The following is a 143,157-nucleotide window of genomic DNA, read 5'->3' as shown; positions in this document are numbered from 1 at the left end:
CTTCACCATGGTTACGGGTCAGTACCCGTCAGAACTGATCACAGACACAGTGCTTGTGATGCCTGTCTCTATGTCATGTTATCAACATAATGAGCATCGCAAGCAATGAGCTCTTTACCTGAGGCGCGTGCGTGTGTGTGTGTGTGTGTGGTGGGGGGGGGACGACGACGACTGGTAGAGTATCTCCCCATTCACCAGTCTAAGGGCGCGTTCGTAAATTTGCTCTGAGAGTGCTGGAGCGCACACTGGGTTCAACGTCATAATGGGACGTTGCTCTCTCTAGCACTCTCTTTAGCATATTCTTTTGAAGGAAAAGTGCAATACAAATAAAAAGCAATATTATTATTATTATTACGGTAAATTTCTAAATCATTTTTAAAAAGTAATTTAGTATTAAAGTCATTTGATCGGACAAGAGGGCATTCCTTGAGTGCTGATCAGATTTCCGGAGCGAATATACGAACGCAGCCTCAGTCAGGGTTCCCACGAAAAGAAATCAAGGTCTTAAGAAACAAGCGTCACATGCTCAAGCCATGTATCAGAAACAGAAATATAAGTGTAGAAGTATCACAGTAGGCCTACGTGACATTCCACATCAGATCCCATAAACCCATACTGTATCATATCCCATCATACTGTGTGAGAAGGTCGCTTCTCAAATACTGCAGGAAACCTCAGAGTTGTTCTATCTAACAGATTAATGTATTTAGTGTTGGTGCATCTCGGTGCTGATGGTACAATCTACAGTGTTTGTTACAGTTGGTTGTTCTGGTGCCACTCAGGCAAATGTATTTATTTTTATCAAGGACCGACTTTGTTGAACATTGTGATGTTTTTTCCTGACTGTGTTTTATAATACTGTAGTTTTGTATGACGTATGTTGTACATTGTGTGTGTTCAGGGCTCCCTTGTTCAAAGTGGTTCTCTGTGGCTCAGTTGGTAGAGCGTGGCGTGGCACCATGCTCGATGGCGCTAACAACACTTAGGTTGTGGTTTCGTTTCACCCTGAGACTATATACTCACTGTATACTGAAAAATGTATGAATATTATGAAAATGTATGCAGTCACTGCAATGTAAGTCGCTTTGGATAAAACCGTCATATATGCCTACATGGCATATATTCTTCTTCTCCTCCTTCTTCTTCCTCTTCTTCTTCTTCTTCTTCTTCTTCTTCTTATTATTATTCTTCTTATTAAAAGATACCTCGGTCTCAATGGGACTCCCTGCCAAAATGAAAGTTAAATAGCATCTTATTAAAATAATTATTCATGAGGCATTTTGGACATCAATCTCATGAAGCTCTAAGTGTGCACGGCAACTAGCTCACTGTGACCTTAAAGTGCTGTAAGTCATGTCAAGGAATGTTACATTTATGACTGATGGGGGCTTCATGCTGAGGAGAAACTTTCATGGCATATCATAAACCATAAATAGCTTACATTTACATAATGACACTACACCATTCATTTTGTAATAACCTGCACAGGGACTACAGGTGGAAATTAGCTCATGAGCTAACTCTGGTGGATTTACATTGATGTGGAAACTGATTTGTTGATTAATGTGCACTGTCCCTGGTAAATAAAGAAATAATAATTAAAAAAAGAAACATTTACATTCTAGACATTTATCAGACGTCTTTATCCAAAGCGACTTACAACAAGTACATTTGTCAGTAAGGGAATCATGTATACCAGTCATGTCTACATTAGTCCTCATGTCCTATCTGCACCAGGGTGTGAAACCATCACTCTCTATATGAGTATGATGGTCGCAATGTGCAGAGATGCCGTACAGCTGATTATAGAGGTTTTTTGTTTGCGAGGGAGAGAATAAACGTTGATGATGATTCCTTCATCTAGATTAGTTCTTCTCAGATGAGATTAACGGTCACAGGCAAAGATTTATTGTTTGTGGTTTTGACACAGACATAGTTAACAGGATGCGGTTCAGCATGTACCCCAAGCATATGCTCATTTGATATTAAAAAAAGCTAAAGCAGTTTATCCCTTAGCACATCAACCCCCTTTACCATCCTGTTGACAGTTATCTGAACCAGGGCCGTATGGGGGAGTGGAGCGAGCCATGGCTGTGTGATATGTCTAGTCATCACAATCACAACCACTGGATTTTATTTTATACTACTGTAACCCTCTCCTGAGGTACTATTTCAATAAATTAAGATGTAACAGGATTCTGTTGATGGTGAACTGACTAACTCTCTTCTTGTTTACAAACAAATCAGATAAGTGTATGTAATTGTAATTGTGTGTCCCCATAAACCAAGTAAGCATATAAACCCATATACAAACAAAATACAAAGGACAGCATTTTTAGAAGGAATAGCAAAAATATGTTTCTTTTATTTTAGGTATATACTGTGTGCTACACTATGTGCTAGGGTTTGTATGTCTGTGTGCTATACTATGTGTAGGCCTATGTGTTGGTAGTCACATTACTTTGTACAGCACCGTTTACATAGACAAATGTTGCAAAGTGCTTCACAACAAGAACAATACTAAACAATATAAACAATAAATACAATACAAACAATATGTTCAAACACCAAACCCCCCAAAAAACAAGCCTGTCTGGTGAGTCTACTGTATTGACAACGGCATGCATCATTTTCTTTTTCATTAGCTACTTTGTCGATGTGACCTTAGTGTGACCCCAGTATATTATTCAGAGAGGGAGAATGGCAGAATATGAATAATTAAAATTGACTTATCTGTACACTGACAGTCAAATAACTGACAGTCAAATAACTTGATATAACTTCCAGTAGAAGGCCTCCGCGAGTTGTATGTTTGTCAATATCTGCAGGTATGCTGTTGTTGGTGGTTGGTTTCCTCCTAAATTGCTAGTTGCCACCCAGACATGATGGATGCCGTTGTGTTTTCTGTTTTTTCGGGGTGGGCTGCTGTTGGTGCGCGGTGTTTACCTCCTTCAGAGGGGAGGAGCTGTGGTGACGGGAAGGAGAACACAGGCCCGCCCCTTATGACATCCCCACCCAAGAAGAGGAGCCGCACAGGCCTTCTCAGGGAGTGTATGGAGGAGATTAGAGAGGCCAACAGCCCTGTCCTCAGACGCACCGCTCTGAAGAAACAGGAGGCAACCACACAGGTAATGACACACACAGCTCTCAGGGCTTTCCACAAGGATATGGAATACCCAGCTAGTGGGGTCCAGGGGAATTTCCCCCGGGAGAAAACATTTGACCGTAAAAGCCCAAATTTGGTGGCCTCTGGCACATTGTAATGACACTATTCCGTAATATACACTGATCTTAATTATTGAGTTTGCCTACCCGATTGTAAACATGTTGTGAATGATTGTGAAGGAGAGTTAGGCTTCTTGTGCGTTTTAACAGTGTGTAAATAGCGATTAAAACCACACCTGTTCCTGACTGATCAGAACCTTTGTAATTAAAAAAACATTAGTCCATATTTGTTATTTATTTATTATAATGTATTAACCTTCACTGTAAGGTGTATCGGGACATGCCACAATGATAGCTAATGTATTGTTGTATTAGAAACATAACTACACTCTAAAGCCCAATTTATACTTCTCCGTCGAATTTACGCGCGGCTACGCAAGGGCTCTCCCAATTTATAGTTCTGCATTGGTCGGTCTGCGTCGCCCTGCAGTTACACCGTCACATCGCTGTAAATGAAACATGGAAATAGGTAAAAATGCGCGTCTATCATGCACACATCAGCATTGATAACTTTACATTAAATATGTCTATCATCATCCGCTGTCAATCGCCACAGGTAATCATTTATTTCTAAATAAACAGGATTGTACATCTCGTAAATGTGAATCGCGCTCCTTATGGGAAGGCTGTGCTTGACGCTTCCATGGGGCGCTCCTTTGGAATGGTGTACTCATAGCGGCATAATAGCGATTTTTGGGTTATGCTTGTGGTAAAGAAAATGTCTATAATGCATTGAAATTACATTAAACTAAGATAATAAGATGGTTATCATAATTTTTCAAATCTTTATAAATAAGTAATTACAGAAAGTAAATGACATTTCTGTCATTGCTTCCACATTTAGGCCTACGAGAGAGTCGGAATCATGACGCTACCAAGCGGACCAATCACAGTTCTTACGGTCTGCGTAGGTGTGCCGCGTAGTTACATTTTTGGAGAGGTGCGCGCGTAGCTACGGCGTAGATTTTACGCAGAAGTATACATTGGGCTTTACTCCTGTCTCCAGGTTGCAAATGTTGGTCTGTAGACCAAACAGAGTCTCTCTGACTAGCCACAGAATCCTGGTATGCCCTGACTAAACCCTCTCCACAGAGAGGGTCCTGGTATGCACTGACTGAACTCTTTCCACCGCCCCCCAGGCTGCAGCTCTCCCCCAGGAGGAGGACCAGTCCACCCAGGCCCAGGAGGCTGCTGATGTAGAACCCGCCCTGCTGTCCCTCTCCCCTCCTCTGTCTCCGCTGGCCCAGACCTCAGCATGGGAGCCCCAGGCTACTGCTCTGAACCACCACACTCCCAGTGAGGAGCAGCAGGTACGCTCCCCACCAGGCCTCTCGTCCACACGCACACACACACACACACACACACACACACACTCACACACACACGCCTGGCCACTGCACAGCACTCCTCTGGTGAAGTCGTCAGGCAGTCGTTAGGCCAGTGTTAACGCTCCGGCCAGGTTCCTGCTCTCACCAGGCCTCTCTGGTCCGCGTCTCTGCCTCAGGACTCACTGGACCAGAGCCTCCCTGTGGTGGAGGACACAGGGCCGGGCAGGGCCGCTCAGCCCTCGCCGTTCACACGGCCGTCTCTCCATGAGATTAACCCCATAGGTAAGAACTTGCCGCTCTCTGCGTTTCACACTAAAGCTTACCTAGCTTTCCTCCCTCTGAGCTTATAGAGTATGATACTGATTACTGATTTGACAGTTTCAAACCAGGGAAACAAGAAAACCTGATTCCGATAAGGCTGTTGTGTTCAGCTAATCTTCAGAAAAACAGGTTTCTTTAAGCTCGGAGGGTCGAGCGACTGTGTGTCCGTTCACGGTCCCTGTCTGTCCCCTGTAGAAGAGGCTGATCCCTCGGGTCGCTCGGCCATGAAGAGAAAGAAGACGGTGCGCTTCGGCGCCGCGCTCTCCCCCGAGTTCTTCGACAAGACCCTTCCCCCCAGCACTCCCGTGCTGAAGGGGGCCACGCCGGCTCGCGTCCCGACGTCCGCCGGCGGCGGGTCCCAGCTGAGGTCGCTGCTGAAGACCCCCCAGAGGGGTGAGCCCACGCCCCTATAGATAGATAGATAGATCTTTATTTAGTCAGGACAGTGCACATTAATGAACAGTCACTTATACAAAGTATGGTGACAGTAAATATTCCGGATTTAGCTGTGAGCTAATTTGCATCTTTAGTCCTCATGACATAAAATCGTACAATAGATAAAAAATAAAAAAAAAGAATAATGGACATCACAACAGAATACAATAGGGCATAAAACAAACAAATGACCATAGGGACATATATTGGTGCAGTAGAAAATAAAGTGCACAGGTTAAAAGTGCAAAATTAGACAGAAAATAAAGTAGTGTGTAGTTGTGTTGAGCGTTAGCAGCCAGTCTCAAAACCGTGCATTTGTGATTGAGAGAGTGTATCTACGGTCATTCAGACCTGGTTATTCAGTTGGGTTTCGATTTTGTTTTTGAAACACAGAAATAGTAAAACTGCTTCTCTCCTTCCTTCAGATCGTTTTCCCTTCCATTGAGAAGGAAGTCGAGGGGTTGTTGGCGGACGATGCAGGTTGGTTTATTGAATGTGATGATTGCTGTGGAAAGCGATGGGTTGTCAAGCCCTGACTGCCTAGGGGCAGACACCTGCCAGCCAAGGTGACTGGTGGATGAGGATTTGGAGGATGAGGAGAATCTCCCAGCCACTCTAAACCAGCATTAAGGCAAAAGTCACACAGAAATGCCCGAGGCGTTGAAAAATGACTGCCTGCACAGAAGGAACCTCCTGTAGTACGGATAGCACAAGTTTAGAATCCACCCGCTACCAGGGTCTCTCTTTAAGTGTGCCCTGATTAAAGTAAATATAGGCTATATATATAGTTAGACAATGGCAGTTATTTGCATGAACAATGCGTGATTACATGTGAATAGAAGTGCTCATCCAACCTCCGAAGAAGAAGGCTCTGATGAAGATGGGTAGAATAATTACAGGTGGGCTTGTTTTTTCCCCCCGTATGGGACATAAGTAGTCAGTCAGCTCAAGTAACAGCTAATCAGTGAGTGTGTGTAAAGGTCTTTGCACACCAATGCGTGCGTTTACGCATGCGTATTTTTAATTTCGTCATCCGAAAAAAACGTTACGCACAGAGACCTTGCACACCGGTCCGTTGCGTTTTTTTTACGTTGCGAACTTTCAGGGTCTGTTGACACTCCTCCTCTCCTCTCCTAACCCTTTCGCAATACGCAACACTCACTTCAAGCAGTGAGGATGATTTTGTGCTCCTCTCACTTCTTGAAAATAGGAAAAGGAAAAGGAAATATTGGATCCACCCCATCCTCAGAACTTCAAGAGGTATTTTGTCTCACCTGCTGGCCAACTAGGAGGCCTATTCAACCGTGTGCGTCGTGGACTCCCGTAGAGAAAGACTTTGTTACAAATTGAAAATTGAACACTTTGTTATTAGCTACATTGGCTATTGTTACTGTTACTTGTTACTGTTATATTTTGTAAATACTACTACACTTAACTTAAGTAAAAGAACAAAAGACCAGATGACTTTGTTTGTTTATTTTGCATTAATTATGTATATTTTTAATTTCTCTTATCTAGTCTCACTTTACTTTACCTCAGTGGTGTCTCTCACTGTTTACCTCAGTGTACATTCGTACGTTGGCCAGAGTTTAAAAAAAACTACTCTCAACGCTTTTGACGGACGCGAAAAACGCAGAAAATCGAACCTGTTGCGTTTTTTTTTTGACGGACGAATTATTACGGATTGGTGTGCAAGCGTGGTTGACACAACATGAGTTCTAATAGAAAAAAATAACGGAAGAAATGCCATCAATTTTGTTCTTGCCATCAACGGGTGGATTACGTGGCTGTGTGCCTGTGCCCCACCCAATGTGCTTTCCCCCAACCCTGTACAAGGCTACGCCGACGATGTGCAGCTGGCGTCTCGTGAAGAGAGTGTCATCAAGAACATGCTCTCCAGAACAGACACATTTCTAGACTGGTCCGGTCTGGAGATTAAACAATCTAAATGTGCTGTCCTGTACCAGAGGCGAAGTGGGGGAAACAGATGGTACAAATCCAAAACGGACAGAAACCCTGAGTTCACCATCCACTCAGGGGAACCAATCCGTGTGTACGACCTGCACGAGACGTACACCTACCTTGGACACAAGTTCAATATAGCAGGTGAATGGAAAGAACAGGTTGCCACTTTAGCCACTGAGTTTACCACCAGGCTGGACCTCATTGATGTTTCACCACTTCCACTGCTCATGAAGTTGGAGGCCATCAGACAGGTCGCCCTGTCCAGAATCCAACATCTTTTCTCCAACATCCATCTCCTAAGCAAAACACTGAGGGAACTGAATGATAAAGTGGTCTCTCTGGTGAGGAAGTGGTTTGGACTGAACTCCCGTACCACCAGAGACATTATTTTCCACTCTAAACAGGAGGGAGGGTTTGGTGTTCCAAACGTGGAATGGATATACAACGCCACACGCCTCTCACACTTGTTAAACATGCTGAACAGTGATGATAAGACCGTCAGAGAACTTGCGAGGTCCTCCTTGTTTCTGGACATGAGACGCCGCAAAGTTCCCTTGGCAAGAGAGGGTGAGCCCAGCTTCCTGGGCTTCAAGAGGAAGCCCAATTTCAAGATGGACACCCACTCTGCTGGTTTTGGGGTCTGGTCAGATTGGCCTGACCTCAATGACCTCTGTGCGAGGACTGGAGTTTCCCTGGACTGGGTGAGGTCTGACTCAGACACTGTAACAGTGTCCGAGAATGTTATAACTGACTGTTCAACCTCAGTAAGGGCTACTGTTATTGACACAACCTTGTTAGGTTACAGCACCAAAGACAGCAACAACACTGGACTGGTTTAAAACTACAGGGAAAGCTAGCTTGCCTCCCTACTACTGATCATTCTGTTTCTCACTCAATATTTAAGAACCACGCAGTAGATGAGGATATAGTCACTTTTACAGTTAAAGCTAGATTACAGGTCCTCCCAACTAGACTCAATCTCTCTCTGTGGTACCCTAACACATTCTCTCCCCACTGTCTGCACCATGATCAGAATTCAATCACTGAATCCCTGTCACATATTCTGAATGGCTGCTTTGTATATAAAGGCATGTACATCGCTAGGCATGATAGAATTGTTGACTTGCTAGTTAAGGACATGCTCTCATATGTTACACCCTCTGTTAAAACCTATAAACACACACGTGTCTCAACTACCATGTTCAACCTGTGCAATAATGAATATTACTATTTTTGTGTGTGTGTGCGTGTGTGTGTGCGCGTGTGCATGCGCAGGGGTGATGAGTGAGCTGCGTAATCTCATGACCCATGTTGCTGACCAGGGGCCAGGCACTTACGGAAGGCAGTGGCAGCACCCATCTGACCTTACTTGCAGGAATTACCGATCCCGATTTGGTAATGAAACCCCATTGTTCTCCCTGGATGATTGGCAGTACCAGAACTACCTCAACCACCGGCGCTTTGCCAAGGTCCCCAAGATTTTTGAGAGGAGTAAAATATTTTAGAATACACGGCCATATTTGGAGAAAAAATAAATAAATAAATAAATAAAACTCCAGTATGACACCATGGGCCCTATTATGCACTTCTTAACTTGCCATCTTAAGTCTTAATTAAGACGCACCGCCAGGTTAAGACCTACCGCCACCCTTATTATGCGCTTCATACGCGCTACTGCTATTATGCAGGTGTCAATAGGCGCCCACACATAAGACGTAAAACTCCCGTGCATATATTGCTCATTGTGGGAGTGTTCATATGTTAATGAAGTGCACTAGGCGCCGCTGCTATTATGCGATCTGACTTTTCTTCTAGCGCTAAGAAGTGGTTTGAAAAGTTCTTAAGTTTAGACTTCATGCACGTTTTGAAACACGAGCCCGCCTCCGCGGTTTGCGCATGCATGTGGGCACACATGAACACGCACGTGGCTCCACGGCAAGACGTCAATTACGGTCACAGTATAAATGCTTTATTTCAGAAGGGAGAGGCCAGCGCTGTACAGTATGTTGCCTCCGCATACTGTGCACATACAGTACGAGCATGCCGTGCGTAATATAATGACATCAACATCTGTCATTCCTGCAGTCTTCCAGCGACCCCTCTGTAATACTTCTCAACTCACAAGCGGAGGTATTGCCGTGTTTATTCAGAAAATAATGATTGCTGCGTTTATTCTGAATACTATATCACACAAGGTTGTTCCATGTTGCCAGGTGACTGTCTCCCTTCCGTCTCCCTGTCTGCAGTTGAACTTAAACCAGCTGACCTGTTCTTTCCTTTAACGAATTTGAGTATAAGGTTCCCTTGCACAGAAAACGAGTAAGCTCGAGATAAGATTGCGAACTGACGAGCCTTGACATGCACGAGCTTGTTACTTTCTTCTGCAGAGAAGCGCGCTGACCTCCTTCTTAGGACTTCCATAATAGCATAGCGCTAATGACTCAACGCAGCCGGTTCTTAAAGGGAATGGCACCTGGCACGCTGATTGGGTTGATTGAGAAGACGCCCAAAACACACCCATGACTAATTTCTTTGCTTAGCGCCAGGTTTTAGGCGCCCACTACCGCACGCATAATAGCAAAGTGGCCTTGACCACGCCTCCACGTCTTAAGTTTAGATCTACCGCCTCGTCTTATTGATGAAGTGCATAATAGGGCCCCATGTCTTTTCTCTCAAGCAGAACTCTAGGTCTGCTATCTACTTGGACATTGCTTGGGTGAGTTCCAGATATTGTTAAAAACAAATCAACTAAATCAAAACGAGTCAGTCAAATACAGCAATTCCCAGCCTACATCCTAACGGAGATGGGATTACTGTAATAACTTCTAAAAGAGAGAGAGAAGAATATGAAGTTCATGACTGACCACAACTCTCATTTGGATAAAAAATCCATGGAAAAATCCCTTGATCCCTCATTCAGATATTTTAATTAAATCAATCTCGTCTGGTTCTTTCCCAAGCAGAACTGGAAAGCACTGACAGAGAGATAATGGCCGTTCCTCCGACCTACGTTGACCTTGGCAAGTCCGCCAAGGATGTCTTCACCAAGGGATACGGCTTTGGTCTCATCAAGCTGGACTTGAAAACAAAGTCAGAGAATGGACTGGAGTTCACCAGCACAGGCTCTGCCAACACAGAGACCAGCAAGGTGGCGGGGGCCCTGGAGACCAAGTACAAGTGTGCGGAGCACGCCCTGACCTTCACAGAGATTTATATGCCTGTGTGTCACTCCCATACTCGTGGTTTGTGGGTGACAAAAACACCAGATGCGGGCACTTAACAGAATGCTGAAGTTTATCAGCCTACAGAGGTCCTTAGGACCGGGGGACCAGGGGTCCCCAGCCTACAGATCAGCCGTGTGTGTGTGTGTGTGTGTGTGCGTGTGTGTGCGCGCATGTGCATGCGCAGGGGTGATGAGTGAGCTGCGTAATCTCATGACCCATGTTGCTGACCAGGGGCCAGGCACTTACGGAAGGCAGTGGCAGCACCCATCTGACCTTACTTGCAGGAATTACCGATCCCGATTTGGTAATGAAACCCCATTGTTCTCCCTGGATGATTGGCAGTACCAGAACTACCTCAACCACCGGCACTTTGCCAAGGTCCCCAAGATTTTTGAGAGGAGTAAAATATTTTAGAATACACGGCCATATTTGGAGAAAAATAAAAAATAAAAAATAATAAAACTCCAGTATGACACCGTGGGCCCTATTATGCACTTCATAAGTCTTAAGCAATAAGACGAGGCGGTAGATCTAAACTTAAGACGTGGAGGCGTGGTCAAGGCCACTTTGCTATTATGCGTGCGGTAGTGGGCGCCTAAAACCCGGCGCTAAGCAAAGAAATTAGTCATGGGTGTGTTTTGGGCGTCTTCTCAATCAACCCAATCAGCGTGCCAGGTGCCATTCCCTTTAAGAACCGGCTGCGTTAAGTCATTAGCGCTATGTTATTATGGAAGTCCTAAGAAGGAGGTCAGCGCGCTTCTCTGCCTCTCCCTTCTGAAATAAAGCATTTATACTGTGACCGTAATTGACGTCTTGCCGTGGAGCCACGTGCGTGTTCATGTGTGCCCACATGCATGCGCAAACCGCGGAGGCGCGCTCGTGTTTCAAAACGTGCATGAAGTCTAAACTTAAGAACTTTTCAAACCACTTCTTAGCGCTAGGAGCAAAGTCAGATCGCATAATAGCAGGGGCGCCTAGTGCACTTCATTAACATATGAACACTCCCACAATGAGTAATATATGCACGGGAGTATTACGTCTTATGTGTGGGCGCCTATCGACACCGGCATAATAGCAGTAGCGCGTATGAAGCGCATAATAAGGGTGGCGGTAGGTCTTAACCTGGCGGTGAGTCTTAATTAAGACTTAAGACGGCAAGTTAAGAAGTGCATAATAGGGCCCCATGTCTTTTCTCTCAAGCAGAACTCTAGGTCTGCTATTGTAGTTTATTTGTATTTAATAATGGGCCTATATGTTTGCTCCTGACTGTGGGGCAAGGTATTTACCTCCTGGCCCCTCCCCCTGACCTGATAGGACCACTGGCTGTGACTGCATCTTGACCAAGTTTATAAGTAAGGATGTGGGCTCTGGCCCTGCCTCTCTTCTCCCTCACCTCTTGAGCAAGCAGCTCCCTCTCTCTCTCTCTCTCTCTGTCCCCTCCCCCTCTCGCTCTCTCTGTCTCTTTTTGCCAGACCAGCGTCCATCTTTGATGTCTGTGTACTTTTGCATTTTGAATAAATGGTCTTAAACTGCTCAATAACTGTTCTTCATTTTAGTAGCCAACAGGTTAGGAATTTACGACAGATGGCGAGCCTAGCACGGAGTCCAAAAAAGGAAATCTACGTTTGAAAACTTAAGCTGAAGCCACAGCTCTGAAAACGGTAAGAATTAAAATAGCGCTATTTTCTGTTTAAACCGCTAGGGGCGCGTGTGCAACAGCTGGGTTTTCAAGCGTTTTCTTTGAGACTAAAACAACCTTCAACTTTAAGGTTTAAAGGAAAGTAACTTGTTGGAGAAAAGGAAACACATCTTTCATAGTCTTTAAACTGGGGGTGAGAGCCGGGTTAAGAAGCCCGTATTTGAAAATATACGATTTGATTTGTAAGGTATTTGTAAATGAGGGATTTGATTTGCATGGTGTTATGGAATATCGTGTATGTGTGTAAAATTCGGTATTAGAGGAAGACGGACTCTAATAGTGTCTATATGAAAAAGTGTAGACTGCCAGCAACAAACTGATAAAGGCATTTTGAAGTGGACTGGTATATATATTATTGATTGTAAGTATATTAGATCAGAAAAGAGTCTGATGTGTGTAAAATTGAAATTTGATAAAGTGTAACTGGATTATGGAGTCTGTTTTGTAAATAAGAGCATTATTTGAAGTAGATTAAGAAATCAATTCTTCAGAACTGGGTCATAGAATCCATTCATAGACGCCATTGCCCTTTGTCCGGAGAAAAGACACGCACAGAGGGCGCGGTTTTCCCCAGAGGTTAGACAAAGGGTTGTTAAATTGACCCCCCTGCTTTCTGCCCTCTGGCCTTTTCACACATCAGGCTACAAACACGCGGTGATTTTTCAAGGGAAACGGGTTGTAGCCCCCCTCTTCTTGCCTCTGCAAACAAACACTCCTTTAGAAAGCATTCCTTTAGAAAGGAACCTGACTGATTAATTACATTCCTTATTTCTTACAGATCATTTCACATAGGTTGTGTAGTAATTTAGAGATAGAAAGATAGTGAATTGATCATTGGGGTATTTTAAAGTAGTTTAAAGTTTAAGCATTGTTTGTTAAAAGTAAAAGAGAAATAATAGTTTAACTGGATTGAAAGATAATCGTAAAATTGTTGTCGTGAATGTTGTGAGACTAATCTCTTCACAGGAGCGGTTTTTCAAACATTGCCAAACCGCAAAGACCAAAGACCAGCCCCTCCCCCTCCTCCTTCCTCTCTCATACAAGGCTGTCTTTGTCTCCAGTTTCAAGGAGAAAAGGGGGGGCGGAAGAGTTGGCGCATGCGCAATCGATGCGCGTTAGCCGGAGCACAGCTCCACCTGCTGGACAAAAAAGTTACAAGACATTTTTAAAACATTGGCTCTCTGTAAATTGATGAAATACAACCCTCCTTCATTGATGATGTTTGTAGAGGATTGTTAGATATTACTTTAATTAATTTAATTAATTACTAATTGATTGAATTAATTATTCAGATCATTTCATTTTCTGTTTCACAGAACTTTGATCAATTGTTTTGTGATAATCTAATAATAACCATTTCTTTGTGTCGATAATAGCTAATTGACTTTACAGGTTTGCATCAATGAAGTGTCAATGAATAATTCTAACTAATCATTCATTCCTTTCATTTAACAGTTGATTTATTTACAGGTTGTAATTAATATTTGTAATTTACATATTTTATTTTAGTTAGGTCATTTCCACAGTGTTTGATTAAGGAATAGCAGAATAGTACATATTTGATAGTTGAGCAGTAAAAGGGTTTTTGTGGATCGGTGAATACTTAGGTGTTGATCAGCCTTTGTGATTTAATAATTGTGTTAACCAGAACTGTAATTAGTATTGAATGAGTAATTAAGTGACACATTCATAAACAATTAGGAAACACATTTAAGTATAAAGTACTTACACAGCTATTAGATTTAAGTTAATACTGCACTGACATACACAAGAGGCAAGTCTGTTATTCTGAAGTTGCAGGGTTTTTGTGGGGATGGTCAATACAGTTATATTGGACTAGCATTTGTTTAGCAAACAAGACAAAATAAGGTGGGTTGTAAGAAGCGTACACCTTATCTAATATAGAATATTGTCAGCATATTGAGCAAAGTAGAATGGGGTCGAATTCCACGAAGCTGTTAAAAGATATTAGTGAACATCGTGGAATGTTGGCTACGTTATCCCCTATGGCTGTAGTGGAAAAAATGAATCCTCTTGTTAGGGAAATTAGCAAAATGTCTACGAAATGGAATAGCCGTTGGGCATACATTGAACAGCCGTGGCCGAAAGAGGGCAGCATTAATTTACAATTAATTGCAACATTGGAAATACTTATCAATGGGCACAAAGCACATCAAAGAGGAAAGATTAGATCAGAGAAACGCAAGTTAGAGTTAGCTATTTTAGATCTATTTAAGGTAGAGGGACAGAAAATAGCTCAGATGGAACCGGAAAAGAAAAAAGAATTGGCCAGAACACTGGAACAGAAACTGAACATTTCATCCCCAGACCTGTGTCCTGCCCCCAGTCCCCCTCCATATGCTAAGGCACTGGAGGATCATTCCCAGAAGAAGAAGAAGGAGCCAAGGGGAAAAGGGGACGACAGGAGTGACGAGGAAGATGACAGCGAAGATGGCAGTGCAGACTCAAGTGATGACGACAATGCAGATGGAGGCTACAACGCGCAGGTCAGGAAGATGATAGCCACAGCCGAAAGGAAAGGTGGGAGAAGACGCCCGGAGAAAGAGGGAGATTGTCACCGAATGTCATCAAATACATTAAAGAACTGTCCAGTGCTGATTCGGGGTAACAAGATGGAATATCATCCGTGGCATCATACAGATTTGTCTGAAGTGATCGAGAAACTCCCAGTTCTTCAAGAGGGAGGACATTCGTGGACGCGAGAGGTCGACGTGATACTGACAGGAACGCAGGCCGCGATGGGAGACCTGAAAAGACTCTTAGCTTTTATTGCAGGATTGGATACAATGCAGGAAATATTGATGAAGGCAGGACTTCATAGATATATCAATACATCAGTTTATGATCCAGAGCTCTTCGCAGCAAACAGAGGCAGGCTGTGGAAAGCAATCAGAGAGACCTACCCTACTCACATTCACCCGGACAATATCATTGTGAAGCCACTGGGGGGGGATGAGAATCCCAGGGGTTATGTTGCCCGTGTGCACGCTCAATGGAGAAGTGTGACAGGGAAAGACGCTGAAGATAACCCCTTAGAAAAATCCATAATCAGGGAAAAAATACAAGAAGGGCTTCCTACCCCAGTTAAGGATAAGCTAGCAGAAGTGGTGGGGCTACGACACATGAACAAAGCTGTTTATATAGACCACGTAGCTCATCAAGTTGAGTTATATCGAAAGAACATTCAGATACAGAAGGCACGAGACGAAGAATCCCTCAGAATATTGACTCATTTGCAATTGACTGAAAGCGAGAGGAACATAGAGGGAGTGCAGGCTTTAGCCCCACAGCAACAGCCACCTGGAGTGCAGACTGCTACTTACCAGTCCTACTCACAGGGGCCACAAGGGGGGTATCCTGCTACTTACCAGTCCTACCCACAGGGGCCACAAGGGGGGTATCCATACCCACAAGGGCCACCAGGGGTGCAAGCGGTTCCATACCAGATGTACACACAGCCTGGCCAAGGACCACCACCAGGGGGATGGACAGCAGCAGGGAAGGAGATGCTAGAACCATGCCAATGCGACCAGAATGGACATCTAGCCTGTGCCTGCTGCAACAGGCCCCAGGGGGGCGCAGGGGGGAGCCAAGGAGGAGGATATTGGCCCCCTACTACACCTGCTCCAGGAGTGATGAACCCTTACGGAGGCCCAGCAGCTGGCCTATAGGGGTGCCCGGAAGATCCGAGTGGGAGGTGCCAGCTGGTGGTGACAAAGAAGCCTGAAGGCGCCACACACCTCCCTATGTCTAGAGAATATGTGAAGACAATCGGATTTGAGGGAATTAAACAGCTGATTCCTACAACTGAGCTTGTAGACTTAGAGTACAAGGGACAGAGAGCAACTCTGTCAACACTTGTGTCAGAACACACGCCAACAGGGCTGCTAGGGAGAGATGCTCTATGCCAATTGAACTGTACAGTAAAATGCACACCTGACGGCTGTCAGGTGACGGTGCCATCCGGTGTTCAGATTCCATCGACAGCCAGAGTGATTAAGCATAGAACAGACCTACAAGCTTTGCCTTTAAAGGGAGCTGATATAGAATATTGGGTTGATGGGTCTTGTTACGGGGTAGGAGAAACGTTGTGCGCTGGGTATTCCTTAGTTAAAGCACAGAATTCAAAGTTTATTGTAGAACAGGCTGAGGCAGTTCCTCAGCCTTGCTCGGCTCAGTTGGCTGAATTGATTGCCCTCACAGAAGCATGCAACTTGGGAACCGGACGGAGAGTGACAGTGTACACCGACTCTGCCTATGCACATAATGTTTGTCATTTTAATGGAGCTGTATGGAGGGGGCGGGGTTTTAAGAGAACTGATGGTACGCCTATACAGCATCACGCACAGATCATGAAGCTGTTACAAGCCATGATGAAGCCAAAGGAATTAGCTATAGTGAAGTGTGCCACACACAGGTCTGACTCATCACATGTCACACAAGGTAACAGGGCTGCAGAAGATGCAGCCAAAGCCATTACAGGAGCAGACAAGGCAGGTAAAGGTCTTCTGGTCACACATGAAAAGCAATTACAGGGCATGGTCACACTTGAGGATTTATTGATGTTACAGAGTAGAGCAACTATGTTAGACAAGAGCGTTTGGCTAGCAAGGGGGGCAAGTCAGGATGACACAGGTCTATGGAGGAATCATGAGGGGTTGGTTGTAGCACCCTCAGATTTAATAGGCATGTTAATACGGGAAGCTCATGGATTAGCACATGTGGCTAGGGGGGAGGTAAGACGCAAAATCACCAAGGAATATGGGTTTTGGAGTCCATATTTGATGGAACAGATTGACCATGCTTTGGGTCAATGTGGGGTCTGCTGGAGAAACAACATCAGAGTGGGTACACCAGTGGTGTCTGGGCATATCCCTACCCCAATAGGGCCACGGGTGGTGGACAGGGGGGTGGATGTACAGAGTAGGCAGGATGTTGTGCCAACAGGTGCCGAGGTCCCCAGAGAACCTGAGAAGGAGGAGCTACGACGAGATGCTGTGGTGTTGCCAGAGCCAGTGGCAATGCCAGTGTTACAGCCAGTGACATTACCGGCAGTGCCTGAAACCGAGGGGACAGTGGAAAGCTGTCCAGATGCCAATGAACCAGAAACCAACGAAGCAGAGAGTGCTGACAGTCTGGAGGTCCAGCCTGGGAGTGTCCAAAGCCTGGACACCTGTGCTACTGGGGATGCTGGCGAGTGCCTGCACCATGCTTCAGATGATGCTGAGGGCGACTCCCCAGACCTTGATCAGCGTGGGAGGGGACCAGGCGGCTGCCCGAACCTCAATGACACTGACGGACGACGACCAGTTAGGAAAAGATTAAAGACTATGAATAGGGTAGTGAAGCAGCAGATCAAAGGGAACGACGGGAATGGACAGCAGATGATAGCATGGCTGGAAACGGTCTTAGGGGCATGGGAAACTTACTTTGCTAAGATAGGCGCACCTATTATAGCAGACATGATTTTTGACTTTCTTAGGAGGCAGGGCCTCATTGACTGTTTTTGGAAAATCAGTCACTCAGTCCACGTTAATGAACTTTTCAGAAGACTAGTCCTCACCTGAGGTGAAGATCTATGCATTAATGCATTCCCTTTGTCCTATGCTTACTGTTGGAGAATTATGGGTTATGATAACTGAATGTCATTATTTGTGTATTGTTTGTGTATTTGTGTGATTGATGTCAGTTGAGAAGTGATGTGGTGGTTATGCAAAGATAGGAAAGAGGTTCTGTTCCTAGCGCAACGAAAATGGAAGCTCCTGACTATGAAAGTGTTATCAATCTGAGACAGCGGTAAAGGCTGTTCTCCAACTGGGTTCAAGTGCTAGCAACCTCTGACCCTGACGCTTCAAGGACAAAGAAAACATCGGTCGTTGGAAGTTTTTGTGTTGAAATATGTATGATGTACTGTGTTTAGATTAATTTGTATTGTTATTTTTAGGATTCTTTTTTATTGTTGATTGTTTGTATTTGGTTTATATGATATCTTTGGTTGCTGGTACTGGTGCTGGGTTGGTCTGTGTTATTATGTTTCTTGTGTTGTGTGTTGATGTAGTTTTTCTGTTGTTTATTGGAACATGTTGTTTATTTTTTGAATTTTTTTTTTTTTTTTTTTTTTTTTTCTCTTTGGTTTCTTAGTTACAGTCGGTGGGGTTTTGTGTTTTTGTTTTTGTTTTGTGGTCATTTAGTTTCGGAACACCCTCTGGGTATTCCGAGGGGGGAATCTGTAGTTTATTTGTATTTAATAATGGGCCTATATGTTTGCTCCTGACTGTGGGGCAAGGTATTTACCTCCTGGCCCCTCCCCCTGACCTGATAGGACCACTGGCTGTGACTGCATCTTGACCAAGTTTATAAGTAAGGATGTGGGCTCTGGCCCTGCCTCTCTTCTCCCTCACCTCTTGAGCAAGCAGCTCCCTCTCTCTCTCTCTCTCTCTGTCCCCTCCCCCTCTCGCTCTCTCTGTCTCTTTTTGCCAGACCAGCGTCCATCTTTGATGTCTGTGTACTTTTGCATTTTGAATAAATGGTCTTAAACTGCTCAATAACTGTTCTTCATTTTAGTAGCCAACAGGTTAGGAATTTACGACACTATCTACTTGGACATTGCTTGGGTGAGTTCCAGATATTGTAAAAAACAAATCAACTAAATCAAAACGAGTCAGTCAAATACAGCAATTCCCAGCCTACATCCTAAAGGAGATGGGATTACTGTAATAACTTCTAAAAGAGAGAGAAGAATATGAAGTTCATGACTGACCACAACTCTCATTTGGATAAAAAAAATCCATGGAGAAATCCCTTGATCCCTCATTCAGATATTTTAATTAAATCAATCTCGTCTGGTTCTTTCCCAAGCAGAACTGGAAAGCATTGACAGAGAGATAATGGCCGTTCCTCCGAAGATCTTACAAAGACAATTCAAGATTTTACTGAAATCATTTTCAGCTCTAATGCACACTTTTGAACACATGAGATGGGCTACTTCTACATGTCGAATTTATAGTAAAGATTCCCACAGGTACAGCATTTTCAAAATAGGTTACACAGAGCATTTTCCAACAGCCTTTCAATCATCGGAAACTCATATTAGTTTTGAGTTTGAAAGAAAGCGGCGCATACAGAGGCTACGTTCGTAAATTCGCTCTGGATTCTGATCAGCACTCGTGGATTGCCTCTTGTCCAACGTCTCGTTGTCGTTGTAGTTGTATTGCTATGAATTGTATTGTGTCTCACAACTCCATGTGAGTGGTCCTCAACTTTTTAATGCACCTTTGGTTGCTATTCTTTATACCATACCTGTTTGTTGAGGAGTGACACATAATCTATCTTTGCTGGAATCGGTTTGGTTGGATTTTGACAGCCCCAGCTCTCTGTTTTAGAAGCAGAACTTCCACGCATTTCTGCAGGAAAGCTGTCATCCAAAGATCTTATCTGAAATGGACATTTTTGGCATACACAGCATAAGATATCCAGGTTTTGTAATCTTGAAAAGATTTAGATACATGTTTAATATATTTACATAGATCAACTGTATTGAAGCGATGTGATGCATGATGCATTTATGTAAAATTAGAAGGATTGTGATATGCTGGATTCTGTAGGTACACAGTCATCATTGGTGCTGAAGTTAGATATGATTGATGTGTTCAAATGATTCTGTGCTCCATTGAAAAAAATGTCTATATCAAAATATGTCTCACAGTTCATATAGTAATTTGCTTTGATAATCAGTCATGGTTATGTCAGTGACACTTTGACTGTGATCATAATTCACCAATACCATTTGCATTATAGATCAAAGATGTTTTTGTTATGTTTCTTCATCGTTCCTGTCTGCGTGTGTTATGAATAATATTATGTGGCAGGTTAAGGAGAACAGATCATGTTTTCCCTCTTTCTATGTAAGTGTCTATCTGTGATGCTGTAGCTCTTTTATCATCTTCTACTCCATAGCTTCCACCCCTAAATATTGACTTTGCCAAAGTGAAGGAGGGGCTGCAGTTCCTGAACTTCCCCATCAGGCTGCCACTCCCTGGACTTCCCTTCAAAGTCCTTGTCTTGTTCTTTGCATTTTTAATATGTCTGTAAAGTATGTATGTATGTATGTATGTATGTATGTATGTATGTATGTATGTATGTATGGGGCGCTTAATGTGTGCACACCGCATAATCACAAGGTCCCTGTTCGATTAACCCTTAAAGCCATCGACATATCCTGCATGTCATCCCTCCTGTCTCTCACCCATCCTTCCTGTCTCTATCCCAATAAAATGCCCTAAAACATATCTTTTTAAAAGGTATGTATGTATGTATGTATGTATGTGTATGTGTATGTTCTGTAAACACTTTGCATAGGCCCTTAAAGTCTTGTGTTGCAATATAATTTAGCCCTTCTAAAATGCCTTTCTAAACAATGGAATGAAATAAATGATGATAATACAGAGAATGTGCTGATGTATTCTTTAAAGTATTTATTTGTGTGTGTGTGTGTGAGAGAGAGAGAGAGAGAGAGAGAGAGAATAACTATCCCATCATAACCCAGACTCAGTGTTGAAGAATTGCCCTGGAGCATGTGTGTGTCTATAGTGTCACATCACTGCAGCTGTCAGTTTGACTGGCAGACACGCACACGCACACACACACACACACACACACATACACACTCACACACACACACACACACACACACACACACACACACACATACTTGTTTTTATCACATGATGGGGACTCATGAGTAGGAGGTGAATGATGGGGACGGTACTTTCTAAATGTTCTAGAGACATGGTTTAAACTGCTAAAAATTGCTTTTGATTTTACAATCATAAAAATCACTTGAAATATCTAGTTTTAATAACTTTTTATTGCAGACCTGACTTTTCATATCCTGGTGGGGCATTGTCAGACAAACCAGCCTCAGGGGTACCTATGATGTAATCACTATTTGCACAACACTGTTTGGTACTACAAGCTCTACACTAAGCTCTATTACAGGCATCTTGCAATATCTGGAAATACTGGATTACAGGGGTCACACTTCTATTATAACAACACAGAGTTCAGAAGGAAGAACATTCATTCATTAACGACAATGTAATACAAAAAATATACAACTCAACTCTTTATCCTAATTAACATAACGAGGGCCGAAGAACAACCTCCTATCTGAAAAATTCATACAATTGTATAGGGGTATCCTTAAAAAATAGCATTCTACAAGAAAACAACACAGTTATTTTTTAAGGATACCCCTATACAATTCATACAAATCAGTGCTCTGTCTGCATAGTGCACAACTAAATTGAGCGCTGTTTGGTGATACATTGGGCTAGAGACTTGAAAACACTTTTGGCTGAAAGCTGGCATCCCACTGATGGTGTGTGTCTTTCTGTTCTACTGGCTACATAGGAAGTGTCCCAAAAGTGAGCCTAAAGTTCAGGAGGTCGCCAATGTAATGTCAATGGAGGCCTATCCCCAATAAGTTAAACCCTGTTTGGCCATACAATAAACTAGAGACTTGAAAACAATTTTGTCTGAAAGCTGGCATCCCACTGATGGTGTGTGTCTTTTTCTGTTCCCCTGGCTACATAGGAAGTGTCCCAAAGGTGAGCCTAAAGTTCAGGAGGTCGCCAATGTAATGTCAATGGAGGCCTATCCCCAATAAGTTAAACCCTGTTTGGCCATACAATGGACTAGAGACTTGAAAACAATTTTATCTGAAAGCTGGCATCCCACTGATGGTGTGTGTCTTTTTCTGTTCCCCTGGCTACATGGGAAGTGTCCCAAAGGTGAGCCTAAAGTTCAGGAGGTCGCCAATGTAATGTCAATGGAGGCCTATCCCCAATAAGTTAAACCCTGTTTGGCCATACAATGGACTAGAGACTTGAAAACAATTTTGTCTGAAAGCTGGCATCCCACTGATGGTGTGTGTCTTTTTCTGTTCCCCTGGCTACATAGGAAGTGTCCCAAAAGTGAGCCTAAAGTTCAGGAGGTCGGCAATGTTAAATGAACGGCAGAGGCCTGAGTGTATTAGTAATAAGTACTATATTTGTAATTTTAAGGAGAGTTCTGTAAATGCGTTAATGTAGTGTACCAAAACTGTGTATTAAAAATGACAACATTCTCAATCATGCAAGCCATATAATGGTTTAAATTATAAAAACATTTAAAACTGTTGTTTTATCTTTAAATAATTACAAAACATAAAGGGATTAAGCAGTTCTACATTTATGAATAATAATTATTAATCTTGTTCCAGAAAACCAGTTATTCCCGTGTGCATTGAATGCAGCAGTAGCTTTGGGGAAAGTTTGGAGGTGCAGGTGCTTAATTGATGTCTCCCCTCCCCCGCCCCAACCTGCAGCTGACCTGGCTGTGACCTTTCAGAGGGCCAAGCAGTATGGTACCAATTCAGTCTGAGAAACAGACCAACAGAAATCTGCAGCAGTAGTTTTATTAACAGTAGACTGATTTTATTTTAATTTAAACAATTGTGCATCGCTGCGACATTACATACAGAACATACACACAATGTATCAGGTAGGCTAACATCAGTCTGGTTAGTTGTCTCGCTCCCCTCTTAGGACGATCTATAGATCTGTCACTATATATATGAATATGTATTCATATATACGTATATATACAATAGATATCAGCATCATCAGCTCATAGATGCATAGATAATAAAAACAAACAATTTGGCAATATTCTATCATACATCAGAAAACCCATATTTCGTTTCTCAAACAAACACAAAAATAACAGCATCAATATTATTAATCAGTATTGACATACAATATGTTGCAATAACAGCCACACCAGCTGTATATAGCTACTGGTGTGGACTAAATCATGAGGCTATCAAGTTTCCTCCCATTACACAGTAAATAAATACACAGTAAATAATAAAAAACGTTTTCAAATGAAACAGACAAAACATCTCCATACCTGTGTGACATACAGAACATACACACAATGTATTAGGTAGGCCAGGGGTGCTCACCCTTTTTAGGCTTGTGAGCTACTTTTCAAATTACCAGCTCAACAAGATCTACCAACCAAATAAAACATATTGCCATTGCTGCGAACACAAAAATGTACTGTAATAATAACAAATTAAGGCCACGCTACACTGTTTCAAAATCAAAGGAGAGATTTATTAAACTATATAACAAATATTCACACTGGTAGTCCATTAACATTAACATTAACTCAGGAGCTCTGAGTGGTTTACACCAGACTGGCCAGTGCCAAGCCAGGTGCCATCGACGTCTCCGGGCGGCGGAGTGTGTGTGTGTGTGTGTCTGTCTGTCTGTGTGTGTCTGTCTGTCTGTCTGTCTGTGTCTGTGTGTGTGTGTGTCTGTCTGTCTGTGTGTGTCTGTCTGTCTGTCTGTGTCTGTGTGTGTGTGTGTGTGTGTGTGTGTGTGTGTGTGTGTGTGTCTGTCTGTCTGTCTGTCTGTCTGTGTGTGCATGTGTGTGTGCTTGTGTCTGTCTGTGTGTGTGTGTGTGTGTGTGTGTGTGTGTGTGTGTGTGTGTGTGCTTGTCTGTGTGTGTGTGTGTGTGTGTGTGTGTGTGTGTTGTGAGGCGGCGCGGGGCTGAGTGATGGCCTCTCCCGTCTGGACCACACAGAAAAAAAAAAAAAAAAACGTTTTTTTTTTTACGTTATTTTTATTCATTTTTTTCAATGCCGTGTGATCTACCAACACTACCTTCGCGATCGACCGGTCGATCGCGATCAACGTAATGAGCACCCCTGAGGTAGGCTAACATCAGTCTGGTTAGTTGTCTCGCTCCCCTGATAGAAGAAACAAAAGCGGACGATTAACGGACGGTTAACAAGATCATGCTAGCAACCATTAAACGTTCAGTTTTCTAATTAACCCACTTTCTTCAACTGATACAAAACCGTGGGTTAGCGATTTCAAATCCAAACAGAATTTCCACAAGACGAGTGGGGTACGTTAAACAACGACTAGCAACAACTGGATTACATTCAAGACATGAAATACGCTCCCATTGGCTCCCACATAACTCGAACCCTGGATGTATGGTACAGTATAAAGCAAAAACGGCAGAGTTCGCTAACGCACTGACTCAATTTATTTCAACGTTTGCCACGTGGATGCATGGACCTGGAGCTGAGAGTGACGCAGTAGAAGCATGGCCTTCACATTGGGATCAACTTGCACTCCCACGAAGACCACAATAATGACAGCAAACACAGCATGAACATTCTCAACAGAATCGAAAAACATTTCAGTATGTTTGTTTCTTTGTCTAGATTGAGCACTCAAGATTTGACATTGTTGCATCCAAAAGACAGGGTTCACACTAACTGTTTACACTTTTCCCCCTCCATAGACAAGAAAATAGAGAAGCTTGACGCTGAGGATCTTGAGCAATTCGAGAAAAATCACAACTGAAGTGGCTCCAAACATTAAACACTCATCGTTGAATGCATCTATTTATTCAGTTGTAAAAAGTTACCTCAAATTTGTGCTTTTGGACATAAGTCACTTTAAGGATGTATTTAATTATTTGAACATTATACGAAATTAGATGTTAGCCAAGCCTGAATATGCAAAGCATTTTAGATTTCAGGGTAGTAGTTATTGTCAAATAGATTACACTCTTAAATTAATATCATTAGGATTATTTCAGTTTGTTTTTTCAAGTGGTATAATCTAAAAAAATATATAAATGAGTGGTTGCATTAAACTCAACTAGCTTAGATCTGGCAGTCTCCTCAGAGACGAGTAGTAGCCGACTAGTAGTTGGCAACAGCATTGAATTAAACAAAGAAGACTTTGCAGTAGATAGATTTATGAGGATTTTGCTGTGTTGACTTAAAACCCTTTTTCATATAGAATGATAAGAATGGAAAGATATGTAAGACGACATTGGGTAACTTAAATGAATGAATGAATGAATGAATGAATGAATGAATGAATGAATGAATGGACTTTATGAATGAATGGACTGTATTGTCATTGCTACAGTACAGGTACCAAACAACGAAATTGGGAACACATTGGGATCAACTTGCACTCCCACGAAGACCACTGCTACAATTGAGGAGCTGCAACGCTTCGAAGACACTGGTAGGCTAAACACGAGCTTTAAGAAACCGCCGAGATAATACTTGAGACATGTACTTCTTCCGTAAACATTAATCCAACTGTCCTGCAGTTCTAATTTGAAGATGTGTGCCAGTCTATACCATGGCGGAGTGGTCAAAAACAACTCTCAAAAGGCTTTTGACGGACGCGGAAAACGCAGAAAAGATGCCATTGTGACCGCTCTGACCAAGAGCTGCCTGCAAATGAATCGCGTGTGCGCAGCTTATGTCCAATCACAACAATGATTTTGTACAGTTCAGTATAATATTTATTTAAATAATATTCACTCTGTCTTTTAGTTTCACAATCAAAAATCCCTCAAACTGTTCACTCTGTCTCAGCCAGTCTATCACACTGTCTCAGTCAGCTTAGCTAGCTATCATAGCTCAGCTCATTTACCATAATGACAAAAATAAATAAATCAATACGTAAATAATTAGTTTGTAAACCTTAGTTAGTTTGTAAACCTTTTTAGCCTTTCAGAATTGCATTTAATGCAAATTAGTTAATTACGTCATTTAGCTACTTCTAGCTACTTTGGGGAGAGCCAACAGCTACTACCATTAGAGGAGTTGGCAACACTGGGTAAAAGGTCTGAGCTGATTCCACAGCTGCGAGCAGCCATGCCTGATGCCATGCATCTAAGCTGTGGCACAATATCGCAATGCATATTTCACAGGGCACCAACAGACCTATTGGAAATATGACCATGACGTGTTTCTCGAGTGGCCGATAGACCTTTGTTAGCGTTTCCTGTCATTTAGAAAAATGTGAGAAATGCTTATGATGTGTTCTGTTGTGTTTTCAATGTTGTAGCAGATTTAAAGATCTCCTCCAAAAGCCACTGTGCAGATCTGCATTAAATGTGGTCCACGTTTAAATGTTTCATTAAATTAGCTAAAACAACATAGCCTCTATAAGGCTAAAACTAAAACTAAAAAGCGCGCCACTGTGTTAAAATGCAACCATACGGTAGGGGTTTGGTGAACATTCCTCTCACGTAGTCTCAGTGTTGCCAATTTGGCAACTTTGCCACTATATCTGGCGACTTTCCAGACCCCCATGGCGACTTAATTAGTCAGAAGCAACCAGCGACAAATCTAGCTACTTTTTCTGGTCACTTGGAGAATTACTGTAAAACATCCAGAGTTCCACGATTCATGTTACAACCAAGCTCACGAGAGACGAGTAGGCCTACAGTCGCCCAGGAGAAAGCCTGGTGACGTGCGGTTAGTCTACAGAGAGGTTAGCCTACAGAGAGGTTAGTCTACAGAGAGGTTAGCCTACAGAGAGGTTAGTCTACAGAGAGGTTAGCCTACAGAGAGGTTAGTCTACAGAGAGATTAGCCTACAGAGAGGTTAGCCTACAGAGAGGTTAGCCTACAGAGAGGTTAGCCTACAGAGAGGTTAGTCTACACAGAGAGATTAGCCTACAGAGAGGTTAGCCTACAGAGAGGTTAGTCTACAGAGAGGTTAGCCTACAGAGAGGTTAGTCTCCAGAGAGGTTAGTCTACAGAGAGGATTTCCGTCTACTCCTCTCTCCCTCAACTATTGCAGCAGACAGATCCCATTGTGACCGCTCTGACCAAGAGCTGCCTGCAAATGAATCGCGTGTGCGCTGCTTTCACACGTCACGCGCTGTATCAACCAATGAAAATGCGTAGGGGCGTGGACAACATGCAAGATACGCCCCCAGATATTTGCATACAGATCTGATAAAGTGTAAAAGAAAGAATAATGTGGAAAAGAAAGAATGAATGTGGAAAATAAAGAATGAAAGTGGAAAACAAAGAATGAATGCGTAAACGAATAAATAAATATAGAAATGTATTTCGTTATACTGTGTGTATTCATTCATTTATTTGTTCCTACATTCATTTATGTATCTATATATTTATTGTTAATTTTGACAGACTTGGTCCTCCATACAAAACAGGCCAGGGTTTGTCAAATCCTTTGTTGGGCATCTCGTTTCTTAAGTCCTGGTATATTGTGGCATTTCTTTACTGTTTGCCATCTGGTCTAGGAATACCCAGGGAGACGCAGACAGCAGAAGTAGAATAGAATAGTAGAATAGAAAAAGAAACCGCTATAACCATGCTGAATGATGTATGACGCACTGGCAGTCTGTGACAGTGTGCACCTGCCCGGACCCTGCCCTTCTGCCTGAGTTTGAGTAGGATGCAGGGGAGGCTGGTTCATTAGGGGCAATTGGACAATGCCCCACCAAAGGGAGAAGAGAGAGATTTTTTTTCTATGACTTCTAGACAGTGTTGCTTCTGAATATCATAGTCCAATCAGCTAGTGTTCTGTGGAGTATATCATAGTCCAATCAGCTAGTGTTCTGTGGAGTATGTTCCAATCAGCTTCAAGTCCCGCCCCTTTCAGGGCAACTTTGACTCTACTCGAAAGTGCACTAGGCTGTTCTCGTAGACTTGCATGTAAAATCTATTTTGGTAACTTCAGGCCATTCGGTCATTTGTCTATGGGGTTTTGGGACATGCACACAGAATCGTACGTGCTTACGTCATGTCATATGGCCGGCGTCACGTTCGTTCGCCTGTTTCACCATGGCTAGTAATGTTCTGAACAACTCGGTTGAATCTTTAAAAGAAACACCGTTCAGCCGTCGTAGGTAGCAACCAGGAGAAATTAACAGTAAAGGAATTAGGACCACCCAGACCAAATTTAATTATAAAGCAAGTTTATACAAAGGCAGGGGAAATTGGAAAATCGTATAACCGAGGATTTACGAGGGGTTGGTATGAGAAGAAAACATGGCTAGCGGGATGTGAAGTAACAAATACGTTGTTCTGCTTTCCACTACCGGACTTTGTAAACAAATTGAACAAATGGATTAGAAGGAGGCATCTTTTGTTCCCAACTTGATATTGCAACTGGACCTATTACCGAAGTCAAACTTGTGTAAGTAAGTGAATCATCTGTCCTTCAGTCATGATAGGAAAACCAAATCGATGCTGGGAGAAGGAATGGCAGACTGTATTCTGATTGTATCTTCTATGCTCTTTGTATGTTTCTATGCTCTTTTTATGTTTCTATGCTCTTTGTATGTGTCTTGGTGTAGGAGAAACGTAGGACCACGTTGGAAACAAGTGTTTCGGTACACGTTGACGTGTAGAAACTGTAGAGAGAAAATTGTAGAAATTGTAGAGAAAACTGGGGGGGTAGAGGTGATGAAGAGGTCTGTACAGGGGGGGTAGAGGTGATGAAGAGGTCTGTACAGGGGGGTAGAGGTGATGAAGAGGTCTGTACAGGGGGGGTAGAGGGGATGGAGAGGTCTGTACAGGGGGGTAGAGGGGATGAAGAGGTCTGTACAGGGGGGTAGAGGGGATGAAGAGGTCTGTACAGGGGGGTAGAGGGGATGAAGAGGTCTGTACAGGGGGGGTAGAGGGGATGAAGAGGTCTGTACAGGGGGGTAGAGGGGATGAAGAGGTCTGTACAGGGGATGAAGAGGTCTGTACAGAGGGGTAGAGGGGATGAAGAGGTCTGTACAGGGGGGTAGAGGGGATGAAGAGGTCTGTACAGGGGGGTAGAGGGTATGAAGAGGTCTGTACAGGGGGGTAGAGGGGATGAAGAGGTCTGTACAGGGGGGTGGAGGGGATGGAGAGGTCTGTAGAGGAGGGTAGAGGGGATGGAGAGGTCTGTAGAGGAGGGTAGAGGGGATGGAGAGGTCTGTACAGGGGGGTAGAGGGGATGGAGAGGTCTGTAGAGGTGGGTAGAGGGGATGGAGAGGTCTGTAGAGGTGGGTAGAGGGGATGAAGAGGTCTGTAGAGGTGGGTAGAGGGGATGAAGAGGTCTGTACAGGGGGGTAGAGGGGATGAAGAGGTCTGTACAGGGGGGTAGAGGGGATGGCGAGGTCTGTACAGGGGGGTAAAGCTATTCTCATGCTAAAATTGACTGTAAATCCAGATTTTAAAGTTGATATTCTTCCCCGTGGAGCATGCCCCCATAACCTGTGCCCCACCCAAACATTTTAGCACCAGCCGCCACTGGGGATGCTGCCCAAATGAATGTTATTGTTTAGTGCCGTACGCTTTCGTGGTATTATATTGTGTGAATTATCATCTGTATGTTTTCTTTCACTCGACTAACCGCCGAGATAATACTTGAGACATGTACTTCCGTAAACATTAATCCAACTGTCCTGCAGTTCTAATTTGACGATGTGTCCCAGTCTATACCATGGCGGAGTGGTCAAAAACAACTCTCAAAAGGCTTTTGACGGACGCGGAAAACGCAGAAAATCGAACCTGTTCCGATTTTTTGGGCGACGGACGAATATTACGGATTCGGTGTACAAGCGTGATTGACACAACATGAGTTTTTTTTTTTTTTTTTTACGGACGTAAAAAACGCATTGATGTGCAAGGGCCTGACAAGTGATGTTTTCTTTCTCTTCCACTGAAGAAGGCCCCTCTGTACAAGGTCTTCTCTGTCAACACACAGTTTAAATTCTCCTGTGGTGTGAACTTGCTGTTCAATGAAACGAGTACATCATCTGACCACTGGCATCACAGAGATGGCGTTTAACAGTTGCCAGGGCAAGAAAGCCAGCGAAGTCTTCCAGAGTTACATGAAAGAATCGTGAACACCATACTTGAGTGTCTAAATGAGGTGGCCAGCACCAAGGACCTCATCGAGCCAGATGAGACAGGGTTAAACAAGCCAGATGAGACAGGATTGACAATGGAAGCTGGGACAGGGTTAAACAAGCCAGATGAGACAGGATTGACAATGTAAACTGGGACAGGGATAAACAAGCCAGATGAGACAGGATTGAGAATGGAAGCTGGGAAAGTGATAAAAAAAGTTCTTAGATTTCGTCGCACAACAAAATTCGATATTTAACAGTGCAACCGAATGTCCGATGCGACTCGTCGCACACCGCGTGCATTGTCTCATTCAAAACAATGGAAGCGATAAATAAATCACATGCCGTGTGCATTGGCCTTTACTGCTAAATCATAGACCTTTTCTTTATAACAAGCATAACAGAAGATCGCTAGTATGCTGATGTCTCTAGCTAGTTAGCTAACGTTACAACATGGTTTTAAGCTGATTTGTGCATGACAGTCCTGCATTATTACATAATTTCCATGTCCTATTTTAATGGCATATGATACCCAAAATGTTCAGCAGTGAAGTTGTTGCCCTAGCTAGCTAACTCTGTCAAATAGACTTAATTTAATAACCTTGAAGCTCTTAGAAATCCACTTAAACTAAGTTCCTCATAGCTGAAAAATAAACCACTGAAAAATACGCTAGCTACCCATCTTGATTACTAGCAATTTTCTTAATCATATTGACTCTTGGCTGGCTTTATACGCCATTGTAAGGCAGGTGCTCAAGCTAGTTACTGTATGATCAGTTAAAACGTGAAAACCAATGAGCAATGGACAAGAAACAGTGCAACTGGCCTCCATCCCCTTCCCAAAGAGCTGAGGTAGCGTAAACCCCACTAGCATTTTCAAAAGCATTTGAAAGACTATAGGCAACATGAGGTTTTGAGTTTCTTTTATGTGTTCTTTTGAGAACATTTGCGTAATTCATGTTACCCATATATAATAAATGCTTAATTCATATATATAAAAATCAGGTAAGAGTTTGTAATGTTCATGATTTCTATTACGCATAGAGACTGTTTGGGTGGTAATGTTGTATCAATGTCATGCTGCAGGTCTAACCACGACAAAGAGATTGTGTTCATGTGATTTATTCTCTGCATGTTATTAGAGAAGATACATTATGATCAAATGTATTGCATCTCCAAACTGCTCTTATTTTGATAGAATTGATACTACATATTACACAATTGAGCCAGATTATCTACTGTATGGCTTTGCTGGCTGATACGTGTTTGTTTAGGATCACCCTACAGCCTGTGTCTAGAATTGCTTTTATTACGTCTCTATGTACAAGTACACAAGAGTAAAATTCACCCATCCTGCATCCCAATTCTCCACCTTTTCCCCCTGAAGTCAACTTTCACAGTCCCCTACATTTCAAACATTAGGATTGGTGTAACGCTGCTTTTGAATCCATTCAAATCAGGGGTGATTTAATGCGCCCGGCCCCTTTCATAAAAGTACAGCAGTTTCATGGTGATTTATATGCCTGTGTGTCACTCCCATACTCGTGGTTTGTGGGTGACAAAAACACCAGATGCGGGCACAGAATGCTGAAGTTTCTGACTGAGCTGGAGGAGAGCGCTGTCCAGCTAGACAGTATGAGGAAGGGAGCAAAGATTTCTAGTGTGACAGGCAGCTCTGTAGGGGTGCTTGGAGGGATCCTGTCCATTGTTGGATTGGCCCTAGCTCCCGTAACTGCTGGGTTGTCTTTGGCTCTGACAATGACTGGGGTGGGGCTGGGTGTCACCAGTGGGGTCAACAGTATGACCACTGGCATCACAGAGATGGCGTTTAACAGTTGCCAGGGCAAGAAAGCCAGCGAAGTCTTCCAGAGTTACATGAAAGATGTGAACACCATACTTGAGTGCCTAAATGAGGTGGCCAGCACCAAGGACCTCATCGAGCCCGATGAGACAGGGTTAAACAAGCCAGATGAGACAGGATTGACAATGGAAGCTGGGACAGGGTTAAACGCAGGACACAGTCAGACACCAGCTGAGTGAGTCTCACACACACACACACACACACACACACACACACACACACACACACACACCCCCCCCCCCCCCCCCACACACACACACACACAAGCTTTCTGACTGACTGGCGTGTGTTCTGTGGGCTCTAGTGACCCGTTGGGAGCACCAGCGGAACCCGGAAGAACGCCAGTCTATCTCTGAGCAGAACCACGGAGAGATGGAAGAACTGATCCCAGACCAGTCTGAGAGGGATCAGGGTCACCAGGCAGCAGACAGAGGTGCAGTCACACTGGCCGGAGATCAGGTCTTTGACCAGCATGACAAAGACGTGGTGGATCTGACCCACGACCAGTCTGAGAGGGGCTACATTGACCAGGCAGCAGACACTAAGGCAGTCAAACTGACCGGAGATCAGATCTTTGACCAGCACGACAAAGACAAATTAACGCAGGTATAGTGGCTGCAGCAGGGGAGGCGATACCGAAATCAGGGCCAAGGCAAATGAATAGAAGAGTACCGTGGTGGTCAAAAGAATGCAAAGATTCTGTTAAAATAAGGAATGGAGCATTTAGGAGATTGAAGAATCTCCATAACTTTCAGCTACTGACTGAATATAAGAGAGCACAGGCACTAGTAAGGAGAGCTGTTAGGAAGGCAAAGAGGGAGCACTGGAGAAAGTTCTGTGACTCTGTGGGACGTACTACTCCAATAGGGCAGGTGTGGGGAATGGTTAAAAATATGAAAGGGATAGGGAGGAAATATGGGTATCCTATGCTTATTGAAGGTGATGATGTTATTGTTACAAGCAAAGAGAAAGCTGAAGTCATTGCTAGAACATTGGTTAGGGTACATAGCTCTGACAACTTAAGTCTGGAAGAGAAGAAAGGGAGGGAAGAGACTATGTTAAGGTATCCTGATGTAGATGTGAGGGTGGATGGAGTAGAGGGCAGCTTGGATGCATTGTTCACTAGAGCGGAACTACTTAAGGTGCTGAGGAAGTTAAAGAAATCTGCTCCAGGGAGGGACTCTATCTGTTATATCATGTTGGAGAAACTGAGTGATAAAGGGAAAGATGTTCTGTTGATGCTGTGCAACAACATTTGGGTAGAGGGAGTGATTCCCCAGGGGTGGAAAGAGTCCTTAATTGTGCCAATTAGAAAACCAGGTAAAGATCCCCACAATCCAAGCAGCTATAGGCCAATTGCATTAACCTCCCAGGTGGGAAAAACTATGGAGAAAATGATAAATGACAGGTTAACCTACTGGGTGGAATCAAAAAATCTGCTACAGAGTTACCAGAGTGGATTTAGAAGAGGGAGAGGTACTATGGACCCTGTTATATGCTTGAAGGATGACATTAGAAGAGCTCAAGTAAACAAAGAGGTAGTGGTAGCAGTCTTTTTTGATATTGAGAAAGCATATGATATGATGTGGACAAAGGGCCTGTTGATAAAACTGCAGGAAATGGGGGTTGGGGGCAGAATGTTCAGGTGGATTAAGGATTTTTTGTATGAAAGGAGCCTGAGGGTTAAAATTGATGGGGAGGTCAGTGCTAGATATATAGCAGAGAATGGAACCCCCCAGGGAAGCATTGTAAGCCCCTTATTGTTCGATATTATGATCATATTTTTAAAAATGTACAGGGAACTGACGGAGTGGCTTTGTTTGCTGATGATGGTGCTATGTGGAAGAAGGGGAGGAATGTAGGTTTTATTGTTAAGAAAATGCAGAATGCAGTTAATGAAGTCCAGCAATGGGCTGTACAGTGGGGATTTAGGATTTCGGTAGAGAAGACCAAGGTTATGTTTTTCTCAAGGGGGAACATTGGTCCTGAATTTAAAATTCAGTTGGCAGGCAGAGAGTTGGAAAGAGTTGAGGTTTTTAAATACCTCGGGATGTGGTTTGATAAGAGGTTAACTTGGGCCTTCCACATACAGGAGATGGAGGCTAAATGCAAGAAAGTTTTAAATATAATGAGGTGCTCGTGTGGTAGTTGAGTGGGGTGCGTCTGGGTCTGCATTGAGAGCAATCTACACTGGCATGATGAGATCAGTATTTGATTATGGCTGTGTGGTTTATGTGTCAGCGTCTAAATCCACATTAAGGAAACTTGATATGTTGCACAATCAAGCTCTGCGCATTTGTAGTGGATTAGCTAAAACTTCTCCGATAGCAGCAATCCAGGTAGAGGTGGGCGAGATGCCTTTGCATTTGAGAAGAGACCAGCTTGCTCTGGTATATTGGGCTAACCTCAAGGGACACAGTGGGGACCATATTGAACAGCCAGTCCTGAGGGATTGCCAAGAGAGGCTGTATGAGGGAGGGAAAAGCTTTGGGTGGACAATCCAACATAAAGTAGTAAATATGAGCATAAGCAATTTTAATATCAGCCCCACGGTGGCATTCCCTGCAGTCCCCCCCTGGACATTTGAAGAGGTGACAGTAGATTTAGGACTGCTTGAAGCAAAACAGGAAGGGGGAGTAGATAAATGGAGGGTACAGGGATGCATTAGGGAACAGTATAATCAGAGGTTGATTATCTTTACAGATGCATCAAAAAGGAGTGATGGGAGGGTGGGAGTAGCTCATGTGATACCGGAAATGGGTCTGGCTATAACAAAGAGGCTGACGGATAATTTGGCGGTTTACACAGCAGAACTTTTAGCCATATGGTTTGCCCTGTTATGGGTTGAAAGTGTTGGGTGTAACAGGCAAGCAGTAATAGCATCTGACTCCAGCTCTGCTCTTTTAAGTATGCAAAATGCATACTCAGCATCCAGGATGGATATTATTTTAGAAATGTTACAATTAGCAAGTGGGATGTTAAAGGCAGGTTTTAAATTTTCTTTCCTGTGGGTGCCAGCTCACATAGGGGTGGAGGGAAATGAGTTGGCTGACACCTATGCCAAGAAAGCAGTAGAAAAAGAGAGAGTGGAGGTGGAAATTAAATACAGTAAGGCAGAGGTAAAAAGTATTATAAAGGCAAAATCGTATGAGAAATGGCAGTATATTTGGAACAGTGGGACCTCTGGGAGACACCTTTTTTATTTTCAACCAAAAGTGAGGGTGGATAATAGTACATGCAGGTCCAGGCGTGAAGAGGTGGTGCTGGCCAGGTTAAGGATTGGACATACCAATTTAAATAGTACCCTGTTTTTAATAAACAAGCATGCAGATGGCAACTGTGAGCAGTGTCTATGGAATAGACCAGAAACAGTGGAACATGTTTTAATACACTGCCAAAAGTATCATAACGAAAGGCGTAGGTTTATTGCTCAGGTGGAGGAAAATAAAGAAGTATTTGAGATGAAATATATTTTACAGAGAAGGGAAGAGAAGATTTTAAAGTTGTTGTTTTTCTTTTTAAGGGAAACAGGGCTTTTAAAAATAATTTAAGTTAGTAAAGTTAAGAAGCAAGTCCTGTGCCACACTCCAGTCCAGCGGTGGCGGTAATACACCATGTGGTTGTCAACCGCCAATTGAAAAAAAGAAGAAGAAGAAGAAGAAGAATGTCAACGATGCATTACCGCCCCCCACTGGACTGGAATGTGTACCATTTTCTCCCAATGGCCCGAGGCTAGGGCGGTTGGCATGGTAACGCTTGTATTAGTCCTTTGGCATAGTTAGCAAACTAGCTAACAATAAACGTCATCGGGAAGCTACCTGTAAATTAGTCTACTCTGACTTGCCAGCTACTATTTGTTAGCTAGCAAGGATGAAGAAGAGGGTTGAGAAAGTAGTGAAAGAGAAAGACAGGCCGAATTCTGTTGAAGAGAAGCCCTCAAAAACAATGGGTAAGTCGTGATGTCGAGATGAGGTATATAGACCAGCGACCCGGTTAGTAGAGTACGAGCACTCATGCCACTATATGTACATTCTTAGATGAGGCAATAGGCCTTTTCATCTTTCACCATTTATACTCACTTATGTAGGCTACAGTACAGACAACTTTTAGTTTAAGTTTTTAGTATTTTTTTCCTAGCACCAGGGGAGCCCCCCCCCCCTAAATTTCGTTGTATGGTACCTGTACTGTATTAATGACAATAAAGACCATTCATTCATTCATTCATTCAACTTTTAGCCTTAAGTATGTATTGAAAATGAGAGTGCCTTTATCTCTTATCATTATTTTAAATATATCATGTGAGTGTTAGGACAACATGTATGACTATAACTACATTGGGTTAGACTTGTGGAAACCAACCGCTTAGCATTTCTAAGGTGTCAGGATGTACAGGTGTAAGACCATACTAGAATGCTTCTGAGGCTGTAAACATACAAATGTTTAACCCTTCATATATAACATTGGTCACACAGTGACCACACCCTAACCCTAACCCTTCATATATAACATTGGTCACACAGTGACCACACCCTAACCCTAACCCTTCATATATAACATTGGTCACACAGTGACCACACCCTAACCCTAACCCTTCATATATAACATTGGTCACACAGTGACCACACCCTAACCCTAACCCTTCATATATAACATTGGTCACACAGTACTTAAGGGTAAGCCTGTGCCCCCTACAGGTCCATCACGCCGCCAGCAGAGGAGACTACAGTTCGTGTCTCCTCCCCCCCCCGCACCCGCTCTTCTCCCCCCCCCCCCCCCCCCCTCTGTGCTTGTAATAGGCTCGTCCATGGTCCGCCATGTTGCAGTCCTGAAGGCCAGAACCCACTGCATCCCAGGTGCCAAGGTGAGGGACGTCGCCGCGGTCGTCCCGATGCTGGTGGATGATGCCCCCCCCCAGGTCACCTCCGTCATCGTCCACGTGGGTGCCAACGACATCGGACGGGAGAGGTCGGAGGAGCTGAAGGAGGACTTCCGAGCCCTCATCGCCACCGTCGAGGGCACAGGTAAGACCTGCATCATCTCGGGCCCCTTCCCGAGTCCCAGGTATGGCGACACCAAATACAGTAGAATTCGAAGTCTTCACCTTTGGCTACAGGGATACTGCTGTCATATGAAAATCCCATTTATAGACAATTTCACCACGTTCTTTAACCGTAGTGAGCTGTTTGCGAGAGATAGGTTTCACCCAAACAGGTATGGTGCCCGCCTGCTGTCGATGTCCATGGACCTCGCTGTCCAGCCCTGGACCTGGCCGGTGCCCTGTCAACGCTGATGTGGGATGAGTCCGATCCTTTCCTCTAACACCAAACATGCCATCCAGACTATTGTCTCCCATCGGACTCCCTCCACCACAAATAAGGTAATACATGGCGCAAATTTGAGAAATGTATTACCCATTTCATTAAGTATGCCCTCGAGTCAGTCCCAGTGTCAAAATGACATCTCCATGGCAATTTTGAATATCAGGTCCCTATCGAACAAAAAAACATTTATCATAAATGAGCTCATTTGTGATAGAAAACTCGACTGTATGCTACTCACAGAAACCTGGTTAGATACAAATGGAGCAGCAGCCCTTATTGAGGCATCTCCCCCCAACTACAGTTTTTTCCAATCAATCAGAAATGGAAAAAAGGGGGGAGGAACAGCTACCATAGCTTCAAATAACCTAAACTGCAGGAGCATATCCTTTGATATATTCTCCTCCTTTGAATATCATGCCACATTTATGGCATGCCAACCACCTATTCTTACGGTAACTGTATACAGGCCGCCGAAACCAGCCCCTACTTTCCTACCTGACTTCTCTGAGTTCCTATCCATTATCCATCCAAACTATGATAGGATTATTATCACTGGTGATTTTAACTTTCATGTTGATAATGGGGCTGACTTGAGGGCTAGGGAGTTTATTGACCTCTTGGAATCTATGGATTTTGTCCAACATGTCAATGAACCCACTCACAATCATGGCCATACCCTTGATCTTGTGATTACAAAGGGTCTTGAGGTCTCAATATCAGGTATCAGCGACCTGGCCCTCTCTGACCATTTCTGTATTTTCTTTACCATTGTAACACGTAAAGCTGAAAGCAATGCTGAACGTGTTGTTAAAAAACGTTATCTTACCCCTGCAGTGGCTGAGAATTTCAAAGCTTTAATGAACAGTAATCACACAACTCCCACGTTGTGTGAAAACGACTTAGTAATTACCTTTAACAATAAAGTAAAAATGGCCCTAGACTCCCTGGCACCTACCAAATTAAAAAAGGTTGGAGCCAAGAGGAGAGCACCATGGCGAAACAGTGAAATAAATCTCCTAAAGAGAACATGTAGGAAAGCTGAGCGCAGATGGAGAAAGAGCAAATTACAGATTGATCAGAATATTTTTAAAGAACATCTATCTGCCTTTAACTTGGCAATGCGAAATGCTAGAAAAAAATCACTTCTCAAAGATAATATCTACAAACAAGAATAACCCCAGGGTCTTGTTCTCGACAATTGATTGCCTTGTAAACCCTGCTCCTAAAACTCTAGACGGCGCAGCCTCTGTCACCAAATGCGAGGAATTTGCAGCCCACTTCAGGGATAAGATAACAAATATTAGAATGTGTATTACTCAGGAAAGACTAGGTTTGTGTAGCACCACAGATCCGCCACCACAGAACATGACTATGAGCATGTTCACCATGATTAGTACGGAAACATTAGGTAAAATTGTGTCACAGCTTAAACCGTCTACGTGTCCTCTTGACCCTATTCCTACCACCTTTTTAAAGGACATTTTTGAATCTGTATCTGATGACATACTAGGCATTGTAAATCACTCCCTACAAAAAGGGATATTTCCAGCGGCGCTTAAAACTGCCCTGGTTAGACCCACCCTGAAGAAAAGTAACCTAGATCCTTCTGATCCAAAAAACTGTAGACCAATATCCAATCTCACTTTTCTAAGCAAAATTTTAGAAAAGGCAGCGTATAGACAGCTTCATGAATTCTTAGTCTTAAATAATAGGTATGACCCACTTCAGTCAGGTTTCCGATCATACCACAGCACAGAAACCGCTTTGCTTAAGGTAACTAATGACCTTAGGATAAATGCAGACTCGAAAAAACTCTCGATTCTTGTACTCTTAGACTTAAGTGCAGCCTTTGATACGGTAGACCATTCCATACTTATTGAGAGACTTGAAAACTGGGTTGGCCTCTCAGGTCCGGTCTTGAACTGGTTCAGGACTTACCTGGCTGACCGAGACTACTTTGTAGCCCTTGGTGACCATAAGTCAAAAAATTATAGCACAACCTGTGGAGTTCCCCAGGGGTCCATTTTAGGACCGTTGCTCTTTAGCCTATACATGCTACCCCTCAGTTCTGTTATCAAGAAGCATAGCGTTAACTACCACAGCTATGCTGACGACACTCAGCTTTATATCTCAGTAACTCCCAACGACTACAAGATGATTGACCACCTGATAGATTGTATTGCCGATATTAATATTTGGATGACACAAAACTTTCTCCAACTCAATCAAGAAAAAACAGAGGTATTGATCATTGGCGAGAAAACTGGGAGAGAGAAATTATCTGCACACTTGAAAACACTAGCTCTTAACACTAAGTGTCAGGCCAGGAATCTTGGTGTCATAATTGACTCAGATCTACATTTTGAAACTCATATTAATAATACTATTAAAACATCCTTCTACCATCTAAGAAACATCACTAAGGTACAATCATTTCTCTCCCAGGCAGACACTGAAAAATTAATGCATGCGTTTGTTACTAGTAGGCTAGATTACTGTAATGCTCTCCTGACAGGTCTCCCCCAAAAAATGATAAATAGACTACAAATGGTTCAAAATGCTGCTGCTCGTGTCCTTACTAGGACCAAACGAAGAGCGCACATCACACCTGTCTTGAGATCACTACACTGGCTCCCTGTCAGTCATAGAATAGACTTTAAGATCCTTTTACTAGTTTATAAATCACTTCACTGTGATGCACCCAATTACATGGTGGACATGCTCATAAGATACACACCAGCTAGACCCCTACGGTCTAGTGGCACGGAACTTTTAATAGTGCCAGAGGCTAGGACAAAGAGATTTGGAGGATCAGCTTTTAGCATATATGCTCCTAGATTGTGGAACACCCTACCTGAGGGCCTGAGGTTGTCTAAAACTCAGGACATTTTTAAGCGTGACCTCAAAACCTACTTATTCAATGTCGCCTTTTGATACTACGGGAGACATTGGACATTATAGAACTAGGATCACTAGGCCATTACACCATACTCGTGTTTTGAGATTTGTGTTGACAGGAAAATGGACCCGGGTGCTGATGAGGCACTGTCAACTCCAAATAGCACCTAGAGCAGTACTGGAACCAGTACAAGGGTGTACCAGGACCACCATCAGGTTGTATTGCTGTCATCTTTATTGTCTTTATTGTGTTGTTGCATCATAACTGTGCCTAAGATTCTCTTTTGGCAGGACCTGTGACCATCCGGATGCAGAACGATGCAAATATAACACTAAATTTATGGACAGAGTGTACGCCGATAATATGCAAGGAATTTTTCCTGGATACATGGTGTACAGGTTTTTGCCCTTGCTTGCTTGCTTTGTGCCGGTGGTCCTTGGCCTCCCCTTGGGGACCGCTGGGTACTGGTAGGCAAACTGGCTAGTAGTCGCTCTATTGGTAGAGGGCTGCAAGGGAATTTTTTCCTGGCTACATAGTATACAGGTTTTTACTTTTGCCTGCTCGCGGCTCTGTCAGTATTGATTGATTGACTGATTGACTGAACATTTTCATTGTGTGAAGCGCATTGAGTTGCATCTTGTAAGAAATGCGCTATACAAATAAAATTTGATTTGATTTGATTTGATAAGGCCTCCATATGGCCTCTACTCCCAGAGGTCATTGATTATATCACGATGTTAGTCACAGCATTAATCATGTACTACTGTACTGTCTCATGTAAGCAAACTGTAGTTGAGAGCTCACAGGTAGCTAGCATCTCTATGGCCGGATCTTACCCTGGCCCTAGAGGCTGCAGTACCCGATCACTTGTCATCCGTCATGCGATCTCAATACTGGGACATCTTAGCAGAGTGATTTATCGATCTATCTATATATATACATAGTCACAAATGTATTTATATGCTAGTATTTTCTATTTGTCATTTTCTATCCTATTGGAACAGGTGAGGGAGGAAATGGACAATTCATTTTAAAACATGAATTATTGATGCTTGAATGCAAAACCAATTTGAAGTCCAGGCAATAAGTTTCTTTTGATTATGGCTGCATTCATAAATTCGCTCTGGAAATCTGATCAGCACTCATGGAATGCCTCTTGTCGAATCAAATTACTTGGTCCCTTAATGACGTTGAACCCAGTGTGCGGTCCGGCGCTCTCAGAGCGAATTTACAAATGCAGCCTATATAATACCAACTGACACTACATGAGTACAACTCATATACAATGGAACCCACGGCCCTACTCCGTAATCACATCACAGAGATATACAATTTTGATTGTGTTGTGAGCTTTGTAAAATGGAGCCTGTCACACGGCGTCAAGACACCATTTCCTATACAGGAGATAGTTAGCCTGCTACATGCTAAGCTTGCATGTCTGTACCATTTTAATGATCTAAAAACGAATAGCAGTTCTGTGCATGGATTTACATATACTCGCTATTTATCGCTGACCATTGTAAACAGGATTGCCCCCCCCCGTGACATGTATTGATTATCATTACTATCATAAGTTTGAGATGGTGTTATGCAAGACAAATCCCCCAGGTTTTTTAGTGTCTTTAAATGAATGTCATTAATAACTTTTATGTTCTCTCCCTTCGTCCTGCAGGGAGGAGGAAGGCGCGGGTCCACCGCCCCCGCTCGCCCATCTTTGAGGAGAAAGAGATCCCTCCCCTGGAGCTCCCCAGGACCTCGGAGGACCTCATGGTCCCCAGCCAGGAGCTGCTCAACGTGTCCTCCATCTACGAGGTGCTGCGCAACTTCAGCACGGTGCTGCGCCTCTCCCCGTTCTGCTTCGAGGACTTCTGCGCGGCGCTGGTGGGCCCGGAGCAGTGCACGCTGATAGCCGAGACCAACATCTCTCTGCTCAAGGCCATCCTGCGCGAGGAGGACACCTCCAACACCACGTTCGGCCCCGCCGACCTCAAAGACAGCATCAACTCCACCCTCTACTTCATCGACGGCATGACCTGGCCCGAGGTGGTGCGGGCCTACTGCGAGAGCGACCGGGAGTACCACCACGTCCTCTCCTACCAGGAGCAGGAGGACTACCCGTACGGCCCGCTGGAGAGTAAGATCAAGGTGCTGCAGTTCCTGGTGGACCAGTTCCTCACCACCAACATCGCCCGCGAGGAGCTGATGTCCGAGGGGGTGTTGCAGTACGACGACCACTGTCGCGTGTGTCACAGGCTGGGGGACCTGCTGTGCTGCGAGACCTGCTCGGCCGTCTACCACCTGGAGTGTGTGAAGCCGCCCCTGGAGGAGGTGCCGGAGGACGACTGGCAGTGTGAGATCTGCGTGGCTCACAAGGTGCCAGGGGTCACGGACTGCGTGACGGAGATGCAGAAGAGCAAGCCTTGCATCCGCCTGGAGCCCGTCGGCTACGACCGCCACCAGAGGAAGTACTGGTTCCTCAACCGGAGGATAGTTGTGTAAGTAACGACCCCCCTTCTCCCCTCCGTTCCACCAACAAAATCATGTATTGTAATACAGGGTTCTCCCCCGGCAAGGTGGCGCTGGATTGCGTTATCAAAACGACCCGTGTTCTTTCATGTCAAAATGCGCTTATCTACTACGTAATGACTTACCTGAGGTACATAACAACACTTTTGCTTTAAATTGGCGATTCGCTTGATCATTGGCGATCAACAATAGTTACTCTTTCTATCATTAGGCCTACTACATGTTCATTTGCTCTGAAATGTTCACAGTGGCAGAGCCAAGTCATTTTCTCCCCTCTTCTATTCTTAGGGGAGAAAAGTATGTAATATGTGCCTTCTATGTTTTTCGAGGCATCCAGTCACAGTGGGTGTATGTCAATGCCTGGAATAGAAATCTTTTGCAGTCGCCAAAATCATCTCTGCTGCAGGTTTTTTTCTGGCTTAAAATAAGGCTCAGGTGGTAGAAGAAGAAGTGAAGCACACACGCGTGAAAACTATCTCTGTGCGCCCGCAAGCCCGGTGCTTGTTATAATCATTGGGCTGACATTATTGAGATGTAGAAAAACGGTTACTCTCGGTCTCGTTTTTTTTTTCATGCTTTTTATTGGTTTGACAAAGAAAGTTATTTTATTACCTTTGTAAAGACGCAGTATTATGTACCCTAACTAGTGAGAGAGATTATGTTTTTCCCTCATAGTACCTTGGGATTTATTGCCTTCTCTCTCAAAAAACCCAGAGTTGTTTTTTCTGGTTGGTGGTGTGAGATTGTTTTTCACAGTTACTGTGACGGGGGGACAAAAATAGCATGAATCTCCCGTAAAAAATTGTTTACCTTACTGTTACCGGTTCAGCCGTGTGCGTGAGTGAAAAGTAGACCTACATGTTTCATGCCACAGATGTTGAGTGATGACAGTCAGTCTAAACGTGTCCAGATAAGCTCAGGATTGCAGCATAACAGTGTTATAAGGCTGTGAATTGTGTTCGTTGCTGCGGAGCACATAAAGCTCCTGTTTGTGAACGTCACCACAAAGTCTCACAAGCATCCTTCATCAAGCAGAGCAGTCCAGACTGCTAAGGCTAGTTACTAGCTACGATATTGGCTAAATTAGACTAAACTAAAGTAACCAGTGCGCTCCCTACTGTTCGGGGCCAATAAACTGGAAAGTTAACATTATCTATGTCCCATAAGGGCTCGACGCAAATGAGTTAGACAAATGTGAAAAGAAATGTAAATGCATGGACTATTTTTAACAGTTTTTTTACATTGTGTTTCTTGCGTGATTTCTCATTGCCTGGTATCCTAGCTAGTCAGTCTGAATAAAAAAATTACTGGGTGTGATAATTGTGCTGATAATTACTCAATCTGAGAAGCCCATTTCCTTCCCTCCCCTCCTTGCTGCTATACATACTAGCAAGCTGCGTCCCTAAGGGGTCATTAGTGACATTATGAGATGTGTGATGTGTGATCGTTAACTACGCCCTTAGTGAGGGTGACACTCCTCCGGGCTTTCATCCTGTGCTCTGTCATGGCTGATTTTGTCCCTGAGAGTGAAGTGAATCTCTTCTGGAGTATCGGCCTTGTTCATCTATTTCGCCTCACCTCCTCTTGAGCATGTCTTCACACCGCCTGTAATTGGTTTAACCTCTCTTGTGAGACGCCTACAAGAGGGGCATCAAGTGGGCTGGAAGGCAGCAAAGACGTCCTGGTGGAATTTCAGCACAATGCCAATTAGTGTTGAGTAGCCCACTCAGTGTTGCTTTAGAACAATGAAAGGAGTTGGCATACGGTGTGAAAGGTTGTGACCCAAGTGATTCAGTTTCTGCCTAAATTGGATAACGGCTGCCAAATAAACATAAAGAACAGCGTACTAACTACAGCGGATGATGTTGGAAGGTCTTTGCTTGACTTTCTTTAATCATTTAGCTGTATATAGGCTAATACTGTTACTGGCAAGAAGAAATTATTCATGCCTTATGACCCAGAAAACACGTAGCCTATTACTTCCCTTTGAAGCTTAGATTCATTTGTTTCCAAGGTGAATTAGATACCCACGTTGCAACATAATGCCAACGGGAAAATACGATTAGGCTCATCCCATCTCTTCAATCAGATCTTTAAGGCCGAAATATTTTTTTGCATCAATAACGTACATGCATAAAATGTAAATGCCCATTTTTTGTAACTCAAGCCTTTGTTGTGAAGCTTGTTGTCATATAAGATCTTGGTGTATCTAACTGGTTATGAACCGTCTGTTCCAGCGAGGAGGACGGGGAGCACGAGAAGAAGAAGATGTGGTACTACAGCACCAAGGTGCAGCTGGGGGAGCTGCTGGAGTGCCTGGACCAGGAGTACTGGGAGAACGACCTGTGTGCCGTGCTGGAGGAGATGAGGGAGGAGGTGCACACTCACATGGACATCACAGAGGACCTCACCAACAAGGCCCGTGGCAACAACAAAGCCTTCCTCACCGCTGCTAACGGTAAGACTGGGCTTTCGGCTGCTGCTGCTGGTGGCTCTGAACTAATCCCTTGGAGAATGACTATGGCTTTAGTTGGGCTGTGTGTTGAAGGTTGCTGGTGAACACGTGGACGTCTGTTAGGGAGTTGAGCACCCTGGAGAGGGCAGTGTTGATGTTTTGACTCTCGGTGGTGCAGAGAATGAATGGAGCTCTACCACTCCTCTATGTTGACTGAGCTCCCTGTGGCTCAGTGTGGTCCTCTGTGTCTCAGTGTGGTCCTCTGTGTCTCAGTGTGGTCCTCTGTGGCTCAGTGTGGTCCTCTGGTCCTCAGTGTGGTCCTCTGTGTCTCAGTGTGGTCCTCTGTGTCTCAGTGTGGTCCTCTGTGTCTCAGTGTGGTCCTCTGGTCCTCAGTGTGGTCCTCTGTGGCTCAGTGTGGTCCTCTGTGTCTCAGTGTGGTCCTCTGTGTCTCAGTGTGGTCCTCTGGTCCTCAGTGTGGTCCTCTGTGTCTCAGTGTGGTCCTTTGTGTCTCAGTGTGGTCCTCTGTGGCTCAGTGTGGTCCTCTGTGTCTCAGTGTGGTCCTCAGTGTGGTCCTCTGTGTCTCAGTGTGGTCCTCTGTGGCTCAGTGGGGTCCTCTGGTCCTCAGTGTGGTCCTCTGTGTCTCAGTGTGGTCCTCTGTGTCTCAGTGTGGTCCTCTGTGTCTCAGTGTGGTCCTCTGGTCCTCAGGGTGGTCCTCTGGTCCTCAGTGTGGTCCTCTGTGTCTCAGTGTGGTCCTCTGTGTCTCAGTGTGGTCCTCTGTGTCTCAGTGTGGTCCTCTGTGTCTCAGTGTGGTCCTCTGGTCCTCAGTGTGGTCCTCTGTGGCTCAGTGGGTAGAGCATGGTGCTAACAACACTTAGGTTGTGGGTTTGATTCCTGCCGGGACCATATATACTGAAGAAAATGTTCACTGCAATGTACATTGATGCAAACTAGTCACCTTTCGGCGAAATTCGCCGTTTTTAACTCAAAATAGGTCATCCACGTGAATCATGGAGATTTGCAAAAAAATAAAAATAAAAATAAAAGTAGGGGGGGGGTCATGAAAGTTGTGTCGTGACGTCATCATGGGCAAAGCAGTTCGTTTCAGTGAACTCATTCATTACAATCAGTTCACTAAAAAGATTTGTCCAAAAGAGTCGTTCATCCAATCATTCAGTGCTTCTCAGAGCTTCGACTCACTGCGCGTAGTCCATTCACTGAACTGAAACACGTCAGTGTCCAGTGAGCTGAGAATGTAGGGGCGGGCCGCCTTCGTAAATTCACTTTGCGAGTGACGGCCTCTCGTCCAATCAAATTACTTGGTCCATTATAACATTGAACCCAGTGTGGGCTGGGCTCTGGCGAATTTACGAACGCGGATAAAGGTACCGTTTTCAAACAACTGAAAGCTACTATAAATATCGTACCCTATTATGTAAAGACTTAGAATTTCACGACACTTAATTATTAAATAAAATATTTGGTACTACTTCGAGACTTTCAAGACAAGAGGCTTCCCACCAGTTCAGTCAGTGACACCTGACACCTGCCTGTAATTAGTTCAGATTTCCTCGCCAGCGAGTTGCATCGTGGAGAACTGCACACACTCACGGTAAGTAACCTGTTTGAGTAATTATATTATGGGGGTGGAAAAAAAATGAAGTATATATTAATAAAAAAAGAAATGCGGGTGGTGAGGTAACTTGACATGTTAAGGTTTCTTCTAGCTTGCTAACGTAACGTAAATTAGCAATGGTTCTTCTCCATAGATTACGTTTACAAGCACACCAAATTCAGATTAAAGTCAATATGCAGGGTATTGTAACCGAATAGGTGTTTATAGGTGTTTATATGCGCTGTAGCAACTGGAATATTCTGTTTACATCAGGGATGTGACCAAATACAGTCAGTATTTAACAGTACAACATCTCTGTAATTACAGTACATGACGTAGCAGACATCAGGGTCTGGGTACATTCCTAAACAATGCTACGAATGAACCAACATTTTTGTACGGGAAATGGACAATAGTAACGAAATTGATCTCAATCCCTGGTATGTAGCTGTCAGGGGAGGCTGGTGAAGGTAGAAATCGGAGGACACCTCATTGTAATGCAACACAATGGAATGAGGAACGCTATCAAATACAGGATGTTTTTGACACCATTCCTCATTCCATTCCATGTACTCCAATGATCCTGTCCTCTGATGTCTCCCTCCACCATCTTGTAATCTCCTTCTGCTAGCTGTGTAAGCTGAAATCTATTTTCTGTAATGCAAGTCACTTTATGACCTAATATAAAAAAGAAAATACTGTCTAAATGCTGTCTTCAGATCTCCTTCATTGTAGTCTTCAACGTCTCTGTTTCTGTCTGTCTTCTCTCTCCCTTGCTCTCTCTCTCTCTCTCTCTCTCTCTCTCTCTCTCTCTCTCTCTCTCTCTCTCTCTCTCTCTCTCTCTCTCTCTCTCTCGCTGTGAAGCGTCCAGATGCCCGGCCTCCCAGGATCCTTTGCCCTCCGAGTCGCTGAACTCGGTCATGCCGCGGCTGGTCAGCTTCCTCCCCGCCCTGCACCACGCCCTGGTCAAGGTGGCCTGCAACCCGCCCGCCGACATCTCCGCCGGGGTGGAGCGCCAAGCCCTCGCCTACCTCAGCGGCCTGAAGGACAACAAGGTCCGCCCCTTCCCCATGACCGAGTACGACGCCAAGCTGGACGACCGGGAGCAACTCTTCCCTAAGCCCAAGCATCACAAGCTCAACATGGACGGGTACCTGCGCTCCTACTTCTACAGCCCCACCATCTACCTGGTGCCCGTGGCCAAGGCCAAGGAGCTGGTGGAGGCCCACTGCAGCCTGCCGGACTCCGCCAGCTCCCTCTCGGACCCGGAGAGTCCGGAGAAGCCCGCCCCGGAGGTCCCCAAGCCCAACGGGGGTCCGCAGCCTCCCGAGGTTCCTCCCTGCCCCGCGTCGGAACCTCAGAGGGTCCAGCAGCTGCTCAACCTGGTTCTGGACGTCCGGGGCTTGAAGAGGAAGAGGAAGATGGAGCAGGAAGCGGCGGAGAAGACACTGAAGTATCTGAAGAAGGCTTCTCAGGAGAGGGGGGAGTTCAGACCAGGTGAGGTTTTACTGTATTGGGTGGGCGGGGGTCAGATCAGGGGGGGTCATTTATAAACGTTGCGTACGCACAAAAGAAGGCGTACGTAACTGACGCAAATTTGGGGATTCATAGAAAACTTCCTCTACACACACTGACCGATGCATCCGCACATAAACTGGAGAAATGAGCGACTGCGATGGCAGCACTACTAGTGCTATGTAAGTCGCTTACATTATGTAAGTCGCTTTGGATAAAAGCATCAGCTCAATGCTTTTCCCCTTAGTACCCAGACAGAAGTTTCATACACGTCATTTATAGATCAGTCTTTTTGTTGTGACTACTCGTAGCTTAAAAAAAAACAAGCATCGTATTGGTAATTTTTGTAGTTGCGTGTCGTTAGGAGAATCTCCTGACTGAGGGTCTTTCTGGTCTTCCATCTCGACCAGAGACAGTGAGGTGATGAATGGGTCTCGCTGGCGTGTTTATCATGCTTGTGAGCCCTTCTCCACGCTGCACTGCACCGCGCTACCTCCCCTTTGTTCATAAGAGCCGCAGCACAGCTGTTCCTCTCCCAGTATAAACCTTCGTTATGATAAACTACGGCTGCTTGGGGAACCCGGGAATTGGAAATAATATATTTTTCATGCTCTTTTGTCGTGGCACTCTCACAGAAATATGTCTTCTGCTGGTTCATGTGTTGTACACACTCTAGCCTAGTCAATTGTACCTCACAGAATTCAGATTTTTTTTCTTTCAGCAGTTGTTTGTGGAGAATACAGGCCTAGTGTGGGTCTCTACTGTATGTTCTTATTGTCTTTGCACGTGGTATTTATTCTCGAACAAACAGAAGTTTCATACACGTAATTTCCAGACTATTGTTGCATTCTGCGGCTCACTGGAGCTACTAGCACGCCAGTGACACACAGACAGGTGTTAATCTCGAGTTAATCTCGCTTTCAGTTTGAGTTGTCAGTGACAACTGGCTCTCTGAAAAGCCATTGTATCAATTTGTTACATAATGGCCAATGACATCGGTATTAATCTCTGTGGATGACTACTGATTAGGGGTGTAACGGATCACCTTACTCATGGATCGGATCGTGTCACGGTTTTTGAGTCACGGATAGGATAATTTTTCGGATCAACACAAAACATTTTAGTTTTTATAAAAACTGCTTTTTCCTTGAATTCTGTAAAAACACCACTTTTACTATGTGACAAAAACCAACAACATTCAAGATTTCAAAACTGGTAATATATATATATATATATATATATATATATATATATATATATATATATATATATATACATACATATATATATATAATATATACAGTATATAACATATTCTACACTCAAACATTACATAATTATACTGAAATACACTCAATTTAAATGATAGGAGAGAGGGAGGAGGCGCCTGGTTGCAGCAGTGAGTCACTGGGCTCTTTAAAGCAGATGAATGAACATGTTTTATGCCACTTTTAACTAAATAATAAAGTGAACCCTTATTTTGAACATGGTATGAAAAAAATGCCTACATTATCAGAAGTTGTCGAGCTACCTTTTTCGTGCCTCCCGTCATAGTTGACAGAGAAGCCAAAGTGCTCCCATACATGGGATTTAAATGACGAGGGAGGCATTTCGAGTTCTTCTCCGCCGAACAACGTAACTAGCACTCGCCATGATACACTTGGGCCGCGTTCGTAAATTCGCTTTGAGAGCGCCGGAGCGCACACTGGGTCCGACGTCATAAAGGGACCAAGTAATTTGATTGGACAAGAGGCGTTCCTTGAACGCTGATCAGATTCCAGAGCTCCAGCTTTGCACCCCCGGTATTTCTTCCGTAGTTCCTTCGGTAATGAGTGTTTGAAACCCTCATGTTTTGCAGTCTCTCTTAGTGCAAAGAGGGCACTTCTGGTATAAACAACTCTGGCTGAGATTGTAACATTAGACATTATACAACAAAAAACCGACAAACATTAAAAACACAGCAGCGAGACCTAATGCCGCTCAGAACGGCGCAACGTGCCGACGTCAGCTACCACCGCATTTAGTTGACCATGAACATCAGAGACATACATTACGAATGTTCATTTAAAACACTCTATAGTGAGCACTGGTATAAGAACATGAACCAGAGAACAGCAGTAAATGCAATAACCCACAGTCGTCGCTGATGATGTTCCGTTTTCGATTAGGATACGGGATTAAAGGCACCGGCGACGGGCTAAGAGAGAGAGAGGAGAGGGATTTCCTGAAATCCAAATGTCCCGCTAAATTCGGACCAATCACAAAGCTGTTTTGAAAGCGCGTCGCCTCGCGCCGCGCGCCTGTTGAGAGTCTCGATTGCAGTGCGAACACAAACGACGAGGTTAATTGCAACATTGTAACATATTGTAAATAACTACCGCTAAATCGTAACGAAATGTTGGTCTGGAAGCGGCCTAAATCTAGCTTCAATCTGCTTTTTTTCTGTTCTCCGGTCATAATAACTCGCTGCCTTTCTGCGCAGCCTGAATCAAAGTGGACTGTCTGAATCATTTGGTGGCGGAGGAAATTCTTTGGTGGCGGCCCGCCACGAATAAATGCATATAGAGGAAACACTGCACAGAGATCATAATCCAGTCTGGTAGTTCTCCGTCATTCCCACCCTGTGGCCCGGGCTTAGGATGTGATGGCGCAGAGTGCATTGCTGTGGAGGCACGGCTCTATATGCTTTCGGCTGCTACCATCGTGCCAGTTGACAGAACATGAGCAAGCTTATTCTCTAAATTGGCTGGTTACTCTGCAGTTAGGCAGATTATCCTCTTGTTTTGGTCTGTGTCTGCTGCCTGGGACGCCCCCGCAGGCCCCGTGGAGCCCGACCTCCTCGACAAGTCCTCTCAGTCCTCCTTCACCAGCCAGGACGACAGAGGTAGGCTACCGCCATCCTGTCACACCCACGTTGACCTTCTCGCTAATACGTTTTTCAATAGTAGCCCATGCATGCCAGACGTTGGAGATGCTGCTCGATTCGGTACATCTTCGCCTCCACTGTACTGTGTCTTCGTCGGTGTTTGCGTTTGTCGTCATTGACTCCCTATCTTTCTGTTTCTCTGTCTCTTATCAACTGATGATCCCTGATACTTATCTGTTTCATGACCTGCAGGTGAAGGCAAGGAGAGGGTGAACGGCGAAGGGGCGGGGTCTGGACAGGGTCCCAACCGCGTAGTGACCCACCCGCCTAACCCGGATAGCAGGCCGAGCCCGCTGAAGGAGGGCAGCTCCCGGGACGGCAGCCCTACGCCCAGGGACGGCAAGGAGGTGAGACCCCAACCAGGTGTCCCTCACTCAGCCTGCTGCCCTGAGGGTTCATTCAGAGGCTAGTCTCTCACCTGGGGCCTCCTCTGCATTATTAGCATTGAATGGATACCAGTAGTCTAGTGTATGACTCACTGTGGTCTGTCCAGAGGTTGATGCTTAATCAGCAAATGTACCAGGACCTCTCAAATCGATTGACGCAGCCAGTCATCAAATTGAAGAATCCCATTGAAGTTGGTCATCTCCTCTTATCTCTGTGTCTGTTATCCCCTCTCTCTCTCTCTCTCTCTCTCTCTCTCTCTCTCTCTCTCTCTCTCTCTCTCTCTCTCTCTCTCTCTCTCTCTCTCTGTCTCTCTCTCTCTCTCTCTCTCTCTCAGACGTCTCCCTCTTGTACCGAGGGTGAAGCCTCCCGCCCGGTCGCCGCCGCCAAGAAAGATTTGGCCGTGAAGAGTAACCTGAACAACTTCTTCAAACTGGGCCAGGAGGGGAAGTACCGGGTCTACCACAACCAGTACAGCACCAACACGCTGGCCCTCAACAAGCACCAGCACCGCGAGGACCACGACAAGCGGCGCCACCTCTCCCACAAGTTCAGCCTGACCCCCGCCGGGGACTTCAAGTGGAACGGCTCCATCCACGGCTCCAAGGTGCTGACCGTCTCTACGCTGAGGCTCACCATCGTCCAGCTGGAGAACAACGTGCCCGCCCCCTTCATGCACCCCAACTGGGCCTCTCACAGGTAGGCTACTGTCTAACAGCCCCCTTACTCTGTGGAGCAAATGTAGTGATGATCCCTGATGCGTTGGGAATTGGCAATGCAAGGAGGCCATGTCATTCCATCACACAATGACTTATTTCTCTCCCTGTGTATTTCCAGGACCAATTGGATCAAAGCTTTCCAGATGTGCAGTAAGCCCCGGGAGTTTGCCTTGGCTCTGGCCAATCTGGAGTGTGCCATCAAACCTGTAGTCATGTTGCCAGTCTGGAAAGATGCCCTTGGACACACCATGTAAGGACACCACCATGATGGGGGGGGGGGGGGGGGGGGTGACTGTCAGAAATCCGTCATTCTTTAACACATGGACCTTGCACATAACACCTAACACATGTTGCTTTTAATAGGATAAGATGTCGTTTTTGGAGGAAAAGCAAAAGCAGACTAATTATGATTTGCATCACCACTCTACTGCATTGAAGCCTTTTGTTCCTCTTTTAAATGCAGAGTGGTGTGAGCAATGTATGCTGAGTAGCACACGCTTTTCCACGGTGTGAAAAAAAGCTCATTGTACAACATAATGGATCGCTGCTGACTAAACAAGCCAGAGTCACCTTGCTGTTTTTATCTAACAGTTTTTTTTTTATCCTCTCTGTTTTTGCTCTTTATCTCTCTCTCTCTCTCTCTCTCTCTCTCTCTCTCTCTCTCTCTCTCTCTCTCTCTCTCTCTCTCTCTCTCTCTCTCTCGCCTCAGGCTGCATCGCATGACTTCCATGGAGCGGGAGGAGAAAGAGAAGGTGAAAAAGAGAGAGAAAAAGTTGAAGGATGAGGAGCCTCTGCTGCAGGCCACCAGGGTGAAGTACACCATCCCCATCAAACACCAGGTACATCTGAGATGTGTTTTATATGATTCATATAATTAATTAAATTAAAATTAATATAATTATCCAAAAATATTGTGTTCCTCAATACATGTTGTGTTATTGTTTGTGACAAGCTGTAGATTTGTCCTACTTCTAGTTGTTGTCCTCTGTGCTTGTCTCTGTGTGTAGGTACGGAAGCAGAAGGGGGAGGAGTACAGAGTGACGGGGTACGGGGGCTGGAGCTGGGTCAGTAGGACCCATGTCCATCGCTTTGTTACCAGGCTACCAGGGAACACCAACGCCAACTACCGCAAAGCACTGGAGGGTAAAGGGCTATTTTAAGTTTTTAGCTTGTCTGTTTGTTTATTCCCCATTGTCTCATGTTGCTGTTAATGATCTGTGGTGTTGAGGCAGAAACTATGCCTCCAGCATGGCTCAGTGGATGTATATTGCTTCATGTTATGTAAATGCCATCTTTTTACAGCAGCTAAGAAGGGCAAAGAAAATGCAGCATCTGGCCCAAACAAGCGGAAATAATTTTTATTTTTTATTTTTATTTTTTCAAATATTTTTTATTATTTTTCTTGAGATTAGGACAATACAACATCCAACAAGAAAGACAGACACACATTAATACCCACATCGCAATCTGGGAAAAACAAAACAAAACAGACAAAAGAACACAGAAAAAACTAATAAAACAAAAACAGCAACAAAACAAAACAGCAACAAACAAAAAAAAACAGAACAAAAAACTAAAACAAACAAACAAATAAACAAACAAACAAGCAAAAAACACACACAGGTGCTACCAGAGGGCAAGACAAACAAAATACATGTTTACAATATTTTGATCAAGTAAAGATAGGGCATAGGTTGGTTGTGATATATTACAAGTAGAGCGCCTTGTCAGAAGTGTAAATGTCCATAGAGCTCTCTATCACCCAGAATTCCCCTCGTTAGCTAATAAGTTCCCCACATCATTTTGCTGGACATATTCCAAAAATGGTCCCCATATCTTTTTAAAGGAGTCTTGTTTACCTTTAATCATGTATGTCATCCTTTCCATTGTTAAAGAGGATGACATTTCCCTAAGCCATCGGGCAATACTGGGCCTGTTCACATTTTTCCAAGCCAAAGCTATTAACCGTTTTGCTTGCAACAGGCTCATATTTAAGAGTGTTTGTTGATATTGCTGTAGACGAAGATGAGTTGGGTACAACCCCAGGATAAACACTTTAGGAGTGAGCGGTAAGGAGACCGATGTTATCTGGAATATCATTTGAGATACCTCCTTCCAAAAATCTTTGATCTTTTCGCAGTCCCAGAGATAAAGTACCTTTACATGTATTACACTTAAAACATACATCTGGATTTTTGTTATTAAACGTATTTAATTTAACAGGGGTCACATAAGTTTGCATCAGCCAGTTGTATTGTAATAGCTTTAGTCGTGTTTTCACAGTCTGTGTCTGAGCCTTTGTGCATATACTACTCCATTCGTCCAAAGTGATATCCTCCTGAAATTCTTCCCTCCAAGCATTTAGTTTGTCTATGGACGAGTCTGATGAGCCAGTCTCTAACATGATATATATAGCGGATATTCTTCCCCTACCATTACAATTGGACGATATGGTTCTTTCTAAAGTGGACAATGGGGGTTCTTTTAAATAATCATTCTGGGCAGTTGAGAGGAAGCTCCTTGGCTGCAAATATTTAAAAAAGTGTTTTCTAGGAATATCAAATTTAGCAATAAGTTGTTCAAATGACATGAAAGTACTTTCTTTGTATAAATCTTGTACTTTCCTTAAGCCCTTACTGGCCCATATTTGGAAACCCGAATCTTCTCTCCCTGGAATGAAACTTTGATTTCCCCAAATAGGAGTGAAACCTGACGGAGATTGTGTTTCACCAAGAAATTTCCGCACATCATACCAGACTTTAATTGTGTTAAGAACAAAGGGATTGTTTGTTTGTTTTCTCAGTTTCTTGATATCCGCTGAGTAGATAAATAGATTAAGGGGTAGTTTCGGAGTAACAAAGGACATCTCAATATCTAGCCACGAAGGGATGTAGTCAGAACTCAAGTAATACATAGTAGAGCGAAGCTGAGCAGCCCAGTAGTACCACTGGATATTAGGCAGGTGGAGACCTCCTCTGTCATATGGAAGGTACAGTAAGGATAAGCGAACTCTGGGGCGTCTATCAGTCCATATGAAGGAAGTGAACATTATTTTAAGCTTTGTAAAGAGCGATGTTGGAGGGGGCAAAGGAATATTCTGAAATAGATACAACAGTTTTGGCAGAACATTCATTTTTAGAATATTGATCCGACCAATCAGGGATATAGGTAAGGATGACCACCTATCTATCGATTTTATTATGGAGTCCACGATAGGGTCATAATTAATTGAGACTATGTGGTCAATCTCTGGTGTAATGTGAATACCAAGGTAGGTAAAACCTTCTGTTGTATTAAGAAAAGGAGTGACATGTATAGGACAGAGTCTTTCCTCCTCCTTCAGCATCATGATTGAGGATTTTGTGTTGTTTATTTTATATCCCGAAAAGACCCCAAAGTCTTTAATCAGGTCTAATCAAGTACATAGTTCTATTCTCACTTTAATGACAGCCCAAGCATAGTGAGCAAATGAAACAAAACAAGCATATATCATACAATTCATCGTCTATGCATTAAACGGAAACGTAGCATATCATTTTAAACAAGGACCAATTTCATACAAATAATTCAAGCCAAGATCTTACATTGTTCGCCGTGTTCATATAGTCCCGTACAGCTAAGAGTTAAACGTTGTGGAAAAAAAGGACAGGTGTCTAGAACACACACACACACACACACACACACACAAATAAGAAATAAAAATAAGTTTAAAAAAAAAAAGGGGATGGAGATAGTGTTCTAGACGTCGCTTTCCTCTTCAAACAAAGCCAGCATAGATCGTTATTATTCGCCGTGTTGAAGTAGGCTAAGAGTTAGGCGTTTGAAAAAAGTCAAATGTTTACAACAAAAAAGAATGGAAATATACTTCCAGCCATAACTTTCCTCTTCAAACAAAGTCAAAGGAGATCAGTCTTGATCAGGCATACACACACAGGAAAAGAAAAAAAGAGTCTTACTGTGCGTTGTTCATCGTTGTTCTGCTACTCCATCATTGCTTAGTGTCTCCAAAAAATGCTCTACCTCTGTTTCAAAAACATATGAACGGTCGTTGTGGGTTATCCTCAGGCGCGCCGGGAAGATTATTCCATATCGGATAGCCTTGGCTTGTAGCCGCTGTTTAACGCCGTCAAATCGCTTCTGCTGTTTATGAACTTCCATGGGTAGATCTGGGAAAAACATAACGTGCTGATTCTTGTAGAGAACTCTCCCTTTCGCCCTGGCTGCATTCGCGACGCGCACCTTATCCTTGTAGTTTAGGAATTTAATTATCAGAGCCCTCGGTGGTGCGTCGGGATTGGACCTTGGGCCAGAGATTCGGTGAGCTCCCTCGATGATCAAAGGAAAGCGTAGTGTCCCCATATCCAGGGCGTCGGGAATCCACTGCTCCAAAAATGAGCAAGCATCTTTTCCCTCCGCACCCTCCGGGAGGTGGACCAGCCTCAGGTTCGATCTCCGACTGCGGCCTTCTAGATCAACTAGTTTGGAGGTGAGCCTTGTAACCTTTTCTTCCAGAGCGCTGGTGGTTGCGTTCAGGGTTCCGATGCTGTCCTCGGCCTCCGAAATGCGTAGCTCCGCCTGTGAGACTCGGCCAGCACACTCTTTGACTTCTCTGCTGATATTGTCCATTACAGACAAAACTTTTTCGAGTTTACCAGAGAATTCTGTTTTCATGTCGAGGATGGCCTTGAGAATATCCTCCGAGCCCACGGCACTGTTCGTACTGCTTTCCTCAGTGTTCTCTGGAGCTCGCGCGGCGCTTTCATCCTCAGAACCAGTCATTAGGCCTATAGTAATGTCTTTGGTGGCCTTTTTCTTAGGTGGCATAGTATATTTCTTGCGGCTAACCTTTTAATACTAAATTATTAATGTAAGATCTTTGAATGTGAGCTTTCTTTTAAGAATTTATTTCAAACTTGTAGCGGAGCAAACAAATGCGTCTGATCAGCTCCGCGTCATTACCGGAAGAATAGCGGAAAGCGGAAAGATTTGCTAAAAACAGAGACAGGCTCAGAAACCCAGGAAAAAGAGCCCGTCCCAGCCGCTTCAGAAAAAGACAACAAGCTAAAGTCGGTCGTAGAGTCATCTCAGAGCACCTCACCAGGAGAGGGGCAGGTGCTGAAAGAGAAGCAAGAGGAGAACGTCACAGAGAAGATGGAGGATAATAAAGATCAGGTGGAGGAGAAGACTGAAGACAAGATGGATGTTGTCTCAAGTCCACCCGCCACCTGTCTAGATAAAGAAAAAGGTGCTTTATTCAGTAATATCCATCTGTTTCTCATACCTTTCATCGACAATCCAGATGTCTCAAGGTGAATCATTTGAATAACAAAGGCTTAACATTTCCTGATGCTTGCTGTAAGATTTAGACTGTTAGGAGACATGCTAATCAGGCCAACCATTTGGAACTTGTTTTCACAAAATCTTTGATGGTTAGTGATCAAGTTAAGTGAGACTACTAATATATAGTAGTGTATGAATGTATGACATGTATCACATAGTGTGTAAGAAATGTAAATCTTTCCCTTTTATTTTGACTGTTTTCCCCTGCTTTTATATTCATTCTATGCTTGTATATGTTTTTATATTCACTTTATGTTCTTATTCCTGTTGTAAAGCACTTTGAGCTGCATTTCTTGTATGAAAGGTGCTATATAAATAAAGCTTTACTTACTTACTTACTTACAAGAACTATCAAACCAAATAAAATGCAGATGCATATAACATGAAGATGTTAAGGCTTTGTATACCGCTTCAGACTGGGTGATAGATCGAAGGGTAAAAAGAGCTGATGTAAAGCTCAGTTCTTGGTTCAGACCACACAGCTGGACCCAGAGTATGGACCTGCTCTGCTGCCTAATATACAAGTAAAAGATTCCTTAAACACAGAAGTCGTAACTGTCCTTTTATTCTCTTTCATTGCCAAACATTAACTTTGTCATGTCATGTCGGCTGATCGTTAACGGAGTTCTCTCCATCTCTCAGGTGAAGTGAACAGCAGAGGCCCCTCATCGCCGACGAAACCTGCTGTGAAGGAGGAGCCTATGGAAGAAGACGAGCCCAAAAAGGAGGAGGAGTCTGAAACCAAGCCCCCTGTCCGACCCTTCAACTACGACGTGGTGAACGTCAGCGAGGGCTTCCAGCTGCGCACGGCCTACAAGAAGAAAGTCAAGGCCTCCAAGCTGGACGGGCTGCTGGAGAGACGGGTGAAGCAGTTCACCATGGAGGAGAAGCAGAGGCTGGAGAAGCTCAAGCAGGCAGCTCTGCAGCCCAAGCCTGCCGCTTCCAAGCCCCAGGAGAAGCTCAACAACACAGGGACCTCTGTCAAAACGGAGCAGGCGGTGAAGTCAGCGGTGACACCGTTAACGAGTCTGAAGGCGCAGGACGGGCAGGTAGACTCAGCAGCGAAAGACCAGGTTGTCAAAAGGCTTGACTCTGACCAGCAGCAGTCAGTAAGGTCTGAGACCTCAGGAAAGACGGATAACCTGGACGTCAGATTAGGTTCGGCGGTAACAACGCAGGCGGCTGTTACAGGACCAGGGAGAAGAGAGCAGAAGGATGCTGCTCACCCCGTCGGCAGAGCAGCCGTCTCCCAGGAGACCAAGACCGTTGTCACGGCGACGGTGACGGACACCAAGTCGGGCCCCTCCGGGTCTACGGTGACCTCCATGACGGTCAGCAAAGGGTACTCCACCAGAGACAGGGTCACACTGCTCAAGTACGTCTGCTCCAAGAAGACCCGCTCGGGCACGGCCCTCCCCTCGTACCGCAAGTTTGTCACCAAGAGCAGCAAGAAGAGCATCTTCGTCCTGCCCAACGACGACCTGAAGAAACTGGCGAGGAGAGGGGGCATCAGAGAGGTGCCCTTCTTCAAATACAACGCCAAGCCTGCCCTGGACATCTGGCCCTATCCCTCCCCCAGACCCACCTATGGAATCACATGGAGGTGGGTGAAATTGCCACGACACTAAGAACTGAAACCATTTAGGAGAACCATGTCTCTCCGTGTCTCTGTCTGGTGATGGGTGATTTTGGTCGAGTCACACCTAATGGGTCAATGAGTCACACCGTGTCCCCCCCTGCAGGTACCGTCTCCAGACTGTCAAGTCTCTGGCAGGGGTGAGCCTGATGCTGCGGCTGCTGTGGGCCTGCCTGAGGTGGGATGACATGGCAGTCAAGCCCTCCGCTGCTGTGGGGACCACCCGCACAGGTGAGTGCACAGCTATTTCATCTTCCTCTCACTCCCTCTCTCTTTCTGTCCTCCCCCTCCTGTTTCTGCCTCTGTACCTCTCCCCCCCCCCCCCCCCCGCACTCTCCTTGTGCAAGGACACTGAATCAATGTCATATCCTTTTAATCATAAGCTTAGCTTACCAACCACAATGCAGACAGTGGCAGTAATATATATACGTAATGAGGTGATGATTACTAGAAACACTAGAGCGTCAGTAACTGATCAGATACGCTTGTGCGGTTGTCCTGTGGTTTAGTAGCCCATGCATGCCTATGAAGCAGTGTCCATTTTGAAGATGAGAGTCATTGGTATGTGCAGATGCTCAGATCTATCTGATTCTCTCCCTAGAAACCTCAGACACTGAGATCACAACCACGGAGATCATCAAACGGCGAGACGTGGGAGCGTACGGCATCCGGTCGGAATACTGCATCAGGAAAATCATCTGTCCCCTCGGCGTTCCCGACACTCCCAAAGGTAAAAAAGAGAAAACACACGGCATCTTCAAATTCGCCCAGGATCCCGCTGTTCCGGTCCCTACAGTGGCCTCATGAATCTTGGAAGCTTTGCCTTGCCTCGGTCAGCTTGTTCCTTATTCCCATCTAGTGTCCTCTCTCAAGTTAGATAAAGCACCTGTCCAGGCTAATGCCTACCCAAGCAACGTGAGACACAGTACCAATGGAGTTACTGTTGTTCTCTATCTACTCATTAAAGTGAAGGCATATGGCATCAAAGTCTTCTATCTTTTTGTGGGGTTGTATATCTCTTTCCCAATTCCCTATTCTCTTTTTTGTCTTGAGCAGAGGCTCACACTCCCCAGAGGAAAGGCCTGAGGTCCAGCGCTCTGAGGCCCAAGAAGCCTGAGCCAGCCAAGCAGACTGGGCCTATCGTCATGGAGACGTGGCTCTCTGAGGAGGAACTGGACCTTTGGGAGATCAGAGCCTTTTCAGAAAGGTGAGGAGATGTTGGTTCAGCCTTGGGCTGGAGCTAGAGTTAATGTGAGACACCGGTTGTGTGGTCTTTTAACTGTAACCCACTGTGTTGCAGCCATTATGTCTGTGCTGGATGTCATTTTTACTGTTGACCACTGAGTGGCGAGGGCATAGGAGTGCACAGGTATATAGGTGAGCTCACCGGTAGCCACAGGTGTTACTGATTGAACTGGTGAGCACACAGTCTTTGACCGTGTTGCCACACGCGAAACTGTTTTAGTGTATCATGTTTTTATATTAAAGTAAACAAATGATTGCAACGTACAGAAGTCGTCGGTGTTGGTATCACGAGTCAACTAAAGTTTACAGTTCAACAGTCGCGGTGACTAAGGAGGAAATAGTCACCACATTTAAGTCAAAGACTGGCTCATTTGGGCGAGTGGACTAATTGGTGAAGTGCTGCGCTTCAAGAAAGAAGAATTGGAAACTAAGCCGATGTTTACCTCCGTTTGAATTGGAACCGAGCGGACCAGTGGACAACTCGACTTCAGTAGGCTATCCATTTCAGATCCACCCGTTTCAGAGCTCTGGGTGAGTGATTGAATTGCCACAGCTGAAATCTGTCGTTGAGTGGTGAGTAGCCAAGTCGCTGGAGATAATTTGTTTGAAAACAAAGCGTAAACAAATGACTGAATGTAACAATGGCTACAGCGCAAAGTAAAAATTGTGATGACGCACAGCTGGTGGGCGTGGCTACTGCCAGCCCTGTGGAAATGAACCCAGAGGATTTAAAACGCAAAAGGCAGCTCACAAAAGCCTTGCTAGACAAAATAGACACTTTGCAAACAAAAAGAAAATGTCATTTGAACAAAGCAAACAAGTTAAAGGAGACTATTAATAAACTGATGTCTAACAGCAACAAGGATTGTAAAGAACCAGTGAAATGCGAGTTTGACAAGTTTAAACTGATGTGCCATGACGCACAAAATGCACACACAACTCTATTACCTTTGCTGCCAGCCGATGAAGCTGACAAGCATGAAGTGTGGTTTAAAGCCAAAACGTTGAGTGTCAATGAATTTACAGATGTGGTTACAAAATGGTTGGAATGTGAAATGGATAATGAATCGACTGGTGCAGTTACAAAACGGTTGGAAAGCAATAATGATGCTCATGATGTTGATGGAGCTGTCAATCACTACAAAATTGACGACGAAGATGAGGTGCATCCTTATGACAGTGTTTCTAATGTGGGAACGCAGGTTTCAAGTAAACGATCACAGAAGAGCCGTGGCAGCTCAAGGAGTGGCCGATCTTCTACAGTCTCATTAAAATGCATTGAAGCTGCAGCCGAGAAAGCTGCACTAGAAACGCGCGCTGCTGCTTTGCGTGACAAACATGTATTGCAGGAGCAGGCTGAGCAGCTTCGGAGGAAACAGGAACAGCTTGAACTTAACACCGAGATTGCAGTGTCCTCTGCTAAACTAGCAGTGTTTATGAAATCTGATGGAGGGAGTTCAATTAAAGAATCGTACACAAAGGAAAGGAAAACACCTCTCAATCCTGGGGCCAATGAATTCAATCCATTTCCAAGCACTATTATGAAAAACATGCATGTGCAGCCAAAGCAAAATATAGGCCTACAGTCTCATTCACAATCCAACCAGAAGGCATCAAGGTTAAAGAGACATGGAACAACAAACCAAATGATGGATTCTGGACAGGTCATGGAATCTTCCCACATTCTGGATGCTGCACAGGTCATAAAATCTCCTCACATGCAGATTTCACACAGTCAGGATTCTGAACATGCCGTTCAATCTTCTCACGGTCAGGCTAACTGTGGTGTTGTACCTTCTCCTAACACCCAGGACGGCAATATTTACAGTCTACTTCAATCACAAAATCAAATAACGGAGCTCTTGGTGCAACAGCAAAACATGAATTCCCTTCCAATAAGAGAAATTCCAGTGTTTCATGGAGATCCTCTGTCATACAGAGCTTTCGTCCGAGCATTTCAACACTGTGTGGTAAATAAGACCAACAACAAAGGTGATTGTTTGTACTTCCTACAGCAGTACACAAGAGGGCAGCCTCAGGAGCTAGTCCGCAGTTGTCAACTTATGCCTCCCGACAGAGGTTATGAAAGAGCAATGGAACTGCTGCAGGAGCATTTTGGGGATGAGTTGAAAATTACCGCTGCATATGTGGACAAGGTGCTTGGCTGGCCATTGGTGAAGGCTGAGGATGTCAAAGGACTGCAAGCATATTCACTCCTTTTGCGTGAGTGCTGTAACGCAATGGAAGAATTGAAATACATCAATGAACTTGACATGCCAGCTAACATGCGAGCCGTGATGCAGAAACTCCCCTACAAGTTAAAAGAAAAATGGAGAACAAAGGCGTGTGAGCTTTGGGAGCGCCATCAGCGCAGAGCTCAGTTTTTAGATATTGTTCTTTTTGTTGAGCGCCAAGTGAGAATTGCATCCGAACCTATTTTTGGAGATTTACAGTACAGTAGCTATGAAAAGCCTGTAGAGAAGAAACCATTTGGTGACAGGAACAGATCACCATCAAGGATCAAGGGAAATGCCTATGCTACAACTATTGTAAACACTGAACAGAGTGATGTTGCAGAGTCTACAAGCAATGACAGAAGCAAGAGACAAAGTGTACAGTACAAGACTACAAAATCAAATCTGTGTCTGTGTTGCTCCCTTGAGCATGGGTTGGAGCAATGCCCACAATTGGAAAAGAAAGCACACACACAGAAGATAAGTTTCCTGAAGGAGAAAGGCGTTTGTTTTGCTTGTTTGCAAACTGGACATATGAGCAAACACTGTGAAAGGCGCATGAGTTGCAAGGTGTGTGGTCAGAAACATCCAAGTGTTCTCCACATAAACAAGGAAAAGGAAATTGACACAGATGGGCTACAGAAAAAATCAAGTGACCGCACACACGTCTCTACCTTTTCTGGACATACAGGAGCCGGTAGCAGTGACGGCATTCTCTCAATCCTCCCAGTGCAAGTTAAGTCCTCCAAAGGTGACATAATAATTCAAACATATGCATTTTTGGACCCAGGAAGCACTTCAACATTCTGCTCTGAAAGCTTGATGACAAGGTTGAAAATGACTGGAAGGAGAGTAAAGGTTCAGTTGCGTACCATGGCGCCAGATCAGGAAGTTTCAAGCTTTATTCTTCAAGGTTTGGAGATTGCTGGCTGTAACAATGGACAGTTTTACAGCCTTCCTGAAGTTTTGACCCAAGAGAAAATGCCTGTGTCAACATCTAATATAATCTCAGATGAAGAAGTGGCGAAGTGGTCATATTTGAATGGCATCTGCATCCCTCACATCCAAGCCCAGGTGGATTTGCTGATTGGCACCAATGCCTCCAGGCTAATGGAACCCTGGGAGGTGGTGAACAGTGTTGGAGAGGGGCCGTACGCTTTTAAAACCCGGCTGGGATGGGTGATAAGTGGACCCCTCCAAGGAATCTGCAACGAGCAAAATGACTGCTCTCCGGTGGTTGCGAATAGAATTGCAGTGGAGCAGCTGGAGGAGCAACATTCAGATATGAGCGATGAGAGGACCCAGCACAAGAGAGACCTTACACAGATTAAGACTAGCTTGGACAATGAAAATAGTTCAGAGAATGGATCCCATCTTGCAGAGCTGCAAAACCAGATTACTCAGTTGAGTGAGGAGCTGGATTCTGTGCGTGCTGAGAGAGACCACCTCCAGTGTGAGAAGATCGACAGCCCTCAGAATCATGCAGAGGAGTTGGAGAAGCTGCTCTCTTGTGTGACTTCTCTCACTGAGGAGAGAGACCAGTTCCAGAAGATACTGGAGGGAGTGAGAGACGAGAGGAGTCAGCTCAAGATGGACCTGGAGGAAAATATGGAGATGGTCATACAGGTCCAGGCAGAGCTGAAATGTCAACAATATCTGAACTCAGAACAGCAGGCTGAGAGGGAACACGAAGAAACCCAATTTCAGCAACAAATACAGCATCTTGGAGAGGAACTGGAAACCATTCAATGTGAGAGAAACCAGTTGAAGAATGACTTGCAGGAAAATACAGAGACGGTTGCCGTGACTCAAGATATTTTACACTGCATTCAAGACGAGCTCAGACAACAGAAGCAATTGAACTCTGAACTTGAGAGTGAAAAGATACAGAAGCAGTCTCTTCTAGAACAGCAGGCTAAACAACAGAGTGAGGAGCTGGAGTTTGTGTGTGCTGAGAGAGACCTCCTCCTGTCTGAGAAAACGTACAGTCATGGTGAGGAGCTGGAGAAGCTGCTCTCTAGTGTGACTTCTGTCACTGAGGAGAGAGACCCGCTCCAGGAGATTCTGGAGGGAGTGAGAGAGGAGAGGAACCAACTCAAGATGGACCTGCAGGAAAATGTGGAGATATATCCCTACGGCACAAAATCCGGCAGATGACGCCTCAAGAGGACTGAAAGTGGAACATCTTCAACCCCAAAGACATTTCTGATGGATTACAAAGGACATTCCTGATAGATTACAAGTGGAGTGTAGGCTACTACAGCCCTGCATTATGGACTGATTTTTTTTGCTACTATATTTATGGTGTTGTTGCATAATGGCTTTGTTGTTTGGATTGTATTTGTTAATGTCTCTAGCCAATGAACAAATAGGAGCCGGAGTGTTGCAGCCATTATGTCTGTGCTGGATGTCATTTTTACTGTTGACCACTGAGTGGCGAGGGCATAGGAGTGCACAGGTATATAGGTGAGCTCACCGGTAGCCACAGGTGTTACTGATTGAACTGGTGAGCACACAGTCTTTGACCGTGTTGCCACACGCGAAACTGTTTTAGTGTATCATGTTTTTATATTAAAGTAAACAAATGATTGCAACGTACAGAAGTCGTCGGTGTTGGTATCACGAGTCAACTAAAGTTTACAGTTCAACAGTCGCGGTGACTAAGGAGGAAATAGTCACCACACACTGAATGTCAGTTGCCTTCTAACCTTTTCCTCTTTCCTGATGCAGGGTTGAGAGGGAGAAGGCCCAGGCGGCAGACCAGGTTAAGGTTAGTAGTGCTCTGAAGACAGCAGAGGAGGTCAAGGCCCAATTGGAGATTCAGCTAAAGCAACAGAGATTGGCTTGGTGGGAAGATCAGACAATTTTCCACCATGCACTACGGTGTGACACCTAGACTCCCAACATAGCACCCCCCCCTCAGTGTAAACCTAGGGGGCCACAAACACAAAACACAGGGAGCTGGGAAAGAGTAGTTCTAAAGGGCTAACTTTGGCAGTTGTGTGTCAATGATTCTTTAGTAGAACCATTCTTAATGTACACTGTCCAATAGAAATTCATAGTGTCATTGCTAATTTGTGTTGAAGGATGCAAAATATGTATTTGTATTCTGTGTGCAGTCCTTCACCTACTCGTTCGTTAAATCACTGTTTATGTTTTAGAAACGGTTGGAGCAGCAGAAGGCTGGTGCCATCAACCCCTCCACCGGCACTCCCATCACCCCGGCCTCCGCCACCCAGAAGGTCATGGTGGGCTCTCTGAGCAGCCAGGTGACCCAAGGCACCAAGGTGGTCCTGGCCACCAAGCTGGGGACGCCGGTGACATTCCAGCAGAACAAGAACTTCCAGCAGTTGTTTGCTTCCTCGGTCAAACAGGGTCAGAGCACCCCAGGTGAGTGTAGCTGGATTAGGGAGGCTGTTTGTCTAAAATCACATGACGTGACTGTGGTGTGTGTGTGTCTGATGAAGTTTCCCCGTCGTTGATGTGATGTGAAAGCGCTGTGGGAAAAGGATCGTGAGTGGAGTTGATGGCTCTTTCAATCCCCATTTTTTGTTCTTTTGAATGGTTAATTGGATCTTCACTCCTAGTGAATGTAACCATCTATGTCAACCATCAGCATGGCTTTCGTTTTTTCATTTTTGTCGCTATACCATATTACAATAGATATATTTAAGTTTTGTCAGAGTGCCTTTTTGGCCGGTGGTGTCCACTCTTATCTCCCAGAGTAATTCTGATAATCAGGGAAAGGTGAATTCCCTATAAACCTTAACAATAACAAGACTCCCAAACTGTCAATGTGGAGTGTCAACCTTTAGGTCAATAAATGCCCCAAAATTCAAGCAAATGGCCTTGATTATACTGTATATCAACGCTGCTAAAACCAACCCAGTGGACACCACTGCTATAGACGGTAGCTGTTGTGGTTGCCCGCTGGTCTGGGTGTGACTGCAGGTCACGTGTGTGTGTTGCAGCCTCCACCGGCGTGGTGGCCACCGTGGCCAGCAGCGTCACCACCTCTGGGCAAACGTTCCAGATCGCTGCCGGCCAGGTGACCATGGCGACCAAGGTCATCACTGCCAAGCTACCGCTGCCGCCTAACAGCAAGATTGTCACGGTCAACATGCCGACCACGCAAGGAGGTATGGATGGAGGGTCTCGCCGTGCGTTCGTTAAGGTCTACCCCCCCACGTAACGGTTCATGGATGAGCTATGTCACCACCGTGGAAATGGAACCCCCATGAGACACAGGCCCAATCCCGATTCTCTTTTTTACCACTTCGGCTCGTTTTGGAGTCACTCGTTTTGGAGTCACTCGTTTTGGAGTCACTCGTTTTGGAGCCATAGCCGTAGTGGTTCCCCGGGGGAAATGGGACAACCCTTCACGACGTCATCCGTAGTGTAATGAATGGGTTAATTCATAGTCAGGACAGCGCATGCGCCTTAGAGAGAGTTCGTGATATACCAGAAGGTGACTGACAGGTGTCGAGAGAACCGAAGTAAACTGGTTATACCTTTGTTGAACCCAGACTCAAGTGTCTTATTATTCTATGTCCAAGTGACATTACACGTAGTATCGTAGAAAAGCATTGACGCTCGCGATTCATTCACAACTTGAATGAACTTGAACGCTATCAATCGATCAAACAAGTCATCAAATAAAAAAGAACAATGCTTCATTATCAGACCATGACAGAATAAGCTCTAACCTGTCTGAAACCTGTGCTCCAGTGGTGTAGTATACCCACTAGGAAAGGGCAAGGACTTCCGTATACCCACTTAAAAATGTGTGAGGATACGTAACGGCGTTTTGTGACAGAACTTTCACTTTCATTCATAAAATTCACCCCGTCTGTGTTACGAAGCGCTTGACTTTTGGAATTTGCGCCTATCATGCACATATCAGCCTGTGGATAGATAACTTTAGATAGATAACTTTACATTAAATATGTCTACCATCATCCGCTGTCAAACACCACAATTTATTTTTAAATAAACATGATTGTACATCTCTGTAATCGCGCACCGATGTATTTATATGGGGAAGGCTGTGCTTGACGATTCCATTGGACTGACGCCGGGCAGAGGAACAGGGACTGTCGCCGTTTGACAAACGCGCAGAATATGAGTGCTCCGGACCGGTGTCCTGCTTTGATAGTCTAATGCAGCGGTTCCCAACCTTTTTGGACTCACGGCCCACTTTACAAATCTCTACAGTATTCGCGGCCCACCTAGTGCGCGAAGCGTGTAAAGAAAAGGTCTATAATGCATTGAAATGACATTAGTACATCAGACATTAGACATCAGACATGGAAATATGTCAATGTGCGGCTGTCATGCACAAATCAGCTTGTAACGTTAGACACACAGCACATCGGCATAATAACGTTTTGTTGTTGTTGTGCTTATTATAAAGAAAAGGTCTATAATGCATTTAAATGAATGATACAACCCATTAATAATATTACCTAATAACAACTGCTCGGATTAGATTGCGGGTGGAAATAGGTCAAAATGCGCATCATGTACAAGTCAGACGAACGTTTGATAGATAACTTTACATAATACCATCATCCGCTGTCAAACGCCACTGGTAATAATTGATTTATGATTGTACATCTCTGAAATGCTCGACTGTCATGCAGCGTTGCGTTACTGTAACGTTAGACACAGCACCGACATAAAAGCGATATTTTGGTTATGCTTGTTATAAATAAAAGGTCTATAATGCATTGTAATGACATTGAACTAAGATAATACGATGGTTATCATCATTTTTCAAGTCTTTTTCAAGTAAGTAATTCCAGAAAAAGTAAATGACATTTCAGCCTCGCTTCCGTATTACGAGAGCGAAAAGAACATTTCTGTAGATGTTTCGCAATGCATGCCGGAAGGGAGTCTCATGGCTCCGAATCGAACGAGGGTCAAGATTTTCTCCGAACGGAGCCATGGAAAAACTGCACTGCCCTAAAGGGGAAATGGGACAGGTTCTTTTTTACAGTGAAAGACTCCTCTGGGATCCCCAGCCTGTCTGTAATAGATACAGGTTGTCCTGTCAGAATATTGATCCCACGGAGGCTTCCTCTTGGTGTCTTGGACTCAGTCCCACTGACAAAACACAGGAGACCTGCCGTGCTTGGTCAATGAAATCTGCTCAGATCATCTGCAAGAGGGGCAGAGGAATTTCTACAGCAGATGGCTCTGATTGACAGTTTGGTTGTCATTTGACCTACTTTGGTACACTGGCACATTGACTCCCTGCCTGAACGAGGGGGATGTGAGGCAGATTTGCGCACAGAAAAGACATGTTATTCTGATTTTGAGGCGATGCATTAGGCATAAACACTGTCCAGGCAAAATAGAACCCTTTGTTTGTGGACAGAACAAGCAGATTGTCTTTCCTCCACATCATTCGTTTTGAAAAAAAAAAGAAAAAAAAGAAAAGAACATGTTGTTACCATGGGGATAGTGTTCCTGTCAAAGTGGAACAGCTCCTCCAAAAGCTTTTCCTAAAATGAACTGCCTCTGTCTTTTCGCCTCTTGTTAGACTCATTATTAAAGCAGTGACAGAAGTGAACCACCCACACACACACACATGCCTCGCCACTGTTTATTCTCCACTGCTGCTCCTGGCCTGGGTGTGAATGGCCAGTAACATGCTGCCTCTCCTCCTCAGGTGTGGTGCAGGTCCAGCAGAAGGTCCTGGGGATGCAGACCTACTCCACATTCCAGCCCCGCACCGCCGCCATCAACATCAGGCCCAACACCGCCGCCTCCACCACTCAGCAGGTAGACACCCGGCTCCCTGTCTCTCCTCTCTCTCTACGTCCATCTAGCCTTAGCCATGTCGCTCTCTCTCTACTTCTGTGCGTGTATCTCTCTCCTTCTCTCTCTCTCTCTGTGTCTCTCTCTCCTTTTCTCTCTCTCTGTGTCTCTCTCTCTGACTCTCTCTCTCTCTGTCTCTCTCTCCTTTTCTCTCTTTCTGTGTCTCTCTCTGACTCTCTCGCTCTCTGTGTCTCTCTCTCTCCCTCTGTTTCTCTCTCTCTGTCTCTCTCTTTCTCTGTCTCTCTCTCTCTCTCTCTCTCTCTCTCTCTCTCTCTCTCTGTCGGTCTCTCTGTCTGTGTGAAAGAGGGGTAACTTTAATTAACTTAAGTGAGTGTAAATGAGTGTACAGTGTCACTTATCCCTGGTGGTTCTCTTGCCCAGGTGATCACCACCGGAGCCCAGATCCGGCCAGGCATGACGGGGATCCGCTCGCCCCTGCAGCAGGCCACCGCCATGGGCAAAACCATCATCAGAACCCCCCTGGTGGTACAACAAGGTATTCTCCCAGCCAGTAGGTCTCCCTCTCTTCTCTGCGGTCTGTCCCTCCCTCGTCCCAACCCCCCGTGGCTGCATGACTCTCCCACTCAGCATGGGCGTCGGTGGACCGCTGCTATGAAAACGCAAACTTTATTAAACTATATTAAATTATACGTAGAGCAAATATCGATTCGGCCTAATAAATGCTGCTTTTGTTTTCTACCCTCATTTCACGTGGCTTGCTTGTTGGTGTCAAATTTGAACTAGAAACATGTTGATTATACCTACATTTATACCTACATTATGCCGTCTAATGATCGCAAGGTTGGCAGATCGGCGGTTTGAGCCCCGGCTGGCCACATGTCGAAGTGTCCTTGTGCAAGACACTGAACCCCAAATTGCTCCCAGTGAGCGGGCCGGCGCCTTGCATGGTAGCTTGCCTCCATTGCTGTGTGAATGTATGTGTGAATGGGTGAATGAGAGGCCGTCGTAAAGCGCTTTGGATAAAGGCGCTAATATAAGTGCAGTCCATTTATCATTTTACAATTTCTTGTTGATCCTGTCTCTCCTCTCCAGGCCAGTCCCAGCAGGTGGTGGCTCAGATCATCCGGGGCCAGCCTGTGTCCACGGCCGTCTCTAGTGCCAGTCCCATGCAGACCACTGCAGGACAGAGGCTGGTGGGGGCCATGCCTCCCCCCCGCGCTGCCCCCCCAGCCCCAGGGCAGTCCCCGGCCCCGCCCACCCCCCAGGGTCCACGACCACAGCAAGGCCAGCTAACGCAGGGAGCACAGGTGAGGGTGCTCTCTCTCTCTCTCTCACTCTCTCACTCTCTCTCTCTCTCTCTCTCTCTCTCACACACACACACAGAGCTCCTCTTGATTCGGTAGAGGTTGCTTCTCTGTCAGATTATTCAATCAGTGTTTTCAATTGACTGACTCACCCAAACGTCTCTTTGATGACGGTGCTGGTAGTTATGGTGATGGTGTTAGCATATGCTACTATGCCATGCCGTTCTTTATTGTATGTCTGCCTCATAACCGCCCATACATTTATCGTTTTCTCTTGAAACTTCACTCAGCAGCCAGGAAACTCTATGGACAGACAAAAGGTTAGCAAGTTCATCATCACCTGGGTAGATCTGGGGCTGGTGTTTCTACAATCTCTCCCTTTTCCCGTGGATTGTGTGATTTGTCTTAGTTTTGTGTTCTGGCTCACTGACTGCCCCCCCTCTCACTGTAGCTGTGTTCTATCTATGTCTGTAACCTCTTTCTCACCATCGGGCCGACGTGGACCCAAACGGTACTGTGCTGGCTTGGATGTTTTCTTTTCCCATCGTCCTCTCTGGCACAGTTCTGGCAACTGTGGTGGACGTCTAAAGGCCAAGCTCCACCTGCTGCGTTGCGTCAACTCGCCATCGGCGTTGCGTCAACTTCCCGTTGTCCAAGCTCCACCTACTGCGTTGCGTCAACGTCAACGTTCTACTCTAGCTCCACTGTCATTGGTCAATTGTCAATTGGTCTCATTGTGACGTCTGCGTCCACCGTCAAAAATCTAACTTTTTTGAATGTCTACTTTTGACGCAGCCATCGGACGCAACGCAACGCTGACGCAACGCAGCAAGTGGAGCACATTTCATTGATTACAATGCATTTGATCCCAATTTCGGACGCAACGCACATTTGACGCAACGCTCGATGGCCATGGTGGAGCTTGGCCGTAACACAGCACAGCAGCACAGCATAGTTCAGTACAGTATAGCCTGGTTCAGTATAGCCTGGTTCAGTATAGCCTGGTTCAGTATAGCCTGGTTCAGTACAGCTTGGTTCAGTATAGCTTGGTTCAGTATAGCCTGGTTCAGTATAGCCTGGTTCAGTACAGCTTGGTTCAGTACAGCTTGGTTCAGTACAGCTCGGTTCAGTACAGCTTGGTTCAGTACAGCCTGGTTCAGTACAGCTTGGTTCAGCACAGTTTGTTCAGTATAGCCTGGTCCAGTATAGCTTGGATCAGTACAGCCTGGTTCAGTACAGCCTGGTCCAGTACAGTTTGGTTCAGCACAGTTTGTTCAGTATAGCCTGGTTCAGTACAGCTTGGTTCAGTATAGCTTGGTTCAGTACAGCTTGGTCCAGTATAGCTTGGTTCAGCACAGCTTGGTTCAGTACAGCTTAGTTCAGTATAGCTTGGTTCAGTATAGCCTGGTTCAGTACAGCTTGGTTAAGTATAGCTTGGTTCAGTATAGCCTGGTTCAGTACAGCTTGGTTCAGTATAGTCTGGTTCAGTACAGCTTGGATCAGTATAGCCTGGTCCAATACAGCAGGGTAGTGTGAGATGGGTACGGTATGTCTGGGTTTGTGTCCCGCTCTTTAACGCTGACGGTGTGTGTTGGTTCTAGGGAGGGAACCAGGGTCTGACGGTGGTGATCCAGGGGCAGGGCCAGACCACGGGCCAGCTGCAGGTCATCCCCCAGGGCGTGACGGTCATCCCCGGCCCCGGCCAGCAGCTCATGCAGGCGGCCATGCTCAGCGGCCAGGTCCAGCGCTTCCTCTTCACCCCCATTTCCCCGGCCTCAGCGCCTACAGCCGCCGTCACCACCCCGACCTCTGCTACCACTACCCCCGCCACCCCAAGCCCCGCCACCCCGGCCAGCGCTGCTGTAACCCCCGTCACAGCTGCCACCACCACTCCCTCAGTGCCAGGTAAGAGGCACCTTAGTCAGTGGCGGCAGGCCAATAAAGGGCGCTAGGGCGCCGCCCCCACCTTTCAACGCAGCCCCATATATACTGTATGTTATGTTATGTTACTTGTTACTTATGTTACTTAAAAAATAAACAGTGTTATCTGTGTGTGTGTGTAAAATTCACTGTGAAAATACATAGGGGAGGAGTCGGGGCGCCGGCCGAATGGCAGTCTATGGCAGTCCAAATACTTTTGGCTTACACGTGAGCTGTAGCAGCGCTCCAATTGTCTGTCTCCTATTTCTCGGTCGGGGCGCAAAAAATGCGCCCCGAGCATGCGCAGATTATAGGCTTACCTAGGCTGCAGCCTAGGGCCACTACCACTAGGGGTAGTAAAAATAAATAAATGCGTGAGACTTGAGAGCCCTGAATATCCGGTTGTTAAGTCTGACGTCAAACGTGACGTTTTGCAATTTCCGGGTCTAAACCAGAAATTCTCCGCACCAGAATACCAGTGTACTACAGCGGTAGAATGACAGTTTAATCGTTTTTTAGACTCGGATCTATTCATACAACAAGGGACACAGCACTTTCCCGTTTTCCCCATATTGTCAGGGTATTTGAGCCTCGGAAAAGCGCTATATAAATATAATTTATTATTATTATTATTGCGGCATTTCGAAGACAGCGCCTCAGCCAACTTTGGACCCGGAAACACGTCGCGACTTAACAACCGAATAGCTAAGTTTAAAAAAATAGCAGCAACAGAGAGACAGACAACAGGAGAGGAGAGCAACAGAGAGACAGACAACAAGGAGAGGAGAGCAACAGAGAGACAGACAACAAGGAGAGGAGAGCAACAGAGAGACAGACAACAAGGAGAGGAGAGCAACAGAGAGACAGACAACAAGGAGAGGAGAGCAACAGAGAGACAGACAACAAGGAGAGGAGAGCAACAGAGAGACAGACAACAAGGAGAGGAGAGCAACAGAGAGACAGACAACAAGGAGAGGAGAGCAACAGAGAGACAGACAACAGGAGAGGAGAGCAACAGAGACAGAACTGAGGTGAGGTGAGCAACAGAGATAGTTCAGGATGATAACAAACAGTTCAGTATGACAGAGACAACTAATAGAAAGACAACTTTATGATTATAGAGTTTACATAATCAAGGAAATATTGTATGATAATAGAAAGGTACACTTTAATTTAATTAAAGAAGTAACAAAGAACACATTTATTATCACAATTGCATTGTGTTCCATGTCTTTCTCCATTGAATAAATAATGCCTAGTTGAATGGCTAAACAAGACAACTGTCTGGACAGTACTGCTAGAATTATTCACCTTACCGCTGCACAGATAGACAAAGGGTATAAGTCCATTCTGTTAACATTAGGTCTACTCTGCTAACAAAGACTATTCCAGTTGATTTGTCAGTTGTTGTGCATTATATTTTTGTTGTGTTTGCAGTTTGCCCTTTAATAAGTTATATATAAAAATAATTAAGTTATATATATATTCTCATGTACTGTGTCTTCGTCGGTGTTTGCGTTTGTCGTCATTGACTCCCTATCTTTCTGTTTCTCTGTCTCTTATCAACCGATGATCCCTGATACTTATCTGTTTCATGACCTGCAGGTGAAGGCAAGGAGAGGGTGAACGGCGAAGGGGCGGGGTCTGGACAGAGTCCCAACCGCGTAGTGACCCACCCGCCTAACCCGGATAGCAGGCCGAGCCCGCTGAAGGAGGGCAGCTCCCGGGACGGCAGCCCTACGCCCAGGGACGGCAAGGAGGTGAGACCCCAACCAGGTGTCCCTCACTCAGCCTGCTGCCCTGAGGGTTCATTCAGAGGCTAGTCTCTCACCTGGGGCCTCATCTGCATTATTAGCATTGAATGGATACCAGTAGTCTAGTGTATGACTCACTGTGGTCTGTCCAGAGGTTGATGCTTAATCAGCAAATGTACCAGGACCTCTCAAATCGATTGACGCAGCCAGTCATCAAATTGAAGAATCCCATTGAAGTTGGTCATCTCCTCTTATCTCTGTGTCTGTTATCCTCTCTCTCTCTCTCTCTCCTCTCTCTCTCTCTCTCTCTCTCTCTCTCTCTCTCTCTCTCTGTCTCTCTCTCTCTCTCAGACGTCTCCCTCTAACCTGAACAACTTCTTCAAACTGGGCCAGGAGGGGAAGTACCGGGTGTACCACAACCAGTACAGCACCAACACGCTGGCCCTCAACAAGCACCAGCACCGCGAGGACCACGACAAGCGGCGCCACCTCTCCCACAACTTCAGCCTGACCCCCGCCGGGGACTTCAAGTGGAACGGCTCCATCCACGGCTCCAAGGTGCTGACCGTCTCCACGCTGAGGCTCACCATCGTCCAGCTGGAGAACAACGTGCCCGCCCCCTTCATGCACCCCAACTGGGCCTCTCACAGGTAGGCTACTGTCTAACAGCCCCCTTACTCTGTGGAGCAAATGTAGTGATGATCCCTGATGCGTTGGGAATTGGCAATGCAAGGAGGCCATGTCATTCCATCACACAATGACTTATTTCTCTCCCTGTGTATTTCCAGGACCAATTGGATCAAAGCTTTCCAGATGTGCAGTAAGCCCCGGGAGTTTGCCTTGGCTCTGGCCAATCTGGAGTGTGCCATCAAACCTGTAGTCATGTTGCCAGTCTGGAAAGATGCCCTTGGACACACCATGTAAGGACACCACCATGATGGGGGGGGGTGTGACTGTCAGAAATCCGTCATTCTTTAACACATGGACCTTGCACATAACACCTAACATGTTGCTTTTAATAGTATAAGAGGTCGTTTTTGGAGGAAAAGCAAAAGCAGACTAATTATGATTTGCATCACCACTCTACTGCATTGAAGCCTTTTGTTCCTCTTTTAAATGCAGAGTGGTGTGAGCAATGTATGCTGAGTAGCACACGCTTTTCCACGGTGTGAAAAAAAGCTCATTGTACAACATAATGGATCGCTGCTGACTAAACAAGCCAGAGTCACCTTGCTGTTTTTATCTAACAGCTTTTTTTTTATCCTCTCTGTTTTTGCTCTCTCTCTCTCTCTCTCTCTCTCTCTCTCTCTCTCTCTCTCTCTCTCTCTCTCTCTCTCTCTCTCTCGCCTCAGGCTGCATCGCATGACTTCCATGGAGCGGGAGGAGAAAGAGAAGGTGCAAAAGAGAGAGAAAAAGTTGAAGGATGAGGAGTCTCTGCTGCAGGCCACCAGGGTGAAGTACACCATCCCCATCAAACACCAGGTACATCTGAGATGTGTTTTATATGATTCATATAATTAATTAAATTAAAATTAATATAATTAGCCAAAAATATTGTGTTCCTCAATACATGTTGTGTTATTGTTTGTGACAAGCTGTAGATTTGTCGTACTTCTAGTTGTTGTCCTCTGTGCTTGTCTCTGTGTGTAGGTACGGAAGCAGAAGGGGGAGGAGTACAGAGTGACGGGGTACGGGGGCTGGAGCTGGGTCAGTAGGACCCATGTCCATCGCTTTGTTACCAGGCTACCAGGGAACACCAACGCCAACTACCGCAAAGCACTGGAGGGTAAAGGGCTATTTTAAGTTTTTAGCTTGTCTGTTTGTTTATTCCCCATTGTCTCATGTTGCTGTTAATGATCTGTGGTGTTGAGGCAGAAACTATGCCTCCAGCATGGCTCAGTGGATGTATATTGCTTCATGTTATGCAAATGCCATCTTTTTACAGCAGCTAAGACGGGCAAAGAAAATGCAGCATCTGGCCCAAACAAGCGGAAAGATTTTTTATTTTTTATTTTATTTTTTTCATTTTTTCATTTTTTTTTCTTGAGATTAGGACAATACAACATCCAACAAGAAAGACAGACACACATTAATACCCACATCGCAATCTGGGAAAAACAAAACAAAACAGACAAAAGAACACAGAAAAAACGAATAAAACAAAAACAGCAACAAAACAAAACAGCAACAAACAAAAAAAAACAGAACAAAAAACTAAAACAAACAAATAAACAAACAAACAAGCAAAAAACACACACAGGTGCTACCAGAGGGCAAGACAAACAAAATACATGTTTACAATATTTTGATCAAGTAAAGATAGGGCATAGGTTGGTTGTGATATATTACAAGTAGAGCGCCTTGTCAGAAGTGTAAATGTCCATAGAGCTCTCTGTATCACCCAGAATTCCCCTCGTTAGCTAATAAGTTCCCCACATCATTTTGCTGGACATATTCCAAAAATGGTCCCCATATCTTTTTAAAGGAGTCTTGTTTAACCTTTAATCATGTATGTCATCCTTTCCATTGTTAAAGAGGATGACATTTCCCTAAGCCATCGGGCAATACTGGGCCTGTTCACATTTTTCCAAGACAAAGCTATTAACCGTTTTGCTTGCAACAGGCTCATATTTATGAGTGTTTGTTGATATTGCTGTAGACGAAGATGAGTTGGGTACAACCCCAGGATAAACACTTTAGGAGTGAGAGGTAAGGAGACCGATGTTATCTGGAATATCATTTGAGATACCTCCTTCCAAAAATCTTTGATCTTTTCGCAGTCCCAGAGACAGTGAGATAAAGTACCTTTACATGTATTACACTTAAAACATACATCTGGATTTTTGTTATTAAACTTATTTAATTTAACAGGGGTCACATAAGTTTGCATCAGCCAGTTGTATTGTAATAGCTTTAGTCGTGTTTTCACAGTCTGTGTCTGAGCCTTTGTGCATATACTACTCCATTCGTCCAAAGTGATATCCTCCTGAAATTCTTCCCTCCAAGCATTTAGTTTGTCTATGGACGAGTCTGATGAGCCAGTCTCTAACATGATATATATAGCGGATATTCTTCCCCTACCGTTACAATTGGACGATATGGTTCTTTCTAAAGTGGACAATGGGGGTTCTTTTAAATAATCATTCTGGGCAGTTGAGAGGAAGCTCCTTAGCTGCAAATATTTAAAAAAGTGTTTTCTAGGAATATCAAATTTAGCAATAAGTTGTTCAAATGACATGAAAGTACTTTCTTTGTATAAATCTTGTACTTTCCTTAAGCCCTTACTGGCCCATATTTGGAAACCCGAATCTTCTCTCCCTGGAATGAAACTTTGATTTCCCCAAATAGGAGTGAAACCTGACGGAGATTGTGTTTCACCAAGAAATTTCCGCACATCATACCAGACTTTAATTGTGTTAAGAACAAAGGGATTGTTTGTTTGTTTTCTCAGTTTCTTGATATCCGCTGAGTAGATAAATAGATTAAGGGGTAGTTTCGGAGTAACAGAGGACATCTCAATATCTAGCCACGAAGGGATGTAGTCAGAACTAAAGTAATACATAGTAGAGCGAAGCTGAGCAGCCCGGTAGTACCACTGGATATTAGGCAGGTGGAGACCTCCTCTGTCATATGGAAGGTACAGTAAGGATAAGCGAACTCTGGGGCGTCTATCAGTCCATAATATTCATATTATGAAAGAAGTGAACATTCTTTTAAGCTTTGTAAAGAGCGATGTTGGAGGGGGCAAAGGAATATTCTGAAATAGATACAACAGCTTTGGCAGAACATTCATTTTTAGAATATTGATCCGACCAATCAGGGATATAGGTAAGGATGACCACCTATCTATCGATTTTATTATGGAGTCCACGATAGGGTCATAATTAATTGAGACTATGTGGTCAATCTCTGGTGTAATGTGAATACCAAGGTAGGTAAAACCTTCTGTTGTATTGAGAAAAGGAGTGACATGTATAGGACAGAGTCTTTCCTCCTCCTTCAGCATCATGATTGAGGATTTTGTGTTGTTTATTTTATATCCCGAAAAGACCCCAAAGTCTTTAATCAGGTCTAATCAAGTACATAGCTCTATTCTCACTTTAATGACAGCCCAAGCATAGTGAGCAAATGAAACAAAACAAGCATATATCATACAATTCATCGTCTATGCATTAAACGGAAACGTAGCATATCATTTTAAACAAGGACCAATTTCATACAAATAATTCAAGCCAAGATCTTACATTGTTCGCCCTGTTCATATAGTCCCGTACAGCTAAGAGTTAAACATTGTGGAAAAAAAGGACAGGTGTCTAGAACACACACACACACACAAATAATTTTTAAAAAAAAGTAAAAAAAAAAAAGGGGATGGAGATAGTGTTCTAGACGTCGCTTTCCTCTTCAAACAAAGCCAGCATAGATCGTTATTATTCGCCGTGTTGAAGTAGGCTAAGAGTTAGGCGTTTGAAAAAAGTCAAATGTTTACAATAAAAAAGAATGGAAATATACTTCCAGCCATAACTTTCCTCTTCAAACAAAGTCAAAGGAGATCAGTCTTGATCAGGCATACACACACAGGAAAAGAAAAAAAGAGTCTTACTGTGCGTTGTTCATCGTTGTTCTGCTACTCCATCATTGCTTAGTGTCTCCAAAAAATGCTCTACCTCTGTTTCAAAAACATATGAACGGTCGTTGTGGGTTATCCTCAGGCGCGCCGGGAAGATTATTCCATATCGTATAGCCTTGGCCCGTAGCCGCTGTTTAACGCCGTCAAATCGCTTCTGCTGTTTATGAACTTCCATGGGTAGATCTGGGAAAAACATAACGTGCTGATTCTTGTAGAGAACTCTCCCTTTCGCCCTGGCTGCATTCGCGACGCGCACCTTATCTTTGTAGTTTAGGAATTTCATTATCAGAGCCCTCGGTGGTGCGTCGGGATTGGACCTTGGGCCAGAGATTCGGTGAGCTCCCTCGATGATCAAAGGAAAGCGTAGTGTCCCCATATCCAGGGCGTCGGGAATCCACTGCTCCAAAAATTAGCAAGCATCTTTTCCCTCCGCACCCTCCGGGAGGTGGACCAGCCTCAGGTTCGATCTCCGACTGCGGCCTTCTAGATCAACTAGTTTGGAGGTGAGCCTTGTAACTTTTTCTTCCAGAGCGCTGGTGGTTGCGTTCAGGGTTCCGATGCTGTCCTCGGCCTCCGAAATGCGTAGCTCCGCCTGTGAGACTCGGCCAGCACACTCTTTGACTTCTCTGCTGATATTGTCCATTACAGACAAAACTTTTTCGAGTTTACCAGAGAATTCTGTTTTCATGTCGAGGATGGCCTTGAGAATATCCTCCGAGCCCACGGCACTGTTCGTACTGCTTTCCTCAGTGTTCTCTGGAGCTCGCGCGGCGCTTTCATCCTCAGAACCAGTCATTAGGCCTATACTATAGTAATGTCTTTGGTGGCCTTTTTCTTAGGTGGCATAGTATATTTCTTGCGGCTAACCTTTTAATACTAAATTATTAATGTAAGATCTTTGAATGTGAGCTTTCTTTTAAGAATTTATTTCAAACTTGTAGCGGAGCAAACAAATGCGTCTGATCAGCTCCGCGTCATTACCGGAAGAATAGCGGAAAGCGGAAAGATTTGCTAAAAACAGAGACAGGCTCAGAAACCCAGGAAAAAGAAGAGCCCGTCCCAGCCGATTCAGAAAAAGACAACAAGCTAAAGTCGGTCGTAGAGTCATCTCAGAGCACCTCACCAGGAGAGGGGCAGGTGCTGAAAGAGAAGCAAGAGGAGAACGTCACAGAGAAGATGGAGGATAATAAAGATCAGGTGGAGGAGAAGACTGAAGACAAGATGGATGTTGTCTCAAGTCCACCCGCCACCTGTCTAGATAAAGAAAAAGGTGCTTTATTCAGTAATATCCATCTGTTTCTCATACCTTTCATCGACAATCCAGATGTCTCAAGGTGAATCATTTGAATAACAAAGGCTTAACATTTCCTGATGCTTGCTGTAAGATTTAGACTGTTAGGAGACATGCTAATCAGGCCAACCATTTGGAACTTGTTTTCACAAAATCTTTGATGGTTAGTGATCAAGATAAGTGAGACTACTAATATATAGTAGTGTATGAATGTATGACATGTATCACATAGTGTGTAAGAAATGTAAATCTTTACCTTTTATTTTGACTGTTTTCCCTTGCTTTTATATTCATTCTATGCTTGTATATGTTTTTATATTCACTTTATGTTCTTATTCCTGTTGTAAAGCACTTTGAGCTGCATTTCTTGTATGAAAGGTGCTATATAAATAAAGCTTTACTTACTTACTTACTTACAAGAACTATCAAACCAAATAAAATGCAGATGCATATAACATGAAGATGTTAAGGCTTTGTATACCGCTTCAGACTGGGTGATAGATCGAAGGGTAAAAAGAGCTGATGTAAAGCTCAGTTCTTGGTTCAGACCACACAGCTGGACCCAGAGTATGGACCTGCTCTGCTGCCTAATATACAAGTAAAAGATTCCTTAAACACAGAAGTCGTAACTGTCCTTTTATTCTCTTTCATTGCCAAACATTAACTTTGTCATGTCATGTCGGCTGATCGTTAACGGAGTTCTCTCCATCTCTCAGGTGAAGTGAACAGCAGAGGCCCCTCATCGCCGACGAAACCTGCTGTGAAGGAGAAGCCTATGGAAGAGGGTTAAGACGAGGGTTAAGACGAGCCCAAAAAGGAGGAGGAGTCTGAAACCAAGCCCCCTGTCCGACCCTTCAACTACGACGTGGTGAACGTCAGCGAGGGCTTCCAGCTGCGCACGGCCTACAAGAAGAAAGTCAAGGCCTCCAAGCTGGACGGGCTGCTGGAGAGACGGGTGAAGCAGTTCACCATGGAGGAGAAGCAGAGGCTGGAGAAGCTCAAGCAGGCAGCTCTGCAGCCCAAGCCTGCCGCTTCCAAGCCCCAGGAGAAGCTCAACAACACAGGGACCTCTGTCAAAACGGAGCAGGCGGTGAAGTCAGCGGTGACACCGTTAACGAGTCTGAAGGCGCAGGACGGGCAGGTAGACTCAGCAGCGAAAGACCAGGTTGTCAAAAGGCTTGACTCTGACCAGCAGCAGTCAGTAAGGTCTGAGACCTCAGGAAAGACGGATAAGCTGGACGTCAGATTAGGTTCGGCGGTAACAACGCAGGCGGCTGTTACAGGACCAGGGAGAAGAGAGCAGAAGGATGCTGCTCACCCCGTCGGCAGAGCAGCCGTCTCCCAGGAGACCAAGACCGTTGTCACGGCGACGGTGACGGACACCAAGTCGGGCCCCTCCGGGTCTACGGTGACCTCCATGACGGTCAGCAAAGGGTACTCCACCAGAGACAGGGTCACACTGCTCAAGTACGTCTGCTCCAAGAAGACCCGCTCGGGCACGGCCCTCCCCTCATACCGCAAGTTTGTCACCAAGAGCAGCAAGAAGAGCATCTTCGTCCTGCCCAACGACGACCTGAAGAAACTGGCGAGGAGAGGGGGCATCAGAGAGGTGCCCTTCTTCAAATACAACGCCAAGCCTGCCCTGGACATCTGGCCCTATCCCTCCCCCAGACCCACCTATGGAATCACATGGAGGTGGGTGAAATTGCCACGACACTAAGAACTGAAACCATTTAGGAGAACCATGTCTCTCCGTGTCTCTGTCTGGTGATGGGTGATTTTGGTCGAGTCACACCTAATGGGTCAATGAGTCACACCGTGTCCCCCCCTGCAGGTACCGTCTCCAGACTGTCAAGTCTCTGGCAGGGGTGAGCCTGATGCTGCGGCTGCTGTGGGCCTGCCTGAGGTGGGATGACATGGCAGTCAAGCCCTCCGCTGCTGTGGGGACCACCCGCACAGGTGAGTGCACAGCTATTTCATCTTCCTCTCACTCCCTCTCTCTTTCTGTCCTCCCCCTCCTGTTTCTGCCTCTGTACCTCTCTTCCCCCCCCCGCACTCTCCTTGTGCAAGGACACTGAATCAATGTCATATCCTTTTAATCATAAGCTTAGCTTACCAACCACAATGCAGACAGTGGCAGTAATATATATACGTAATGAGGTGATGATTACTAGAAACACTAGAGCGTCAGTAACTGATCAGATACGCTTGTGCGGTTGTCCTGTGGTTTAGTAGCCCATGCATGCCTATGAAGCAGTGTCCATTTTGAAGATGAGAGTCATTGGTATGTGCAGATGCTCAGATCTATCTGATTCTCTCCCTAGAAACCTCAGACACTGAGATCACAACCACGGAGATCATCAAACGGCGAGACGTGGGAGCGTACGGCATCCGGTCGGAATACTGCATCAGGAAAATCATCTGTCCCCTCGGCGTTCCCGACACTCCCAAAGGTAAAAAAGAGAAAACACACGGCATCTTCAAATTCGCCCAGGATCCCGCTGTTCCGGTCCCTACAGTGGCCTCATGAATCTTGGAAGCTTTGCCTTGCCTCGGTCAGCTTGTTCCTTATTCCCATCTAGTGTCCTCTCTCAAGTTAGATAAAGCACCTGTCCAGGCTAATGCCTACCCAAGCAACGTGAGACACAGTACCAATGGAGTTACTGTTGTTCTCTATCTACTCATTAAAGTGAAGGCATATGGCATCAAAGTCTTCTATCTTTTTGTGGGGTTGTATATCTCTTTCCCAATTCCCTATTCTCTTTTTTGTCTTGAGCAGAGGCTCACACTCCCCAGAGGAAAGGCCTGAGGTCCAGCGCTCTGAGGCCCAAGAAGCCTGAGCCAGCCAAGCAGACTGGGCCTATCGTCATGGAGACGTGGCTCTCTGAGGAGGAACTGGACCTTTGGGAGATCAGAGCCTTTTCAGAAAGGTGAGGAGATGTTGGTTCAGCCTTGGGCTGGAGCTAGAGTTAATGTGAGACACCGGTTGTGTGGTCTTTTAACTGTAACCCACTGAATGTCAGTTGCCTTCTAACCTTTTCCTCTTTCCTGATGCAGGGTTGAGAGGGAGAAGGCCCAGGCGGCAGACCAGGTTAAGGTTAGTAGTGCTCTGAAGACAGCAGAGGAGGTCAAGGCCCAATTGGAGATTCAGCTAAAGCAACAGAGATTGGCTTCTCAGCAGGTGGGAAGATCAGACAATTTTCCACCATGCACTACGGTGTGACACCTAGACTCCCAACATAGCACCCCCCCCTCAGTGTAAACCTAGGGGGCCACAAACACAAAACACAGGGAGCTGGGAAAGAGTAGTTCTAAAGGGCTAACTTTGGCAGTTGTGTGTCAATGATTCTTTAGTAGAACCATTCTTAATGTACACTGTCCAATAGAAATTCATAGTGTCATTGCAAATTTGTGTTGAAGGATGCAAAATATGTATTTGTATTCTGTGTGCAGTCCTTCACCTACTCGTTCGTTAAATCACTGTTTATGTTTTAGAAACGGTTGGAGCAGCAGAAGGCTGGTGCCATCAACCCCTCCACCGGCACTCCCACCACCCCGGCCTCCGCCACCCAGAAGGTCATGGTGGGCTCTCTGAGCAGCCAGGTGACCCAAGGCACCAAGGTGGTCCTGGCCACCAAGCTGGGGACGCCGGTGACATTCCAGCAGAACAAGAACTTCCAGCAGTTGTTTGCTTCCTCGGTCAAACAGGGTCAGAGCACCCCAGGTGAGTGTAGTTGGATTAGGGAGGCTGTTTGTCTAAAATCACATGACGTGACTGTGGTGTGTGTGTGTGTCTGATGAAGTTTCCCCGTCGTTGATGTGATGTGAAAGCGCTGTGGGAAAAGGATCGTGAGTGGAGTTGATGGCTCTTTCAATCCCCATTTTTTGTTCTTTTGAATGGTTAATTGGATCTTCACTCCTAGTGAATGTAACCATCTATGTCAACCATCAGCATGGCTTTCGTTTTTTCATTTTTGTCGCTATACCATATTACAATAGATATATTTAAGTTTTGTCAGAGTGCCTTTTTGGCCGGTGGTGTCCACTCTTATCTCCCAGAGTAATTCTGATAATCAGAATTATCTATCCACAGACCTGGCTATAAACCTTAACAATAACAAGACTCCCAAACTGTCAATGTGGAGTGTCAACCTTTAGGTCAATAAATGCCCCAAAATTCAAGCAAATGGCCTTGAATATACTGTATATCAACGCTGCTAAAACCAACCCAGTGGACACCACTGCTATAGACGGTAGCTGTTGTGGTTGCCCGCTGGTCTGGGTGTGACTGCAGGTCACGTGTGTGTGTTGCAGCCTCCACCGGCGTGGTGGCCACCGTGGCCAGCAGCGTCACCACCTCTGGGCAAACGTTCCAGATCGCTGCCGGCCAGGTGACCATGGCGACCAAGGTCATCACTGCCAAGCTACCGCTGCCGCCTAACAGCAAGATTGTCACGGTCAACATGCCGACCACGCAAGGAGGTATGGATGGAGGGTCTCGCCGTGCGTTCGTTAAGGTCTACCCCCCCACGTAACGGTTCATGGATGAGCTATGTCACCACCGTGGAAATGGAACCCCCATGAGACACAGGCCCAATCCCGATTCTCTTTTTTACCACTTCGGCTCGTTTTGGAGTCACTCGTTTTGGAGTCACTCGTTTTGGAGTCACTCGTTTTGGAGCCATAGCCGTAGTGGTTCCCCGGGGGAAATGGGACAACCCTTCACGACGTCATCCGTAGTGTAATGAATGGGTTAATTCATAGTCAGGACAGCGCATGCGCCTTAGAGAGAGTTTGTGATATACCAGAAGGTGACTGACAGGTGTCGAGAGAACCGAAGTAAACTGGTTATACCTTTGTTGAACCCAGACTCAAGTGTCTTATTATTCTATGTCCAAGTGACATTACACGTAGTATCGTAGAAAAGCATTGACGCTCGCGATTCATTCACAACTTGAATGAACTTGAACGCTATCAATCGATCAAACAAGTCATCAAATAAAAAAGAACAATGCTTCATTATCAGACCATGACAGAATAAGCTCTAACCTGTCTGAAACCTGTGCTCCAGTGGTGTAGTATACCCACTAGGAAAGGGCAAGGACTTCCGTATACCCACTTAAAAATGTGTGAGGATACGTAACGGCGTTTTGTGACAGAACTTTCACTTTCATTCATAAAATTCACCCCGTCTGTGTTACGAAGCGCTTGACTTTTGGAATTTGCGCCTATCATGCACATATCAGCCTGTGGATAGATAACTTTAGATAGATAACTTTACATTAAATATGTCTACCATCATCCGCTGTCAAACACCACAATTTATTTTTAAATAAACATGATTGTACATCTCTGTAATCGCGCACCGATGTATTTATATGGGGAAGGCTGTGCTTGACGATTCCATTGGACTGACGCCGGGCAGAGGAACAGGGACTGTCGCCGTTTGACAAACGCGCAGAATATGAGTGCTCCGGACCGGTGTCCTGCTTTGATAGTCTAATGCAGCGGTTCCCAACCTTTTTGGACTCACGGCCCACTTTACAAATCTCTACAGTATTCGCGGCCCACCTAGTGCGCGAAGCGTGTAAAGAAAAGGTCTATAATGCATTGAAATGACATTAGTACATCAGACATTAGACATCAGACATGGAAATATGTCAATGTGCGGCTGTCATGCACAAATCAGCTTGTAACGTTAGACACACAGCACATCGGCATAATAACGTTTTGTTGTTGTTGTGCTTGTTATAAAGAAAAGGTCTATAATGCATTTAAATGAATGATACAACCCATTAATAATATTACCTAATAACAACTGCTCGGATTAGATTGCGGGTGGAAATAGGTCAAAATGCGCATCATGTACAAGTCAGACGAACGTTTGATAGATAACTTTACATAATACCATCATCCGCTGTCAAACGCCACTGGTAATAATTGATTTATGATTGTACATCTCTGAAATGCTCGACTGTCATGCAGCGTTGCGTTAGTGTAACGTTAGACACAGCACCGACATAAAAGCGATATTTTGGTTATGCTTGTTATAAATAAAAGGTCTATAATGCATTGTAATGACATTGAACTAAGATAATACGATGGTTATCATCATTTTTCAAGTCTTTTTCAAGTAAGTAATTCCAGAAAAAGTAAATGACATTTCAGCCTCGCTTCCGTATTACGAGAGCGAAAAGAACATTTCTGTAGATGTTTCGCAATGCATGCCGGAAGGGAGTCTCATGGCTCCGAATCGAACGAGGGTCAAGATTTTCTCCGAACGGAGCCATGGAAAACCCTAACCCTAACCCTAAATGAGTAATGAATTGGGACGCCACTACGGCTACACGTGAACGCGCAAAACGGAGCGGAGGGGTGAAAAGGGAGCCGGAGTGGTGAATTGGGATTCACCCTAAATGTCCATTGGAGTTTTTAGATTTAGTTGTGCTGTCGGTTTTACTGCACTGCCCTAAAGGGGAAATGGGACAGGTTCTTTTTTACAGTGAAAGACTCCTCTGGGATCCCCAGCCTGTCTGTAATAGATACAGGTTGTCCTGTCAGAATATTGATCCCACGGAGGCTTCCTCTTGGTGTCTTGGACTCAGTCCCACTGACAAAACACAGGAGACCTGCCGTGCTTGGTCAATGAAATCTGCTCAGATCATCTGCAAGAGGGGCAGAGGAATTTCTACAGCAGATGGCTCTGATTGACAGTTTGGTTGTCATTTGACCTACTTTGGTACACTGGCACATTGACTCCCTGCCTGAACGAGGGGGATGTGAGGCAGATTTGCGCACAGAAAAGACATGTTATTCTGATTTTGAGGCGATGCATTAGGCATAAACACTGTCCAGGCAAAATAGAACCCTTTGTTTGTGGACAGAACAAGCAGATTGTCTTTCCTCCACATCATTCGTTTTTAAAAAAAAAAGAAAAAAAAGAAAAGAACATGTTGTTACCATGGGGATAGTGTTCCTGTCAAAGTGGAACAGCTCCTCCAAAAGCTTTTTCTAAAATGAACTGCCTCTGTCTTTTCGCCTCTTGTTAGACTCATTATTAAAGCAGTGACAGAAGTGAACCACCCACACACACACATGCCTCGCCACTGTTTATTCTCCACTGCTGCTCCAGGCCTGGGTGTGAATGGCCAGTAACATGCTGCCTCTCCTCCTCAGGTGTGGTGCAGGTCCAGCAGAAGGTCCTGGGGATGCAGACCTACTCCACATTCCAGCCCCGCACCGCCGCCATCAACATCAGGCCCAACACCGCCGCCTCCACCACTCAGCAGGTAGACACCCGGCTCCCTGTCTCTCCTCTCTCTCTACGTCCATCTAGCCTTAGCCATGTCGCTCTCTCTCTACTTCTGTGCGTGTATCTCTCTCCTTCTCTCTCTCTCTCTGTGTCTCTCTCTCCTTTTCTCTCTCTCTGTGTCTCTCTCTCTCTGACTCTCTCTCTCTCTGTCTCTCTCTCCTTTTCTCTCTTTCTGTGTCTCTCTCTGACTCTCTCTCTCTCTGTGTCTCTCTCTCTCCCTCTGTTTCTCTCTCTCTGTCTCTCTCTTTCTCTGTCTCTCTCTCTCTCTCTCTCTCTCTCTCTCTCTCTGTCGGTCTCTCTGTCTGTGTGAAAGAGGGGTAACTTTAATTAACTTAAGTGAGTGTAAATGAGTGTACAGTGTCACTTATCCCTGGTGGTTCTCTTGCCCAGGTGATCACCACCGGAGCCCAGATCCGGCCAGGCATGACGGGGATCCGCTCGCCCCTGCAGCAGGCCACCGCCATGGGCAAAACCATCATCAGAACCCCCCTGGTGGTACAACAAGGTATTCTCCCAGCCAGTAGGTCTCCCTCTCTTCTCTGCGGTCTGTCCCTCCCTCGTCCCAACCCCCCGTGGCTGCATGACTCTCCCACTCAGCATGGGCGTCGGTGGACCGCTGCTATGAAAACGCAAACTTTATTAAACTATATTAAATTATACGTAGAGCAAATATCGATTCGGCCTAATAAATGCTGCTTTTGTTTTCTACCCTCATTTCACGTGGCTTGCTTGTTGGTGTCAAATTTGAACTAGAAACATGTTGATTATACCTACATTTATACCTACATTATGCCGTCTAATGATCGCAAGGTTGGCAGATCGGCGGTTTGAGCCCCGGCTGGCCACATGTCGAAGTGTCCTTGTGCAAGACACTGAACCCCAAATTGCTCCCAGTGAGCGGGCCGGCGCCTTGCATGGTAGCTTGCCTCCATTGCTGTGTGAATGTATGTGTGAATGGGTGAATGAGAGGCCGTCGTAAAGCGCTTTGGATAAAGGCTCTAATATAAGTGCAGTCCATTTATCATTTTACAATTTCTTGTTGATCCTGTCTCTCCTCTCCAGGCCAGTCCCAGCAGGTGGTGGCTCAGATCATCCGGGGCCAGCCTGTGTCCACGGCCGTCTCTAGTGCCAGTCCCATGCAGACCACTGCAGGACAGAGGCTGGTGGGGGCCATGCCTCCCCCCCGCGCTGCCCCCCCAGCCCCAGGGCAGTCCCCGGCCCCGCCCACCCCCCAGGGTCCACGACCACAGCAAGGCCAGCTAACGCAGGGAGCACAGGTGAGGGTGCTCTCACTCTCTCACTCTCTCTCTCTCTCTCTCTCTCTCTCTCACACACACACACAGAGCTCCTCTTGATTCGGTAGAGGTTGCTTCTCTGTCAGATTATTCAATCAGTGTTTTCAATTGACTGACTCACCCAAACGTCTCTTTGATGACGGTGCTGGTAGTTATGGTGATGGTGTTAGCATATGCTACTATGCCATGCCGTTCTTTATTGTATGTCTGCCTCATAACAGCCCATACATTTATCGTTTTCTCTTGAAACTTCACTCAGCAGCCAGGAAACTCTATGGACAGACAAAAGGTTAGCAAGTTCATCATCACCTGGGTAGATCTGGGGCTGGTGTTTCTACAATCTCTCCCTTTTCCCGTGGATTGTGTGATTTGTCTTAGTTTTGTGTTCTGGCTCACTGACTGCCCCCCCTCTCACTGTAGCTGTGTTCTATCTATGTCTGTAACCTCTTTCTCACCATCGGGCCGACGTGGACCCAAACGGTACTGTGCTGGCTTGGATGTTTTCTTTTCCCATCGTCCTCTCTGGCACAGTTCTGGCAACTGTGGTGGACGTCTAAAGGCCAAGCTCCACCTGCTGCGTTGCGTCAACTCGCCATCGGCGTTGCGTCAACTTCCCGTTGTCCAAGCTCCACCTACTGCGTTGCGTCAACGTCAACGTTCTACTCTAGCTCCACTGTCATTGGTCAATTGTCAATTGGTCTCATTGTGACGTCTGCGTCCACCGTCAAAAATCTAACTTTTTTGAATGTCTACTTTTGACGCAGCCATCGGACGCAACGCAACGCTGACGCAACGCAGCAAGTGGAGCACATTTCATTGATTACAATGCATTTGATCCCAATTTCGGACGCAACGCACATTTGACGCAACGCTCGATGGCCATGGTGGAGCTTGGCCGTAACCCAGCACAGCAGCACAGCATAGTTCAGTACAGTATAGCCTGGTTCAGTATAGCCTGGTTCAGTATAGCCTGGTTCAGTATAGCCTGGTTCAGTATAGCCTGGTTCAGTACAGCTTGGTTCAGTATAGCTTGGTTCAGTATAGCCTGGTTCAGTATAGCCTGGTTCAGTACAGCTTGGTTCAGTACAGCTTGGTTCAGTACAGCTCGGTTCAGTACATCTTGGTTCAGTACAGCCTGGTTCAGTACAGCTTGGTTCAGCACAGTTTGTTCAGTATAGCCTGGTCCAGTATAGCTTGGATCAGTACAGCCTGGTTCAGTACAGCCTGGTCCAGTACAGTTTGGTTCAGCACAGTTTGTTCAGTATAGCCTGGTTCAGTACAGCTTGGTTCAGTATAGCTTGGTTCAGTACAGCTTGGTCCAGTATAGCTTGGTTCAGCACAGCTTGGTTCAGTACAGCTTAGTTCAGTATAGCTTGGTTCAGTATAGCCTGGTTCAGTACAGCTTGGTTAAGTATAGCTTGGTTCAGTATAGCCTGGTTCAGTACAGCTTGGTTCAGTATAGTCTGGTTCAGTACAGCTTGGATCAGTATAGCCTGGTCCAATACAGCAGGGTAGTGTGAGATGGGTACGGTATGTCTGGGTTTGTGTCCCGCTCTTTAACGCTGACGGTGTGTGTTGGTTCTAGGGAGGGAACCAGGGTCTGACGGTGGTGATCCAGGGGCAGGGCCAGACCACGGGCCAGCTGCAGGTCATCCCCCAGGGCGTGACGGTCATCCCCGGCCCCGGCCAGCAGCTCATGCAGGCGGCCATGCTCAGCGGCCAGGTCCAGCGCTTCCTCTTCACCCCCATTTCCCCGGCCTCAGCGCCTACAGCCGCCGTCACCACCCCGACCTCTGCTACCACTACCCCCGCCACCCCAAGCCCCGCCACCCCGGCCAGCGCTGCTGTAACCCCCGTCACAGCTGCCACCACCACTCCCTCAGTGCCAGGTAAGAGGCACCTTAGTCAGTGGCGGCAGGCCAATAAAGGGCGCTAGGGCGCCGCCCCCACCTTTCAACGCAGCCCCATATATACTGTATGTTATGTTATGTTACTTGTTACTTATGTTACTTAAAAAATAAACAGTGTTATCTGTGTGTGTGTGTAAAATTCACTGTGAAAATACATAGGGGAGGAGTCGGGGCGCCGGCCGAATGGCAGTCTATGGCAGTCCAAATACTTTTGGCTTACACGTGAGCTGTAGCAGCGCTCCAATTGGCTGTCTCCTATTTCTCGGTCGGGGCGCAAAAAATGCGCCCCGAGCATGCGCAGATTATAGGCTTACCTAGGCTGCAGCCTAGGGCCACTACCACTAGGGGTAGTAAAAATAAATAAATGCGTGAGACTTGAGAGCCCTGAATATCCGGTTGTTAAGTCTGACGTCAAACGTGACGTTTTGCAATTTCCGGGTCTAAACCAGAAATTCTCCGCACCAGAATACCAGTGTACTACAGCGGTAGAATGACAGTTTAATCGTTTTTTAGACTCGGATCTATTCATACAACAAGGGACACAGCACTTTCCCGTTTTCCCCATATTGTCAGGGTATTTGAGCCTCGGAAAAGCGCTATATAAATATAATTTATTATTATTATTATTGCGGCATTTCGAAGACAGCGCCTCAGCCAACTTTGGACCCGGAAACACGTCGCGACTTAACAACCGAATAGCTAAGTTAAAAAAAATAGCAGCAACAGAGAGACAGACAACAGGAGAGGAGAGCAACAGAGAGACATACAACAAGGAGAGGAGAGCAACAGAGAGACAGACAACAAGGAGAGGAGAGCAACAGAGAGACAGACAACAAGGAGAGGAGAGCAACAGAGAGACAGACAACAAGGAGAGGAGAGCAACAGAGAGACAGACAACAAGGAGAGGAGAGCAACAGAGAGACAGACAACAAGGAGAGGAGAGCAACAGACAGACAGACAACAAGGAGAGGAGAGCAACAGAGAGACAGACAACAGGAGAGGAGAGCAACAGAGACAGAACTGAGGTGAGGTGAGCAACAGAGATAGTTCAGGATGATAACAAACAGTTCAGTATGACAGAGACAACTAATAGAAAGACAACTTTATGATTATAGAGTTTACATAATCAAGGAAATATTGTATGATAATAGAAAGGTACACTTTAATTTAATTAAAGAAGTAACAAAGAACACATTTATTATCACAATTGCATTGTGTTCCATGTCTTTCTCCATTGAATAAATAATGCCTAGTTGAATGGCTAAACAAGACAACTGTCTGGACAGTACTGCTAGAATTATTCACCTTACCGCTGCACAGATAGACAAAGGGTATAAGTCCATTCTGTTAACATTAGGTCTACTCTGCTAACAAAGACTATTCCAGTTGATTTGTCAGTTGTTGTGCATTATATTTTTGTTGTGTTTGCAGTTTGCCCTTTAATAAGTTATATATAAAAATAATTAAGTTATATATATATTCTCATGTACTGTGTCTTCGTCGGTGTTTGCGTTTGTCGTCATTGACTCCCTATCTTTCTGTTTCTCTGTCTCTTATCAACCGATGATCCCTGATACTTATCTGTTTCATGACCTGCAGGTGAAGGCAAGGAGAGGGTGAACGGCGAAGGGGCGGGGTCTGGACAGAGTCCCAACCGCGTAGTGACCCACCCGCCTAACCCGGATAGCAGGCCGAGCCCGCTGAAGGAGGGCAGCTCCCGGGACGGCAGCCCTACGCCCAGGGACGGCAAGGAGGTGAGACCCCAACCAGGTGTCCCTCACTCAGCCTGCTGCCCTGAGGGTTCATTCAGAGGCTAGTCTCTCACCTGGGGCCTCATCTGCATTATTAGCATTGAATGGATACCAGTAGTCTAGTGTATGACTCACTGTGGTCTGTCCAGAGGTTGATGCTTAATCAGCAAATGTACCAGGACCTCTCAAATCGATTGACGCAGCCAGTCATCAAATTGAAGAATCCCATTGAAGTTGGTCATCTCCTCTTATCTCTGTGTCTGTTATCCTCTCTCTCTCTCTCTCTCTCCTCTCTCTCTCTCTCTCTCTCTCTCTCTCTCTGTCTCTCTCTCTCTCTCAGACGTCTCCCTCTAACCTGAACAACTTCTTCAAACTGGGCCAGGAGGGGAAGTACCGGGTGTACCACAACCAGTACAGCACCAACACGCTGGCCCTCAACAAGCACCGCGAGGACCACGACAAGCGGCGCCACCTCTCCCACAAGTTCAGCCTGACCCCCGCCGGGGACTTCAAGTGGAACGGCTCCATCCACGGCTCCAAGGTGCTGACCGTCTCCACGCTGAGGCTCACCATCGTCCAGCTGGAGAACAACGTGCCCGCCCCCTTCATGCACCCCAACTGGGGCTCTCACAGGTAGGCTACTGTCTAACAGCCCCCTTACTCTGTGGAGCAAATGTAGTGATGATCCCTGATGCGTTGGGAATTGGCAATGCAAGGAGGCCATGTCATTCCATCACACAATGACTTATTTCTCTCCCTGTGTATTTCCAGGACCAATTGGATCAAAGCTTTCCAGATGTGCAGTAAGCCCCGGGAGTTTGCCTTGGCTCTGGCCAATCTGGAGTGTGCCATCAAACCTGTAGTCATGTTGCCAGTCTGGAAAGATGCCCTTGGACACACCATGTAAGGACACCACCATGATGGGGGGGGGGGGGGGGGGGGGTGACTGTCAGAAATCCGTCATTCTTTAACACATGGACCTTGCACATAACACCTAACATGTTGCTTTTAATAGTATAAGAGGTCGTTTTTGGAGGAAAAGCAAAAGCAGACTAATTATGATTTGCATCACCACTCTACTGCATTGAAGCCTTTTGTTCCTCTTTTAAATGCAGAGTGGTGTGAGCAATGTATGCTGAGTAGCACACGCTTTTCCACGGTGTGAAAAAAAGCTCATTGTACAACATAATGGATCGCTGCTGACTAAACAAGCCAGAGTCACCTTGCTGTTTTTATCTAACAGCTTTTTTTTTATCCTCTCTGTTTTTGCTCTCTCTCTCTCTCTCTCTCTCTCTCTCTCTCTCTCTCTCTCTCTCTCTCTCTCTCTCTCTCTCTCTCTCGCCTCAGGCTGCATCGCATGACTTCCATGGAGTGGGAGGAGAAAGAGAAGGTGAAAAAGAGAGAGAAAAAGTTGAAGGATGAGGAGTCTCTGCTGCAGGCCACCAGGGTGAAGTACACCATCCCCATCAAACACCAGGTACATCTGAGATGTGTTTTATATGATTCATATAATAAATTAAATTAAAATTAATATAATTAGCCAAAAATATTGTGTTCCTCAATACATGTTGTGTTATTGTTTGTGACAAGCTGTAGATTTGTCGTACTTCTAGTTGTTGTCCTCTGTGCTTGTCTCTGTGTGTAGGTGTGGAAGCAGAAGGGGGAGGAGTACAGAGTGACGGGGTACGGGGGCTGGAGCTGGGTCAGTAGGACCCATGTCCATCGCTTTGTTACCAGGCTACCAGGGAACACCAACGCCAACTACCGCAAAGCACTGGAGGGTAAAGGGCTATTTTAAGTTTTTAGCTTGTCTGTTTGTTTATTCCCCATTGTCTCATGTTGCTGTTAATGATCTGTGGTGTTGAGGCAGAAACTATGCCTCCAGCATGGCTCAGTGGATGTATATTGCTTCATGTTATGCAAATGCCATCTTTTTACAGCAGCTAAGACGGGCAAAGAAAATGCAGCATCTGGCCCAAACAAGCGGAAAGATTTTTTATTTTTTATTTTATTTTTTTCATTTTTTCATTTTTTTTTCTTGAGATTAGGACAATACAACATCCAACAAGAAAGACAGACACACATTAATACCCACATCGCAATCTGGGAAAAACAAAACAAAACAGACAAAAGAACACAGAAAAAACGAATAAAACAAAAACAGCAACAAAACAAAACAGCAACAAACAAAAAAAAACAGAACAAAAAACTAAAACAAACAAATAAACAAACAAACAAGCAAAAAACACACACAGGTGCTACCAGAGGGCAAGACAAACAAAATACATGTTTACAATATTTTGATCAAGTAAAGATAGGGCATAGGTTGGTTGTGATATATTACAAGTAGAGCGCCTTGTCAGAAGTGTAAATGTCCATAGAGCTCTCTGTATCACCCAGAATTCCCCTCGTTAGCTAATAAGTTCCCCACATCATTTTGCTGGACATATTCCAAAAATGGTCCCCATATCTTTTTAAAGGAGTCTTGTTTAACCTTTAATCATGTATGTCATCCTTTCCATTGTTAAAGAGGATGACATTTCCCTAAGCCATCGGGCAATACTGGGCCTGTTCACATTTTTCCAAGACAAAGCTATTAACCGTTTTGCTTGCAACAGGCTCATATTTATGAGTGTTTGTTGATATTGCTGTAGACGAAGATGAGTTGGGTACAACCCCAGGATAAACACTTTAGGAGTGAGAGGTAAGGAGACCGATGTTATCTGGAATATCATTTGAGATACCTCCTTCCAAAAATCTTTGATCTTTTCGCAGTCCCAGAGACAGTGAGATAAAGTACCTTTACATGTATTACACTTAAAACATACATCTGGATTTTTGTTATTAAACTTATTTAATTTAACAGGGGTCACATAAGTTTGCATCAGCCAGTTGTATTGTAATAGCTTTAGTCGTGTTTTCACAGTCTGTGTCTGAGCCTTTGTGCATATACTACTCCATTCGTCCAAAGTGATATCCTCCTGAAATTCTTCCCTCCAAGCATTTAGTTTGTCTATGGACGAGTCTGATGAGCCAGTCTCTAACATGATATATATAGCGGATATTCTTCCCCTACCGTTACAATTGGACGATATGGTTCTTTCTAAAGTGGACAATGGGGGTTCTTTTAAATAATCATTCTGGGCAGTTGAGAGGAAGCTCCTTAGCTGCAAATATTTAAAAAAGTGTTTTCTAGGAATATCAAATTTAGCAATAAGTTGTTCAAATGACATGAAAGTACTTTCTTTGTATAAATCTTGTACTTTCCTTAAGCCCTTACTGGCCCATATTTGGAAACCCGAATCTTCTCTCCCTGGAATGAAACTTTGATTTCCCCAAATAGGAGTGAAACCTGACGGAGATTGTGTTTCACCAAGAAATTTCCGCACATCATACCAGACTTTAATTGTGTTAAGAACAAAGGGATTGTTTGTTTGTTTTCTCAGTTTCTTGATATCCGCTGAGTAGATAAATAGATTAAGGGGTAGTTTCGGAGTAACAGAGGACATCTCAATATCTAGCCACGAAGGGATGTAGTCAGAACTAAAGTAATACATAGTAGAGCGAAGCTGAGCAGCCCGGTAGTACCACTGGATATTAGGCAGGTGGAGACCTCCTCTGTCATATGGAAGGTACAGTAAGGATAAGCGAACTCTGGGGCGTCTATCAGTCCATATGAAAGAAGTGAACATTCTTTTAAGCTTTGTAAAGAGCGATGTTGGAGGGGGCAAAGGAATATTCTGAAATAGATACAACAGCTTTGGCAGAACATTCATTTTTAGAATATTGATCCGACCAATCAGGGATATAGGTAAGGATGACCACCTATCTATCGATTTTATTATGGAGTCCACGATAGGGTCATAATTAATTGAGACTATGTGGTCAATCTCTGGTGTAATGTGAATACCAAGGTAGGTAAAACCTTCTGTTGTATTGAGAAAAGGAGTGACATGTATAGGACAGAGTCTTTCCTCCTCCTTCAGCATCATGATTGAGGATTTTGTGTTGTTTATTTTATATCCCGAAAAGACCCCAAAGTCTTTAATCAGGTCTAATCAAGTACATAGTTCTATTCTCACTTTAATGACAGCCCAAGCATAGTGAGCAAATGAAACAAAACAAGCATATATCATACAATTCATCGTCTATGCATTAAACGGAAACGTAGCATATCATTTTAAACAAGGACCAATTTCATACAAATAATTCAAGCCAAGATCTTACATTGTTCACCCTGTTCATATAGTCCCGTACAGCTAAGAGTTAAACATTGTGGAAAAAAAGGACAGGTGTCTAGAACACACACACACACACAAATAATAAAAAAAAAAAAGTATAAAAAAAAAAGGGGATGGAGATAGTGTTCTAGACGTCGCTTTCCTCTTCAAACAAAGCCAGCATAGATCGTTATTATTCGCCGTGTTGAAGTAGGCTAAGAGTTAGGCGTTTGAAAAAAGTCAAATGTTTACAATAAAAAAGAATGGAAATATACTTCCAGCCATAACTTTCCTCTTCAAACAAAGTCAAAGGAGATCAGTCTTGATCAGGCATACACACACAGGAAAAGAAAAAAAGAGTCTTACTGTGCGTTGTTCATCGTTGTTCTGCTACTCCATCATTGCTTAGTGTCTCCAAAAAATGCTCTACCTCTGTTTCAAAAACATATGAACGGTCGTTGTGGGTTATCCTCAGGCGCGCCGGGAAGATTATTCCATATCGTATAGCCTTGGCCCGTAGCCGCTGTTTAACGCCGTCAAATCGCTTCTGCTGTTTATGAACTTCCATGGGTAGATCTGGGAAAAACATAACGTGCTGATTCTTGTAGAGAACTCTCCCTTTCGCCCTGGCTGCATTTGCGACGCGCACCTTATCTTTGTAGTTTAGGAATTTCATTATCAGAGCCCTCGGTGGTGCGTCGGGATTGGACCTTGGGCCAGAGATTCGGTGAGCTCCCTCGATGATCAAAGGAAAGCGTAGTGTCCCCATATCCAGGGCGTCGGGAATCCACTGCTCCAAAAATTAGCAAGCATCTTTTCCCTCCGCACCCTCCGGGAGGTGGACCAGCCTCAGGTTCGATCTCCGACTGCGGCCTTCTAGATCAACTAGTTTGGAGGTGAGCCTTGTAACTTTTTCTTCCAGAGCGCTGGTGGTTGCGTTCAGGGTTCCGATGCTGTCCTCGGCCTCCGAAATGCGTAGCTCCGCCTGTGAGACTCGGCCAGCACACTCTTTGACTTCTCTGCTGATATTGTCCATTACAGACAAAACTTTTTCGAGTTTACCAGAGAATTCTGTTTTCATGTCGAGGATGGCCTTGAGAATATCCTCCGAGCCCACGGCACTGTTCGTACTGCTTTCCTCAGTGTTCTCTGGAGCTCGCGCGGCGCTTTCATCCTCAGAACCAGTCATTAGGCCTATACTATAGTAATGTCTTTGGTGGCCTTTTTCTTAGGTGGCATAGTATATTTCTTGCGGCTAACCTTTTAATACTAAATTATTAATGTAAGATCTTTGAATGTGAGCTTTCTTTTAAGAATTTATTTCAAACTTGTAGCGGAGCAAACAAATGCGTCTGATCAGCTCCGCGTCATTACCGGAAGAATAGCGGAAAGCGGAAAGATTTGCTAAAAACAGAGACAGGCTCAGAAACCCAGGAAAAAGAAGAGCCCGTCCCAGCCGATTCAGAAAAAGACAACAAGCTAAAGTCGGTCGTAGAGTCATCTCAGAGCACCTCACCAGGAGAGGGGCAGGTGCTGAAAGAGAAGCAAGAGGAGAACGTCACAGAGAAGATGGAGGATAATAAAGATCAGGTGGAGGAGAAGACTGAAGACAAGATGGATGTTGTCTCAAGTCCACCCGCCACCTGTCTAGATAGAGAAAAAGGTGCTTTATTCAGTAATATCCATCTGTTTCTCATACCTTTCATCGACAATCCAGATGTCTCAAGGTGAATCATTTGAATAACAAAGGCTTAACATTTCCTGATGCTTGCTGTAAGATTTAGACTGTTAGGAGACATGCTAATCAGGCCAACCATTTGGAACTTGTTTTCACAAAATCTTTGATGGTTAGTGATCAAGATAAGTGAGACTACTAATATATAGTAGTGTATGAATGTATGACATGTATCACATAGTGTGTAAGAAATGTAAATCTTTACCTTTTATTTTGACTGTTTTCCCTTGCTTTTATATTCATTCTATGCTTGTATATGTTTTTATATTCACTTTATGTTCTTATTCCTGTTGTAAAGCACTTTGAGCTGCATTTCTTGTATGAAAGGTGCTATATAAATAAAGCTTTACTTACTTACTTACTTACAAGAACTATCAAACCAAATAAAATGCAGATGCATATAACATGAAGATGTTAAGGCTTTGTATACCGCTTCAGACTGGGTGATAGATCGAAGGGTAAAAAGAGCTGATGTAAAGCTCAGTTCTTGGTTCAGACCACACAGCTGGACCCAGAGTATGGACCTGCTCTGCTGCCTAATATACAAGTAAAAGATTCCTTAAACACAGAAGTCGTAACTGTCCTTTTATTCTCTTTCATTGCCAAACATTAACTTTGTCATGTCATGTCGGCTGATCGTTAACGGAGTTCTCTCCATCTCTCAGGTGAAGTGAACAGCAGAGGCCCCTCATCGCCGACGAAACCTGCTGTGAAGGAGAAGCCTATGGAAGAAGACGAGCCCAAAAAGGAGGAGGAGTCTGAAACCAAGCCCCCTGTCCGACCCTTCAACTACGACGTGGTGAACGTCAGCGAGGGCTTCCAGCTGCGCACGGCCTACAAGAAGAAAGTCAAGGCCTCCAAGCTGGACGGGCTGCTGGAGAGACGGGTGAAGCAGTTCACCATGGAGGAGAAGCAGAGGCTGGAGAAGCTCAAGCAGGCAGCTCTGCAGCCCAAGCCTGCCGCTTCCAAGCCCCAGGAGAAGCTCAACAACACAGGGACCTCTGTCAAAACGGAGCAGGCGGTGAAGTCAGCGGTGACACCGTTAACGAGTCTGAAGGCGCAGGACGGGCAGGTAGACTCAGCAGCGAAAGACCAGGTTGTCAAAAGGCTTGACTCTGACCAGCAGCAGTCAGTAAGGTCTGAGACCTCAGGAAAGACGGATAAGCTGGACGTCAGATTAGGTTCGGCGGTAACAACGCAGGCGGCTGTTACAGGACCAGGGAGAAGAGAGCAGAAGGATGCTGCTCACCCCGTCGGCAGAGCAGCCGTCTCCCAGGAGACCAAGACCGTTGTCACGGCGACGGTGACGGACACCAAGTCGGGCCCCTCCGGGTCTACGGTGACCTCCATGACGGTCAGCAAAGGGTACTCCACCAGAGACAGGGTCACACTGCTCAAGTACGTCTGCTCCAAGAAGACCCGCTCGGGCACGGCCCTCCCCTCATACCGCAAGTTTGTCACCAAGAGCAGCAAGAAGAGCATCTTCGTCCTGCCCAACGACGACCTGAAGAAACTGGCGAGGAGAGGGGGCATCAGAGAGGTGCCCTTCTTCAAATACAACGCCAAGCCTGCCCTGGACATCTGGCCCTATCCCTCCCCCAGACCCACCTATGGAATCACATGGAGGTGGGTGAAATTGCCACGACACTAAGAACTGAAACCATTTAGGAGAACCATGTCTCTCCGTGTCTCTGTCTGGTGATGGGTGATTTTGGTCGAGTCACACCTAATGGGTCAATGAGTCACACCGTGTCCCCCCCTGCAGGTACCGTCTCCAGACTGTCAAGTCTCTGGCAGGGGTGAGCCTGATGCTGCGGCTGCTGTGGGCCTGCCTGAGGTGGGATGACATGGCAGTCAAGCCCTCCGCTGCTGTGGGGACCACCCGCACAGGTGAGTGCACAGCTATTTCATCTTCCTCTCACTCCCTCTCTCTTTCTGTCCTCCCCCTCCTGTTTCTGCCTCTGTACCTCTCTTCCCCCCCCCGCACTCTCCTTGTGCAAGGACACTGAATCAATGTCATATCCTTTTAATCATAAGCTTAGCTTACCAACCACAATGCAGACAGTGGCAGTAATATATATACGTAATGAGGTGATGATTACTAGAAACACTAGAGCGTCAGTAACTGATCAGATACGCTTGTGCGGTTGTCCTGTGGTTTAGTAGCCCATGCATGCCTATGAAGCAGTGTCCATTTTGAAGATGAGAGTCATTGGTATGTGCAGATGCTCAGATCTATCTGATTCTCTCCCTAGAAACCTCAGACACTGAGATCACAACCACGGAGATCATCAAACGGCGTGACGTGGGAGCGTACGGCATCCGGTCGGAATACTGCATCAGGAAAATCATCTGTCCCCTCGGCGTTCCCGACACTCCCAAAGGTAAAAAAGAGAAAACACACGGCATCTTCAAATTCGCCCAGGATCCCGCTGTTCCGGTCCCTACAGTGGCCTCATGAATCTTGGAAGCTTTGCCTTGCCTCGGTCAGCTTGTTCCTTATTCCCATCTAGTGTCCTCTCTCAAGTTAGATAAAGCACCTGTCCAGGCTAATGCCTACCCAAGCAACGTGAGACACAGTACCAATGGAGTTACTGTTGTTCTCTATCTACTCATTAAAGTGAAGGCATATGGCATCAAAGTCTTCTATCTTTTTGTGGGGTTGTATATCTCTTTCCCAATTCCCTATTCTCTTTTTTGTCTTGAGCAGAGGCTCACACTCCCCAGAGGAAAGGCCTGAGGTCCAGCGCTCTGAGGCCCAAGAAGCCTGAGCCAGCCAAGCAGACTGGGCCTATCGTCATGGAGACGTGGCTCTCTGAGGAGGAACTGGACCTTTGGGAGATCAGAGCCTTTTCAGAAAGGTGAGGAGATGTTGGTTCAGCCTTGGGCTGGAGCTAGAGTTAATGTGAGACACCGGTTGTGTGGTCTTTTAACTGTAACCCACTGAATGTCAGTTGCCTTCTAACCTTTTCCTCTTTCCTGATGCAGGGTTGAGAGGGAGAAGGCCCAGGCGGCAGACCAGGTTAAGGTTAGTAGTGCTCTGAAGACAGCAGAGGAGGTCAAGGCCCAATTGGAGATTCAGCTAAAGCAACAGAGATTGGCTTCTCAGCAGGTGGGAAGATCAGACAATTTTCCACCATGCACTACGGTGTGACACCTAGACTCCCAACATAGCACCCCCCCCTCAGTGTAAACCTAGGGGGCCACAAACACAAAACACAGGGAGCTGGGAAAGAGTAGTTCTAAAGGGCTAACTTTGGCAGTTGTGTGTCAATGATTCTTTAGTAGAACCATTCTTAATGTACACTGTCCAATAGAAATTCATAGTGTCATTGCAAATTTGTGTTGAAGGATGCAAAATATGTATTTGTATTCTGTGTGCAGTCCTTCACCTACTCGTTCGTTAAATCACTGTTTATGTTTTAGAAACGGTTGGAGCAGCAGAAGGCTGGTGCCATCAACCCCTCCACCGGCACTCCCACCACCCCGGCCTCCGCCACCCAGAAGGTCATGGTGGGCTCTCTGAGCAGCCAGGTGACCCAAGGCACCAAGGTGGTCCTGGCCACCAAGCTGGGGACGCCGGTGACATTCCAGCAGAACAAGAACTTCCAGCAGTTGTTTGCTTCCTCGGTCAAACAGGGTCAGAGCACCCCAGGTGAGTGTAGTTGGATTAGGGAGGCTGTTTGTCTAAAATCACATGACGTGACTGTGGTGTGTGTGTGTGTCTGATGAAGTTTCCCCGTCGTTGATGTGATGTGAAAGCGCTGTGGGAAAAGGATCGTGAGTGGAGTTGATGGCTCTTTCAATCCCCATTTTTTGTTCTTTTGAATGGTTAATTGGATCTTCACTCCTAGTGAATGTAACCATCTATGTCAACCATCAGCATGGCTTTCGTTTTTTCATTTTTGTCGCTATACCATATTACAATAGATATATTTAAGTTTTGTCAGAGTGCCTTTTTGGCCGGTGGTGTCCACTCTTATCTCCCAGAGTAATTCTGATAATCAGGGAAAGGTGAATTCCCTATAAACCTTAACAATAACAAGACTCCCAAACTGTCAATGTGGAGTGTCAACCTTTAGGTCAATAAATGCCCCAAAATTCAAGCAAATGGCCTTGAATATACTGTATATCAACGCTGCTAAAACCAACCCAGTGGACACCACTGCTATAGACGGTAGCTGTTGTGGTTGCCCGCTGGTCTGGGTGTGACTGCAGGTCACGTGTGTGTGTTGCAGCCTCCACCGGCGTGGTGGCCACCGTGGCCAGCAGCGTCACCACCTCTGGGCAAATGTTCCAGATCGCTGCCGGCCAGGTGACCATGGCGACCAAGGTCATCACTGCCAAGCTACCGCTGCCGCCTAACAGCAAGATTGTCACGGTCAACATGCCGACCACGCAAGGAGGTATGGATGGAGGGTCTCGCCGTGCGTTCGTTAAGGTCTACCCCCCCACGTAACGGTTCATGGATGAGCTATGTCACCACCGTGGAAATGGAACCCCCATGAGACACAGGCCCAATCCCGATTCTCTTTTTTACCACTTCGGCTCGTTTTGGAGTCACTCGTTTTGGAGTCACTCGTTTTGGAGTCACTCGTTTTGGAGCCATAGCCGTAGTGGTTCCCCGGGGGAAATGGGACAACCCTTCACGACGTCATCCGTAGTGTAATGAATGGGTTAATTCATAGTCAGGACAGCGCATGCGCCTTAGAGAGAGTTCGTGATATACCAGAAGGTGACTGACAGGTGTCGAGAGAACCGAAGTAAACTGGTTATACCTTTGTTGAACCCAGACTCAAGTGTCTTATTATTCTATGTCCAAGTGACATTACACGTAGTATCGTAGAAAAGCATTGACGCTCGCGATTCATTCACAACTTGAATGAACTTGAACGCTATCAATCGATCAAACAAGTCATCAAATAAAAAAGAACAATGCTTCATTATCAGACCATGACAGAATAAGCTCTAACCTGTCTGAAACCTGTGCTCCAGTGGTGTAGTATACCCACTAGGAAAGGGCAAGGACTTCCGTATACCCACTTAAAAATGTGTGAGGATACGTAACGGCGTTTTGTGACAGAACTTTCACTTTCATTCATAAAATTCACCCCGTCTGTGTTACGAAGCGCTTGACTTTTGGAATTTGCGCCTATCATGCACATATCAGCCTGTGGATAGATAACTTTAGATAGATAACTTTACATTAAATATGTCTACCATCATCCGCTGTCAAACACCACAATTTATTTTTAAATAAACATGATTGTACATCTCTGTAATCGCGCACCGATGTATTTATATGGGGAAGGCTGTGCTTGACGATTCCATTGGACTGACGCCGGGCAGAGGAACAGGGACTGTCGCCGTTTGACAAACACGCAGAATATGAGTGCTCCGGACCGGTGTCCTGCTTTGATAGTCTACTGCAGCGGTTCCCAACCTTTTTGGACTCACGGCCCACTTTACAAATCTCTACAGTATTCGCGGCCCACCTAGTGCGCGAAGCGTGTAAAGAAAAGGTCTATAATGCATTGAAATGACATTAGTACATCAGACATTAGACATCAGACATGGAAATATGTCAATGCGCGGCTGTCATGCACAAATCAGCTTGTAACGTTAGACACACAGCACATCAGCATAATAACGTTTTGTTGTTGTTGTGCTTGTTATAAAGAAAAGGTCTATAATGCATTTAAATGAATGATACAACCCATTAATAATATTACCTAATAACAACTGCTCGGATTAGATTGCGGGTGGAAATAGGTCAAAATGCGCATCATGTACAAGTCAGACGAACGTTTGATAGATAACTTTACATATGTGTACCATCATCCGCTGTCAAACGCCACTGGTAATAATTGATTTATGATTGTACATCTCTGAAATGCTCGACTGTCATGCAGCGTTGCGTTACTGTAACGTTAGACACAGCACCGACATAAAAGCGATATTTTGGTTATGCTTGTTATAAATAAAAGGTCTATAATGCATTGTAATGACATTGAACTAAGATAATACGATGGTTATCATCATTTTTCAAGTCTTTTTCAAGTAAGTAATTCCAGAAAAAGTAAATGACATTTCAGCCTCGCTTCCGTATTACGAGAGCGAAAAGAACATTTCTGTAGATGTTTCGCAATGCATGCCGGAAGGGAGTCTCATGGCTCCGAATCGAACGAGGGTCAAGATTTTCTCCGAACGGAGCCATGGAAAACCCTAACCCTAACCCTAAATGAGTAATGAATTGGGACGCCACTACGGCTACACGTGAACGCGCAAAACGGAGCGGAGGGGTGAAAAGGGAGCCGGAGTGGTGAATTGGGATTCACCCTAAATGTCCATTGGAGTTTTTAGATTTAGTTGTGCTGTCGGTTTTACTGCACTGCCCTAAAGGGGAAATGGGACAGGTTCTTTTTTACAGTGAAAGACTCCTCTGGGATCCCCAGCCTGTCTGTAATAGATACAGGTTGTCCTGTCAGAATATTGATCCCACGGAGGCTTCCTCTTGGTGTCTTGGACTCAGTCCCACTGACAAAACACAGGAGACCTGCCGTGCTTGGTCAATGAAATCTGCTCAGATCATCTGCAAGAGGGGCAGAGGAATTTCTACAGCAGATGGCTCTGATTGACAGTTTGGTTGTCATTTGACCTACTTTGGTACACTGGCACATTGACTCCCTGCCTGAACGAGGGGGATGTGAGGCAGATTTGCGCACAGAAAAGACATGTTATTCTGATTTTGAGGCGATGCATTAGGCATAAACACTGTCCAGGCAAAATAGAACCCTTTGTTTGTGGACAGAACAAGCAGATTGTCTTTCCTCCACATCATTCGTTTAAAAAAAAAAAAAAAAAAAGAAAAGAACGTGTTGTTACCATGGGGATAGTGTTCCTGTCAAAGTGGAACAGCTCCTCCAAAAGCTTTTCCTAAAATGAACTGCCTCTGTCTTTTCGCCTCTTGTTAGACTCATTATTAAAGCAGTGACAGAAGTGAACCACCCACACACACACATGCCTCGCCACTGTTTATTCTCCACTGCTGCTCCAGGCCTGGGTGTGAATGGCCAGTAACATGCTGCCTCTCCTCCTCAGGTGTGGTGCAGGTCCAGCAGAAGGTCCTGGGGATGCAGACCTACTCCACATTCCAGCCCCGCACCGCCGCCATCAACATCAGGCCCAACACCGCCGCCTCCACCACTCAGCAGGTAGACACCCGGCTCCCTGTCTCTCCTCTCTCTCTACGTCCATCTAGCCTTAGCCATGTCGCTCTCTCTCTACTTCTGTGCGTGTATCTCTCTCCTTCTCTCTCTCTCTCTGTGTCTCTCTCTCTGACTCTCTCTCTCTGTGTCTCTCTCTCTGACTCTCTCTCTCTCTGTCTCTCTCTCCTTTTCTCTCTTTCTGTGTCTCTCTCTGACTCTCTCTCTCTCTGTGTCTCTCTCTCTCCCTCTGTTTCTCTCTCTCTGTCTCTCTCTTTCTCTGTCTCTCTCTCTCTCTCTCTCTCTCTCTCTCTCTCTGTCGGTCTCTCTGTCTGTGTGAAAGAGGGGTAACTTTAATTAACTTAAGTGAGTGTAAATGAGTGTACAGTGTCACTTATCCCTGGTGGTTCTCTTGCCCAGGTGATCACCACCGGAGCCCAGATCCGGCCAGGCATGACGGGGATCCGCTCGCCCCTGCAGCAGGCCACCGCCATGGGCAAAACCATCATCAGAACCCCCCTGGTGGTACAACAAGGTATTCTCCCAGCCAGTAGGTCTCCCTCTCTTCTCTGCGGTCTGTCCCTCCCTCGTCCCAACCCCCCGTGGCTGCATGACTCTCCCACTCAGCATGGGCGTCGGTGGACCGCTGCTATGAAAACGCAAACTTTATTAAACTATATTAAATTATACGTAGAGCAAATATCGATTCGGCCTAATAAATGCTGCTTTTGTTTTCTACCCTCATTTCACGTGGCTTGCTTGTTGGTGTCAAATTTGAACTAGAAACATGTTGATTATACCTACATTTATACCTACATTACGCCGTCTAATGATCGCAAGGTTGGCAGATCGGCGGTTTGAGCCCCGGCTGGCCACATGTCGAAGTGTCCTTGTGCAAGACACTGAACCCCAAATTGCTCCCAGTGAGCGGGCCGGCGCCTTGCATGGTAGCTTGCCTCCATTGCTGTGTGAATGTATGTGTGAATGGGTGAATGAGAGGCCGTCGTAAAGCGCTTTGGATAAAGGCGCTAATATAAGTGCAGTCCATTTATCATTTTACAATTTCTTGTTGATCCTGTCTCTCCTCTCCAGGCCAGTCCCAGCAGGTGGTGGCTCAGATCATCCGGGGCCAGCCTGTGTCCACAGCCGTCTCTAGTGCCAGTCCCATGCAGACCACTGCAGGACAGAGGCTGGTGGGGGCCATGCCTCCCCCCCGCGCTGCCCCCCCAGCCCCAGGGCAGTCCCCGGCCCCGCCCACCCCCCAGGGTCCACGACCACAGCAAGGCCAGCTAACGCAGGGAGCACAGGTGAGGGTGCTCTCTCTCTCTCTCTCTCTCTCTCTCTCTCTCACTCTCTCTCTCTCTCTCTCTCTCTCTCTCTCTCTCTCTCTCTCTCACACACACACACAGAGCTCCTCTTGATTCGGTAGAGGTTGCTTCTCTGTCAGATTATTCAATCAGTCTTTTCAATTGACTGACTCACCCAAACGTCTCTTTGATGACGGTGCTGGTAGTTATGGTGATGGTGTTAGCATATGCTACTATGCCATGCCGTTCTTTATTGTATGTCTGCCTCATAACTGCCCATACATTTATCGTTTTCTCTTGAAACTTCACTCAGCAGCCAGGAAACTCTATGGACAGACAAAAGGTTAGCAAGTTCATCATCACCTGGGTAGATCTGGGGCTGGTGTTTCTACAATCTCTCCCTTTTCCCGTGGATTGTGTGATTTGTCTTAGTTTTGTGTTCTGGCTCACTGACTGCCCCCCCTCTCACTGTAGCTGTGTTCTATCTATGTCTGTAACCTCTTTCTCACCATCGGGCCGACGTGGACCCAAACGGTACTGTGCTGGCTTGGATGTTTTCTTTTCCCATCGTCCTCTCTGGCACAGTTCTGGCAACTGTGGTGGACGTCTAAAGGCCAAGCTCCACCTGCTGCGTTGCGTCAACTCGCCATCGGCGTTGCGTCAACTTCCCGTTGTCCAAGCTCCACCTACTGCGTTGCGTCAACGTCAACGTTCTACTCTAGCTCCACTGTCATTGGTCAATTGTCAATTGGTCTCATTGTGACGTCTGCGTCCACCGTCAAAAATCTAACTTTTTTGAATGTCTACTTTTGACGCAGCCATCGGACGCAACGCAACGCTGACGCAACGCAGCAAGTGGAGCACATTTCATTGATTACAATGCATTTGATCCCAATTTCGGACGCAACGCACATTTGACGCAACGCTCGATGGCCATGGTGGAGCTTGGCCGTAACACAGCACAGCAGCACAGCATAGTTCAGTACAGTATAGCCTGGTTCAGTATAGCCTGGTTCAGTATAGCCTGGTTCAGTATAGCCTGGTTCAGTACAGCTTGGTTCAGTATAGCTTGGTTCAGTATAGCCTGGTTCAGTATAGCCTGGTTCAGTACAGCTTGGTTCAGTACAGCTTGGTTCAGTACAGCTCGGTTCAGTACAGCTTGGTTCAGTACAGCCTGGTTCAGTACAGCTTGGTTCAGCACAGTTTGTTCAGTATAGCCTGGTCCAGTATAGCTTGGATCAGTACAGCCTGGTTCAGTACAGCCTGGTCCAGTACAGTTTGGTTCAGCACAGTTTGGTTCAGTATAGCCTGGTTCAGTACAGCTTGGTTCAGTATAGCTTGGTTCAGTACAGCTTGGTCCAGTATAGCTTGGTTCAGCACAGCTTGGTTCAGTACAGCTTGGTTCAGTATAGCTTGGTTCAGTATAGCCTGGTTCAGTACAGCTTGGTTCAGTATAGCTTGGTTCACTATAGCCTGGTTCAGTACAGCTTGGTTCAGTATAGTCTGGTTCAGTACAGCTTGGATCAGTATAGCCTGGTCCAATACAGCAGGGTAGTGTGAGATGGGTACGGTATGTCTGGGTTTGTGTCCCGCTCTTTAACGCTGACGGTGTGTGTTGGTTCTAGGGAGGGAACCAGGGTCTGACGGTGGTGATCCAGGGGCAGGGCCAGACCACGGGCCAGCTGCAGGTCATCCCCCAGGGCGTGACGGTCATCCCCGGCCCCGGCCAGCAGCTCATGCAGGCGGCCATGCTCAGCGGCCAGGTCCAGCGCTTCCTCTTCACCCCCATTTCCCCGGCCTCAGCGCCTACAGCCGCCGTCACCACCCCGACCTCTGCTACCACTACCCCCGCCACCCCAAGCCCCGCCACCCCGGCCAGCGCTGCTGTAACCCCCGTCACAGCTGCCACCACCACTCCCTCAGTGCCAGGTAAGAGGCACCTTAGTCAGTGGCGGCAGGCCAATAAAGGGCGCTAGGGCGCCGCCCCCACCTTTCAACGCAGCCCCATATATACTGTATGTTATGTTATGTTACTTGTTACTTATGTTACTTAAAAAATAAACAGTGTTATCTGTGTGTGTGTGTAAAATTCACTGTGAAAATACATAGGGGAGGAGTCGGGGCGCCGGCCGAATGGCAGTCTATGGCAGTCCAAATACTTTTCGCTTACACGTGAGCTGTAGCAGCGCTCCAATTGGCTGTCTCCTATTTCTCGGTCGGGGCGCAAAAAATGCGCCCCGAGCATGCGCAGATTATAGGCTTACCTAGGCTGCAGCCTAGGGCCACTACCACTAGGGGTAGTAAAAATAAATAAATGCGTGAGACTTGAGAGCCCTGAATATCCGGTTGTTAAGTCTGACGTCAAACGTGACGTTTTGCAATTTCCGGGTCTAAACCAGAAATTCTCCGCACCAGAATACCAGTGTACTACAGCGGTAGAATGACAGTTTAATCGTTTTTTAGACTCGGATCTATTCATACAACAAGGGACACAGCACTTTCCCGTTTTCCCCATATTGTCAGGGTATTTGAGCCTCGGAAAAGCGCTATATAAATATAATTTATTATTATTATTATTGCGGCATTTCGAAGACAGCGCCTCAGCCAACTTTGGACCCGGAAACACGTCGCGACTTAACAACCGAATAGCTAAGTAGCAGCAACAGAGAGACAGACAACAGGAGAGGAGAGCAACAGAGAGACAGACAACAAGGAGAGGAGAGCAACAGAGAGACAGACAACAAGGAGAGGAGAGCAACAGAGAGACAGACAACAAGGAGAGGAGAGCAACAGAGAGACAGACAACAAGGAGAGGAGAGCAACAGAGAGACAGACAACAAGGAGAGGAGAGCAACAGAGAGACAGACAACAAGGAGAGGAGAGCAACAGAGAGACAGACAACAGGAGAGGAGAGCAACAGAGACAGAACTGAGGTGAGGTGAGCAACAGAGATAGTTCAGGATGATAACAAACAGTTCAGTATGACAGAGACAACTAATAGAAAGACAACTGTATGATTATAGAGTTTACATAATCAAGGAAATATTGTATGATAATAGAAAGGTACACTTTAATTTAATTAAAGAAGTAACAAAGAACACATTTATTATCACAATTGCATTGTGTTCCATGTCTTTCTCCATTGAATAAATAATGCCTAGTTGAATGGCTAAACAAGACAACTGTCTGGACAGTACTGCTAGAATTATTCACCTTACCGCTGCACAGATAGACAAAGGGTATAAGTCCATTCTGTTAACATTAGGTCTACTCTGCTAACAAAGACTATTCCAGTTGATTTGTCAGTTGTTGTGCATTATATTTTTGTTGTGTTTGCAGTTTGCCCTTTAATAAGTTATATATAAAAATAATCAAGTTATATATATATTCTCATGTACTGTGTCTTCGTCGGTGTTTGCGTTTGTCGTCATTGACTCCCTATCTTTCTGTTTCTCTGTCTCTTATCAACCGATGATCCCTGATACTTATCTGTTTCATGACCTGCAGGTGAAGGCAAGGAGAGGGTGAACGGCGAAGGGGCGGGGTCTGGACAGGGTCCCAACCGCATAGTGACCCACCCGCCTAACCCGGATAGCAGGCCGAGCCCGCTGAAGGAGGGCAGCTCCCGGGACGGCAGCCCTACGCCCAGGGACGGCAAGGAGGTGAGACCCCAACCAGGTGTCCCTCACTCAGCCTGCTGCCCTGAGGGTTCATTCAGAGGCTAGTCTCTCACCTTGGGCCTTCTCTGCAGTATTAGCATTGAATGGATACCAGTAGTCTAGTGTATGACTCACTGTGGTCTGTCCAGAGGTTGATGCTTAATCAGCAAATGTACCAGGACCTCTCAAATCGATTGACGCAGCCAGTCATCAAATTGAAGAATCCCATTGAAGTTGGTCATCTCCTCTTATCTCTGTGTCTGTTATCCCCTCTCTCTCTCTCTCTCTCTCTCTCTCTCTCTCTCTCTCTCTCTCTCTCTCTCTCTCTCTCTCTCTCTCTCTCTCTCTCTCTCTCTCTCTCTCTCTCTCTCTCTCTCTGTCTCTCTCTCTGTCTCTCTCTCTCTCTCTCTCTCTCTCTCTCAGACGTCTCCCTCTTGTACCGAGGGTGAAGCCTCCCGCCCGGTCGCCGCCGCCAAGAAAGATTTGGCCGTGAAGAGTAACCTGAACAACTTCTTCAAACTGGGCCAGGAGGGGAAGTACCGGGTCTACCACAACCAGTACAGCACCAACACGCTGGCCCTCAACAAGCACCAGCACCGCGAGGACCACGACAAGCGGCGCCACCTCTCCCACAAGTTCAGCCTGACCCCCGCCGGGGACTTCAAGTGGAACGGCTCCATCCACGGTTCCAAGGTGCTGACCGTCTCCACGCTGAGGCTCACCATCGTCCAGCTGGAGAACAACGTGCCCGCCCCCTTCATGCACCCCAACTGGGCCTCTCACAGGTAGGCTACTGTCTAACAGCCCCCTTACTCTGTGGAGCAAATGTAGTGATGATCCCTGATGCGTTGGGAATTGGCAATGCAAGGAGGCCATGTCATTCCATCACACAATGACTTATTTCTCTCCCTGTGTATTTCCAGGACCAATTGGATCAAAGCTGTCCAGATGTGCAGTAAGGCCCGGGAGTTTGCCTTGGCTCTGGCCATTCTGGAGTGTTCCATCAAACCTGTAGTCATGTTGCCAGTCTGGAAAGATGCCCTTGGACACACCATGTAAGGACACCACCATGATGGGGGGGGGGGGGGGTGACTGTCAGAAATCCGTCATTCTTTAACACATGGACCTTGCACATAACACCTAACACATGTTGCTTTTAATAGGATAAGAGGTTGTTTTTGGAGGAAAAGCAAAAGCAGACTAATTATGATTTGCATCACCACTCTACTGCATTGAAGCCTTTTGTTCCTCTTTTAAATGCAGAGTGGTGTGAGCAATGTATGCTGGGTAGCACACGCTTTTCCACGGTGTGAAAAAAAGCTCATTGTACAACATAATGGATCGCTGCTGACTAAACAAGCCAGAGTCACCTTGCTGTTTTTATCTAACAGTTTTATTTTTATCCTCTCTGTTTTTGCTCTCTCTCTCTCTCTCTCTCTCTCTCTCTCTCTCTCTCTCTCTCTCTCTCTCTCTCTCTCTCTCTCTCTCTCTCTCTCTCTCTCTCGCCTCAGGCTGCATCGCATGACTTCCATGGAGCGGGAGGAGAAAGAGAAGGTGAAAAAGAGAGAGAAAAAGTTGGAGGATGAGGAGACTCTGCTGCAGGCCACCTGGGTGAAGTACACCATCCCCATCAAACACCAGGTACATCTGAGCCCCTTTTCTGACATAATGACCGTGTTAAGTTTCGTACTATGTATCTTAGACCGCACACATTCTTCAGATAGAGAGACCTTTGAATGTGTTTTATATGATTCATATAATTAATTAAATTAAAATTAATGTAATTACCCAAAAATATTGTGTTCCTCAATACATGTTGTGTTATTGTTTGTGACACGCTGTAGATTTGTCCTACTTCTATTTGTTGTCCTTTGTGCTTGTCTCTGTGTGTAGGTGTGGAAGCAGAAGGGGGAGGAGTACAGAGTGACGGGGTACGGGGGCTGGAGCTGGGTCAGTAGGACCCATGTCCATCGCTTTGTTACCAGGCTACCAGGGAACACCAACGCCAACTACCGCAAAGCACTGGAGGGTAAAGGGCTATTTTTTAGCTTGTCTGTTTGTTTATTCCCCATTGTCTCATGTTGCTGCTAATGATCTGTGGTGTTGAGGCAGAAACTATGCCTCCAGCATGGCTCAGTGGATGTATATTGCTTCATGTTATGTAAATGCCATCTTTTTACAGCAGCTAAGACGGGCAAAGAAAATGCAGCATCTGGCCAAAACAAGCGGAAAGATTTGCTAAAAACAGAGACAGGCTCAGAAACCCAGGAAAAAGAAGAGCCCGTCCCAGCCGCTTCAGAAAAAGACAACAAGCTAAAGTCGGTCGTAGAGTCATCTCAGAGCACCTCACCAGGAGAGGGGCAGGTGCTGAAAGAGAAGCAAGAGGAGAACGTCACAGAGAAGATGGAGGATAATAAAGATCAGGTGGAGGAGAAGACTGAAGACAAGATGGATGTTGTCTCAAGTCCACCCGCCACCTGTCTAGATAAAGAAAAAGGTACTTTATTCAGTAATATCCATCTGTTTCTCATACCTTTCATCGACAATCCAGATGTCTCAAGGTGAATCATTTGAATAACAAACGCTTAACATTTCCTGATGCTTGCTGTAAGATTTAGACTGTTACGGCCAAGCTCCACCTCCTGCGTCGCGTCAACTCGCCATCGACGTTGCGTCAACTTCCCGTTGTCCAAGCTCCACCTGCTGCGTCGCGTCAACGTTGCGTCAACGTTCTACTCTAGCTCCACTGGCATTTTTTGTATACAGGAATAATTTCACCCTTGACTGCAATTATGTCCACAACAATAACAACATCATACAGAACATTTTCCAATCAGGGTAATATTTTATCTACATATTCCCAAATAGATAGTTGCTAGTTCAGTAGATGTTCAACTAACTGTCAACAACATTTCAACTAACTAACCACTAATCCTAAACCTTGCCCTAACCTTAAATCTAACCCTATCCTTAACCATAAATCTAGTTACATACAAACGGAGATAGAACCTTCTCATTCTAAACGGAGATAGAACCTTCTCATTCTAAACGGAGATAGAACCTTATCATTCTAAACGGAGATAGAACCTTCTCATTCTAAACGGAGATAAAACCTTCTCATTCTAAACGGAGATAGAACCTTATCATTCTAAACGGAGATAGAACCTTATCATTCTAAACGGAGATAGAACCTTATCATTCTAAACGGAGATAGAACCGTATCATTCTAAACGGAGATAGAACCTTATCATTCTAAACGGAGATAGAACCTTATCATTCTAAACGGAGATAGAACCTTATCATTCTAAACTCCAGACATGTCAGATGATGATCATACCAACGTTTATTCATCTGATACATAGAGTATCCATTCCTGCAACAAGAGTTCACCACAGGTGCGGTGATTGACGCCCCACGTGGGCGCCCCACTTTTTTGAAAGTCTACTTTGGACGCAGCCATCGGACGCAACGCTGACGCGACGCTACGCAGCAGGTGGAGCACCTTTCATTGATTACAATGCATTTGATCCCAATTTTGGACGCAACGCACATTAGACGCAACGCTCGATGGCCATGGTGGAGCTTGGCCGTTAGGAGACATGCTAATCAGGCCAACCATTTGGAACTTGTTTTCACAAAATCTTTGATGGTTAGTGATCAAGTTAAGTGAGACTACTAATATATAGTAGTGTATGAATGTATGACATGTATCACATAGTGTGTAAGAAATGTAAATCTTTACCTTTTATTTTGACTGTTTTCCCCTGCTTTTATATTCATTCTATGCTTGTATATGTTTTTATATTCACTTTATGTTCTTATTCCTGTTGTAAAGCACTTTGAGCTGCATTTCTTGTATGAAAGGTGCTATATAAATAAAGCTTTACTTACTTACTTACTTACAATAACTATCAAACCAAATAAAATGCAGATGCATATAACATGAAGATGTTAGGGCTTTGTATACCGCTTCAGACTGGGTGATAGATCGAAGGGTAAAAAGAGCTGATGTAAAGCTCAGTTCTTGGTTCAGACCACACAGCTGGACCCAGAGTATGGACCTGCTCTGCTGCCTAATATACAAGTAAAAGATTCCTTAAACACAGAAGTCGTAACTGTCCTTTTATTCTCTTTCATTGCCAAACATTAACTTTGTCATGTCATGTCGGCTGATCGTTAACGGAGTTCTCTCCATCTCTCAGGTGAAGTGAACAGCAGAGGCCCCTCATCGCCGACGAAACCTGCTGTGAAGGAGAAGCCTATGGAAGAAGACGAGCCCAAAAAGGAGGAGGAGTCTGAAACCAAGCCCCCTGTCCGACCCTTCAACTACGACGTGGTGAACGTCAGCGAGGGCTTCCAGCTGCGCACGGCCTGCAAGAAGAAAGTCAAGGCCTCCAAGCTGGACGGGCTGCTGGAGAGACGGGTGAAGCAGTTCACCATGGAGGAGAAGCAGAGGCTGGAGAAGCTCAAGCAGGCAGCTCTGCAGCCCAAGCCTGCCGCTTCCAAGCCCCAGGAGAAGCTCAACAACACAGGGACCTCTGTCAAAACGGAGCAGGCGGTGAAGTCAGCGGTGACACCGTTAACGAGTCTGAAGGCGCAGGACGGGCAGGTAGACTCAGCAGCGAAAGACCAGGTTGTCAAAAGACTTGACTCTGACCAGCAGCAGTCAGTAAAGTCTGAGACCTCAGGAAAGACGGATAACCTGGACGTCAGATTAGGTTCGGCGGTAACAACGCAGACGGCTGTTACAGGACCAGGGAGCAGAGAGCAGAAGGATGCTGCTCACCCCAACGTCAGCACAGGGGCGACGGCCAACCATGAGAGAGCGTTCAGGGAAACGGCGGGGGTGTAATACCCCAAACAGAACTTAACGGAGGGTCTCAGAAAAGCATCGACGTCAGGGAGCAGCGCCGTCTCCACCCTCACCACCATGACCACGACCACCGTCACCACGGCCACCGTCGGCAGAGCAGCCGTCTCCCAGGAGACCAAGACCGTTGTCACGGCGACGGTGACGGACACCAAGTCGGGCCCCTCCGGGTCTACGGTGACCTCCATGACGGTCAGCAAAGGGTACTCCACCAGAGACAGGGTCACACTGCTCAAGTACGTCCGCTCCAAGAAGACCCGCTCGGGCACGGCCCTCCCCTCGTACCGCAAGTTTGTCACCAAGAGCAGCAAGAAGAGCATCTTCGTCCTGCCCAACGACGACCTGAAGAAACTGGCGAGGAGAGGGGGCATCAGAGAGGTGCCCATCTTCAATTACAATGCCAAGCCTGCCCTGGACATCTGGCCCTATCCCTCCCCCAGACCCACCTATGGAATCACATGGAGGTGGGTGAAATTGCCACGACAGTAAGAACTGAAACCATTTAGGAGAACCATGTCTCTCTGTGTCTCTGTCTGGTGATGGGTGATTTTGGTCGAGTCACACCTAATGGGTCAATGAGTCACACCGTGTCCCCCCCTGCAGGTACCGTGTCCAGACTGTCAAGTCTCTGGCAGGGGTGAGCCTGATGCTGCGGCTGCTGTGGGCCTGCCTGAGGTGGGATGACATGGCAAGGCAAGGCAAGGCAAGTTTATTTGTATAGCACATTTCATACAACAGGGGCAATTCAAAGTGCTTTACATGCATTATTTAAAAATACAGCAAGAGGAGCATAAGAAAATAACAATTACAATGAATAAAAGCAAATATAAGAAGTAAATAGATAAAACATTTAAAAAGACAATAGTTAATGGGAAAAAGACATTGATAGAAGTGTTTGTGTTTAATCATATCCCTCCACATCCTTCTACATCCCTCTACATCCCTCTACATCCCTCCACATCCCTCCACATCCCTCTACATCCCTCTACATCCCTCCACATCCCTCTACATCCCTCTACATCCCTCTACAACCCTCTACATCCCTCTACATCCTTCCACATCCCTCCACATCCCTCTACAACCCTCTACATCCCTCCACATCCCTCCACATTCCTCTACATCCCTCTACATCCCTCTACTACATCCCTCCACATCCCTCTACATCCCTCCACATCCCTCTACATCCCTCCACAATCTCTACATCCCTCTACATCCCTCTACACCACTCCATATCCCTCCATATCCCTCCACATCCCTCCACAAGAGGAGCATAAGAAAATAAAAATTACAATGAATAAAAGCAAATATAAGAAGTAAATAGATAAAACATTTAAAAAGACAATAGTTAATGGAAAAAAGACATTGATAGAAGTGTTTGTGTTTAATCATAACTGGTGCAAAACATGAAGGTTTTTAGCTTAGATTTAAATATTTTAAGGGTTTGGGCCTGTTTGATTTCTTCAGGGAGTTTGTTCCAGGAGCATGCAGCAGCGTGACTGAAAGCTGCTGCACCGTGTTTTGTTTTTACTCTTGGAATTATTAGCTGATTTGTCTCAGCTGACCTTAGGGACCTTGCGGGAATATAGGGTGGGAGGAGATCTGATATGTATTTTGGTCCAAGACCATTTTGTGATTTGTATGTAATTAGGAGGATTTTGAATTCAATTCTCTGAGAGACTGGTAGCCAGTGCAGGGATCTCAGGATTGGTGTAATGTGTTCAAATTTCTTTGTTTTTGTTAGGACCCTAGCAGCGGCGTTTTGGATGAGCTGCAATTTACGAACAGCTCCTTTAGATAGGCCTGTTAGTAGACCATTACAATAATCAAGTCTACTCGAAACAAATGCATGGATGAGTTTTTCAAGGTCTTGCTTGGACATGAAACCTCTCATTCTTGTTATGTTTTTCAGGTGATAGTAGGCTGATTTAGTTATTGAGTTTATGTGGCTGTTGAAGTTTAGATCGGAGTCTAGAATTACACCAAGATTTCTGACCTGTTTTTTACTGTGAAGAGAGAGAGAATCAAGTTTTGCACTGACTTTCGATCTTTTGTCAGGTGCACCGAATACAATTATCTCTGTTTTGTCCTTGTTTAGTTGGAGGACGTTTTGTGTCATCCAGGCGTTTATTTGCTCAATGCAATTACAGAGATTGTCAATGGGACTATAGTCGTTCGGTGAGAGGGCTATGTAGATTTGAGTGTCATCCGCATAGTTGTGGTAGGCAATTTTGTTCTTTTTTATGATGTGTCCCAATGGAAGCATGTAGAGATTGAATAGAAGGGGGCCAAGGATTGACCCTTGGGGAACCCCACATGTCATTTTAATTTGGTCAGATACAAAGTTGCCAATGGAGACATAGTAGCTTCTGTCCTGTAGGTAGGATCTAAACCAGTTTAGGGCAGTGCCCGAAAGTCCTACCCAGGTTTTTAGTCTATCTATTAGAATGTCATGGTCTACAGTGTCAAAGGCAGCACTAAGATCTAGTAGTACCAAAACTGAGATTTTTCCGGAGTCTGTGTTTACGCGAATGTCATTAAGGACCTTAATAAGGGCCGTTTCAGTGCTATGTAGGGGGCGAAAGCCTGATTGAAAGTCATCAAAGAGATCATTTAGGGTCAAATAATTGCTAAGTTGTTCGTGGGCAACCATTTCAATAATTTTTCCTGTACAGGGAAGGTTTGATATGGGTCTGTAGTTGTTTAGTACAAATGGGTCTAGGCCGTTCTTTTTTAGTAGAGGCTTAATAACTGCAGTTTTCAGGGCTTCAGGGAAGATTCCTGATGAAAGGGAGGTGTTAATTATTTGTATTAGTTCGCCTGCCATGCAGCTAAATATGTTTTTAAAAAAGCTTGTTGGCAGGACATCAAGGGCACAGGTGGATGGTTTAAGACGTGACATGATTTCATCTAGGGTCTTGTAATCAATGGTGTTAAATTGTGACATGGTTGTTATGTCCGCCCTATTTGGGGTTGTTAATGGGGACATGTTTTTCATGCCTGACACAGAAGACCTAATGCCTTGTCTAATGGTTTCTATTTTATTGTTAAAAAAGGATGCAAGCTCATTGCATTTACTAGTTGAGTGAAATTCCTGAGCAATGGGTGTTGGGGGATTTGTTAGTCTGTCAACAGTTCTGAAAAGGATGCGGGCATTATTTATGTTATTGTTTATGATCTTAGAGAAAAATGATTGCCTGGCACTTCTTATTTCTAAGTTATAGTTCTGAAGATTCTCTTTATAGATATCATAGTGGACTTGAAGGTTTGTTTTTCTCCATCTGCGCTCTGCTTTACGACATTCTCTTTTTTGGGTCTTTACGGATGGGGCAGTTCTCCAGGGAGCTTTTTGCTTACCAGAGATGCATTTGGATCTAATGGGTGCAATATCATCAATGGTTTTTGTGATTTTTAAGTTGAAATCGTGTAGAAGGTCATTTACTGAGGTTGGAATAGAAGTTTGGGGTGGGGGGGCTAGGGAAAAGGCCTGTGTGAACAGTGCACTGGTCTTTTCATTGATATATCGTTTGGAAATAGTTTTAGACATAGTTTGAATAACAGGAAAGATAGATACGTCAAAGAATATGCAACAGTGGTCAGACAGGGCAATGTCAGTTACAACAACATTTGAAATATCTAGGCCTTTGGTGATGATAAGGTCCAGAGTGTGACCTCGATTATGAGTAGGGAGGTTCACATGTTGTTGAAGTTCAAAAACATCTAACAGAACAGAGAGTTCTTTGGCTTTGTTGTCCTCTGAGTTATCTACATGAATATTGAAATCACCAGCAATGATCAGACCATTAAATTCAGTAGTAATGATGGAGAGAAGCTCTGTAAGTTCATTAAAGAAGCTAGTAGAGTATTGGGGTGGTCTGTATAAAATTATAAAAATAATTCGAGTGGAACATTTAAAAACAACTGAAAGATATTCAAATGATAAAAATTCCCCGAAGGATTTCTGTTTGCAGTTAAAACTGTCTCGGAAGAAAGAGGCGATTCCACCACCTTTTTTGTGGGATCTAACGACATCTAAGGTTCTAAAATTGGGGGGTGCTGACTCAATAAGAATTGGTGTCTTGTTATCTTTATCTAACCAGGTCTCAGTGATAAATAAGAAATCTAGTTCATAGGAGCTAATCAAGTCGTTGATTAAGAGAGACTTATTAGCTAAGGATCTGGCATTGAAAAGTGCTAGCTTGAGTGGTTTTGTGTTTGGTCTCTGTGTGGGCTGTGTGTGGCAGGGTACAGAAATTAAATTTGAGGGGTGTATAAAGCATTCAGACTTGCAATTAACTGTTCTGTTACTGATATGAACAGGGATAGCAAGAGTTGAGAGTCCCAGCTTTATATCAGGAATGTCAATGGTATCAACTCTATGGAAGCAGGGACTGTTAGAGCATCAACTGACATGGCAGTCAAGCCCTCCGCTGCTGTGGGGACCACCCGCACAGGTGAGTGCACAGCTATTTCATCTTCCTCTCACTCCCTCTCTCTTTCTGTCCTCCCCCTCCTGTTTCTGCCTCTGTACCTCTCTTCCCCCCCCCCGCACTCTCCTTGTGCAAGGACACTGAATCAATGTCATATCCTTTTAATCATAAGCTTAGCTTACCAACCACAATGCAGACAGTGGCAGTAATATATATATACGTAATGAGGTGATGATTACTAGAAACACTAGAGCGTCAGTAACTGATCAGAAACGCTTGTGTGGTTGTCCTGTGGTTTAGTAGCCCATGCATGCCTATGAAGCAGTGTCCATTTTGAAGATGAGAGTCATTGGTATGTGCAGATGCTCAGATCTATCTGATTCTCTCCCTAGAAACCTCAGACACTGAGATCACAACCACGGAGATCATCAAACGGCGAGACGTGGGAGCGTACGGCATCCGGTCGGAATACTGCATCAGGAAAATCATCTGTCCCCTCGGCGTTCCCGACACTCCCAAAGGTAAAAAAGAGAAAACACACGGCATCTTCAAATTCGCCCAGGATCCCGCTGTTCCGGTCCCTACAGTGGCCTCATGAATCTTGGAAGCTTTGCCTTGCCTCGGTCAGCTTGTTCCTTATTCCCATCTAGTGTCCTCTCTCAAGTTAGATAAAGCACCTGTCCAGGCTAATGCCTACCCAAGCAACGTGAGACACAGTACCAATGGAGTTACTGTTGTTCTCTATCTACTCATTAAAGTGAAGGCATATGGCATCAAAGTCTTCTATCTTTTTGTGGGGTTGTATATCTCTTTCCCAATTCCCTATTCTCTTTTTTGTCTTGAGCAGAGGCTCACACTCCCCAGAGGAAAGGCCTGAGGTCCAGCGCTCTGAGGCCCAAGAAGCCTGAGCCAGCCAAGCAGACTGGGCCTATCGTCATGGAGACGTGGCTCTCTGAGGAGGAACTGGACCTTTGGGAGATCAGAGCCTTTTCAGAAAGGTGAGGAGATGTTGGTTCAGCCTTGGGCTGGAGCTAGAGTTAATGTGAGACACCGGTTGTGTGGTCTTTTAACTGTAACCCACTGAATGTCAGTTGCCTTCTAACCTTTTCCTCTTTCCTGATGCAGGGTTGAGAGGGAGAAGGCCCAGGCGGCAGACCAGGTTAAGGTTAGTAGTGCTCTGAAGACAGCAGAGGAGGTCAAGGCCCAATTGGAGATTCAGCTAAAGCAACAGAGATTGGCTTCTCAGCAGGTGGGAAGATCAGACAATTTTCCACCATGCACTACGGTGTGACATCTAGACTCCCAACATAGCACCCCCCCCTCAGTGTAAACCTAGGGGGCCACAAACACAAAACACAGGGAGCTGGGAAAGAGTAGTTCTAAAGGGCTAACTTTGGCAGTTGTGTGTCAATGATTCTTTAGTAGAACCATTCTTAATGTACACTGTCCAATAGAAATTCATAGTGTCATTGCAAATTTGTGTTGAAGGATGCAAAATCATCTTACTTTGAGTCAGTATGTGTATTCTGTGTGCAGTCCTTCACCTGCTCGTTCGTTAAATCACTGTTTATGTTTTAGAAACGGTTGGAGCAGCAGAAGGCTGGTGCCATCAACCCCTCCACCGGCACTCCCATCACCCCGGCCTCCGCCACCCAGAAGGTCATGGTGGGCTCTCTGAGCAGCCAGCTGACCCAAGGCACCAAGGTGGTCCTGGCCACCAAGCTGGGGAAGCCGGTGACATTCCAGCAGAACAAGAACTTCCTGCAGTCGTTTGCTTCCTGGGTCAAACAGGGTCAGAGCACCCCAGGTGAGTGTAGCTGGATTAGGGAGGCTGTTTGTCTAAAATCCAGGGCTTAAAGTTCTCCGGCACGGTGCCGGATTTCCGGCGCGGGGGAACTTTGAGCAAAAAAAAATCACATGCTATTTGTTTACATCGTAATTTAAAGAGTCATCTTCAGCAAAGAGACAGTTCCGCCTACCAATCACATTGCTCAAGCCAACCAACGACTTCTAGACAATCGGAGGCAGAGTAGTGGGGCGGGCCTTAAGAAGTTTGAATGAGTGTAATGTTAGCTTGTAGAGACGTTCGCTTTTAGCAGCCCGCTATCTCGCTAACTTTAGTAAGAGTCTATTAAAATGGAAGCCAAGTTTCTTAAACCTGGCGAAGACACAGCTATACTAGAACGAGGAGTAAGGAATAAATGGCGCTGGGCATGGATAGAGGAGAGTAGCAGGGTTTTTCCTGCATAGAGAACTATGAGGCGGCCGCCTCCGTCATAGCCGCCTCCAGCTCTCGACAAAACTCTGACGGTCGTATTTTCTACAAGCGCTGCACTCGGTGGATTTCAATTGAGGCATTGCGCCGACGTGGTGGCGGGGGCGCTGTTTCGCAAATAAGTTAGCTTTCGTGTTTGCTAGCGAAACAGCTGATAGTTGATGTTGACTGCTCAAGGAGAATACATAAGTACAGAATGCCTGAGAGCCTTATATTGCATTATATTACATTATATTTTGAATGGTCATCTGGTGCCTGAATATTGTTTTTTCCTTTACATACTGTATATAATGAAATTTCCACCATAAATTGATGGAGAAAGGGCACAAATTGGTGCATATCAATTCACCAGAATGCAAGAAATTAAGTGTTTGATGCTCGTTTAAGGACCCACCACCTCCGCCTCATTTTGAGCCAGGAAAAACCCTGAGTAGTGACGGGAAGCCTTATGGGACGTGGTGCCAAGAAGGAGAATATAAGTGATAGTGGCTTAATAAGTAATCAGTTTGTTCTTTTAAAGACATGTATATATTTTATTCTGTATTGTTATAGTGATAGTGGCTTAATAAGTGATGCAATCAGTTTGGCCTTTTAAAGACATCTAAATATATTATTTTATTTTGTATTGAGTATAAAACAGTAGTATGAATGAATGGTCTTTATTGTCATTAATACAGTACAGGTACCATACAACGAAATTTAGGAGGGGGGGCTCCCCTGGTGCTTGGAAAAAGACTAAAAACACGAGGGCCAAGGGTAAAATAAAAAAGGGAAAAGAGCTGGTTTACATAAATAAAGGCTATGTACACTATCTACTATACTACTATACTATACAATAAAACACTGTGCTGTACTCTATGCTATGCTATAAATATCCTAACTTTTCCTATATCTGAACCTTATGTACACAAGGGTTGTGATATTGCACATAGTATTGTTGCACATTCATTTAAAGTATTAATGCATTTTAACATTGAGACATATATTTTGTATTGACTATAAAATAGTATTAATGCATTTAAACATTGAGACAAGAAGCTGTCTTCTGTACCCGCTCTCCCAATATCTCAAACTGTGACCCCCCTCCCCAAGAAAAAGTTTCAGGCACAGGATTTTTTCCCACTTTAAGCCCTGGGTATTGAATACATCAGAAATTATTTCAGTGTGGCTTATTACAGTACTTGTTACCTGCAGTTTGAAGCTCTTGCTAAACATTTCTGTTTTACTGCAACATGTACTGATCTAGCTCCAAACAAGAATGTTTGCTGGTCATGTATTTGCATGTATATGCATAATTATATGTCATAATCTGTGATTGCAACAAACTCAAAAACTTTTTTTTCCTTTTTCTTTTGTCTTCCAGTACGAGTACATCGCTTGGGCAGCAGACTGGTCCAAAGAAATGAGGGGGATCCCCCTGATCAGCAGCCGGCCACTGGACAACTGGATCATGTTCCTTACCCACCGCAACGCTGACGTAGCCCACGCCCTCCTGGACGGCTTAAATAAGGTGTCCCCACCCATGGGCATCCGCATGCAGAGGCCTGTTATGTGAGTTCTCACTCTGGGTTGGAGGAGACTGGAAGGAGGCACACACACACACACACAGTGCTATAGCACCACCTAGTGGCAGGGAGCAACATATGATACCTAAGTTAATTACAACGGTGAGTCCAGCTGTGAATGGGCACAGCTAGAATTAAGGTTCCAAGCTTGAGTTAATGAGCACTTTAAGCTGCAGTATTGTACCACAGGTGTTTTACAAAGCCTTGAGTATTCTTTGCCAATCATACTTGGGTGTTATCTCAAAATGAACATAGTATCAGTGGAAGTCCCATTGGTTAGATGTCCCAGTGCTTTGACAGTTTTGGTCTGTGTACAGGGTGGAGTACGAGGACCGCCAGGAGTCTCTGCAGCACAACGTTACAGAGACCACCCAGATGGTTAGTCTCTGAGCATAACATGTCTAGCAATCGTCTTAATCTGTGTCCAGGTAACCACCTCTAGGTGTTGAATGAGGACTAAAGCATGTGTGTTACCTCCTCAGGTGGTGGTGATCCTCCCCAGCAACAGGAAGGATAAGTATGACAGTGTGAAGAAGTACCTGTGTGTGGACTGTCCCACCCCCAGCCAGTGTGTGTTGGCTCGCACCCTTTCCCGCCAACAGGTCGTCATGACTGTGGCCACCAAGATTGCCCTGCAGATGAACTGCAAGATGGGAGGAGAGCTCTGGAGTGTGGAGATCCCAGTAAGTCGCACAGTGAATTGAAATAAACCCAAAGTCACAAATGTTGTTGGGGCCCAATATATTAAAAAAAAGGCTGTGCACATACAGACCAATGCTCATGATAAGTTTAAAGTGGAATTTTATTATTTGTTGTTTTCATTATTCAATAGACACATTAAAAACGATGAAGATATATATATAAACGGTCAAGATATCTCGCTTTGAATGCCGTCATCAGTCCTGATGTTCCAAATTGCTCAAGATTCCCGATTCCAGATTATATTAACTCTGGGGCTTTTTTAGGAAGTAAACATAGACTTTGAGTTTTGATAGCTATGATAAGTTTTGAAATTATGATAGTTTGAGACGGTATGCATTATGGATTGACCAGAAATACACATGAACATGAATTTTGGGTAAACTTTCCCTTTTTAATGTGGATAACATTTATCTGACTGACTACCTCACATGGGTGCAGGTACAATTTCTACAGCGTGTTCTATTTCTACAACCACACATTTCACACCTATGTGATCTCCATCCACAATCTTATGTTCCACACCATGTATCTCAATAGAAGCATGTGCTAAACAAAACTTTGTATGGTGTAACTTCACCTGCCTCTGTTTCACAGCTCCAGCAGCTGATGATCGTGGGCATTGACTGCTACCACGACATAGCTGCAGGGAAGAGGTCCATTGGAGCTCTGGTGGCCAGTCTCATAAAAGGGCATGTCCAGGTATGTGGATGAGCATGGAGAAGCATGGCCTTGGGTTATGAATGTGCTCTTTACCACCAATGTTGGTAGCCAGTACCAACTGATTCCTCTTGTTTTCCAGGTGGTTCTCCAAGTGTGTGGTTCAGAGCCGTGGTCAGGAGATCATGGATGGCTTGAAAGTGGCTCTGCAAGGCAAGTTCAATGAAACAACAAAGCATTTCAAATAAGATACCATATCAAAATTGACCACTGACTGCCACATTGTAACAATCTCTTCCAAGTCTTCTTTTCAACATAATCCCTCAGAGAAGCATGAGAATGATCCCTAGTATCCTAAGTGCAGGCTCTCTTTCCCAGGTGCACTGAAGGCCTGGCTGAAGCACAACCAGTGCCTGCCCTCACGCATCATTATCTACAGAGACGGAGTGGGGGACGGGATGCTGCAGAGTGTGGTCAACTACGAAGTGCCACAGATCATGGACTCAATCAGCACCATGGGAAAGGACTACACGTAAGAGGACCTTAAGGACCTACACCTTAATTGAGGATTTCTAACATAATCAACATTTTTCATGTCTTTCTACCAACATATTTTAGTACGAGATGGCAATTAGAGCGTATTAAGGCCTACATGTCTTCAGTGTTTCCTCTAGGATTTTTCACATTATTGGCGGAGTGGTAAAAAAAAAAAAATTGCACGCGCATGAAACGCGCACTGGCGCTCAAAACAAAGACGTAATTTCACCAAAAACTAAAGGGTGGCAACATAAAAAAAAAAAAAACGAACCGGTGATTTTTATATAGAAGGTGATCAAATACCAAGATATCCTACAGCTGCAGCAGAACATGCGGAACGCGCATACAGCACTGAACATATACATGTGACTGACAGATACGCCCAAGACACACACACACACACACACACACACAGAGAAAGATCATCAGCTCATCGAAGATGAAGTACACAGGGAACCGGGAACGCGCATACAGCACTGAACAACATCCGTAGAATATAAACTTGCGACTGACAGTCACAATGAAAGATCAGCTCATCAATACAAAGTATTGCAAGCCTACAAGAGAGTACACACACAAAACCGTCTAACGTTACTCATTAACTGTTTACACAAGTAAAATCACAGTGTGACAGTCAGATGGAGCATTCGGTAAACAACCAACAGCAAGGTAATGCTATCAGCTGAGTTAAAGAAAACCAACTTTTACCTTTGATGACACCGACATGAGCCCTGCTTACCCGTACCTCTGCCGTTCTGTTCATGGTGATTTTAGAGGCTATAGATAATTTTTGCCCCGCGCATATTGCCCTGTAATTAGACCATGCGACCACACCTTGTGTCTCTTATTGTCCAAATGTTCCCTGAATTTTAGCTGCATGTTTTTCCAGCATTCGTTGTCAATAAAAATTCGACTCCCCTTCTTTTCCCCTGCCAATACTGTGTCGTTTATGACATTTACCAACGTTTATGCTATGAATAGTTCGATGCTAGCGTTAGGTGCGAGGCTGCTCGGTTAACCCATTTGCGGGAACATTATTTGTTTCACAAAATAGCCTGATTTAGTTGACCATGAACATCAGAGACTACATTACGAATGTTCATTTAAAATACTTGTATACTGAGCACTGGTATAAGCACATGAACCAGAGAACAGCAGTAAATGCAATAACCCACAGTCGTCGCTGATGTTGCATTTTCGGTTAGGATACGGGATTAAAGGGACCGGTGACGGGCGAAGGGAGAGGAGAGGGATTTCCTGAAATCCGCAAAATTCTGACCAATCACAAAATTGCTTTGCAAGCGCGTTGCCGACGAGGTTAATTGCAACATCGGAACAAAATCGGAACGAAATGTAGGTCTGAAAGCGGCCTAAATCTAGCTTAAATCTGCTTTTTCTTTTTCTATTCTCCGATCATAATTCCTCGCTGCCTTTCTCGTTGCGCAGCCTGAATCAATTAGTGGCGGAGAAAATGTATTTGTGGCGGCCCGCCACGAATCAATGCATATAGAGGAAACACTGTGTCTTAATAACCAGGGTTCCCTTTAACACATTCAATCACCAATCATTCTGATCGTATTTTCTCTCTTCCCCTCCTAGACCCAAACTCACAGTGGTGGTTGTGAAGAAGCGGATCAGTTCCAGGTTCTTTGCCCAAATTGGCGGCAAGATGGCCAACCCACCCCCTGGAACAGTCATCGACACTGAGGTCACCCGCCCAGAATGGTATCGATTCAATACGCAATTCAGAAAATATGTTGTTTTTTCAGAGATGTGCTATGTCTGCTTTATCCAGTCTTAAAACGGTGGCTACAGTTGCAATCGCCCATTTTCAGGTACGACTTCTTCATTGTCAGCCAAGCTGTTAGACAGGGACGCGTCTCCCCAACCCACTACAATGTGGTGTATGACAGCAGTGGACTGAAGCCTGACCACATGCAGCGACTGACCTACAAACTCTGCCACATGTACTTCAACTGGCAGGTATGCTGGGTTGTCTTACCAGTAGTAGTTTTAAAGGGGAGGTTTACCCGAACTTTCATTATTTCGTGTGCAGCTGCATCATAGCTATCAAAACGTGACGTCTGTTGTGACGGGGAGAGAGGGGGGGATCTTGGGAGTTTGGAACATCAGGGCATTCAAAGCGAGATATATTTACTCAGAGATTGTTTTATAACATGATTCTTTGTGTGTGGATATGTCTACTTTAGAATAATGAAAACAACAAATGCACAAAATTACAGGGTAAAAGTCTGCTTAAACTATTCTCTTGGTCAGTAATTCAAATGCAGGCATGAACAGGGTGTAGTTCACATTGAAACACATCTTAAACCTACTGATGTATCCATATTGGTTATGAAATCAAACATACTGTATTTACATATGGTTTTCCCATTTCAGGCATGCAAGTTGTTTTTTGATGCATAAATTGTCGTTGATTTTGTCTCCCCCAATTATTTCAGGGGATCATCCGAGTGCCTGCACCCTGCCAGTATGCCCACAAGCTTGCTTTCCTGGTGGGACAGAGCATCCACAGAGAGCCCAACATGAACCTGGATGACTTCCTCTACTACCTGTGAGAGGGGAGCAGCTACCTGAAGAGCACTTTGGAGTGAACTTGCCTGCCCTCTCTGCCTGCACTGCCCTGCCCTGCCTGCCCTCTCTACCTGCCTGCCCTGCTTGCTGACCCTCCTGATCTGCCTGCTTCACTATAGAAGCTCTGCCCCTATTCCCCGGAATCAATAAATACACCCAGCTTTGGGTTTTACTCTCCATCTGCCTCTTGTGTTCTGCACTAGTCTGGTTGTCATAAATAAAGAGAGTTGACTCAGTAGTAAGAGGGCATTGGCTGGCAACCATAGGTAACATATATGTAGTTTTACTGTCTAAACTTCCTTCCATTATCCTTATCAGCCAACATAGTGAATTCAAATCATATCTTTCATACAAGCACAACATTGACTTCAGAACATCAATTTCTGGGGAAAAGTAACCACACATTTCACTTTCCCCTTTGAACATCCATAGGAAATTAGATGCAGTATGTCCATCCAGAATCCATGTTCAGCTCTGTTATGTGCTTTTCCACAAAAACAGGCATTTCCCATTGATCTTGGCTACATCAAAACAAATTATGTTGATGAGACGGACCAGAGAGGGACTACGGAATGCAATCATAAGCAGCATCAAAACATGTCTTCTAGTTTAATGCTACTGTACATCTTAATACATATAACAAGATTAAAAAAATATACATTCCACATAATTTGATTATTAAGGCCAACGCACGACAACATTCGATTGCAATGCACACGGCGTGCGATGCAATTTTGTTGCACCGCAAAATTCCATTTTCAACTCACACCATTGAAGTCTATGAGAAAATCATAAAACATCTCATCCCAATGCACACGGCGTGCGAGATTTTGTTGCACCACAACATTCCATTCTCAATTGTTACTTTATTGTTACGTAGTCGGACCAGGCAGGCTGATTACAATAGGCTCTACCAATATTGCTTGCCTTGCTTCCACAATTTCTACAAGATACAACTGGACATATTGTGATAAAATCTGTGGGTCCCCTGATTTAGGGGTATTGGTAAAATGTCAGGAGAGGGAGCGCACAAAACACACAGCCAGAAAGGTGTATTATAAAAGCCACTTTATTATTATGGGCGATGATCAGCCGGACATAGATTCGGAGGACGGCATAGTTCAATAAGTTAGAGCTGCTTTCCCTAATTACCATTACAAACAGTGTACAAAAAAGGCACGCTCTATTGGAGCCACAGCACGCTCATAAAGCCACACATAGAAGCACGCTCATATCGAGCCACAGCATAACCATACGGGCCGACACGAGGCCATAGGACACCACACAACTCCACTACAAGGGGCGGTCAGCAAGACCGGGTGCTCACCACTACACGGCAGCGAATGTTCCTGCGTTCGCGCTACAATATTGTGCCTACATGCTCGATTGTTATTATTATGTAATATAGGCGTCTTGTATGTGAGATGGGCCGTGTAGCTATGTGGCATGACACAGGAATAAATCATGCATGCAGTAATTCGTAGATCTAGTAATGTGTATAGTGGCAGCTGTGGGCTAGGTGTAGTGGCTGGCTGATGGTGATGTTCATATATTGCCCTTGACTGTCAAACCGTTAAAATAGATGATTGCTCCATCCACAATTGAAGATGTCAGGTTGACTGGTTGACAAGTTATGAGCTTTTCGTCATCCATTTCATCCATTCAGGTTACCGGTAAATTACATACACGTAGGCCTACAGAAGAGTAAATATTAATTTTGGGTTGCCAGATGGACAGTGGACCGTGGATATACAACGTGTGTACAATTTGGCTGGTCATTCAGTCGTGCTAGATTAGAAATCTGGCAACCCCGTGCCGCCAAAAACGATATCGTAGATCTTTGAGTAAACTAATATAATATATAGTATAGTATATATTATAAGTATAAATAACGTTACTTGCGATAGCCTTTTTGGCTGCACAGCTACAAAATACAAATAACAACAATGATAATACTTTTCTAGTAATATTTTATTCACATGTAAATATATGCCATCATGTTAAATAACGTAATACCCTCCCTAAAGCACGTATTTCATCAAAAACAACATATTCATAAGAATGCAGGTATGTGTAACGATGGTCAAACAGGCAAACTTCTTTCAACCAATTCTTTTTATTGATCTGCATGGAAGACATATAAAACACAAATCTTCCTCTGGTCTGCAACTCTTGTGAATCTATTCAGATGGCAGCCATATTCTGGTTGTCCCACCGTGTATGTATATTTCACATCAGGATAATTTGTTTACAGAAAGAACACAAATTTCCCTCAAACATTACAAATAACAATTACAACCAACATGTGGAGCAACATACCTGCATGGAAGACATATAAAACACAAATCTTCCTCTGGTCTGCAACTCTTGTGAATCTGCGCATTCAAAATAACATACAATAAATGTTCACAAACATACAATCCGTGGACGAAACTATACAGAAATCATCACAATATATGTAAAAACAAATAGCACAGTACTACACCAACATTTTCACCTTACATTACAAGATTCTCCACACAAATAATAAAATACGAGGAGCATTTTACATCGCGCACATACCTATTCAGATGGCAGCCATATTCTGGTACCACCGTAAGTATGGCAACAACAGAAGGACAAAAGAACGCGCAGACCTGCAGTACACCCAAACTCCAAAGGGGGCTCCAACAACAACCAGGGCTGCTCAAGCACGGCGAAACTCATCTACATTCACCACAACTAAACATACATTCCCAACTCTGTTACACCCACCTCCCCTGAATTTCGCCAACCTTGAGCAGCAACTATACATTTAAATACTACTTTTTACTTTTTACACTATTACATAGGGCCACCAAAGGACAGGACAGCCAACTTGAAAAGTATCCTATAAGGATGAAGTGGAAAGAGAGGTAAACTATCTCTCCAACCAACTACTGGCGGTAGGATGCGTTCTACACCCCACAAGACCCTTTTTTCACTGTGTATTACTAGCCTTCAAGAGGCCACAACCTCTTATAAAACAATCAGAATAACGAACAAACCTATATGTCATAGGATGTCAGTGTGCACAGTGTATACATGCACTGAACTGAGCTTCGGCTTATCTAACTGTGGAAAGCCTGGAACACTGACCTACAAACAGCTCGAATGTTTGACTTAGTGTCTTGGATAATGTATTGTCCTGACATAGTATAAATCAATCTGTCAACTGGTTTGATAAGGCGACCAAACTTGGACTTGACCTGTGTGACTGTACTAGGATGTTCACACTGTGTGGCAGAAGCTAGAGTGTCAGTACGCTGTGTGTCACTAGCATCATCTGTCTGATTTGTGTTACCAGAAACATCAGTACAATCATCAGCGCTAACCACAAATCTAGAATCAGAGTTAATGGACTGATCTACCATTTGCTCCTCAGCCATCTGCTCGGGGACCCTCTGAGGGGCAAACGAGACTGAAGACACTACAGTGTTAGTAGCCTCTGTCCGTGAGTGGTCAGGGAATGGTAACTGGGTGACCCACTCTAGGGTTCTTCCCTTGGGATCCGTGGGCTCTGGGACAGTCAAGGGAACATCCCTCTCCCGAACAGCTCTTCCCCCATACTCCATGTCTTCAACCTCCCCTCCCTCACTCCCAGGACAGGAATCCACTCTCTCCGACTCGAACCCGGTTCCTCTACTCACTTCCCCAGGCAAGGAATCCTGTTCCACTTCCGACACGGACATGCCACTTGGCTCATTTGATGTATGAACAGCAGACAGGGATGAAACTGGGTCAGAGATCACACTCATATCATACACCGGCAGAAAGTTCACCAACATCAATAGATTACGGTGGACTACCTTCTCTCGTCCAGTGACAGTGTCTTGTATCCTATATGTGTGAGTCTCAGAGTTCCTATCCACCACAGTGTATACAGTAGACTCCCAACGGTCAGCCACCTTTCTCTTTCCTCTCTCTCTCTTGTTCGCCAACAGCACACGGTCTCCGACATCAATGGTGGGCCCTTTCACTCGTCTGTTGTAGAGCTCTGTGTGACGGTGCTGTTCTTTTATGACATGTTCCTGGGCTATGACCATAGCTTCTCTCAGATCCTTCGTGAGAGACATCACATACTTGTCGTAGCTGACCACAGCTGGATCATTCAGGACTGTCCGGAAGAGTATATCGACAGGGAGACGAGGAGTACGCCCGAACATCAGATAGAAAGGTGCATAGCCAGTTGACTCATGCGCTGTGCTATTGTACATGAACGTCAGAGTTTGCAAACGCCTCGGCCAGTTGATTTTTGCCTCTGGTTCAAGCGCTCGGATCATGTTACCGAGAGTTCTATTGAAACGTTCCACACTACCGTTACCCATCGGGTGATACGGGGTTGTGTGCGACTTTCTGACACCGGAGACTCTGAGCAGCTCACTCACTAGTTGACTCTCGAAGCTAGCTCCCTGGTCGCTATGGATACGTTCTGGGAACCCAAAGACGCAGAAGAACTTGTCCCATAGAACTCTCGCCACCTGTTTGGCTGACTGATCTTTGCAGGGGAATGCCTGGGCCATTCTTGTAAAATGGTCAGTAACAACTAACACATCAACTGACTTGTTCCTTGAGTCCTCCGCTGACCAGAAATCAATGCAAACCAGCTGAAGTGGCCTGGTTGATGTGATACTCTGCAAAGGCGCCCTCGCAGCAGGTTCAACAGTCTTACTGACAATACACCGCTGGCAGTTACGGACGTAGTCTCTTACGTCTCTGTCGAGGTTGAGCCAGAAGAACCTCTGTCTGGCCAAGCCAAGACTCCTGAACTGACCTTGATGGCCGGCATGGTCATGAACACCTCTCAGAACTTCAACTTTCTTAGACTCAGGAACCACATACTGGCGGCGTTTTGACTTCACGACTTGATCCCTCGAGACTCTGTAGAGTATCCCATTGCTCACAACAAGTTTCTCCCAGTGCTTCAGGTACCTCATGACTGTGACTGATTCCTTATCTCTCTCTCTCCTGGAGGGTCTCCGATGTCTCTCCACATAGTACAAGACTCGAGAGAGAGTCCTGTCTCTGAGCTGTTCATCCCGGAGTTCCTTCTCACTGTAAGCAGGAAGTGAGTCCTGACCACCTGGGACTAACTGAGGCAAATGGTGCAAGACTGCTACAGCGCGCGTTCTTGCTCCGACCTCCCACAGATCGTCATATGACTGTAGAACAACAGACACTTCATCCATCTCCATAGACTGAGCGTGGACATGCAGAGGTGATGGGACACTTTGAGCGTAACTCTCTGCCTGGCGTGGAGTGTCACCACTATCATTGGACGACCGGAAGGCGTCCTGTACAGAAGCACTCGACACATCCTGGACTTCGGAGAGGAGATTCTTGTAAGGCTCTTCAAGTAATCTGTGACTGACTCTCTGCTTGACGAAAGGCACACGACTCAAGGCATCAGCGACAACATTCTGTGGGCCTGGCACGTACTTGATGTCGAAGTTATAGCTCGCTAACTTAGCCACCCATCGTTGCTCGCAGCAGTCCAGCTTGGGCTTCGTCATGATATGAGTCAATGGATTATTGTCCGTCCAAACAGTGAAATCATGCCCCTTCAACCAATGGCTGAACTTGTCACAGACACTCCACTTCAAGGCTAGGAATTCCAACCGATGGGCTGGGTAGTTTCTCTGAGACTGAGAGAGGGACTTGCTGGCGAATGCGATTGGCCTCGCTCGGTCTTCACCCTCTTGGATCTGCGACAGGACAGCACCGATGCCATCAAGGGACGCGTCCGTTGACAGCATGAAGGGACGGCTGAAGTCAGGGTGAGCCAGGACAGCCGTCTCAACCAGCGCCATTTTCAGCTTCTGGAAAGCCTGCTCCGTTTCGGGGGTCCAGTCAGTAACATTCAACTTCCTGCTTTGTGACCTTTGTTTGGACTGTTTCACCTTCCCTTTTCTCTTCTGGCCCGTCAACAGAGAGAAGAGAGGCTTTGCAATAGCGGAGAAGCTAGGCACAAAGTGCTGGTAATAATTGATCATCCCCAAGAAAGATCTGATTCGTTTCTGTGAGGGGGTTACACCGTCCGCTTCCATCAGGTCAGCACTTGTCATCTTTGCGATGCTCTCAACTTTGCTGGGATCAGTCAACACACCGTTGTCATTAATTATGTGGCCGAGGAATTTGACGGATTTCCGGAGAAAAAAACACTTCTTGGGGGCCAATTTCAGGTTATGACCACGCAGTCTACTGAACACCATCTCCAAGCGTTCCAGAGCTGTCCTCTCATCAGGGGCGTACACCAATAAATCATCCAGATAAACCAGTAAGCTCAGATAGTTCTGGTCTCCGAAAATGCTAGTCATCATACGCATGAAGCTCCCAGGACTATTACAGAGGCCCTGCGGGAGGCGATTATACTCATACAAGCCCATAGGTGTTGTAAAGGCAGAGTACTTTCTGTCATCCTCGTGTAGTGGCATGTTATAAAACCCTGAGGTTAGATCCATAGTACTAAACAAGGAGTTACCTCCAAGTGCAGCTAAGCAGTCGGCCTGGTGAGGGAGAGGGTGAGCATCCTTCAGGGTCCTCTTGTTCAGCCAGCGAAAGTCTGTACAGATACGGAGATCTCCGTTCTTTTTCCATACAAGAACCAACGGAGATGCATATTCACTGGTTGACTTCCTGATTATATCTTTCTCCTCCATCTCACTCAGTACTTGGCGCAACTTCTGATACTGACTGGGGGGCACTCGTCTGAATGGGAGCCGGAATGGCCTGTGATCTGAGAGGTGAATGCGATGTATGAACACCCCACCTCCCTACTATTCAACCCACCGATGACAGCACTGTCAGAAAAGCTCTGACATGCCCCCCATGCACCCCTCCCCATAGGCAACACTGGACTGGCAAAAATCTCATCATTAAAACCTGGCCTCTGAGCCATAGTGGTACAGACTTGCGTTGTGTAATATTACTGAATAAAAAAAATAATAATAATAATAATGTTTAAAAAATATATAAAGTTACAGCAGGACATAAAAACCAAAACAATCAAAGCACTTTTTAAACTGATGTAATCACAGACCTCAGACTGAATGACCATTTACTATAATACTCTGACCACACTTGATCTATCACACTAAGACCTGGCATCCACGCAGCATCCACGGAGATCGGCGTTCAGCTGATCTTGAGATCGACATGTCACGGCACCAGTGTAACGATGGTCAAACAGGCAACCTTCTTTCCATCAATTCTTTTATTTGACCTGCAGAGAAGACATATAGAAACACAATTCTTCTCTGGTCTGCAACTCTTGTGAATCCATTAAGATGGCAGCCATCTTCTGGTGCCACCGTCTATGTATATTTCACATCAGGATAATTTGTTTACAGAAAGAACACAAATTTCCCTCAAACATTACAAATAACAATTACAAACAACATGTGGAGCAACATACCTGCAGAGAAGACATATAGAAACACAATTCTTCTCTGGTCTGCAACTCTTGTGAATCTGCGCGTTCAAAATAACATACAATAAATGTTCTGTTTCACATCATCACAATACATCACAATACATGTAAAAACAAACAGCACAGTACTACACCAACATTTTCACCCTACATTACAAGATTCTCCATACAAACAACAAAACACGAGGAGCATTTTACATGCGCACATACCCATTAAGATGGCAGCCATGTTCTGGTGCCACCGTAAGTACGGCAACAACAGATGGACAAAAGAACGCGCAGACTTGCAGTACACCCAAACTCCAAAGGGGGGCTCCAACAACAACCAGGGCTGCTCAAGCACGGCGAAACGCATCTACATTCACCACAACTAAACATACATTCCCAACTCTGTTACATATATCTAGTTGTGTTTAGTCAGGACTAAAGAATCATTAGAATACCCCATTTTGTGTTTTAAAGAACTGACATATTGAATATAACATGGACATAATTGGTGCAGTTACATAGGCCTTGCCTACTGGAAACAAAAACCTGCGGTCAAATGTGACGCGCCAGTGCTTCATAATAAGTAAAACAGAATACAAATCTGAAGCAATAATTACATGCAATGATTACACATTTATACAAGAATGTCTATGCAATGTAATTTGCTAAAGTAAAAGATGTTTAAAGTGGACCATAAAAAAATGCTTCTTCTTTCAGTGGCCGTCGAAGAATGCAGGATTTGTTTTCATATCTTAAATTGGATATTATAATATTCTTTGGGATTGTTTTGCGTGTTATATATTATCATGTGTCGCCCTGCTTGGGCTGGCCGACTGCTGTGTCTCGACGGAGCGTGTCTGGATCCAGGTGAGTAGCCAACTGCCTCCCCAGGTTACATCATATGCAGCACGGTCCGCATGCTCTTACAACTCAAATCAAAACATACAGGCTAGTTTACCAGACTACTAGGCAGCCGTAGCCCTCTAGACTAGGCTACTCAAGTTTGTAACAGTAAACCATTCATAACTGTAAGGTCAGTTTTTATTCACCAGGATAATGGTAAAGCAAAAGTGAGAAGAATAGCGCCTCAGGAGATTGAAAAAAAAGTTGTGGTATACATGAAAATGCTTCATTTTATTTCTGTGTGATTTTGAAATCGTGACATCATGGTATGTGACACGGTCTGGTCATTTGGGCAACCAATCAAAATGTTCAGACATTTTGAAACACGGAAATACATTTCAAAGTTGTGGAAAATCACAACACAAACTCGCTAGTCAAGCCAAAATGCTGCAATGCAATGGATTCGGTGAGTAATCCCCACTGCTACCTAGTTAACTATAACACTACATTGTTAGCAGGCTCAAAAAACAAGCTCTGTTAGTTGACTAGCTAGTGTGATTGATTTCAGGTGAAGCACATTTTGTAAACTGTTCCTGGGCCAGATGTTACCGCCAGACGTCCCGGGGTGTCAGGGATTGTCCCGAGTAGGGTGTCCCGAGTCCTGACAAATGTCTGTTAAGCATTAAAATGTCCCGATTTTCCACATTCACTACAACTGAAGTTGTCCCAGTTTTAACCACAATTAAAGTAATAATAATAATAATAATAATAATAATAATAATAACAAGAACAGACTGGCACCCTGAAAATGGCCAGTAACGGGCAAGGTTGTAAACTGTTATTCAACAATATCAAGAAGACATAAAAAAAATAGAAAGACCAATATGTTCCCACCTTTGGGCAAGACCAGAACACATGTGAGAGGTCTGCCTGTAGACTGCCGCAATGATCACATTTGGGATCGGAATCAGGGTACATTTCATGTAGTTTAGATTTAGTTCTGTGCACCACCTTTAGTGGGCTCTGTGCACCACCTTTAGCTGGATCAGACTAAGTCAAGCACAGGATGAATTCATCCTATCTAAAGCCAGCTCCCACCAGTCTCCCGCCAGCTTCACCTCCAGTTCCGCCTACCTCATGGACTTTGACTTGGAGACTGTGTCACTGTTTAAAGACATGGTGTTTCACTGTTTCACTGTTCAAAGAAATGTCAGCCACCTCTGAGCCTGGGACTCAAACTTTGTACATACGAAGTGACGGACCTGACGATACCGGAACAGATTTGTGGTATGAAAAAGTGGCATGAATTCAATCATGAATAGCATGATTGCACCTCTTGCACCAGTTAGCCTCAGGGTTTTTTAACCAGTAAATCCGTTTTTGAATGTTGGCAGCCCAGTAATAGTGCATAGAATTAGGGAGCGCGAGACGGCCACAGATTAACAGTGCCATCTTTTTTTGCCAAAGTTTGGATCCTTTCTACCTGGACCAGTACCTTAGTTTGGGAAGAGAGGTTAACCTTAAGAATATTTCAGATGAAACTAAACCAATATAACCACAATGATTTCATAAAACACACAACCTCTAGAAAACACAAAACCTTTAAAAAAAAAAAAAAAAAAAAAATTCTCTTGGAACAATAGTGAACGTTCTGTCTTGATGGAACACACCAAGTGTGTGGACATTCACTGAGGGCTTCTCTGCATGGCTTTCGTCACTACTTTCGTCACTGCTGACGTCCCACTGGGGTGAGTGGCCAGCTGTACCCCACCACTGGACAGGCGGGTGCCCGGGGCCGCGGGGAGAAGAACGGGGAGTGAAACGGACTCGACACAGCCCTCAAACGGGCCTCAGCAAGACACCTCAACATTACCCTATCCCCCAACAGAAAAGATCAGCAAAATATATACAGATATCATGGATATATGATGAGATTTTGTGTGTATTGTCTGTTTTCCCTCAAACACCACCGCAATGCATTGTGGGAGATATGGAGAGATATGTAGAGAGCAATAAGGAACGCTTCACGAATTTGGGTTAGGGTTAGGGTAACACAGTGTCATAATGGTCCTTGAGGATGTTCAAGTTGTTAAACATCCACTCATCTGTGTTGAGTTTGACTCTGTGGTTTGTGTCAGGATGGGGAGATGAGGGTTTAATAAAGAATGTTAATCTATTAACTTGTCTCATCATTCCCACTGGAAACTGTCCTGTTTCCAGAGATCTACTGATCACTTCAGCATGGTGAGTAGCCTGGAGTAATTTAAAAAGTTGTTTTTCAGCTCTGGGAGGTTGATGTTGTTGTTGTTTTTTAGCAGATACTGCGCTTGAGGCCCTCCGGACCCCCCCCCCCCCCAGATAGATGCCCCTGCCGAGAGGCCCGTCTATAGCCCTGTCCGGATGGCATATAAATTACCCGAGGACCTCGGTAATATTTTTTCACCCTAGGACCCCAGTGATTTTAATGACCGATCCGGATGGAATAAAACATATCCATGCATGTTTGCGTTTCGGGTGCAAGCTGCCATTTAACATCACAGAAGAAGAAGCTGTTCCCGCCGGATGTTTTGTCAGACCCACAACACAACGCACGTGTAGCAACAACAAGTAATTTGATTACTTGATCAGAGACATTCCATGACTGCTGATCAGATTTCCAGAGCGAATTTACGAATGCAGCCGAAACCACTCGTAGACTCGGTTTTTTTCATAACATGAAACTTTACGTTTTAAAGTACCCACTCGATATAATAAACAGCAGTTTAATGATCACAACATACTCATCATTTGTTGATTGGATTTACTATTCTCCTTTGCCATAGGCTACTGGTAAGGGAGACTTTTGTAAATACGTTCGTTTTGGGATGTGTTCGCGTTTGGGCCTGTGTGATAATCTAATTATGTGTAGTTATGTGTTTCTAGCATGTCGATGTTCTATCAGAATGTTGTGATGTTATCAAAATTAAGAAGATGAATGGCTGAAATGGCGCAAAGCGGGGAAAAACAGATACGACATCTAAAGTCTGGAACGATTATATTTCAAAACAAGGCTTCCCTTTAACTCTGGTACGGGGGGCAAAATATTGTACGGTTATCAATACGTGAGTTACCTTGCGATTCCCAACCTAACTTCATCCCTGTGTGTTGTCAGACACCGTGATTTATAGAGTGCCAGACCATACAAGCTGCACAGTTTACAAGCTAATGTTAGGTAAATTCGCTAGAACTGGTTCAGAAGAAGAAATCAGTCCATCGTCACTTACATCGTCGAAAACCTCGATGGTTTTATTTACAATGATGAGTGTCTCTCTCTCTTACTGAGACAAATGTACTTATTGTAACTCGGTTTTTAACAATTTAAATAAAGCAATAATTCATTTTCCTCATAGTTTCATTTTGGTTGGCATGCAGAAATCCCCCCATCGAGTAAAAGTACAATGGCGCCAAAATGAACTATACCCTCCTGAGATGCTGCTAGCTAACTGACTGATGTTTGAAGTCAATGTTATCAAACTTTTAAACAATTATATCGCACACCACTCAAATAACTTCCGAGCTGCGTGAAAATAACGTTGGAAGTTTCCCCGAAAATGATCCACACTTATCATCTAAGATCATCGGCACCCCTCTCCCATCAGTTGAATCACTATATCTCAAACGCACCACAAATAGAGCACATAAAATTATCTCTGACCCCTCCCACCCTGCTCACCACCTGTTTCAACTGTTGCCCTCTGGACGGCGCTACCGATCCCTGGCCACCAAAACATCCCGCTTCAAAAACAGTTTTTTCCCCTCTGCCATAAGGACTCTCAACACCTGACTCACTGCACTGTATAAATTGTCAATTGTAAATATGTTCTGTCTTGTCTTGTGGTTATGTGTGTTCATGTCATGTACAATGTGTGTATGTTCTTTGACACTGTTTATGAGCTGTACCGACAACAAATTCCACCGACCTAGGTCGTGTGGTCATTAAGCCCCCATCACCATCAAGGGGGTGGAAGTCGAGAGGGTGGACTCCTACAGGTACCTGGGAGTACAAATTAATAACAAACTGGACTGGACTGACAACACCGAGGCTCTTCTCAGGAAAGGGCAGAGCAGACTGTTTTTCCTGAGAAGGCTGAGGTCTTTCGGTGTCTGCAACAAGCTGCTGCAAATGTTTTATCAGTCGGTGGTTGCCAGCGTTCTGTTCTTCGCGGTGGCCTGCTGGGGTGGAAACATCTGTGCCAGGGATGCTGCGAAGCTAAACAAACTGGTGAAGAAGGCCAGCTCTGTGGTGGGGACCGGGCTGGACAGCCTAGAGGTGGTGGCAGAACAGAGGATGGGGAAAAAACTGGCGGCCATGCTGGCCAATCCCTCCCACCCGATGTACTGCGAGCTGGCGGGGATGAGGAGCAAGTTCAGCCACAGATTTGTTCTCCCCCGTCAAAGTACAAAAAGATTTGGACAGTCCTTTGTTCCAGCTGCACTCCGACTCTACAACCAGGCCCTGCAGGGTGGGGGAGACCTGGAGCTGGAACTTTTGGAACTTTTTACTTATTGAGCCTGCACTGTTTTATGTATTTTATTGAATGTTTTCTGTTTTCTGTATTGAATGTTTTCTGCCCTAACTGAGCTGTTTGACAACAAAATTTCCCCATTGGGGACAATAAAGGTTTTCAATCAATCAATCAAAACTATTCTATTCTATTCTATTCTATTCTATTACCGGGACTCATCATAAGAGGCGTCTCATCATTCCTGTGCGAGAAACCGTCGCGTCCCTCGGTTCTGTCGTCTGTCCCGCTGCTATGACCCCCGTCTGCCTGGGCGGCCTTCCTCTGAGACCACGGTGGGCTCATGCTTATTACTCCTTCCACCACCGGAGGTTTGTCCAGAGTGGAGACCTCCAGCTCGGCAAAATTCTATCACAGCACTTTTGTTGACATCTAAAATGACTCTGAATGTCAGTTTTGATATTAAGAAACCACCTGAGATGGCTCAAGATGGCCACCACAATAGCATTGATTTCAATGACATTGGATTCCCTGTAGCAGCTCGCATCCAGTTTAAGACTCTGGTACTAGCCTACAGGGCAGTGAGATAAACAGCTCCTTCCTACCTCCAGGCCAGTGTCAAGCCCTACACCGCCGCCCGACCACTTCGCTGTGCTGACTCAAGATGTTCGGTTGCCCCGTCGCTCTGAGGCCCTCTCTAGATGCTTGTTTAGAAAGGTTGCACAATTTCTCTTGACTACAGATGTTGAATTTATAATTAATAAATTCTGTGTTATTATTAAATTATATGTTAATTTATAATTAATTATTATTGAATGTAAGTCGCTTTGGATAAAAGCATCTGCTAAATGACTAATGAATGTAATGTACTATTATCAGATGTCAGAATCAGTTCATATTTAGCTCTGAATACTCTCACAGACTTGCACATGATTTCGGATCTTACATTATTACAAATGATGTAGGTCCTAAATTAAATGACAATAAGAAATGTTTCCAAGTTGAAGAAAATAGTTTATTATAATTTAAACACTTATTCCAGGCTACTGTGTTTTTCAACTTTAAGTTAACTTTCCTTTCCCCTTATTCTGCTAGTACAGCCTCTTTGAAATGGTACCGGCCCCTATTATCTACATAAGGATCAAGACAAGATAACTTGTCCTGTTACTACCCACGACAAGTCCTCCTTTGTTGGCAGCAAATAGACCAAGCCCAGTTCATAATTTCTTCTCAGAAACTGGACTTCCAGTCCCTCTGAATCTGAATCTGTTACAAGCCCGACAAACACCCTGCTGGACTTCTTGCCCTTGTAACTAATGAGCACGCAATCACCTGTTTTTATATTTTCTGATGGCTCACATGGGGGGCCTTGGGGCTCATACTCATCACTTGAGTCTGAGGAATCAGAGCTCTGTATCAGTGTATGTACTGATGACTCTGCTGCAGAGGAGTATGCTTTGTATTGCACTTGGCCCCATGATATTGGAGCAACACAGTGCACGTTTAGAGTACCTAGGAGAGGTGCTACCAGCTCCCAGTGCTTCTCAATGCCATGTTCTCCACAGAACTTTGAGATGTCTTCTTTATAGATGAGACACACTTCCAGTTTTGGACGGATACTTTTAGCTGTCTCAGCAAATTACTTTGCGTTTACTTGCGCCAGTTGTCTGCTAAGCACGGCGGTGCTGACAGCCCTCTTCACCGTGCCCCCCACTCCATCCACTGCACCTTTGCCATGGCTGGTGGCAAAAAAATGCCATTCAACGTTCACTTCTGGGATAATCTGCTTAAGGGTAGTTGAGAGGAAGAACCAGATATATTTATTTTTGAATTGTGATGCTGCCCCATCGCTGAAAATGTGTAGTTCGTTGATGACTGGATGTTTCTTCTTCATGTCTTTCAGGATCTCTGAGAGGAAAGTAGTGACAGCCTTTTTGTCATGGTGTAGGTCATCACTTATCACAACATAGGACTGTGCTTCTTCTTTGAGCCAGGCTACAGCCGTGAAGATGGTAATCTGGCTCTGATTCCAATAAGCAGCCTGGATTTC

General features: G+C 45.1%; 1 protein-coding gene across 1 annotated transcript; it reads left to right on the top strand.

Annotated features, from left to right (window-relative positions):
• Window positions 1–35,681: 35,681 nt before the first annotated feature.
• On the top strand, window positions 35,682–138,764 carry LOC308150258 (uncharacterized protein; the record flags this gene model as incomplete). Its single annotated transcript, XM_080523109.1, has 77 exons — window positions 35,682–35,760; window positions 36,608–36,832; window positions 41,704–42,526; window positions 44,795–45,015; window positions 47,489–48,121; window positions 50,958–51,023; window positions 51,258–51,412; window positions 51,808–52,148; window positions 52,287–52,418; window positions 52,878–53,007; window positions 53,176–53,311; window positions 57,114–57,413; window positions 58,151–59,111; window positions 59,251–59,375; window positions 59,746–59,874; window positions 60,201–60,351; window positions 65,354–65,393; window positions 65,785–66,013; window positions 66,595–66,762; window positions 69,297–69,409; window positions 69,827–69,956; window positions 70,499–70,713; window positions 72,312–72,615; window positions 74,236–74,390; window positions 74,736–75,034; window positions 75,173–75,304; window positions 75,737–75,866; window positions 76,035–76,170; window positions 81,109–82,000; window positions 82,140–82,264; window positions 82,630–82,758; window positions 83,085–83,235; window positions 83,363–83,486; window positions 83,801–84,029; window positions 84,620–84,787; window positions 87,482–87,594; window positions 88,008–88,122; window positions 88,680–88,894; window positions 90,498–90,801; window positions 92,422–92,576; window positions 92,914–93,206; window positions 93,345–93,476; window positions 93,921–94,050; window positions 94,219–94,354; window positions 99,194–100,154; window positions 100,294–100,418; window positions 100,784–100,912; window positions 101,239–101,389; window positions 101,517–101,640; window positions 101,955–102,183; window positions 102,767–102,934; window positions 105,630–105,742; window positions 106,154–106,268; window positions 106,826–107,040; window positions 108,666–108,969; window positions 110,548–110,702; window positions 111,144–111,484; window positions 111,623–111,754; window positions 112,211–112,340; window positions 112,593–112,728; window positions 114,902–115,407; window positions 115,564–116,033; window positions 116,173–116,276; window positions 119,985–120,020; window positions 120,389–120,517; window positions 120,844–120,994; window positions 121,122–121,245; window positions 121,575–121,829; window positions 123,635–123,822; window positions 124,154–124,214; window positions 124,319–124,519; window positions 125,133–125,227; window positions 125,338–125,408; window positions 125,574–125,727; window positions 127,332–127,457; window positions 127,568–127,715; window positions 138,744–138,764. The coding sequence occupies 77 exons, from the start codon at window positions 35,682–35,684 to the stop codon at window positions 138,762–138,764; spliced, it is 16,437 nt and encodes a 5,478-aa protein (XP_080379235.1).
• Between the last annotated feature and the right edge of the window lie 4,393 nt (window positions 138,765–143,157).

This window comes from Nansenia antarctica, assembly GCF_963989245.1.
Source record: "Nansenia antarctica genome assembly, chromosome: 2".
In the NCBI taxonomy this organism is placed as follows: domain Eukaryota; kingdom Metazoa; phylum Chordata; class Actinopteri; order Argentiniformes; family Microstomatidae; genus Nansenia; species Nansenia antarctica.
This window is presented reverse-complemented; position numbering and strand designations above follow the sequence as displayed.